Raw genomic sequence first — 144,179 nt, 5'->3', positions numbered from 1 at the left:
GTTCAATCCCGAGCGCAACGTGCGCGGCTCGCGGAGCAACGAACACGTCTGTCTCCGCTCGAGACCAGGACGCGACTGCCTCTCCCCGCTCGCCCGCGGGCCGGCGCCCGCGGGTGGCGGGGAGGGAGGGGAAAATCGGCCGGCGTGGGAGAGAGCTCCGTCCCGCGGCGCGCCAGGCTGCAATTACATACTACGGCGAAACACTTCAGAAAAAGTTATTGAATTATTTACAAAGACATACACGAGACATTAATTACACAGCGAACTTGCACAATGAATAATAAATAAAATAAGTTAATTACACACATTCAAATCCCTTAATCGTTTACAAATATATACACACTGAAATAAAAGATAAAGTCACATAGAAAAAACACTCGTTGGCATGCTAGGGCGCACGCGGGTGCGTCCCTGGCCGTCGCACACACTGGGGTTCACTGGGGGGGAAAAATAGGCCCCCTCAGGCCCGCGTCGGTGGCCAGGTACGGCCTCTGTATCTGGGAGGGTACGACGACTGTCGTCAATGGTACAATGCTGTATCAGTATCAGGTTGGAACAGATACCGAAAATAGCTGTAACAACCCACCTCTAGTCTGTAAGTGCAAGACGAAGAAGGACATTGAACATAGCACTCGTAGAGAGTACCCTTTTTTACAACAACAAAAGTTCGATTATTTCTGGAGCATTAATTCTATTACAAAAAAGATTGACTTATAATTTCTTAAATATACCTTCACATATTTACTATAATAATTAAATTGTAAACACATTATTCATAATAGATTCAAAAAAAAATACATTGACAAAATAACAAAAAAAATTGATGTGTTCAAACATTTAAATGACACATAATTATAATCATTACAACTTCGTTCAGAATTAACTTTTAAATATTTAAATAACACATTACCATTAATAAATACCAATATAGAATACTGAAAACGTGTGGAAACCAGTTCGCCCAAAAAAAAAAGAAAAATAATTATAAATAAATAAGTTGAGCAAGTGCCACCACATTACAATGGCACAATTCTTGTCAATATTATGGTGGTTTTCTTCGTGTGCTCCTGATTATTATTGTCAATATTTTCATTGTTTTCTCCGTGTGCTTCCGATTATTCCTGACTAGACATCTGGTGGTTTTCTCCGTGTGCTCCTGATTATTCTTGATAATATTTTGATGGTTTTCTCTGGGTGCTTCTGATTATTCCTGACTAGTCATCTGATGGTTTTCTCCGAGTGCTTCTGGTTACAGATGAGAAATTGATCTTTGCATGAAGGATTTTTTTACTTAATGAGGCATGTCATTTTTTTTTCAAGGTTACATGTAATTAGTGAAATTCTGCCACTTAATCAACACTTGTAATATTTTTATCAGGTGGAAATTAAAAAAAAAGTCATTACTCAGTCAAATAATAATCTCTGAGAAATCTAAAAATAAATAACAGGAAGGACGAACTTCCTTCTCCTTGGAGTCTAGCGAAGCCATCATTCTTTTTCGATCGTTAGTGAGCATCCCGTATCCCGCATAAAAGAACTAAATATTATTTACCTGCAAGTAACATGTGGCGACATCTGTTGTTGAAAAGCAGAACTACTTGCAACAAGTACCTTTGGATGAGATAAATTAATTCTCGCTGTGAAATAATTAAAAAATTCTATTTAAGTAATATATCTAAATTAAAACTCTTCGTTTGCGTTTGGCATTAGTCTCAGAAACTAATATGAATCCTGATTCGGGATTAGTTGCTGTATCTAAACGTCATCACTGTAGATACTGTAGCAAGGTGTTTACCTTGAGAAAGAATGCTAAACGACATGAGAGAAGCGAGTGTAAGTTGGGTCCTTGTCAAAAACCATTTTATTGCAGTCAGTGTCAGAAATCCTTTGGTAGAAGATATTACTTGGATAGACATTACAAAACCTGTAAAATTAAGATGAATAAAGATAACGAAGATTGGGCTACAACATCGCTGAAGAGGAACGAAGGCAAAAAAATGTAATGCTAAAATTACTGATCTAGATCAAGCTAATAAATTAAAACTTAAAACAAACGAAGGAAGTTGTAACCACATTAGAAATGAAAACATATTTACTCCAATATCTAGTCGTCTCCATGAAAATGTGAAAGATGGAGAACCACCTGAAGCTTACAAGGTCGAAGACTTTGATGAATCATCTGAAGGTGGCATGATTGAAGATTGTGGTGACACATCTGAGGCTGACATGATTGAGTACTGTACTGAAGCACCTAAAGCAGACAAGAGCGAAGACTGTGATGGTGGCTTGAGATCAAAACGATGGAAACGTCGTAATAAAATAAATTATCCTGATCAAGTTTGTGATGCTGACATGATTGAAGACTGTGGTGACACATCAGAAGCTGGCATGAACGAAGACTGTGCTGACACATCTAAGGCTGTCATGATTGAGTACTGTGCTGAAGCACCCAAAGCATGCAAGAGCGAAGACTGTGATGGTGGCTTGAGATCAAAACGATGGAAACGTCGTAATAAAATAAATTATCCTGATCAAGCTTGTGATAATCACTGGCAAGATGACGTAAGTGACCTCGTGGTTGGTGTTGAAACTATAGACACCGGAGATAATATTTATTATAAACATGCAAGGATGATGAACAGGAGAAGAAGAGATTGATTATACCTCATGGGAAGATCCTAACATATTGGTTGACAAGCTACGACTACTACATGGATCGCTTTGTGCAGGAAACTATTCGAACATTAAATAAATATCCTTCATACTCAAAGAACTGAGGGAAGCTGGCTACATACAATAATGGCTTAAATTAAATGTATGTGTATAAACTTGAGATAAATTCATATATTTTCTTTCCAGATGGTATCTACCATTTATCGAAATCTGATTTCTAAATAAAACTTATAACTGAAAGGTGTAAAAAACCTTACCACTGCCAGTCAAAATGTATACTAATAAAGTCATGTCAGTAATCATGCCAAGTTCGATAAGAAAAGTAATTGGAATCAGTTGAAACCAATTGAAGATGGTGCTTTTGGAGCATTTGGAGCCTTTTGAAGCATTTAGAGCCTTTTGGAGCTGTTGGAGCCATTTGGAGCATTTGGAGCCTATGGAGCATTTGGAGGCTATTGTAGCATTTGGAGCCTTTTGGAGCATATGGAGCTGTTGGAGCCATTTGGAGCATTTGGAGCTGTGTGTTAAGCATTTGGAGGCTGTTGGAGCTGTGTTAAGCATTTAGAGGCTGTTGGAGCATTTGGAGCCTTTTTGGAGCTATTGGAGCCTTTTGTAGCATTTGGAGCTAATTGAGACATTTGGATCATTTGGAGCTGTTGGAGTCATTTGGAGCATTTGGAGCTGTTGGAGCCATTTGTAGCATTTGGAGCTGCTGGAGACATTTGGAGCTGTCAATTATTTGGAGGCCGTTTTGAGCATTTGGAGCCATTTGGAGCTGTTGGAGTCATTTGGAGCCATTTGGAGCTGTTGGAGCCATTTGGAGCATTTGGAGCCATTTGGAGCTGTTGGAGCCATTTGGAGCATTTGGAGCTGTTGGAGCTAAGAAGTAGTCGTTGCACGTCTATGCAGGGCTAAATGTTTATAAGATTGCTGGCTTTCGCAAGTGATTCTGTAGTAGGATAGAAATTGTGTAGTAAATATTATGTTTGTAAAAGAATTTGTGGTGTTTTATTTCCTGAACCTTACCCTTTTCTGGTACTTTTTTAAAATTAAAGTTGTTTTGTATCGGCTAGGGATCGAACCAAGGATCTTAGTCGATCTAATCAAACGGTTTTATAGATTACAAATTTATTTAATGAATTTTGAACTTTTTCCCAAATCTCTAGCATTACAATTCCGAATTTCCAATATGGTGGTCTTGATGTCTGATAGGATGATGGTAGTAGAGGATTTAAAGTCTCTTTAAGAATGTTGAACATGGTTTATTGGAATTATTATTTTTTTTCATAAAATTAAACATTATTGCATCGATCGAGGATCGAACCAAGGATTGGAGCGGATCGAATCGATATGTAAGTTAATGAGTGATTTGTTTGATGAGTTTTGGATTTTTTCCCCGCTTTTCTAGCTAAATAATTTCGGATTTTCAAGATGGCGGCCGAATTTCAAGATGGCGGGTGGCACCTCGGTAATAAATGATTACTGCACTGTAGCGGGTTAGAGTAAAATTGTCCAGATGGAAATGTACTCTTTAATACGAGCTACACAAGATGGCGTACTCCAGCAGGTAATAGCTCCTGGTAGCATGTACTGAACATAAAATGTCGGATCCATGATGGTCGACAAGGACAAAGTAAAATTTCAAGGACAAACTCAAATTTAAAGGTCAAGGTCAATTTTCAAGGTCGAGGTCAAATATCAAGGTCAAAGTCATATTTCAAGGTCAAGGTCAAATTTCTTGGTCAAGGACAAAGTTCAGTGTCTACAGTTGAGGACAAAGGTATGGTGACCAGATAATTATACTAACATGGTATCGGTACACTCTAGCAGACGAAAGCAAGATGGTGGTCTCCAGCGGATGAAGACAAGATGGTGGACATGTCGTGTTACTAACTGATGATATATGTACCTTGGTATTGTTGGTGGTAGATCAGTCTAGGTAGCTTTCATGGAGGAAGGATCGGCCGTTTACTCTCGCCGGGAATCAAACCAAGGACGTAAATCGATCTAATCAAACGGAATTCAAATAAGTTAATTTTTGATGTATTTTGGAATTTTTTTCATTAAAATCGGATAATAAATAAAGATTTTCAAGATGGTGTCCAAATTTCAAGATGGCGGACGTGACGTCATACTAGGTGACGATATATATGCTTTGAAAAAAGTGGTGGGAGTCAATCTGCCTGCAGCCAGCATTGAAGAAGAAGCCTGTCGCCATTTTTAATTTTTTTTTGTCTTTGTCGGGTTCATACCGAGGACTCCGAACTCCGTGTCGTAAATGTTTGTTTTTAAAAGAAAAATTATTAATATTTCATTAAATTAATTTTTTTATAAATTTTTATTTTTTTTATTAAAATCGGATAATAAATAAAGATTTTAAAGATGGCGATCGTAACGGAAACTGCAACGATGGCGTCATGTCTCAAAATGGCGGTCATGGTATCCTTATTCCTAGAAATGGCTTATCGGAGGCTGTAGACATGGATGCTTAAGCCAGTTTTAGGAATTTTCAGCCGCTGGGATTTTTTATGGACTAAAACGGGAAATTTTCCCTCTTAACGGGAAATTTTTCCCTCGAAAAGAAAAATTTTTAATTTGTGGAATTTTTTGAGAATTTTTGGCGTAATTTTTTTCCTAAGAAATGTAAATTTTGGCGAGTTTTGAAGAATTTTGGGCAATTTTTGTCAAATTTTGACGAATTTTGAGGGTAAAATGTCAATGTTCTACTTGTCCCGTTACACTGTGTCCCTTTACACACATCCAAGATGGCCGCCGTGACGTCACAGATGGACGTGACGTCAGAGATGTGGCTCGGCACCCGGCACCACACCCAGAACCCTGTTTCAGGACCGGCTATCCTATACTACTTGTGATCACTTTGAACCCAACGGAAAAGGATAAGTATTTAAAATCGTTTTCTAAAAAAAATTGTATGCCTGAACATTCATAAAAAAACATATGTACAGACGAATTTAGAACCTCCTAATTTTTTTAAGTAGTTAAAAAAATACGCAAATTTGTTATCTAGCATACGCATCTGGACACACATTTGTCATCTTGGATACACAGTTGGACACGCAGTCAACAAAAAAAGTACACACATCTAGACACACATTTGTCATATCGAACACAAAGTTAAACCCACTCTCGTTGCCGCACATTTAACGAAAAGTACATTCAACAAAAAGGGCGAACATTTGGACGAACATATAATTCGGTAGGATATGATCAGCAGGATGAGTTCATTAGGATATTTTCAGTATTTCGTCAATATACGGTAGGATACGAAAGCATCTAGCTACAACGGCTCCATCTGAATTTGGCTACAATACTTCCATCAACATTTGGCTACATCTGGCTACAATGGCATTTGGCTAGATCTAGCTACAACGGCATTTGGCTACATATGGCTTCAATTGCTATAACTGCATCTAGATCCAACTGGCAGTAATTTCTCTTTATATTTCATTTGGAAAAGATTATGTCAAATTAGTTCTGCTGTTTACCAACAGATGTCGCATCAAGTTTTGACTCGGAGAGTGTTCATGCTTTAAAAGAAAAATATGTATCCACCTAGCATCCTTTGGTAAGTAATGTAAGTATAAAAAATATAAAATTCGTTGTTTTGTAAAAGTAGTCGATTTATGTGTGGTACGGGATGCTCTCAATATCGCAACAGAAGAAGGTCTTCGTTAGACATTATGTCGTGCATGTTAATGTCTGTCAGTTGTTTCAAGAGACAGAAATCTACTGAGTAATGAATATATTTGTTTCAATTCCACCTGAATGAAATCTTATTAGTTTCATTTTGATAACAGGAACTCACCAATTGAATGAAACTCTGAATAAAATTGCATGTCTCATATAAAAAAAATTCATGGAGCGATTGTTTTCTCAGGAACCACACACACAGAGAACACTAACATAAGTCTTTCCAGAAATAATCAGGAGCACATGGAGAAAACAAACTGATGTCTTGCAAAATACAGCTCAATGAATGTTACATTTAAAAGATTAATATATAATATGCACAGCATTTGATTGAATATATTATGCTATACATACTATATATTAATCGGACTTCATAGCGTACAAGTGTAGTAGTATAGTAAAGTATGTCCGGAAACAGAGTCCAGGGTCCGGTGCCGGTGCCGGTGTCCGCCATCTTGGATTGTGACGTCACGGCGGCCATCTTGGACGAGCTTAACGGAACATAGTGTAATGGGACACAGCGTAACGGGACATAACGACACGGGACAAGTAGATCACGGCGGCCATCTTGGATCCGCCATTTTGGATTACGTCATTGTGTTCTAGAAAATTCCGACGTTGTGTTTTCCGCCATATTGGATGATGACGTCACCATTGTAATTTACATTACAGTCGCCATCTAGGATTATATAAATGTTGCATATTTCGTTACACCCGCCATCTTGGTTGAGTACCATGTCAACGTTACAATTTACGTTACGACCGCCATATTGGATCCTATTAATGTTGCAATTATCGTTATGGTCGCCATTTTGAAATTTGGACGCCATCTTGAAAATCTTTAATTATTATCCGATTTTAATGAAAAAAATTCCAAAATTCATCAAAAAATTAACTTAATAGAATTCTGATTGATTATATCGATTACCGTCCTCGGTTCGAACCCGATGAGGGCAAAAAAATAAAAATGATGACCGATCCTTCCCTCGTGGTGGGTACTGGCAGACTGACTCTCACCACTTTCTTTCAAAGCATATATATCTTCACCTAGCATAACGCCACGTCCGCAAACTTGAAAATCCGTAATTATTTAGCTAGAAAATCGGGAAAAATTCCAAAATTCAATAAAAAATTAACTTATTCGAATTCTGTTTGATTATATTGATTTACGTCCTTAGTTCGATTCCCGGCGAGAGTAAAAAATAAAAAAAACAACAGATCCTCCACAGAAGCCACCTACAGACTGATCTACCAAGGTACATATATCGTCAGCTGATATGACATCATGTCCGCCATCTTGGCTTCATCCACTGGAGACTATCATCTTGTTTTTGTCTGCTAGAGTGTGCAGGCGACATGTTAGTATAATTTTCTGGTCACCATACCCTTGTCCTCAACTGTTGGCATTTAACTTTGATTGTGTCCTTAAACTTTGACCTTGACCTTGAACATTGACCTTGACCTTGAAATTTGACCTTGACCTTGAAAATTACTTTGACCTTGACCTTGAAATTTGACTTTGTCCTTGAAATTTGACTTTGTCTTTGTCGACCATCATGGATCCGACATTTTATGTTCAGTACATGCTACCAGGAGCTACCACCTGCTGGAGTACGCCATCTTGTGTGTGTGTACTTGTATTATAGAGTACATTTCCATCTGGATAATTTTAATCTAACCCGCTACAGTGCAGTAGTCATTTATTACGGAGGTGCCCCCGCCATCTTGAAATTCAGCCGCCATCTTGAAATCGTGTAATTATTTAGCTAGAAATTCTGGAAAAATTCCAAAATTCATTAAATAAATCACTCATTACTTACATATCGATTCGATCCGCTCCAGTACTTGGTTCGAACCTCGATCGATGCAAAAATGTTTCATTTTATGAAAAAAAATAATAATTCCAATAAACCATATTCAACATTCTTAAAGAGACTTTAAATCCTCTACTACCATCATCCTATCAGACAACAAGGCCACCATATTAGAAATTCGGAATTGTAATGCTAGAGATTTGGGAAAAATTTCAAAATTCATTAAATAAATTTGTAATCTATATACCGATTGATTAGATCGACTAAGATCCTTGGTTCGATCCCTGGCCGATACAAAACATCTTTAATTTTAAAAAAGTACCAGATTAGGGTAAGGTTCAGGAAATGAAACACCACCAAGTCTTTTACAAACATAATATTGATTACACAATTTCTATCCTATTACAGAATCACTTGCGAAAGCCAGCAATCTTATAAACATTTAGCCCTGCATAGACGTGCAACGACTACTTCTTAGCTCCAACAGCTCCAAATGCTCCAAATGTCTCCAGCAGCTCCAAATGCTCCAAATAGCTCCAACAGCTCCAAATGCTCCAAATAACTCCAACAGCTCCAAATGCTCCAAATGACTCCAACTGCTCCAAATGCTACAAAATGCTCCAATTGCTACAAACAGCCTTCAAATGCTCCAAAAGGCTCCAAATGCTTCAAAAGGCTCCAAATGCTCCAACAGCTCCAAAAAGGCTCCTAATGCGCCAACAGCCTCCAAATGCTTAACACAACTCCAAATGCTTCAACAGCCTCCAAATACTCCAACAGCCTCCAAATGCTTAAGACAGCTCCAAATGCTCCAAATGGCTCCAACAGCTCCAAATGCTCCAAAAGGCTCCAAATGCTACAACATCCTCCAACTGCTCCAAAGGTTCCAATTGCTCCAACAGCTCAATCTTAAATTGGTTCCAACTGATTCGAATTACTTTTCTTATCTAACTTGGCATGATTACTAACATGTCTTTATTAGTATACATTTTGACTGGCAGTGGTAACGTATTTTGCAACTTTAAGTTATAAGTTTTATTTAGAAATCAGATTTCGATAAAAGGTAGATACCATTTGGCAAGAAAATATATTAATTTATCTTCAAGTTTATGCACATACATTTAATATAAGCCATTATTGTATGTAGCCAGCTTCCTTCAGTTCTTTGAGTATGAAGGATATTTCTTTAATGTTCGAATAGTTTCCTGCACAAAGTGATCCATGAAGTAGTCGTAGCCTGTCAACCAATATGTTAGGTTCTTCCCATGAGGTATAATCAATCTCTTATGCTGCGTTCATCATCCTTGCATGTTTATAATAAATATTATTATCTCTGGTGTCTATCGTTTTAACACCAACCACAAGGTCACTTTCGTCATCGTGCCAGTGATTATCACAAACTTGATCAGGATAATTTATTTTATTACGTCGTTTCCATCGTTTTGGTCTCAGACCGCCATCACAGTCTTCGCTCTTGCCTGCTTTAGGTGCTTCAGTACAGTACTCAATCATGTCAGCCTCAGATGTGTCACCACAATCTTCAATCATGCCAGCTTCAGATGATTCATCAAAGTCTTCGACCTTGTAAGCTTCAGGTGGTTCTCCATCTTTCACATTTTCATGGAGACGACTAGATATTGGAATAAATATATTTTCATTTCTAATGTGGTAACAACTTTCTTCGTTTGTTTTTATTTTAAATTATTATCTTGCTCTAGATCAGTAATTTTAGCATTAGCTTTTTCGCCTTCGTTCCTCTTCCACGATGTTGTAGCCTAGTCTTCGTTATCTTTATTCATCTTAATTGTACAGGTCTTGTAATGTCTATCCAAGTAATATCTTCTACCAAAGGATTTCTGACACTGACTGCAATGAAATGGTTTTTGACAAGGACCCAAATTACACTCGCTTCTCTCATGTCGTTTAGCATTCTTTCTCAATGTAAACACCTTGCTACAGTATCTACAGTGATGACGTTTTGATACAGCAACTAATCCCGAATAAGGATTTATATTAGTTACTGAGACTAATGCCGTACGCAAACTAAGAGTTTTAAATTATATATATTACTTAAATAGAATTTTTTAATTATTTCATCAGCGAGAATTAATTTATCTCATTCAAAGGTACTTGTTGCAAGTAGTTCTGCTTTTCAACAACAGTTGTCGCCACATGTTACTTGCAGGTTATAAATATTTAGTTCTTTTATGCGGGATGCGGGATGCTCACTAACGATCGCAAAAGAAGGATGGCTTCGCTAGACACCAAGGAGAAGGAATTTCGTCTTGTACGTTAAAGCTTCACAGAAGTCTCATGATATATTATTTGACCGGGTAATGATTTTTTTTTGTTTCCACCTGATAAAATCCTTCATGCACAGATCAACTTCTCATCTGTAACCAGACGCACTCGGAGAATACCATCAGATGTCTAGTAAGGAATAATCATAAGCACTAAGAGAAAACCATAAAAAATATTGTCAAGTATAATAAGGAGCACGCGGAGTAAACCACCATAAAATTGACAAGAATAATCAGGAGCACACGGAGAAAACCACCATAATATTGACAAGAATAATCGGGAGCACACGGAGAAAACCAACAAGTTTTCTTTGATATCATAAAATTACATAAAAAAATTAATAAAAAATTAAAAATAAAAACAAAAAAATACAAAATTATATTCTACTAGCTTGTGAACTTATCATTGACGTGCAAAGTTAGAGTTCAAGTACGAGCCAGAATTTAATTTTGTATTTTTTTGTTTTTATTTTAAATTTTTTATAAAATTTTTTTCTGTAATTTTATGATATCAAAGAAAACTTGTGTTGGTTTTCTCCGTGTGCTCCCGATTATTCTTGTCAATATTATGGTGGTTTTCTCCGTGTGCTCCTGATTATTTATGTCAATATTATGGTGGTTTTCTCCGCGTGCTCCTTATTATTCTTGACAATATTTTTTATGGTTTTCTCTTAGTGCTTCTGATTATTCCTTACTAGACATTTGATGGTATTCTCCGAGTGCTTCTGGTTACAGATGAGAAGTTGATCTGTGCATGAAGGATTTTATCAGGTGGAAACAAAAAAAAAATCATTACTCGGTCAAATAATATATCATGAGACTTCTGTGAAGCTTTAACGTACAAGACGAAATTCCTTCTCCTTGGTGTCTAGCGAAGCCATCCGTCTTTTGCGATCGTTAGTGAGCATCCCGCATCCCGCATAAAAGAACTAAATATTATTTACCTGCAAGTAACATGTGGCGACATCTGTTGTTGAAAAGCAGAACTACTTGCAACAAGTACCTTTGAATGAGATAAATTAATTCTCGCTGATGAAATATTTAAAAAAATTCTATTTAAGTAATATATCTAATTTAAAACACTTAGTTTGCGTATGGCATTAGTCTCAGAAACTAATATGAATCCTGATTCGGGATTAGTTGCTGTATCAAAAGGACATTACTGTAGATACTGTAGGAAGGTGTTTACCTTGAGAAAGAATGCTAAACGACATGAGAGAAGCGAGTGTAATTTGGGTCCTTGTCAAAAACCATTTCATTGCAGTCAGTGACAGAAATCCTTTGGTAGAAGATATTACTTGGATATACATTACAAGACCTGTACAATTAAGATGAATAAAGATAACGAAGACTGGGCTACAACATAGTGGAAGAGGAACGAAGGCGAAAAAGCTAATGCTAAAATTACTGATCTAGAGCAATATAATAATTTAAAATAAAAACAAACGAAGGAAGTTGTAACCACATTAGAAATGAAAATATATTTACTCCAATATCTAGTCGTCTCCATGAAAATGTGAAAGATGGAGAACCACCTGAAGCTTACAAGGTCGAAGACTTTGATGAATCATCTGAAGCTGGCATGATTGAAGATTGTGGTGACACATCTGAGGCTGACATGATTGAGTACTGTACTGAAGCACCTAAAGCAGGCAAGATCGAAGACTGTGATGGCGGTCTGAGACCAAAACGATAAAAACGACGTAATAAAATAATGTATCCTGATCAAGTTTGTGATAATCACTGGCACGATGACGAAAGTGACCTTGTGGTTGGTGTTAAAACGATAGACACCAGTGATAATAATATTTATTATAAACATGCAAGAATGTGAACGCAGCATAAGAGATTGATTATACCTCATGGGAAGATACTAACATTTTGGTTGACATGCTCCGACTACTACATGGATCGCTTAAGGCAGGAAACTATTCGAACATTAAAGAAATATCCTTCATACTCAAAGAACTGAAGGAAGCTGGCTACATACAATAATGGCTTATATTAAATGTATGTGTATAATTTTGAAGATAAATTAATTTTTTTTTCTTTCCAGATGGTATCTACCATTCATCGAAATCTGATTTCTAAATAAAACTTATAACTTAAAGGTGCAAAATATGTTACCACTGCCAGTCAAAATGTATACTAATAAAGACATGTTAGGTATCATGCCAAGTTCCATAAGAAAAGTAATTCGAATCAGTTGGAACCAATTTAAGATGGAGCTGTTGAAGCAATAGGTGCCTTTTGAAGCATTTGGAGCCTTTTGGAGCTGTTGGAGCAATTTGGAGCATTTGGAGCCTTTGGAGAATTTAGAGGCTGTTGTAGCATTTGGAGCCTTATGGAGCATTTGGAGCTGTTGGAGCCATTTGGAGCATTTGGAGATGTCTGAAGCATTTGAAGGCTGTTGGAGCATTTGGAGGCTGTTGAAGCATTTGGAGTTGTGTTAAGCATTTGGAAGCTGTTGGCGCATTTGGAGCCTTTTTGGAGCTGTTGGAGCCATTTGGAGCCTTTTGAAGCATTTGGAGCCTTTTGGAGCATTTGGAGGCTGTTGTAGCAATTGGAGCCTTTTGTAGCATTTGGAGCTAATTGAGACATTTGGATCATTTGGAGCTGTTGGAGTCATTTGGAGCATTTGGAGCTGTTGGAGCCATTTGTAGCATTTGGAGCTGCTGTAGACATTTGGAGCTGTCAATTATTTGGAGGCCGTTTGGAGCATTTGGAGCCATTTGGAGCTGTTGGAGCCATTTGGAGCATTTGGAGCCATTTGGAGCTGTTGGAGCCATTTGGAGCATTTGGAGCTGTTGGAGCTAAGAAGTAGTCGTTGCACGTCTATGCAGGGCTAAATGTTTATAAGATTGCTGGCTTTCGCAAGTGATTCTGTAGTAGGATAGAAATTGTGTAGTAAATATTATGTTTGTAAAAGAATTTGTGGTGTTTTATTTCCTGAACCTTACCCTTTTCTGGTACTTTTTTAAATTTAAAGTTGTTTTGTATCGGCTAGGGATCGAACCAAGGATCTTAGTCGATCTAATCAAACGGTTTTATAGATTACAAATTTATTTAATGAATTTTGAACTTTTTCCCAAATCTCTAGCATTACAATTCCGAATTTCCAATATGGTGGTCTTGATGTCTGATAGGATGATGGTAGTAGAGGATTTAAAGTCTCTTTAAGAATGTTGAACATGGTTTATTGGAATTATTATTTTTTTTCATAAAATTAAACATTATTGCATCGATCGAGGATCGAACCAAGGACTGGAGTGGATCGAATCGATATGTAAGTTAATGAGTGATTAATGTAATTAATTTTGGAATTTTTCCAGTATTTCTAGCTAAATAATTACACGATTTCAAGAAGATGGCCGAATTTCAAGATGGCGGGGGCACCTCCGTAATAAATGACTACTGCACTGTAGTGGGTTAGAATAAAATTATCCAGATGGAAATGTACTCTATAATACCAGTACACACACACAAGATGGTGTACTCCAGCAGGTGGTAGCTCGTGGTAGCATGTACTGAACATAAAATGTCGGATCCATGATGGTCGACAAGGACAAAGTCAAATTTCAAGGTCAAGGTCAAATTTCAAGGTCAAGGTCAAAGTAATTTTCAAGGTCAAGGTCAAATATCAAGGTCAAGGTCAAATTTCAAGGTCAAGGTCAACGTTAAAGGTCAAGGTCAAAGTTTAAGGACACAATCAAAGTTAAATGCCAACAGTTGAGGACAAGGGTATGGTGACCAGAAAATTATACTAACATGTCGCCTGCACACTCTAGCAGACAAAAACAAGATGATAGTCTCCAGTGGATGAAGCCAAGATGGCGGACATGACGTCATATCAGCTGTCGATATATGTACCTTGGTAGATCAGTCTGTAGGTGGCTTCTGTGGAGGATCTGTTGTTTTTTTTATTTTTTACTCTCGCCGCGAATCGAACTAAGGACGTAAATCAATATAATCAAACAGAATTTGGATAAGTTAATTTTTTGATGAATTTTGGAATTTTTTCCGAATTTTTAGCTAAATAATTACGGATTTTCAAGTTGGCGGACGTGGCGTTATGCTAGGTGAAGATATATATGCTTTGAAAAAAAGTGGTGGGAGTCAGTCTGCCAGTACCCACCACGAGGAAAGGATCGGTCGTCATTTTTATTTTTTTGCCCTCACCGAGTTCGAAACGAGGACGGGAATCGATATAATCAACCAGAATTCTATTAAGTTAATTTTTTGATAAATTTTGGAATTTTTTTCATTAAAATCGGATAATAATTAAAGATTTTCAAGATGGCGTCCAAATTTCAAAATGGCAACCATAACGATAATTGCAACATTTATAGGATCCAATATGGCGGTCGTAACGTTAAGTGTAACGTTGACATGGTACTCAACCAAGATGGCGGGTGTAACGAAATATGCAACATTTATATAATCCAAGATGGCGACCGTAATGTAAATTGCAACGGTGACGTCATCATCCAATATGGCGGAAAACACAACGTCGGTATTTTCTAGAACACAATGACATCATCCAAAATGGTGGATCCAAGATGACCGCCGTGATCTACTTGTCCCGTTATGTTATGTCCCGTTACGTTGTGTCACGTTACACTATGTCCCGTTACGCTCGTCCAAGATGGACGCCGTGACGTCACAATACAAGATGGCGGACACCGGCACCGGCACCGGACCCTGGACCCTGTTTCCGGACATACTTTACTATACTACTAAGTGTGTAAAAAACTTTTAATTAAAAAAAGGTGTGTATAATTTTTTTAACTTAGGTAATAATGTATGTGTATTGTAATATTTTAATCGAGGTATCACTTTTAGTCATCATGAGGGTCAAAATGTCACAATCCTGGCTTAGCAGCTTGAATTTATATTTACTTTTAACGACTCTTATTTTTCCGTAAGGGCATTTCATGCCCCCGGCATTTTTTAGGAATAAACTAGGAAATTTTCTCGGAAAATGGAAAATTTTCCTTTCGAATTAGGGTAATTTTTTAGGAAATTCCAGGCATTTTGAGACACTTTTGAGGATTCCAAAGGAGATTTCCCTTAAAAATGCAAGATGGCGGCCAGTCCCAGACCCCATCCTAAACCCTCGCCATACGCCCATGCGCCCACTGAAGGCAGGTTATATGAGTACATGGAAGTTCTGCTTTCAAAACTAATTTACCAAATATGAGCATACGTCTCGTACGGAAGAGCTGTGACATTGTTCGCTGGGTTATAAAAAAGTTAGTGGTTTGGAAAAGATATAAATTTGGAAAGATTACACGACAACTTTCAACTAATTAGTAATACAACATGAAGTAAAATCAGTTCTGTTCTATAAACGTTTTGACTCTTGGTAATTTCCACAACATGTTCTTGTTAGATATGTGGATGCACGCTGGGCCTTCTAATACACATTTAAACAATTTACAAATTATTCATCAAAGGTTTGGGACACAAGCCACATTTTAATTCCATGAAACATTAATTCATTTGCATGTTACTGACTTAACAATTAGAAATTATTAGCTTTTCTTATCAGTAAAAAAATGCATTGCAATATATTTTAATGAGAGGAAAATATATTGAATATAGTTTTTTTTACTATGGCAATATGTTATTATACAAATTAATACCTGCATTAAACGTTATCTACACGAAATACATGATTAGTTGTGATGAATGTGTGTTATATAAAAAAACTTAGTGCATTTTAAATATGTTTGAACTAACATCGGGAAAAAAACCTTTCTTTTTTAATCGGAGGCCTCATTTACATACGTATTGAAATTAAATTAATTCTAGAATCATTAGTTTCATATTGTCCTTTAAAATGAAGTCCCAATATATTAATGTTGAGACATTAAAAAAATCATAATATTTAACACATTCCTATCTGGGCAGCAGTGCTAAGAGCTTTGAAGCCCTCGGTATGGTTGGAACAGGTACTGTCCGTAGAGGTGCGATTTGACCCACTGCACAAAGAAACCACACAGTATGAAAAATTAAAAGTTAAAGACTCATCACAAAAAAAGGACAAAATTTAGGATGACATAGTGTGAAAATGGCGATCACTTACAAAACAATGTGGGTTGTATGATGTCATAGAAATAGCGGGGAGGAAATGAAGTATTACATATCTAGGAAATTAAAATACACTTTCCACTACATATAAGATCTGCTGGCGAAAGGGGATACAATTAACTTAATACACGCGATTACAATCTGAATGTAAGATTGCTTCACACAGTTTTATTTTAATCGGCGCACTGACGACGTGACAGAGAACACTTGCCTGCCCCAAGCAGGAACAACGCGCAGTAACTTGCAGGAAGGGCATACTGACCAGCGGAGGACACAGCTGGGCCCCAGGAGGGGACTACACTGGCAATACAAGTCAGGACATGCAAGGCACGCACAGCGACGAAGATGAGCGCCCCTGCTGGCACAGCGCGAATCACCAGGCACCTGGTGGGCTCGCCTTGCCACAGTGTGACAGGAGTTGCACGTGGCTAAGAACTTCTTGTTTGTATGATTTAAATAATTTAAGTTTATTTCTAGTTGACAACTAGAACGAAATTGAAGAAAGAATTTGAGGAAGAAACTATTCTTGGAGTACGATAATAAACAACCTCAGCATTTTGTGGGATTAAGTGGGACCAATGAAACAGGAAGCAGAATGGATCATTGGAACAGGAGTCGAACCCTGCTCTGTTGGAAGCAAGAGAAGGGTCACTGCACCATTCACTTCGTTACTGGTTTAGGTGTGTGATGTTTGTTCTGAAATGAATCTCGTCTTACATTTTTAAAATATTTTCTTGTTCTCAACTGAATCACGAATAATCAACACAATTACTTCTTATGACAATTACTATTCGTTATGAGTTTACCACTGAGCTTCCAGATGAGTCGTGGGTGACAGATGTCATTGCCACGCTATAACGCTATATTAACTGTTCGTGACAAGATTTGACTAGGTCACTCTCCAAATAAGTTAACTTCCATCACCAATTCATCTCATTTCCGCAGAGAAGTATAGAAAAGAGGCTCCTGTCCTAGGCTTCGGGCTGAGGAGCGTAGAGCCGGTCAATCCCCGACCACCCTGACGTTACGGCGACCATTTGGATGACCTTGATCTTAGACCTTGAACTTGAACCCCGGTGGCCATCTTAGATCCACCATCTTCATCCATCAAATTGTTTTCTAGATCATTACACCATTTTTAATTCAGCCATTTTGTTTTATAGAACTTACAACCATCTAGGAAGCGAATACCAAACACCCTAAGTTGCAATTTCCGTTACAGCCGCCATCTTAAAAATACATTATTATGCTATAAATACAGAAAAAATTTAAAAATTAATAAAAAATTAAAAATTTAATAAAATATAATTTTTTAAAATTTTGAACATTTCATTAACCGCCATCTTGGATTCTAAAATTTTTGCACATTTTGTTAAGCCCGCAATCTCGGATGAGTATGACGTCATCGTTTTGCGTATCGTTATGACAGCCATATTAGATAGAGATCGTTATAATTTTAGTTATAGCAGCCATCTTTAAAATTTGGATCATTTATTCTATAAAATCAGAAAAAATACAAATATTTATTATAAAAAAAATAAAAATGAAAATAAAAACACTACACCGTATTGGATGATATCATGGTCGCCATCTTGAAAATGTGTAATTATTATAAGACTAAAATGAAAAAAGATTTTAAATAAAAAAAAATTAATCACAATTTAGTAAAAAACTGTTTAAAAACGCAATTATATTATGGAGCTCGGAGTCCTTGGTTCAAAACCAATGAGGAACAAAAAAAATAACGACAGATCCTTCCTCCACGGAAGCCACCGACAAACTGATCTCCCACCACTATTGCCAAATACTATGATGTCATGTCCGCCATTTTGTTTTGGTCTGCTGGAAGCCACCACCTTGTTTTCGTGTACTAAAATGCTCTACCGCCATATTAGTTTAATTTTTTCTCACTATAGTGCAGTAAACATTTGTTATTGCCAGGGTGTCCGCCATAAAGAAATTGGAGTGCCATCTTAGAAATTCGTAATTTATAGCTAGAAATCGGGAAAAAATTTCAAAAATCATTAAATAATGCAATTTATAAACGGATTGATTCGATCCACTCTTATTCTTGGTTTGATAATTGGTGAATCAATAAAAATTATTTTATACAAACCATTCCCTTATTCAATGAATCATGTTCAAAATCCTAAAAGAGGCTTCATTTCCTCATATACCAGCCTCCTATGAACCATTATGACCACCATTTTGGAGATTTGTATTTATTGACCAATAAATTCGAAACAAATTACAATTAAAAAAAATCACTTATTTAAATTATTATTGACTCTATACATTTCCGTCTTTGGTTTGAATCTCGGCCAGTGTCAAGAATAACTAAAGCATAAATAAATTTTATATTCTGTTTCCCATTACCTCTCATGGAGCTTATTAATCAGTCACTCTACGAAAAACAACAATAGACAAGTTAACTATCAGACGAATTGAATATGTTGTCGCCCACTACATAACAGGAAAGTCTTTATTTTTTTTATTGATGCATGAAATACATTCTAACCAGTTAATTACAATTTTATACGTATATGCCAAGTGTCTTCGAACCACGAGACCAGGTCATGGACAATGTCAGACATATAGACCAGACATTTCCGAACCTCAAGACCTTCTTCGTCGATAGCTAATATAACATATTTCAAGCAGTCAAGACAAAGTCTTCGAACTGTCAGATCTAAAGTATTGATAAAATCAATTACAAGTATTTAGACCAACGGAACATTTTTTAGACTTATTAAATGATAAAGAATCACTAATAATGTTTTATCAATACCAAAATATTTTGAACTGGTCAATTCTCAGAGCTACTAAATTTTTGACTGCATACATTTAACGAAAACACACAATCAACAAAACAACACAAAGTACACACACTGGACACACAGTACACACAATGGACACACAATCGACACACAGTATACACATTATACACAATGGACGCACACTACATACAGTACACACAATAGCCGCACAATACACACAGTACACAAATGGATGCACAGTACACACAGTACACACTGGTTAAGTAGTAAACTCACCGGACACACAGTACACACACAGTACATAAACAGGACACAGAATGCACACACAGTAAACTAATTGGAAATGTAGTTAAAACAGTACACAGTACACACACAGGATACTCAGTAAAAAAACTGCAGTAACAGTACACACACATGACACATAGTACACACTGGACAAAAACTGCACAAACATTTTACACTGTACAAACACTTGACACACAGTACACACACTGGACGCACAGTACATATAGTACGCACACTGAACAGACAGTACTCACACTAGTCACACAGTACACACACTGGTCATACAGTACACATACAGTACACACACTGGTCATACAGTACACACACAGTACACCCACAGGATACACAGTTCACACAAACAATGGACATACAGTAAACACAGTACATGCAATTGACGCACAGTGAACGCATTGGTCAAACAATGGACATACAGTACACACAGTACATGCAATTGACGCACAGTACACACACTGAACACACAGTACACACATTGGACACACAGTACACACAGTACAGGAAATGGACACCCAGGACACGGAATGAACCCACAGTACACAAAATGGACACACGGGAAATTGAATGAACACACAGTACACACACAATGTACACACGTGGACCTACAGTACACACAATAGACACACAATATAAACAGGACATGCAATGGACATGTAATACAGACATTGAACATACAGTAGCGAGAACTCAGGCTAAGTTATAAATAAATTTTTCAATGTTACTGAAGAAAATAACAATGACTTTTAAATTAAAAATATAATCTATTATTTTTATTTATACAAATTCCGGTAAAACAAGTCAGTGTAGTATGTAGCCAGCTTCCTTGAGTTCTTTGAGTATAAAAGCTACTTCTTTGATGTGCATATAGTTTCCTGCACAAGCTTAGCCTGTGTTAACCAATACGTTAGGATCTTCACCTTGATGCGCAATTAATATCTTTTCCTGTAATTATAATAAATATTTTTAATATCTCTATCGTCTCAGGGATCATCGTAAGCCTCAACTTAATAATTTATCTTATTACAACATTTCCACTGTCGAGGTCTCATGGCTTCGTCACAGTATTCGATCTTGCCTGCTTTAGGTGCTTCAGCACAGTCTTCAATCGCGTCAACAGCTTCAGAGTCACTGTCGCCATCACCATAGAAGTCAGCATCTTCACCTGAATTACTGTAAGTAATCGAAATCATTGACGCAGAAGCTTCTTTATCGTATCAAATTTTCCTCTTTAATTGTCCATTATTATTCCAAAGTACGGAGGATCTACTTGATATGGGTTTTAATGTATTATCACTTTTCATGCTGATGATACTTCCATTAGTTGCAGTCTTCCTTATACCATTAGCATCCTTCAATTTAAGTTCTTAGTTGCGATCGGGAGGGTTCTGAACTTCACGCTCAAGACAAGGAAAATTATTTACATCAAGCTGCACCCTCTTCCGTAGTGTAGTGTCTTTTTCTGTGTCCTCTATCCCGTAAGTGGGCTTGGCTTTACATGTTCCATCATGTCTTTTTAAGCTGTCAATTCGTGTCAACAACCTGCTACACCGATTTATGCTTAACATTATGCGTAGTGGATTTTTAACACAATCATTCTTCTAGTGACGTCTAGTATTTCTTCTCAAGTCAAAATCCTTGCTGCAGTATCTACAGAGGCGTCCTTCCGATTCAGCTGCAGAAAACAAACAAAAATTTATGTTAGCTTCCGTGGCTAATGATACATCCAAATTGAGATTTTTATCTAGAAACAGATAAATAATACGAATTTGAAGCGAGAGTTAATTATCCATTTTGAAAAACTCGTGACCAAATAGTTCTGCTTATAAACATCAGATGCCGCCACATGTTGCATAGAAGTATATATATATATATATATATATATATATATATATACCATGAGGAAAGGATCAGTTGTCATTTTTTTGTCCTCACCGGGTACGAACTTAGGACTCCTAGCTCAATGTCGAAAAAGTATGTTTTTTTAATATTATTTATTAAAAATTTATCAATTAAATTTTTTTATAAATTTTAAAATTTTTTTCATTAAATTCGGATAGTAAATAAAGATTTTCAAGATGGTGACCGTAACGGAAATTGCAACGGTGACGTCATAACCGAAGATGACATAATCCATGATGCCGTCAGAGGCTTATCGTAGGCTGTAGACATGGATGCTTAAGCCTCTATATTGATTTTGTGTTCTTTTTAAGGCAAAACGACTTTTGAGGTTTTTCGAAATCCTAATATTTGAATTGTGGAAATTTTAAAATTTTTTGGTGGATTTTTTTCCCAAAAAAATGGAAATGTTGGCGAATTTTGAGGAATTTTGGGTAAATTTTGGCAATTTTTGCCAAATTTGGGCAAATTATGAAGGTGAAAGTTTAAGGTAAAGGCCACAGGTCAAGGTCAATCTCATCCTAGATGGCCGCCGTGTCGTCAGGGTGGTCTGTCATAGACCGGTTCTACGCTCCACAGCCTGAAGCCTGGGCCAGGAGCCCCTTTTCTATACTACTCCGCGGAATTATTATCGTGATAGAGTTTATCTACAGTTTTTAAGCAATTGCGGGTTTTTTATTGTGCCATGGCCATTTTAAAACAGTGTAGTTAGCTCAAAAATTATTTAAATAATACAACATTAATGAAAATATACATTTATCAAATGAATATTTCATTACACAGAATTCAGAAACTGATGTTATAAAGATAAGCACAATATATTACGCCATTATAGGATATAAATTACATCCATCCCAGATTTTGAAGGAAATACATCTTTTAAGTAATTTTCTACATGCCAAAATTGTATTCTTTAAAAATGTGGAAAAAAATGTTTGGTTTGTTTTATAATTTTTTGTCAGGAAATAAAGAAGAAACATTAGCGTTTTATTAAATGGGTTACTTAGGCCAGGTATGGTTGGTACCTCTATTTGTTATAAATTATTTCTGTACAAAAAACAGTTTTTTGGAAATGATAAAAAAACTTGACTATTTCTCCGGAAAAAAAAATTAAAATCCCTTTAGACAAACAAAACATCTGAAAAATATACTTTGTTTTTACAATTTAAAGTTTCGTGAGCAGTAGTGTAAATTCTATACAAACGATATTGTTTACAAATTCTAAAAGATTTACTGAAAAATAGACAAAATATCATGATATAAGTCAAGTTAGCTTAAAAAAGATAACTCGCTAAAATTGCAGATTGCTGTGAAAATGGACCGATTTAATAGTTTTTGGATTCGAGCAAGGGAGAATGTAAACTTGAACTCTAGTTCAGGTATTTCACGAAGTCTGGTGGTACAACTTCACTAAAAAAGATATTAAAAACGTAAATGCTTTCTTTTCTAATAATTTTAGAAAATATCTTAAAACAGAGCCAAATATTTTCTCCATTTAATATAACTTTAATGTTTCTTCTTCATCGCATTAATATAAATAGTATAACAAAGAATAATATACATTTTTCACATTTTCGAGTAAGGATAATATTTTGGTGTGTTGCAAAATACTTTCCTTCAAATAGCTGTAATAATAATTTTTGTTCTGAGTTTGATAAATAATATATATATATAAAATATAATATAAAATACTAAAATGAAGAAAACCTTCACAATATACTTATTTAAAATTTTTATTTTGTTCTAGAAATCATTTTTAATACATTATCATTTTTGTACTAGAAAAAAAAGAAAAACAAGAAACATATATTAATTTTTGCAATCCAAATAGTAACACAGTTAAAAAAAAAAACAACATACAAATGAGTTTTTCCAACCCCCGCAAAATGTGACAAGTGCACAATAATGTGACAAAAATTATTAATAGAAATTTCTAAAATATATATTTTATGGTGAAAACAAGACAATTTTCACTGATCTATGGAATTACATGAAATGTTTTCGAAATTAATTTACTAAATATGTGGCATACATTTTAGTAACTAGTAATAAACACATACCAGTTTCTAGTTTAATTAAACGGTAACCAAATATAAACCAAAGTTAACATTTTCGTTTCTAAGCACATTTTATTAGGAAGTACAAATATTTGGTCACTAAGCAATTGAAAATTTCTTAAAAATGAAAGTTTAAGTAAACTGTTTGTACTGTTTAATGCAGAGAGATCTGAAAGCCACGCACATGAAAGTGAAGGTTGTAAAATGTGGTATCGTAAGTTGTGTTAGTGTAGCGTGCACTCCTACATAATACTGTAAGCGTATAAACAACGAACAGACGTGGCATCCATCGCACATTGGTCAAACCATGTCCGCACGTACCTTTGTTTCATGTCCGGCAGACAGAGAGTTTCCACAGAGCAGACCGTACTCATTGTTTCGTCGCTCGTTCGTGTGCACGAGTTGCAGACGAGTTTCGACAGAGATTAACAACCTCGGTGCACGTGTACTCCACAAAGTGACCACACGTGCTCGCTTATGCATAACTCAAAGGGGCAGCCATTTCGAGCATAAGTTGCAAGGATATGTTTGTCCTGTGTTATCATTCTTATCTGTTTTATGAATGCATTGGTCCTGTATGTATGTGAGTTATAGCCAGCTTGATTAAACACATCGTTTGGATTTGATGTGCGCGACTTTTCGATCACTCTGTATTTCAAGGTAAGTCTTGAATGAAGTCCATAGAACACCAACCAATTACCAAATCTTTTGAAATAAATTTCCGAATGTATGTAATAATGTTTGCAAATAACATTTTGTTTTAATGGTTCCTGTTATAATTAGACAATAGTGTACATTTTGTCTCGTACACTTCTTGATACTTTGTATATGCCTCGAATTTTGATATCGTACAATGTATAAAATATTTACTATACCTAAAAATGGGCTAGTAAGAGACAGAGGAATCACAACCTTTGATCGTGTTTAATATTTCGTTAAAATGTAGTTGAGCCGCACTTATTTCTGACACAGGAACCAAATTTGTTGCTGCATTCTGAAAAATAGAAGCATACAAAGTTATGAGAATTATTCTTCTGCAAGATAATGTATTTTTTATCAAATAACCATGAAAATTATGGAATACATTACCATACTTAATATTACAATGTGGTGGAAATCATTTTATACGTCATGCGGCCATATTATAAATTATGTTATGCCAAATGTGGACCAGAGAGAAATTCTGATACACCCCAAGACTAATCTGCTATAATTACGGTATGCCTCTCCCAGCTTCCCACGCTTCCCCACCCAATAGACCTCACAAGAGGTCGTTTCCTGTTGTAAGACATGTTGTAGGACATCATTCTTGATCCCACCGTTCACTGGTAGGCACCGCTAGTGTCAAATACAGGTGCCGGCCATGTTGTATGACACTGATGATGATACGTTTCACTGATATGAGCCACCGGAGTAGCTGTTTTACGATGTAAATTTTATAAAATCGTGAGCGTAGTGGTGGTTGTTATGGAACCAGAGCGCAACCGGCGATATTAAGGTCCAAAAGCAAGCGTATTAGCCATACGACTAAGTACACAATTATCAGGTCATGAAGAAAACAAATTATACAAGACTGAAAAGATGCTATTTTAAGTATCCAAGGTGTCAGGCAAGCTAAGAAAAAACTAATTAAAAGAAGTGTCATCATGTTGGAAGTTGCCGATCCGGAACGTCAAGACGAACTACGATTATGCTTTGTCAAGTCTGAAAAATAAAATACCGACTAAGTAAATGTGTTTACATGCACAGGGAAAAGGGAAAATTAACGTGAATCTAAGTTTGCCAAAATTAGGCTACAAGGAATACCAAATTATTAAAAAACCTGAGAGACAAGTGGAGAAGAGAAGAAGGAAAGTGATGGTATGGGACAGCAAATGAATTATAGTATCTACTTCAGAAATATTCGGTTTTAAATCGTGAAGAATAACTGAGCGTGTGCAAACACCCACTAATCAATACATCAATACATATTATAAGAGAAAGTCCTCTCGCCGTATCTGTCTGTGTGTCTGAACGCGATTAACTCAAAAACTACGGAACGGATTTTCATACGGTTTTCACCAACAGAAGGAGTGATTCATGAAGAAGGTTTAGGTGTATAATTAATTAAGGTTTTGGGTAAATTGGCTGATAATGTGGATATTTTTAAATGCAAGATTGCTGTCTGGTATACATACAAACTGTGAGTGTCATTTTCTATGACCACCAACAACTCGGCTTACTGGCATGATGCCTGGAGTAAAGCCTGTGGTTGGTGTTACCAGACTGATCAGTTTATGAGGTCAACGCAGCGAAGCACGGCAGCGTGATACTAAAATAAGAGTTGTAAGGCAGCGAAAAATATGATAAGTAAATTTTCTTGATATTCCTTTCATTATTGATCGGTTTCAAAAAAGTCCAAACGTTTCGATAAGTTTTGGATTAAGTCTGTTCTGAACGAAAGACTACTGGACCAAATAACAATGGTGACTATAATAACTGTCAGTGCTACGATGGGTATAATGAATGTGAGGAGGGAGTTAGTTTAAAACACGTGAATTAATTACAGTCACTATAACAACTAAAATTAAATTATTTACGTAAATAATTAAATATACTTAACTCATGCTATAAATTATATGTTTTTAAAACATCAAGAACTGAAAGCACATTCTACGATTACGCTTAACACTCGAATATTAAACATATATAGGCAATGTGTTTCATGGAGCATACAGTCTATCTTACTTAGATACTAATTACTCTCAGAGTGAGTTAAAATTACCATATAAAATATTTTCCGCTGTATTTGGCAAACCAACACACTTCACATCACTTTCACACACAGTCACGTCAAAATGTGCTTGATTTTGACAATGCATTCTGATAGAGATCTGTAATCTGATTAACTGCAATATTTGCAATATTACAGAATTCAAAAATTGGTAAGTGATGATGTTATTACACCAAGTATGCTTATTAAAATATAAAATTTCATAAATCCCCATTGATAGCGCCAGAACAATATTCGTGCAGGAATCAAGACACATGAACACCTAGTCACCCATAGACTACCTAATGATGCTATATGAATATGCTATGTGTGCCTTTACGAATAGTACTCAAAGATACAACTACTTTCGATAAAACTATGAATGAGAAGATTTTTGTGGACGGAGTGCATATCGTGGGGTTACTGAGAAAAGTTGGCAACTAAAAGAAACAGGTACAATAATTTTGCTGTCAACTATCAAACAAAACTGTACTTGCCGAGTTTTGAAATGTCTGAAACATCCATAATGGGTGTGATTTGTGATAACTAGCTTCTTCTCGACACATAAACAGATTTACGACGCATGGTTTACCATACTTTTCCAATAACACTGCGATATTTTAATGTACAAGGCTTGAAGTATCGAGCACTTGCTACGTTAGAATGCGAACGCACACATAGTTCTGTGCGACTCTGCAGCACCAACAACGAGCCACGAGGCTGGAGTGTTGGGCCACAGGCGAGGTCTGGGAGGAGGCGGCTGCGCTCACCAGGAAGAGCAAGTCGCCGATGCCCATGTAGTCGCCGAACAGCTTGAAGAGGTCCGGCCTCTTGGCGTACAGGTTGGCCGCCGTGAGCACGGCGTGCCGGATGGTCTCCACGGAGGTCTCCGACTTGGCGCTGCTGGTCACCACCTGCGGGCAGACCGAGTGGCGTCGAGCTGCTCCCGTCACACAGCAGCCCATCGACAATACATATCGTGGAATAATGCACGTGCCGAAATGCCAGATAAATAACAAAATTAGTATTACTTTAAAAAATGGAACATCACATATATTGACGTTGTTTTGGGTTGATTTCTTACAGATATTTGTTAAGAGTCTATATATGCCACTTACAGCCTAGCTTAGTTCTTACGTGTGATACTCTTGTCTTGAAAACCATTTTAAGAAATAGTTTCTGTGTAAAATATGGAAACATATATGAACTTAGAGAGTATTGCAAAAACTTTTATTAATCTTAAAATTAATAAAAGCGGGTGGCACACCATTTGCACACAACATATTTTCTTACATCCCAGGCGTTATATAACTCGAGTAGAAACTTTCACTGACGTAGTACACATAAAACGATGCGTTATAGGTAGTTGCAGCAAGATCGGCGTTTTTATTTATAATGTAGTATACTCAATGAATGAAATGACACAACATGTTTATAATATTAAAAGGTAATAATTGTTCATGTAATAAGCGAGCGAGTGCAACACACTATTAATTTGGATTGGTTTGGGGGGGGGGGGGGGGAGACACAATTATTAAAATCTAGTAATCGGAAGAACCGAAGTTTAAGTTAAAATAATTTTAATGTACTAAATAAATATCATTCTTAAAATGGACTTTGAATGGTTATGTCATATTTAAGAATTCACATTCGCGTAAAGCGGGTTTTATAAATTAGCTTCTGAACAACCTGAATTGCACAGAACACTGGCATACCATGAAAAAGGTCAGTGAAAATTTTAATAAGTTGTGTACTAGAAAATGAGTGTGGTTAAAAAGGCTTAATGTCTTAAGATATTTTCTTATTCTCATAACAGGTATATTGTGCTTTTAAATGACCCTATATGTTCAATCGCACTGTTTTAAAGTTGAAAATACCAGATACATGAAACCATATTGCTATAAACTCACGATAGTTCCGGCAACTTGTTTCCAAACAGTCTCTTCTGAACGTCCCAGAACTCTTGGATCAACCCGGAAGGAGTAGGCCTACCTACCCCAGGTCACGTATCGCCCGTACCGCCCGCAGGACGCGACACTCCCTACCCCGCTGGCTCGAGCAGAGTGAACCACCCAGGCGCCGGGCTCACCATGTGCGGGGGCACCTCGACCAGGTGGCAGGACTCGTAGTCCGTGACGGGTCTCCGCCCGCCGTCAGGACACAGCAGCTCGAAGTCCTCGGAGCGCAGGTGTCTGGCCCACTCGGCCTGGTTGTGGCCGTCTGCAACACGGACACGAGGCTCGCGTCACGGAGACTGGCCTGCGCTCTGGCGGTGGACAAACTGAACTGGACGGTTGGTTTAGAGAAGCCTAAGATGAACAGCCTCAGTTACGCATCGGAAATTCAATGTTCCAGCAACCTTGGAATTTTGTTTCTGCGAAGGATAAGATTTATTATACGGTTAATGTGACTGACCAAACCCATCAACTCTACACTTTGGTAATGTTCACATGCATCCACGGTAAAAAATTCTAGAATGTCAAAATTCGGGCATGCGACTGAAAACGTCAAATATAAGCTTTCCTTGTGGTTTAAGGGGTATGAGGCCATTCCATTTTGGATGATCAAATATATTGCTGCAGCTTGGATTACAATTTTCCGTAAGCCTGTCACTTGCTCTGTCTCTACGTGGCGTCGAACCTCGAGGTCGCTGGAGCCTACGAGGGTGGAGCGATGTGAAAGGATCCGTGATGTAGTGCATCAGCGGGGAACACTGGAGTTATCCGACCAGAACTGCTCATTGCAACGTCCGCCACGTCTCCAAACTGTGAAACTTCCGGGCTTGAAGCTCGACCGCAGTGGCTCTTCTGTTTATGAAATGAAATCTTTTTCGTGGATGGACTGTATCTTGGCAAGTTCTTTGCAGTTGTGGCTGCAAGTGTTGCAAATATTCATGAGAGTTATGAATGAGTTTGAAAATATCTAATACGATCATCTACATCTTGCAGACGCAACAGAAATGGTAAAGATTTTAGCAGAATTTGACATCCATAAAAATATTGTACTACAAGAATACTACTTACGTTCATGAGAAAAAAATTCCTGTCTCTGTTGAGTAAAATATAAATGACTTTTGTCCGTTAAAATCACTCCCTTCAGCTAAAAATTTTGCATGAAAGCTAATAATCGCTACAACGAGCTTTCTTGTATTAAGTGCACCAGAAGCAAAATCTAATAAACAGTTCTGCAAAAGAAACATTACAGCTGTTTCATGACCTCACGTGATCTGACATTGAGCAACACCTAACATTTCGTTTTCTGAATGACTTAATAATGTAATTTTCTAACAACCATCAAAAACGGTTTAATGGGCCCGAAGGCTGAACTGACTCCCAGCCATCATAATGGGCAGATGACTATGGTGAGACTGTGACGTACAGAAGAGGCGTGCGAGATTAGCCAGTACCCTTCCCCAGTACGGAGACGAAGAGACAGCACAACAGCCTGTCCGGGACCCCCAAAACCAGGGCAAAAAGGCGTAGGACCTTTTATTCATCCACCAGAAACTCTGGCCTCCCTTTAAATCTGTGGATGGTGGTAACTGTCATCAACCACGCACCAAACATTTATGGCTTTAGACTGACGGTTGATTAATTTCAAAAATAAATTTTGTTATGTATTTATATAAACACTTTAAAAATTACAAATTTACACCCATGTCTTACCTGGGACTCAAACAAATAGCTTCTCGCATCGTAAGACTTCATTACAGAGTCGGCCGGAAATAATCCTATTCATAGCTTAATGTACTCAGCCATATATACAAGAATTTAGTTGTTTGCAAATATAAGTTTTGAAAAATTCTTGGATAGTGTGTTCTGGATATACAAGGTTTACAGCTAATTTAAATAAATAATTATGTAGGAAGATAACTTAAGGATAAAAATTGTTAAATGGTGGTGCGTAACCCTTAAGATACAAAGGGCAAAGCAATGTGCCACATAGAACAGAGTTGAGCTGCAGTCACTGTAAGGTGCACACCTGTGTTGATCTGCACGGTGACGTGCTTGGCGAAGGCCACGTCCCCTCGGCCGGTGGCCAGGCAGCGGAAGGCTCCCGTGTAGCTGAAGAATGCCTCCTGGCTGCTGGCGGGACAGACGCTGTTGGGCGACTCTCCTGCAACATTTCCCCTCCCTCACACTCATGCCTGCCAGTTCTCCACTTCACGTGTTTTCCCTGTGCGCTCGTTTACCTTTTATATCTGAATAGTGTTGGACACATTATAAAAACTAACCTGATGCATGTATCTACCAAATTATATTTTTATGGGAAATATATTTAAAAATTTTTTATTCCAGAATAACTTCAATGAACTGAACTGAAAGCCGAAATGTAATATACATATGTTTGATTTTTTGAATTTGTGATTTATCAGATATTTTTTTTAAATCATTAATTTTTTTCTCATATATTTAATCTTTTTCTGAAAAAATCTACCTAAAACGTTTTTCGTACTATATAGAATCTTCCATAATAACAAAGTAAATATCGGTCCCAAATAAATAAATATGCCTATAATATATAAAGCGCATTGCCATTCAGTTTCCTTCAGAATGTTATACTATGAAATCTCTGATAAGAAACATTACTTCTTGCAATAAAAAATTTACGAACGTTAATACATCGCGATTATGTATTCGGACAAAGCAAACACTTTAAGGTTATGGTTTTAATTTAACTAGTGCTCTGATTTACACAAAATAATGGTTCTGTATTTCAAATTTATTGACAATAATTGAATCAGTAGGTAAATGAGATATCTGTTCCTAATATATCTAATACACTTTGTGGAGAATTTTGGAAGTTGATATATATGAATAAAAAAAGTTTGAATCGAAATTTATATTAAAACCACGGAGTTACTAAAATTGTCAGTTGAATTAATTATTGAATATGTCAAGATATTCCATATGTAATGTTACAGGTGATTTGAGCAATCAGGAAACTTAATATACATAATGTCCCATAACTTTATGTCAAGCCGAGAACAGTTATTACGCCAGACAATTACGGTTCTTAACTTAAAAACTTCAAATCCAAATATTGTTGTAGTTTTTCAGTTATACAGGTTTGCGTTTTTTAAAAACTTTTTAAAAAATTTATTTATAATCGGCACCAAATTATTTGATGCTATGCCGAAAAATTTTTGCTATGCAATTCTTAATAACCATATTATTGATAAAATTCTAAATCAAATCAAATATGGTACAAATTTAAAATATATATATATATATTTGGAGATCAAAGCTGAATAAATTTTTCAATCTGTTAAATTTGACTAGTCATATAGTAAAAAGAAATTATTCGCAAAGTTAGCAAGTTATTTGTAAAGTTTGTAAACTGAAGCAAATAACCGTTCGCACTTGTGGCCTGCCTATAAAGTTTCTAGAGATTTAGTCATTGTGACTTTCAATCAATACACTGAAAGGTATTTTTAATGACCTCCCTGTTTATTTGTCGTATTTGCATGCTCAGCCCTGTCCATGCATGATAGTCGCTGTAGGCCCTTCTCCACCCGAGGGTCGAACCAAGACCTCGCTAGAGAGCACCCGCCGCTCTGCTTACCGCGGCAAGGCTGGCGGACCCTTACAGACCCTTGCAGTACTCCGAGTATCCTAGCAGTACTAATGCACCGGGCTGACATCGGCTCTGCCTACCCAACGCACTCTCCCTGGAACCACCTTCACCTCTGCTGCGCCGCCTCGCCACTCGTCAGCGATCTCAAACACTGTGCACCAACGGAACAAACATAAACACTGGAGCGGCGAGTCTTGGTGCGCGGTCAATGCACTCGCTAACTACGTGACGTCGTGACTACACAGAGTTGAAACGAAACAATTCCTATAGCATAATATTCCTTTTCGTATACAGTATAAAACAATGCATGTACTTATGTACACGCGTTAGCATTTATACTTCTCACGATTAAATGAAGCATATTGATAACATCAAAAGCGATGGAGAGCGTAGCCTTCGTTATACTAAAGGAATAGGACAACGTGGTAAATATCGGCGCCATGCATGTTATAATTATAACACAATATTTTCGGCTGTTAAATTATAAGAAAATCGGTGGAAATTAATTCAAATTACAGAAACTGTGTTCGCTAGTTTCAGCATTAAAAAAGATAAACTAGTTGATATACTTATAAATTCAATTATTATATATACACATGAGATTTAGAAAATTAGTTTTCAGCATGAACTCTTTTTTTTTATTATTTCTTTGAAAACCAACATGCTACGTTGAATATTTGTCGTTTGAACACAACTGGTCGAAACGCGCATGCGCCGTTGAATTAATCCTGCTAAGTTGTCCTATGCATGTTGCACGCGCATATCGTTGCATATCAAGATTTTACCCTCAAGGCACTTTAAGATGTATAACTTAAGAAAATTAATCGAGTGTCGAATCTTGAAGAACCTTATAACGCAGAAACGTTAGACACAAGAAAGTCAGTTATTATCAGCCATGAGCTCAACCTGACTTTTCTTCGCAACTTTCGGTGTAAAACGAATAGATAAAAAGGAGATGGGTAAGCTCTGCCATCAGAACCTGTAGTGGTTTAGCTGTACCTCGCTAAACCCTGCTACCACATATATTTTGTGTGAGAAAAAACAATTTGTTTGTAGAGTGTCGCCTCCCAGCTCTCATTCCATTGCCAGTCCTGAAGATGCCTGCTGCAATGCAGAGTGCGACGCGGCTCAACTTGAAAGTCTGCAGTATAATGAACCCCTGAGCGCACAGCCGACTGAGGGCTGTGTGCTGTGTGCTGGCGGCTGGCACCCACCTCCGTCCAGGTTGCCGGCGCACAGACTGCACAGCCGAGCAGGGTTGTTGCCGCTGGGGTTGTTCTCGGCAGCCAGCACCCCCGGCACGCAGCTGCCCCCGGAGAAGAACTCCGACAAGCCCTTCGTGTAGGGACAGCTGTCCCTGTGGATCAGGTCCTTGGCCAGCAGCGTGTACAGGGGCGCCACCCAGCCTGTCGACAGCCGCATGCTCCTGAGGTGGGCCCAAACATTTACTAACTTGACACTAGTGTTCTTTGAGAGGGTATGGGTGAGGGAGGCACCTGAGCACGTCTGTTTCCTATACGCCTTATGTGGTTTACCAACCACGCAGGAAGTAGAGTTTGCATCGTGTGCTTTTTTTTGGGATTACTGGCCAACCACAGCAGCAGATGGTGCCATGACTGTGACATTCATTATCTACTCCCTATTCAAAGCTACCTACAAGGCCCAGGTAAATGCGCGGTTCAATTAGCATGTTTAAAGAAGGGGCCAGTCGAGAAGATTTGTTGAACATGGCAATAACCCTTTTTCTTCGAGACTGTAATGCACAGTCAGCGTTATCAGTCAATATTTTACTGAAGAAGGCCACGAACTGAAGCGTGTTCTAAATGAAGTACATCTGCGCTATTAGTCGGCGTTGCAGCATACCAGTGCATAAGTAAAAACTAGCGTAAATGTTATATATATACATACATATATATTGGGGGCTCCGAGCGCAGGAATCTGGAAGTTAATTGATGATTGTGGGCCACCATCTTAGATTTGTGACGTATGGGCTGTGACCTTCAAATTCGACTTAACATTTCTTAAAATTGACTGAAATATTTCCACAATTACTCAAAATTTCCTGTTTTCAATAACAAAAATCTCGTTTTGAGGTACAGTTACCCGGTTTTTAAAGATTTTGGTGGATGGAAATTTTTACATAATGCTTCAAATACTGTAAAAAATTTTATTTTGAGCTCCTGACGTTAACCTCAACTGAAATTTTACTCTTAATATGAAATTTTACACCTCGATTGCCCTTTTGTCTTAAATATCACATGATAATTTTACGAAATAATTATTTTTAAGATTATAAAATAAAATAAAAACCGCAATTACAGAATCCTGTTTGGAGTCCCTAGTTCAAACCACCAAGTGCAAAAAACTGAAATATTTAATAATATTTCAATAATAACGCACGTACTTCATGCATTTCAGAGATACTGGGTTCGATTCCCGATGCAAGGCCTATGTACTTGTGAAAATTTTACGTCCTTTTCCCGCAATATTTACAAAGCTACAGACACCAACTTCTCCTTTCAAGGCATATATTACCACAACCAGTCGTCGCGACAGCCATATTCACCGCCATCTAGCATTCGCGTATGCTAGGGTCGACCGTCATCGCGCTTCACAGTACTAATGCTAGACACCAGATCTTCCCGCCATCTTGTCAGCCATACAGGCTGTCGTCTTAACAGTAGTAAAAAAAGGAGAAAAAAACAAATTGTTTGTAGTTACATAAAATATTCTCAACTAATACATAGGCGCAATATTATACCATGTTATAATAAAATAATTTATTAAAAACAAAACCATTGAAGCTAGAAATTTTGACAGTGTTAATATATAAGGCTGTTTATATTTAATTGGTGCTAATTACGTATCGCAATATCATACATCCATTTCCCCTCAATATAACAATGTAAACACTGTCCTGAAACTCAAAAAAACGAAGCCAAGTTGATAGGCTAGTATGATATGAATTATAACTTGTATACTTAATTACATAATAAATATCAATTTATTCATTATTATATCATTTTAATTTTATGATGGGAAATTGAAAGAAGTTAGCGAGTCTTAGTTTTACTATCTCTTTAAGGGCCTGTTTAAAAACATTTTACTCCCGATTTAATTGTAAAGGGAGTTATATTTTCATTAGACTGTTAGTACTTTCTAACATCTTGCTTTGTCATTTCTAGCAGTCCTCGGTGTGTCGGATCTCATTTTACTCTTAATTTTATTATACTCATCATAAGAGCAACAGCTCAAGTATTCTCGCCTGGCCCTTGTTACTACTCTCTCTCACTGTCGCTCTCCTCGTTGCTGCACAGAAAGAGCTGTCGTGGCTGACTGTCATCGGTGCGCGGTACAGACAATTACGTGTCTGTCCTCAAGTTATAAATGTATCGCCTAACTAACAAAGCAGGACTCGTCCTTGTTCCACAGCCAGCCGGACACTCTGCTAATGAGTTTTCGAGTAAATGCAAAAAGGAAATGTACTTGGCTTTGCGGCCCGGGCCAGGCGGTCGACACCGGCCCACGCCCAGCCTGATCCTGCCAATCAGCCTGGTCCTCTAGGGGTGGCCACGCGCCGCTGACCAACCACGGCCCTCCAACTAGCCAGTAGCCACGCCCACGAGTGCACCAGATCACTCTTCAGTTCGTCTTTAGATTATGCAACACATCACATTCATTACGTCCATTCTAGGATGACAGTAACATCAACGGCTATCTCCACTTCCTGTATTATAGTTCCTATCTATTTGTCGAGAAATTCTGAACTATTCGGTGTACTATGTTTTGTGTGAGTTATAGAGTATAGAGACCCTTTGTTAGTTCTCGACGCAAAAAGAAGGGTGTTATAAGTTTGAAGCCAGTCTGCCTATGTTTATGTCTGTGGCATCATAGCTCCCAAACGCATAGAACGATTTAAATTCAATTTATATTTTGTATTATTCGAAAAAGATGGTACTTAGATATGTTTAATGAAAATCTTTTCATTCGCTTAAATACATCAGATCATTATGCAATTTACCAGAAAGAATAATATATCTATATTTCTGAACAAACACACACACCCATAGTTAAAAAAAAGAGCACTATAGTTATAAGTCCGTGTTGTAATGCAATATGGAAATAAAAATATTGGGATACAAACATAATCATTCCTGTGTAAACATTAACATCAGTGAAGCTGAGCCAGCTACTCGTGGCACCCAGTGAAGCTGAGCCAGCGCTACTCGTGGCATCAATTGGTGAATCCTTTCGCAGCTTAGCGACCTGTTGCTCCCGCTGATACGCCATTACAATTTCCATGCTCCGCTGCACCCTGTCGCTGCTCTGTCTTGTATTTTCGGTTCACTGAAAGTTTGTTTAGATACGGCTCGACAAATTCCATCGCTTCATATGTCTGCATTGTGCTCCGCGCCATAATGGCAATCTTGTGTTAATGCTGACTTTAAACTCCATCTTCTTTTTATGGCCTGTGGACATAATCCGAGCCCACATAATTGGTAAGTGAAATCCAATATCTTTATTAAAATTCTACTCCCTTCCCTTTAAGCAACGACTATTAGTCGTTATTTTGTGTTTTTGTTATTTGTGAGTAACACTGTATTTCTGTGATGCAGAGGTCCTGGGTTCTCCGTGTTTCAACAGCTTTCGCGGCTTTCTTCCCATCCACTAGCTTCTATCAGTCCCCAGTGTCTGCGGCGTGTTCCAAGGTGTCATGATGTTCTACAGCTAGGGAAGAAATAAGTTTATCTTCTTTACTAGAATAACAACAACACTGAAATAATTTTGATTGAAGTTTCATTATTTTTAAAAAATATATATAAATGGAAACTTTAGTTAAATTTTTATTGATCTCTAATAAGTTCAATTTTTATTAATTTTATTTATTCTATATATTGTCGCGGGTTGAAATTTTGCAGGGTTGTTGAAATCAAATTTAGGGACTTTACTGACGGGACTCTGGGCTGGCTGCTCTGTTCACTCGTCAGCGCAAGTGGCGTGACCATGTAATTGGGGCACGGGGCCGGCGCGGCGCGCTGCGGGCTTGCAGAATTTTGTTTGTTTGTTTGGCCGCGCGCTGGCGCAGCCACGGGCCGCAGTTACTGGGGCGCGCTGTCGTAACAAGCCGCGCGGTGTGGCCTGCACATTGGGGTAGAGGGGGGGTAGTCTTCCCAGATGTTCTAGTTAGTTGTTTAGTAAATTTGACTTCAATAACGAGCTTTTGTTATGGTAGGCGCGGCAGGGCGCGCGAATTTAAGCGCAAGTGAGTGGTGACTCGGGGCTCACTCAGGCGGAGGCTATGCGTCTCACCTGTGGTCACGAGTTGTTAGTTCGTTCGTGATGTAGGAATTCAAGCTTTCGGGCGGAAGCTATGGTCGACGCCAGAGGCCACGAGTCGTTTAATTTAAGTTAGGTCATAATGTAGTCGTCAAGCTTTCGGGCGGAGGCTATGGCCCTCGTCAGGGGTCACGCGTCATAGTTTTTAAAATGTAATGTTCGTTCGGGATTTCAAGGGCAGGAGAGGCCCCTACGTTATTTTTTTAAAGTAATCGATCAAGAAAGGCTTTTCGGAAAATGTGAGTATGGACTTATCTTTGTTTTAATTTTAAGTATTAATTATGATTTGAGGTATTCGGAAGGACTAGGGAAGTGTTTAGTGAAGTTCTCTCATTCTCTCTCTTGTAAGGTCGTTCAATCGTTAAGGAAGTAAAGAGATTATTGTTTTAAATTGTAATCCCGCTATTTAAATGTTCTTTAAAATGATGTTGAGTATTTGACTTTAAGAATAAAATAATTTTAATTAAGTATTATGTTATTTTGCAAAATCTCCTTAGTTCAGCTCTCACCAGACATCCTGTACGGGATGACGAAACTATGATCCTAGGTACAGTAAAGTATTTTATGAAGTTAAGACTAGTTGATGCCAAGCGAGTTGTTTCTATGTAAAGAGCTACGATTCTCGCCCCCCCCCTCTGAAGGTGGATCGTGACAGAAATGGTAGAGTTCGCCGGATAGGTTCTATTTCTGGAGAGAGAGAGAGGTAGATTTTTATGTTTATTATTAAGTTAGTTTCAGCTTCTGATAGCAGGTTATTAAGAGTTTACTTGAGGAGAGGATTACGGAATTTTAGTCTATAGTGGAGGAAGTCTTTGAGATTTTTTTTTTGACGTAACAGATGTTTATTTGAGGATACTTGTAAGGATAAAGTTTATAGTGATAAGTTGTTTTAAGTCGTTGAGTTTATCGGGGATTTTTACGTGAGGAGAATACGTTATAATTTAAATACTTAATAAAGATAATGCAAGTGGTTTAGTTTTATTAAAGTTAATTTAAGATTGTAGGTTAAGAGAATTATAATTTAAAATAAAAATTTTTTGTCGTAAATAGGAATTATTTTCAAGTGAAGTTTGTTTTGTTGTCGTGCGCGTAGGAGACGAGACGTACGAATTAAATCAGTCGAGGGAAGGATAAACGTTAGAAAGGAATTAAAGAGAAAACGAGAGTTTATGTAAAAGAGAGTTATAGAATTTATAGTGATGTTTTGTTTTAATTAGAAAAATGTTGAGAGTTGTTTCAGAACGACACGTCAGTGGACGTGGCAGAGTGAACACGTGACGGGGAGGTGCTGAGACCTAGCGGAGAACGGAGGAACCGCAAGCGAGGGTTGGCGCACCTGATGGAATTCGGTGACGTCACGGGCTCATACGGAGACGTGGACAGGCCGTGACCTTGTTTTGATCAGCTGTACGGTAACTTAGCGATAAGAAAATAGACTATTGGTTAAATAAATTTAAATTTAAGTGTGTTTTAGAAGAAGAGGAACTTTCAGTATGTAAGTAATTTAATTTAAGAAGTGTATGATGTATAGGCTAGAAGTGTTTCGTTGTAAGTTGTTTATGTTTTTGTTAGTTAAATTCTACCTCGGTTTTAAAAATATTTTTTTGGGATTTGTAAACATTATTAAGGAGGTACACTATAAAATCGATAAGCATTGAGAAAACTGGGAAGGCTAGATTTTGTGTGTAGAGGGAATTTACTCCAAAAGAACAGAGAGACAAAATTAATGTTTTCATTAGGGCGAGGGACCCTAAGGTGAGGCGTTGTGTCCCTGGGAAGAAAGGGAATTGTAGCGCAGACCATAGGAGATGGGCTGACTACGGAATTAAGGGTCAGGAGAATCCTGAGAGTTGTGAGTAGTTTGGGGCAGGAGTTCCCCATGGTAGTACCGAAGTGGCTATCCTGTATGGGATAGGGTACCATTTCAATGAAGTTTGTTGGTGGGGTTAGAGCCCCCTGTGTAGTGGGCCTATAGCAGATAGGCACTACAGTGAAATTTTTGGTTATTTTGTGAGGTAAATTCCCTGGAGGTTAAGTAAGATTGGATTCAGTTAGGAAGGAGGGAAATGAGAAACATTGCTGTAGAGAGTTAGTGTACTTGCCTAATGTGAAATTGAATTTTACTAAATTAATTTAGGAGAAAGTTTTGTTCGGTAAATAAATAATAATGGAAGATAGCTAGATAATTAATTAATTTTTTTTTGAGTAAGGTGTTTTAAGTAATGAAATAAAATAAGGTGAAGTAATTTGAATAATTGGGGAGGAGTTTCTTTGAGTTTAGATAATTGTTTTTGAATTTATTGAGATATTCAGCCAGTGAAGTTTGAGTGTGAGAGATACAGTGAGATTTTAAGGAAATCGGTTGTTTATTAATTAGGACAAATGAGATTTTATGATTAAGAGTCAGTAAGCATAGTTAAAATTTACGACATGATATTTGTTGACAGTTTACAGTTATTAAGGAGAAAACAGAGTAATCTATTTATTTTTATTTTAATGGTTTGAAGATAAGATTATGAATTTTTTTTGGAAGTTTCTTTGGCATGTTGGAATAATTTTTTTTGATTTTTAGAATTTACAGAGAAAATTTAATTGATTTACATTAGTTTGGAAGTATGGAGGTTTAATGTTCGATTAGCCCTAACTTGATGGTCGGATCCCAAAAGAATGCCGTAAAACCGATAGCCAATTGAGAGGAATGCGGTAGGCGCTTGTGTAGAGAGGGGTTGTGGGAAAACTCCTTGGGACTGATGGCAGATCAGGGGCCCTAAATAGTGTGTGATGCTGTAAAACCAGTGCAGGGAAAGCCTGGTATGCTTAAATTTTTGGGCACAGGTTATGTAAACCTGGGGTTCCATGGGATTTAGTCATGTTAGCTGCTGTGGGACATTGAGATTTCCAGGCTCCATAGTAAAGTCAATGTAAATTTTTGTTTTCTTAAAATAATAAATTTGTTTTTAATTTTTTTGAGATATTTGATTTGTAACAGTGAATACAGACCCCGAGGAATAAGAGTTGTCATGATGTGAGAGGAGAAGGTGGTAGGCCTAAAAGGGTACAGGCACCACAGAGGTTATTTGTATTGCATAATTTAAATATAAGGAAACTTGAGAATTTGAAATTTTGTTGTTGGTTTGTACACCCATAAGAAGAGTATAGGCAGAATTTTTATTGTTATGAGATGTCTAATTTAATTGAAAAGAAGAAAGTTTAAAGATGCAAGGTAACATTATTATTGTAATAATTGAAAGAGATTAAGAGGTAGAGAGAAATAGGCAGTTTTTGTTTGTAAGTACTAAAGTTTACATATAGAAATTTAGTAACTAAGAATGAATAATAAGTTAAGTCTAGTGTAAAAGTTTTTTTTAAGTTTGTTAAGTTAAGAGTCACAAGTAAATTTTTTTTTAGAGAGAATGTCTTTGATAGGAAGTATTAGAAACTTATGGGAATTTTAGGGTAACATAAATAATGTAGGTAATGAATAATAAATAGATGGTAGGTCTTAAGTTAGGATTAACATTTGAAGCAGAATTTAATTAAGAAGAAGGAAAATAAATAGGCCTAATGAAAAGAACAAAAAAGGATTTTATGGTAAAGCATTTTTTTTAAGTAATAAACAATGAATAATAATGTTGTTTCAGGGTAATGTGTACTAATAATACAATTTTTTTTTAGGACCAAAGAACAGGAATTATGTAATTTAAATTAACATGTATTTTTGAAACTGTTACAGATTCCTTAAGATGAGCTGAGCAGCAGTCCAGTTTACAAGATGACAAGAGTTCGAGAGACAAGATACAAGATCACTGAAACAAGAGCCAAGACTGAAGATTCAAGAGAAGAGAAAGCTGGCAGCCATGGACTTACAAGTGGAGATTAATAAGGTCATGTAAAGTTTTATTTTTTTTTATGGAAGACAGTAACTGGAGTTTTTTTTTGTTATAAACATTATTTACAGAACTTTTTAGGTTATAGTAATGTAATGGAACTAGTGAGTTGTGGTAGCTGTCAAAAAGAACTAATACCTTAAGTTTAATTTTTAAAGTTAATTTTCTTAATTTACAGAGGGATTAGTAGTTTTTTTTAAAACCTTATTTAGGTTGGAATTTAAATACAATAGCTTATTATAAATGTGTACGAACAGTTCAAGTTCACAGTACTGATAGGTAGGTCAGATGATCTTATTGATTTTGATGATTTGTTGTTTTGAGTTGATTTTTAAGTGTTGTGAATTAGACAATGAAATAGTTCTGAAAACTTAAATTATTTCAAGCTAAGAAATAGTAAATTTAATTGTAACTCGAAGGACACCAGAATTTACTTTTTTTTGAATTAGTAATGTTTGAAAATTTTATACTTTACAAGAAAGGTTATAAACAAACAGATCGGATGGAACAAGGATGCAGTAAATCACAATTTCAGTTAGAATTATTGATTTGCTTTTGAGGTTATGAAGGAAAAGTTGCTATAATTTAAAAGTTTAAATAAAATGTTTTTTTTTTTTTTTTTTAAATTTGTTTGAAATAGAAAGTTTAAAAGTTAATTAGTCATGATCTAGGTGGGTGATGGGGTGGGAATTGGCCACTCTTTTTCCCTATAACCTCCCTAACATGGCCTTCTATTACATCTAACAGAATAGAAGAAGAAAAATACTTATTATTAGTTAGAATGTTTTTTCATGAAGATACCTGATGAACTTTTATTGTTTGGAAGAATAGAAGCAAGGTTAATCAGATATTTTTACTCAGAAGAAGAAGAAGAAGAAGATAAAGCAGTTTTATGACTCGACAAGCCAGAGATTGGTGTTTCCCCTCTGCGCTTCTATTGACTACGTTGTTTACTCTCATGGGATAGCTGGTTCGGCACCATGGAGAGAGATTGGTGGGCATTGTGGTTGCCCCCAGAAGAAAAGAAGAGTAGAAGAGGTTATGGGTGGGTCATGTGAACTGACCTTCAACCCAGTTACTTCGTGGGGGACTATTTGCTGTATAGAGAAGATCAAGACTCAAGAGTTAGGGAAAATCATTGGAGGTCATGTTTCCCTTCCTTAAGTTTTTCCTATCAAATTATTTGCCTGATTAGATTATGCTAAGGGTGGGATACTTTATGTTAGCAGTTGAATTAATTAATTTTATTTTTTTGTGTGTTTGCATCCTTGCCCATCGATTGCAGTTTAGTAGTTAGTTTTGTATTTGTCAGGCGTGATGGTAATGCCTGTTGATGATGTTTCAGAATTGTAATCTGTTCGTGATGAGGATGGCACAACTCCGAAGCAGATGTGGGGAGAAGTTGTGAGCTGCCCTGGAAGCCAGTCCAGTAGCTGTTGGAGTTGAGTGGTGTTTGCTGATGGCCAGCCCAGGGAGCTACTCTTCTCGACAACACTGACTTCGAGGAGTTGCACCAACCTTCACGAGATAAGAGTTTAATTAATTGAAACACTGTAAGGACACTTAATTTTTTTTGAAGAACGAAAGAAGTATGGTAATAAACGGAAACCGAAAAAAAAAATAATAATAATTATCAAGAATTTGCACATTGTTTAACGAATACTGAGAAACTAAGAACAGTAATTTAATTTGTAAAGAGAGCTTCACTAACAGAACAATTTTTTTAGAATTGAGAACTCGAGCCTCTGAAGGTTCCTGTGAGAACAAACCAGATAAAAGTTTTACATTTAATTTTATGAATACTTGTTGTTTTAAAATAAATCTTATGCAGAATCTAGATGTATGTTCAGACAGCAAGGAACTAAGAAAATTATTATTTTTGTGAAATGAGGAATTTATAGTTATGGTTTAATGGAAAAAGACAATTTGTAATTTTGAGGTAGCTCGATGGGGCTCGAGCTCTGTGAGGGGAGGGTTATGTCGCGGGTTGAAATTTTGCAGGGTTGTTGAAATCAAATTTAGGGACTTTACTGACGGGACTCTGGGCTGGCTGCTCTGTTCACTCGTCAGCGCAAGTGGCGTGACCATGTAATTGGGGCACGGGGCCGGCGCGGCGCGCTGCGGGCTTGCAGAATTTTGTTTGTTTGTTTGGCCGCGCGCTGGCGCAGCCACGGGCCGCAGTTACTGGGGCGCGCTGTCGTAACAAGCCGCGCGGTGTGGCCTGCACATTGGGGTAGAGGGGGGGTAGTCTTCCCAGATGTTCTAGTTAGTTGTTTAGTAAATTTGACTTCAATAACGAGCTTTTGTTATGGTAGGCGCGGCAGGGCGCGCGAATTTAAGCGCAAGTGAGTGGTGACTCGGGGCTCACTCAGGCGGAGGCTATGCGTCTCACCTGTGGTCACGAGTTGTTAGTTCGTTCGTGATGTAGGAATTCAAGCTTTCGGGCGGAAGCTATGGTCGACGCCAGAGGCCACGAGTCGTTTAATTTAAGTTAGGTCATAATGTAGTCGTCAAGCTTTCGGGCGGAGGCTATGGCCCTCGTCAGGGGTCACGCGTCATAGTTTTTAAAATGTAATGTTCGTTCGGGATTTCAAGGGCAGGAGAGGCCCCTACGTTATTTTTTTAAAGTAATCGATCAAGAAAGGCTTTTCGGAAAATGTGAGTATGGACTTATCTTTGTTTTAATTTTAAGTATTAATTATGATTTGAGGTATTCGGAAGGACTAGGGAAGTGTTTAGTGAAGTTCTCTCATTCTCTCTCTTGTAAGGTCGTTCAATCGTTAAGGAAGTAAAGAGATTATTGTTTTAAATTGTAATCCCGCTATTTAAATGTTCTTTAAAATGATGTTGAGTATTTGACTTTAAGAATAAAATAATTTTAATTAAGTATTATGTTATTTTGCAAAATCTCCTTAGTTCAGCTCTCACCAGACATCCTGTACGGGATGACGAAACTATGATCCTAGGTACAGTAAAGTATTTTATGAAGTTAAGACTAGTTGATGCCAAGCGAGTTGTTTCTATGTAAAGAGCTACGATTCTCGCCCCCCCCCTCTGAAGGTGGATCGTGACAATATTTTCTGTAGCATTTATACATTGTTTATAAACATGTAATGGAAATTTGAATCTTTTACCAGAAATATAAAATAATCTCAACTCTCTTTTATTATTTCTTAAAACCTGATGATGTAAATCTTTCCGCATGTAGTTTCAAAATAAACTAATTTGTTTTAGTGTAGGATTGTAAACGCCCTCTCAAACTATAATGGTTGTTGTTTTTCCAGTAGCATCCAAAGAGGCTCGGTGCTCGGATGGCTGCTATACCACTGCCTCGTGGCAAGTCTGTCTGGTCTGTGGCGAGCCTCGTCTCCGAGACGCTTCTTGACGGCTGCAGTCAGAGCGCGACAAGAGCACAAGAGAGCGACAAGAGAGCGACAAGAGAGCGACAAGAGAGCGACAAGAGAGCGACAAGAGAGCGACTGTGCGGCGGTGCAGATCCATGTCGACCGCGACCTCTCGTGTGCGACGTGGCGGTACCGACTACAACAGCGACTGTTTGGAAATAACGCCGATAATGACTTTGAAGTAAGTATCTACAAGCCGATCTGGATGAGTCGGCCTTGATGTGTTGCCCTCAATACCGCCATGCTATATTTTACTTTAAAAATTCATTATTCAAGTCTTCAAAAAATATAGTATGTTTTTGAAATCACCAAAATGTCATTATGACATATTTCATGTCTCCCTGGAGAATCTGCCATCTGCATGCGGAGCCCAACTACCAAGCAGTTTCGATGTGCGAGGGAGACGGGAAGGCAGCTCACCGGATATCCTGCCGTAGCCGGTGTGGCAGGACCTGGCGCCGCGCAGGTCGGCGAGCGACTGGTAGGGCGACGACTTCCTCACGATGGCGACCGAGAAGGTGCCTCTGTCGGGGCCGTACACCTCGGCCAGCACGGGCCGCAGGTTGTACTCTCTGCGCACAAACCGCACACTCGCCTTCAGCTTGGATGTGTTTGGACATACGCCACTGCATGTCACAGCAAACCTCAAGCACTAGCGTACGTACAATCTACCACCCCCCCCCCCTTGCAGGAACCATTCAAAGAACGCAAGATCCAAGTTTCTCCGTCTTTCAGCCTTTTCCGCATAACCATTTGAAGAAAGATTCTACCTCTTTTTTGTTGGGCTGCGTGTAGTACCAAAATATAGTTTCCATATGAAAACTGATGTGAACTGTTTACTAAAGTTAAAAAAAAAATGCTGACTCACAGCCAAGCAGATTACTTTTGAAGGATCTTCTAATATTTAAAGGCAGTTCGCAATGTTTCAACACTTTTGGAATCATCATTCAACTCAGGCTTCCGTGAGCACGAGAGTCTAACATAGCAGCTACAAGGACTGCACAGACTACTGAGTCCCTCAGGCTCTGTACACACACTCGGATCCCCAACTCTTATTTTGATTACATCGCCTTTTACGGAAATTGCCGATACTAGAGAAGGGATAGGTGACAAATTGCAGTTATTCTGCTTTTATAGCCAGTTTAAAATTATGAATCCACGAGTTATAATTAACATAGCAATTACCTATATTCATGCATAAATTGCATGCAAAGTTTAATTTTTTATAAACAAACACATGCCGTTAATTTTCAGATTCTTACAGCTGTTTAAGTGAAACAGAAATGTAAAATTCAGGAGCCAACACTTAAAAGTTTACAAATAACTGTCACTATTAATTATGTAATGACCAAGTGAAATTAGGCCTGATGAATAGCCAAGCCTGCATTCTCCAGCAAGAACGGAATTATTAAAGGTTCACATTCACCAGAATGCAGGCGTATGTTGCTCGAGGGGAATGGAATACGTAATTGTATTATGGAGAACACGGAGCATGCTGACTGCGCATATCTTAACACTGAACAACTCGTTGGCGAATACAACAGTCGGAACCTTGTTATTGAGTACGTGGTAGGCACAATATTTGGATTATATATATATATATATATATATATATATATATATATGTATGTATATATATCCATTTCTTCAGCTTCTGTGTGAAACATTATTTGATATTTTGTGAATAGTGCTTTTTAAATTTAATAATACACTTCTATAAACAATATCAAGGGTCTGTTGAAACACCAAAAGAAAACAAACACATGAAAATTTAAGTAAAGAACGATGGAAACATGCGCTGCAGTGTACCTACTGTCTGCCCATCACATGCTTACCTGGCTTAGAATGCAGGGACTTGTCCAAAAGAGGTAACTAAACTATATAAACATAAAAAAAATGAATTACAATACCTCTTGGCTTCTGAATTGAGTTCACGTCTATGAAACTATCATTGCTTCCGACGTTCAAGCATGCCTTGCTGTAGTAGTGTTCACGTGCAGTTAGCAGCAGAGTGCTACATCAAGCTGCGGTTTATCTGTGTGGTTGGTCATGATTAGAAAAGGTTTTGACCAATTAGGTAGAGCGTGCCTATTTGGTGCAGCATATTATATATATATTCATTATATTGAACTATGACATTCCAGTCAATATTGCTATTGTTGTTAGAATGTTTTTATTTTATTCATAATAATTTTATTATCATTCTGTGATTATACAAGAAAATTTTTCAATGCTTTTAGGTGGACAAAACTATATATCTTTATTAATTTAAGTACTGTTGTATGGCTGTTGAAAATTTTTGTGCAAGTCTGTCCTATGAAGGATTTTTTTTTTCAGAAACATGGTGATTGATCTGATTTTGAGAAGGTAACCGAAGGGATCTCTGTTTTTTGTAGTGCATAGAAATGTTTACAATTGTTTTTTGGCATTGTCTCCTAGTTGTAAAGCAGGTAGCAATATTTTATTTCGAATCTTTATTTTCAGTAGAGAAATTTTATTTGCTTTATTGCATATTAACGTACTCCAGAGTAACCCTTTATATTCATAGTAATTTATTTATACTGGATTCTTCGTAGACATTTGGTGTTTTATTAACAAGTGTGGACTAGATTTTATGTGGGCTAGTTGATAGTGGGTGCTTTAATGTAGGAAACTCTGTTAGTAGGTTTTCTGTATGTATTGTGTTTTATTGGGCTATCCATTCTACTGACATTCATGAAAGGATGATTATCATCAGTCTCTCATTCCACGGTGAAACTGACGTTTGAATGTTGGTTGCTTTCGTTGCCCAAGAAACAACTGAATTTTGTCAAACACATTTGACCGGGTAAAACGGTTTTCTTCAAATATCGATACTTATTTTGTGTTATATTAATTTTATTGAATATGTTTTGTCTATAAGTGTCTTGAAGTGGTGAAAAGGTTTTACTTATCGTAGCTCATGTTTGGGAAAAATAATGGGCTTATAAGGGAAAAAACTAGGTTATTTAAAATTCTAAAAATTTTCATAATCCCTTATTTAAAGCAAAACTGGTAAGATGGCTTCTTCTTGTAAATAAGACATCATTAACAGTAACTTTAGTGAATATTGTTTCCAAGTTTAAACTCACAAATAAATAATTTTCTTTAAAGCTTGATTACTAGAACATTTCCGTATAGTGTCCTGCGTCTATGATATCTATGTTTAGCTCTTTACAACAAATCGTTTGAGTACCCGACAATACCATAAGTAAGCGAGATTTTAACATTTGCTTTAGGGTGGAAAAGTTCTTACGGCTTGTGAATTTTTGATAATCCAAAGGGGGCAAGTGTTATGCTTTACTTTAGTCAGTTGTTTCTTCGCACCGTATTCCGGTGATGGATCATAAATTTCTTTAAGAATTCACCTAAAGTAGTTTTGGAATGTAAATCTACAGTGGCTAACAAAGGAATTTTAGCATATGCTTTAGGGCGGAAAAGTTCTTACGGTTTGTGAATTTTTGATAATCCAAAGGGGGCAAGTTTTATGCTTTACTTTAATCAGTTGTTTCTTCGCACCGTATTCCGGTGATGGATGATAAATGTCTTTAATAATTGACCTAAAGTAGTTTTGTAATGTAAATAAGGAAGGAAGATCGTCAGCAGGCAGCGGCAGTGGCGCACTCACGCGACGGCGCGCGGCATGTGCAGCGCGCTGACGGACACGATGTCGGCGCCGCCGTCGCGGATGACCTGCAGGCAGCGCTCCAGGCCGGCCTCCAGCTCGCAGTCGAAGGTGGGCCGCACGTCGCGGGACAGCGCGGACACGCGCAGCGCGCGGCACTTGCGCAGCTCCGCGTCTGACGTCACGCAGAAGCGCACCGGCAGCTGCGTCACGCCCGACTCGCGCTCGATCACGTCCGTGTAGTTGGCTGCGGGCACGCGCGCGCACTCTGCTCATCTGCTTGTGAATATGACAAGAACACCACCACATCCCTAACAGTTGATGTTGGTGTCGAATTAATTCATGTTTTTTTTTCGGGATATTGTGGCTTGAAACGGCTGTAGTCGATTTTCCAGAGGTATATCTCCTGTAAAACGTTGGTCCATCTTTCACCATGGAAGCACTCCAGATGTGTGGTGGGCTACTCACGCTATCTTGCCGTCAAAGTTTCCCGCCTTGGCTTAGGACTGGCGGGCGGCTACCGAACAGCTACACACGCCAAACACGCAAACCCGCCACACAGTATGCAGGGCTGCATAGCTCCCAGGCTGACTATACATATATAGGCTTATAGGGGCAGTGAAAATGCGATTGTCCCAGAACCCGTCACAAACTATTTACCATTCTAATAGTGTTTTAGAAATAGCTAAACATTTTTATTTCGATTATATATGTTTTTATATGCTTGTCTCCTAATCAACTATACTTTGACCGTTATCAGCTGCCATCCGAGTTTTGTCACTTCCTGAATGCACATGTGTGTATTGCTCGTAAATAAATTTCTGGATTTTAAAGTAAATAGTTCCAAATGAAAGCATGGAATTCTGAAAATTATGCGTGTTTATGTGGGTTTTCCTATAACATGTATAAAATATATGCGAAGTTTATAAAGGTGGAAAAATCATAACCTGTAATAATACAATAATATTCTTTCTGACGTTAGCCAGTGTAAAAGTAAAGATACAAGCTAATTTTTTTAAATTATGAAATAAACAAATGAGGTCGCTGAGGTGAGTTGGACAACCTACTTGGAGGAAAAGAAAATCACTGACGATCAGTACAAGGCAATATGAAGCAAGGATGAATTAGTGACAGAATAAGGAATTTAATAACAGAGAACGCAAGTTCTACTCTAACCATACGGATCTCTGGCCAGTAACTTCGAAAAGGTCCAGCGTGGTGTAGCAATGACTCATCAACTTTATAAACATAAAACCAAGTGACCGACCCTGGTTATAGTATTTACATTATGTGTATAAAAGTTTTTTAAGTATGAATTTGCGGTTTTCATGGATTTGTTTGTACGCAGCTATTGTAAATCCAAAGTTTGATTAATAAAATATTTGGTTCTAAAAAAGATTCGTTAATTTGAAAAAAATAAAAATAAAAAATTTAGATCAGCTCAAATGTGATTTTTTACGTAACAAATAATTAACTTCTGTTTTGATAGTTATTTGGTTCAAAGATAATTATTTTATGGAAATAATGATTTTCTTAACATGGACACGCACTTAACTGTATGTTGCATCGCGGCATGTGCGGTGTGCGAAGCGGAGACTCACCCTTGTCCAGGTAGGCCTGAGGGGAGATGGGCTCCGAGTTGTCCACGGCCACGGTCTTGCTGTCGATGGTCAGCACCTGGGGCAGCCACTCGGCCGCGGTGGCGGCTCCCTCCGTGTTGGCCAGCGAGATCTGGTTCCTCAGGTCGGCCGCCGAGCTGCAAGTGTATCGCCCTATCTCTCTGGAGACTGGAGCCACGCGCGTCTGTCGGTGCGTTCTTATCGTCAGTAACAGCTTTTTATTGTATGCTGCCAGTGTGCGCACTTTGTGTTACATAATTGTCAGATTGTTTCCTTGTTAGTTTACTGGCCAACAAAGCACACACTGAGGAAAAAATATGGTTATTTAAATGAATTGTCGGTACCCATAACCCTCTCAGACTGATGAAAATACAAAGTATTGGATGGATTGTTGGTACTATTAAATAATTTCTCTGTTACTTAACGAACTAATATTTATTATGGTATTAAGGGTATACCTTCAAACACACGCAGATATATAGAAAGAGACTATGACAGTATCATACACTGATAAATCTAGCGGGCAAAATATAAATTCCTTTGTATCCTATATATAGTTACGCTTATCACTGACTTAACGATTGCGTAACGCTGTAGTCTATATATTATTATTTTTCTTTGCTAACCTGTACCTCCTAGCATTGCGACCGAGTCCGTGATGCAAAAATATTATTCTGACTACAACTTGGTGTTGGGTAAGCCATTTTCCTGCACATCACCGGTGAGTTAAGTATCTTAAATGAATGATTCTGTGTGTTAGTTGATTTGTATGATTCTGTGTGTGAATGATTATGTGTTTGACCATTATCTTCCCATACACATAACCATTATTTTTTCCATATGTATGCCCATTATCTTCCCTTATGTCGTTTTGTGTTTGAATGATTAATGTTATAAGTTAGATGAATTGTCTTTCCTTTTTTTGTTGGAATCACTTTTCAGGGCCGGAAGGGGGGGGGGGGGGGGGCAGAAAAGGCAAATTGCCGCTGGCCACAAAATAATCAACTGTAAAGGGGGGCCACATATAAAGCGAGAAAAAAAGTAAATACAAACTGTTGATCAACTGAAACTAACACCATTATAGTATGCTATAATTTAATTTTAAGCGCTATCAAACGAAATTTTGCATACAATTGTTTGATTTTAAAGAATTTTTTCAACACTTAAGTTAGTAATATTAATATTATTTTGAACGTCATCTTTTTTATTTGTCCTGAAACTTTAGCCATAATCATTCCAATATATTTTTCTAAACTAACTACATACAGGTCTGGTGGTATAGTCCCATCGAAAAAGGTAAAAACCAGATCTCAGATTTCTCATCTTCAGTTTCAGGTGAATAGTGTGTTAATGGCAAATTCGGGCCGATGAAGTACAAAAATTACTTCTTTTTTTAAGGGGAGGGAGCCACAAACCTAAACCCTCCACCGAGCCGCAAAATGACCGTGGGCGGCTCTGTCCTTTATATCCAATGAGAAATGAAAAAAAACATTATTGTTCAATATATTGTTACGAACGCAGACAGGACAGCAAACGCGCGCCAGTTTCGGAGCTGGTTGACAGCCCCGCACGGAAACTGACGTCACGCGCTGACCATTGACGTAAAGCATGCCAAGCGAGCTGGGCCGGATTACAACGGTCCTCGTCACCCCCCCCCCCCTCTCCCCTCCAAGCTTCACGCGCACCTTTACGCCTCGGGATATTGTAACCTTTAGCGGCCTGGGAATTCCGGGCTTACAGAGGCCGCCGCGAGGAGTGGCGTTAATAAACGTCGCTGTTCTGGGTGTTTTGGGCGTCGGGTCGGCCCGGGATGACGCGACACGTCACAGCCGCTCTTGGCCCCATGAGAAGGACGCCACGGGTATATAAGCGACGACACCGGCCACCGCGGGAGTTCCGAGAGTGCGGCATCGGCGAAGAGGGTGAGAGACCCCCTGGAGAGCAGCGCGACGAGGAGCGACGGGACCGTGAGAGTGCGACTGAGTGGCGCGAGGCTGTGTGTGTGAGGACAGGTGCGTGGTAAGGGGCGAATAACTGTTGAGTCTAGCTCCAGTGAGGGGTGCGAACTGTGGAAACTGACAGTCGTGTAGTGACCTGAGAATAAACATTTTTAAGTGCAAGTGATTGGTGATCTGACTTTTTAAAGTACAATTTTTATTAGAAATGTTAATATTAGTTATTAATAAAACTAAATGGGGCTATCCCTTACGAGCCAATTTCCCCCACATAATTCTCGTAACATTTCGGTGTCAGAAGTGGATAGCCCTAATTAATATATTAAGTATACAATTTTTTAAACTAAAATTAAAAAAATAATAATTTATTTTTACGAATTTAGTTATTGGAGAATTGAGGTAGTTTAGGAACTGTGGTTATATTTGATTGTAGTAAAGTAGTAAAGTTAGTGTTAGTTTTTAATGGAGGTTTAGGTTAGTTGGTAGGGGAAATAACAATTTATTCATAATACAATAGTAATAGGCTAGTAGTGTATGTGGACACGAAAGATGGTGGCCGACGAACTTAATACATAATAGCTTTTTTGGCTGAAATTAATAATAAAATAGAGAAAATGAAAAAGGTTCAGGAGGAAATGATTAATATAATCGAGAGTAACCAGGAGGAAATGAAGAATAAAATGAAGAATGGCTAAGAATATATGAAGAATAAAATTGGAAATAGCCAAGGATATATGAAGATTGAAATGAAAAACTGCCAAGAAAAGGTGAAGAATGCTAGGCCGAGATAGAGGACATCAAGAAGAACCAAGCAGAAATGAAGAAGAAAATCGATGAAACGAGCATACAGTTGCAATGCAAAGTGTAGAGTTTGGAGCAGCACCATGCACAACAAGAACAACAACTCTTACAATATAGAAAAGCAACTTTCCCGGCAGAAACAACAGTTAATTCAACTTAATCAGGCAACCGAACGGCGTGTAGAAGCTGTGACCGAGGAGTGCCATCGGATGATTAAAAAAGCTACCGCTGCTGCAAACCGGAAGAGTAATTCGAGGATGTTAAGATGGAGGGCCCTTCCAGCAGCCACGAAATTCAAGCCACCCACCTTTGATTGTCAGTTTTCGTGGACAGTGTATTGAAGACAGTTCGAGGCAGCTGCAGAAGTACATGGTTGGGGCGAGAAATAAAAGGCTATGGCAATCGTCTTGGCTATACGAGGATCTCCACTAGAGCTGCAGTTGACCTTACCAATTCCAGACCAGAAAGATTATGGAATATTAGTAGAGCTGAGTTATCGTGACCGACACATGTGTGAGGTGTATAGAAAAGCCCTGAAGACATGTCAACAGCGATCTTCTGAAACACTTCAAGAATTCGAAGCCAACATTGAGCGACTCGTGCACCTCGCCTATCTAGAAGCATCAACAATGTTCCGCCAGCAGCTAGCCACCAGTGCTTTTATAGACGGACTAAGAGATGAGGAGGTTCAGCAAACTCTTCATTTTGTCCGACACAAGAAGAGCTGCGAGGCCTTGGTTCATGCCCTGGAAATTAAGGCAGCATGCAGTGCCTCAAGAAACACAAGCATCAGGACAATGAGAGATAGACTGGAGCCCTACAATGGAAAAAATGCCAGAAACACCACTAATGAAGTAGATATTCTCAGGGCATTGAATAAGCTACTGAATAATACTCCAGGTAACCATATCAGGAGAGCAGGAGGACGCACGCGGTGCTGCGTCTGCAATGAACTAGGACACATCAAGTGGGACTGTCTGACATGCAGGAAGACAACACAACAGGAAGAGAAACAGGAAGATCAATATGGAAATTTGCAAAAGCTGGTGTGTGAGAGTGCATGCCAGCTCAGACATGGCAGCCCCTAGGGTTTTTCCTGTATCCTTACTTCATCGAGGCCATGCAATTTTGTTGCTTGGATCAATGGCAGATAGTGTTTACTTACTGTTGACATAGGGGCATCGGCATCTTTAGTTCACACAGACATTGTAAGTAGAAGAAGAAAACACCTATCCCACATATACTCAAAACAGCCACCGGAGACATTTCAACTGTGCATGGACAGCTGGATTTAGAGGTAAGGATTGGAACTTGTACATTATCAGACCTTTCTGTTTTTGATATCACCGATGAGATATTTTCTAGGACTGGACATCATGAATCGATATTGATTCGTTATTGATATGGAAGGACAGGTACTGCATATTAAAGATGAAGAGTTGGCTATCTTTACCACAGACAAATTAGAAGTTTCTGTAATGTAAGTGGTAGTTAGCGAATATGTTATAATCATAGCAAAACATTAGAAGGTAATAAGAGCTACGATTATGGGAGACCCTAAGGGCAACATGAGCTACATGATTGAGCCAGACATTAGGATTGAATACGCTCCTGGTCGCCCAAAACATTGTAATGTTCGGCGAGTATGTTCCAGTCAGGGTGGCCAACTTCAATTCTCGAACAAGGATTCTTAAACAGAGAAACCCGATTGCTAGTTGCGAACTAGTCTCTTGGGTAGGCTAGTATGAGTCTTCCTCATGTATTAAGCATGCCACGCAACCACTGAACCCAAATCTAGAACATCTACTAAGGCGATGCCTAAATAATATAACAGATGAAGAAGTAGAAGAAGTCATATATTTTCTGGTAAGCATTTAGGATGCATTTTTCTTTGGGGATATTGAACATTGGAGTACATGCCTGGTCTTCAGGTAATGCAGAGACAATCGCACAAGCACAATGGTGGCTGCCCATTGCAAAGCAGGAAGAAGCAGAGAAGTTTATCGTGGGTATGATCTAGGGTGGTGTAATAGAAACATAGCCCCCCCATTTTTCCAGTCGTTTTAATGGCAAAGAAGGATAGTCAACTGAGGTTCTGTGTGGTGGCCCCAGTCGCTGGTCATTGCCGAAGCCCTAATACCCTCCCGATCAACAAAAGAGAGCGATATTTGGCAGGATTTGCCATGCCCCACTTGAGTTGAATTCTTGAAGTACTTCTTGTTTCAGCAAAAGGTAACATTCTTGGGACATATTGTATCACAGGATGGAGTGCGGATAAATCCTGAGATCAGGTCTGTTAAGGAGTGGCCTCAACCTAAGAATAAGCATAAAGTAAGGAGTTTCTTGGGACTCTGTACTTACTATAGGCAGTTTGTGCATGGTTTCTAGACAATTTCAAGCCCACTACATCAGCTGACCGAAGACAAGAAACAATTTTTATGGACTTCAGCATGTGAGACTGTCTTTCAAGACCTCAAAGAATTCCTGTGAACTAGCCCTATACTTGCCTACCCCGTCAACATGGAGAGTATATCCTCGACACAGATGCAAGCGGAGATGGGTTGGGTGCTGTACTTCCCCAGGTTCAAGATTGAAATGAATAAGTAATACTACATCAAAGTTTTGTCTAAGCCTGACCACAACTATTTCGTCACAAGAAAGTAGCTGTTTGCTGTATTGAAGTCTCTTCAACATTTCTACAAATATTTATATGGGAGAAAATTCATTTTATGCACCGACCATGTTGCACTTAAGTAGCTACTACAGTTCAAGGATTCAGAGGGAAAACTTGCTAGGTGAAGTGAACATATAGAGGAGTATGATTGTCGGATAGAACACAGGAAAGGTCGAATTCACAGCCATGTCGATGCCCTCTACCAAAGACCTTGCAAGGTAGACTGCAACCATTGCGATCGTCGCTAGCCCCTACCCCCTCTGTACCCCACCCAACGTCCTTCTTTGGGGCTGTTATCTATCGCTGAGCGACCTTGGGAATTTCGCGGGCAACCACGTAGAGTGGCGCGAATAGACGCCACCCTTATGGACTGTTCGGGCGTCGGGTCGGCCCGGGATGACTCCACTCTCGTCGGTTCTGAAAATACGACACACCAGTGGCGAGGCGTGGGTTGATTAAATGTGTAAGCAATGCATTAAAACATTTTAACTTAAATTACTAAAACATTACGAACTTACTATGTACTAGAAGACAGTTCAGAAAACTAATATGCATAAGGAATCGAGAATTTTGTTTTAGTAAAAAGTTATAAAGTTTATTTACTAATTTATTACGAGTGGATGTAAATCCCTGTCTTAGTATATGTAAACTCACCCTCATATTTTATGAGCCTGGTGGTGACTCGCTCCGCCAAGATGGACGACACTCATTAACTTAATTCTCTGTGTCATGAAAGGAAAGCTGTGTACTAATGTTTTTAGTTCTAAAAATACCAAACGTTACCCAAGTGTTCAGTCACTACTTATACATAAGCTGAATTCGACGGCTCTTCTTCGCAAAAATGTTTATCACATCGTCGTAAAAAGAATAATTTTTTGTTAGGTATTGCAATAACTTTTTTCTATTGATAACAAAGACAATGCTAAGACCCGCGATTGCCCTTGAAAGTTACGGAGATATGATTTTATTCTCTTCAGGGCAGAGAAGGATCGTTCTGCATATGAACTAGTGGTCGGAATCGTCAACCCTAAACAAATAAGTTTCCATGCTTCGGGAAGAGTTTCGTGCAAATCATTCAAGTACCAATATTTATGTAACTCGGCCACGCTGTTCTTGTGAAATTCTTTTGAAGAATACATTACGGAAAGTTCGCTTGTCAGTCTGCCAAAATCGAAGAATTGTCCATAAGAGAATTTAAAGGACTGGAATGGTTTTTCGGGAAATGATCGTGAATAAACAGAAAACACTTTGAAATTGAGTAAACCAACGAAGAAGAAACAGCCATTATCACCAAATCTTTGACGTATTTTTTCTTTAATTGTGTCTATGATTCCAAAATATAATCGTCTGTAACAAGTCTTTTTGTCATCCGAAATGTTATCTATCCTTTGTCTTTTTTTGGGCTGACCATCTTTTGTCAAGCTACCAAATTGATCCTCAATTTTGTACCAGAAATCATCGAAACTGTCACGTAGTTTCTCAAGATATTGCTGAAATTGTTCTACCCTTTCAATGCAGTAACCAATATCAAATCCCTTATTTTGCAATATCTCAAAAAGGGAGTCAGACAATGGAAAAATCTTAGAAAAAATGTGAAGCAGGAAGTTGAAATCTAGATCTTGGAATGTTGTGTGAAAGCCACGTGCACTTGAATAAGTTTGTGCGTCCCATTTTTCCCAAGACCTGCTAAGGCCGGAGTTAAGACAGGAGAAGGGTGAGGATGTAGAGTGAGCCTTCCAGGGTAAGGCCCGCTCACCTGACGATGTCTCCGTTGGTGATGAAGCCCTGCCACGGCCGGGCTGCCCAGCGACAAGCCGGGCCGGTGACCGGCCTCTTGCTGCCGTCCTGACACAGGTAGGCGTAGTCCTCGGGGTGTGCATCGATCACGGGAGTAGCGGGAGGCACGCCTCCTATTGGAAGCTGCAACACGCCGACAGCATCGCGGTTTAGCTTCCACCACATGTCCAAACATCGTTAACACGGGCGCAGTGGCTTGTTTGCATGCGCCTGGTTAGGTGATTCTGTGACAATAGTAGACACTACCGCTAGACCATGTGCTGATGTGTTTGTAAACAAAGAACTTTGTTCTAGTGCCTATCAATTCATTACATAACTGTCCTGTAAGATATAAGTAAAGAAGTTATGAATTTTATTTCGTCCTTCCACTCCTGGAAATAGAGTTTCATATCATCATAAATACATTCTGGTAAAGGTTTTGTTTCTTCTCTTAGGAAATGCAATACACTAGTTTTAAGGAGCTTTTTCCAAAAAAAAATCTCTTATCTCCTAGTCTGATCTTGCCCATTGACGAACTTGGCCACAATTTTCCATTAAAATTGTGGATTTATCAACCTTGAAGTAATTTTCGCAAGATTATGTCAATATTTGCATCCATAATAGTGTAATACGTAAATTAACATAGTTTGTTTTATGTTTGGGTTTGGGTTTAGGCGCATAGAAGAGAATCACTAGGTAGGAATTTTCCGGAGATGGTTTTATTTAACGACTGCAAAATAAATAATTTCTTATAAATCTACAAAAAAAATTTAATTTTTGCGAACAAACTTAACATGATTAGGTACCATAAGGGGGTGATACCCTTAAGTAATAAGTAACGTTCACCTTATTAGCACGCGCTTATCATAGAACATTGTTCAGACACAGTTCACTTAGATGCATATGCCCTCCCTGATATGCTTTTCAAAATCTCTTGAATATCCTGTTGGGTCACTGGACGTGCAGAGGCGCTAGTGCCGAAATCACAAATGTATACAGCACATTCTGCTACCAGCGGAATCTATTGCCTTGAGCACATCATGTTTCCAACAAGATTCTTCTAAGTCAAGTCAGTTCTTTCGTTCACCTCCTGACAGAACTATTTTAATACCTTCAAAATCAAAACATTTCAGTTCTCCATCCTAGGGAATTTATTAAAAATGGTTCTACCTGGACAACTTATACATCGAATTGTTATATTTCTGAATAGTTTGTACACTTGTTACTGGACGTGACACAAACCATACCATCTTAACTAAAAAATAAGAAATAGTATTATAATTATTCTCATATTTTTGGTTTGGTTTTCAATAGTCACTTTAAAACGCTATTTAAAAAAAATTCTCAGGCCACTGAATAACATTTTTTGTCAACATTGAAATAACAAGAGCTTTAACAAATAGTGAAAGTTCTTAGTCACGTGACACTGTTAACACCCTTAAATAGGAGAAAAGTGTTATATTTAAATTATCTATTTTTTAAACAACATCAAAGTTTAATGTGTAAATGAGCCTCAGTTAAAGTACAACACCTTCAATGAGGCTCAGGAAACACTGTTTACTTTTTTCCCCAGATTAATCGAATGGGCACCAGAAAACTTCCGAGTCGATTTGTGTGCAGTTACGGGGAAATGTTATTTTCGAAATAAAAATTTAAATATCAATAGTGATCCTTATTACGTTTTAACATCAGATTCAGTTATGTATTTAAATTAAAACGTAAGGCGTAATAAGTATAGTTTATTAACAGATACTTTTACCTTAATCACTGATCTAAAGTAAATGAGTCCTCAAATATTAGGATTGTTTAAAATCTATTAATGATAATTTATAAGTCATTTGTTTTAATATTAAATTTTTTTAAATATCATTTCGGGATTCTCACGTGGCGAGAGTTGTGGGTTTTATACCAAAACTCCTAAGTCTCCGGACCTAATAGTGGTGTGTAAAACCCAATTAAAAAAAAAAAAACTATATCACGGGCTTTAAAATAAAACTCTATCAGTAGTATATGATTGTTCCCCGAGCCCTGGTTCCTGGCTGGGGATTGTTAATATCTGTCAGCATATTAGATTATGACGTCATATCTTAGATCACCTTAACCGTGACCCCGGCTGCCACATTAGATGACCTTGACTCCAACGTCGTCTCGAACTCCACCGTTATAGATTTCGACTTCTTTTTTAAAGCCATATTGTTTTCCACTAGTTTGTTTTCTAGAAAGTTCCGCTGTTTTGGGCCTGCCATTTTGAATTATATCATAATATCCACCATCTTGAAAATCTGTAATTATTACAAAAAATTCAAAAAATAAATTGTCATTCGATTAAAAATTGTGAAAGGGCATTCATCCATGTAGGCTACCAAGCAACTGACCAAGGCAGATATTACGCCGACAAGTATGATGTCAAAATGGCCATCTGGGATTGCCATTTTGTTTTTGTCTCCTAGAGATCGCTGACTCCATTTTCGTTTGTTTTTTACCCGCTAGAATACAATATTATTTATGACCATATCGTCAACAATCGTAGAGTCCGCCATATTGTCGGACATCTTGGCTGCTCTATTGAAAATATAAATTTCGTCTCAAAAAAATTTAAAAAATTCTATCAATTAAAAAAATTACATGTTATCATAAAAATTAAATGATAATGTTTATAAATTTTTTACAATAAATTATAACGTATTTGATATTAACCTACTAAATAAGTTTTTTTGTCTTTCAATCCTTCTTAGTTACACCCGTTGCAGTAATGGTTTGTTACATAAAAATTTACTTAATGTTTTAGACATATAATAAGGTTTACAATAAATTATAACGGATAAGATAGTGTAGTTGATAAGGCAGTGTCAACTATTTTTTATTCCAACCCCTGTTTTTTAAACCTCTTGTAGTAATGGTTTGTCGCATCAAAAATTGTTTCAGATAAAAGTTTAGATAACTATTTGGAGAATTGAAAATGATTATTACATATTTTACCGGTTACCTAATAAGGGAGTTAGGTATTTTTTTTTGTTCTTAACAGCTGTCTATTTCACTCTTATAAGTAATGATTGGTTGTATAAAAATTGTGTAAGACTAAAGTTTTAGATAATATTTACAAATTTTACAAACAGTTTTAATGGATTCGATTGTTTCCCTACTAAGGGAGATACAGAATATTATCCTCCAACCCTAGTTTTTTTTCACCCTTTGCAGTTATGATTGGTCATATAAAAATTGTTTCAGACCAAAGTTTTAAATAATATTAGTACGGTTTACAAAAAAAAATTGAAAGGATTTAATAGTGTGCATTTTAAAGAATTTATGAATTTATTTACTTCAATTTTTCTTATTGATGGTTGGTCGTATAAAAAATTATTTCGGGCGAAATTTTTAGATAATATTTTTAGGTTTAACGATAAATAAGAACGGATTTAATAGTTTGAATGGTAGGTTTTTATTATTATTTTCACATTCCATTCCTGTTTTCTTCAACCACTTGCAGCAATGGTTAGTGTTATTACAAATATTTCAGACATTTTGAACGGATTCGATTGTTTCCCTACTAAGGGAGTTGTCTTTTTTTTGTCCCACAACCCTTGGTTTTTCCACACCTTGGAGTTATGGTTGGTTGTATCAAAAATGTATTCAAACAAAAGTTTTTGGTATTACTTCTGATAGTTGTAAAACGTTAAAACGGAAGCTATATTTTTCATATTATGGGAGTGGTAACGATATATATGTTCCTCATAAAACCTTCCCGATTTCTATTCCTTTGGCCGGATTTTTCTCATTAACGAACTTGACAAGAATTTCCATCACTAGATTTTATGTATTAGTTTGGAAGTGATTCGTGACATTTACGGAAGTTATCGTTTCTATAAAATGTAATATGGCTATAAACTTTGAGTTGACGATGGTTTTTGGGTCCATGAACCATGAAACGAAAACCTATATAATTTGTTTCTGGAAATCGTACCAAATTGACGACAACAATAGGTAGTATTTTTCGAAAACTACCTAAAAAAATCAATATCGCATGAAACAGCTGGGACGGGGGAGAAGGTATAGCACACACAAAGTGAAGGTCACTCGCTTGTGTTCAATTCTTACCTCAGGCAAAACAGCAACATTGTTCTTGCATTGTTAAATATCTTATTTACAAATACATATGAAATTAAAAGTAGTCACGTACTTTCTTCCTTAATATTTCAATTGAAGCACGTAAACCACAAGCATTAAGAAGCCAGAGGCTGCCTGTGACCGCGGGCAGAGACTTCGACCCCGTGCGCGGAGACAGTGTTGCAAACCTTGCAGAAGCGTCGTGGCGGCTGTCCAGCTGTTCGCAAGAGGCGCGCAGTGCCGCTGACCCTACCAGCTGCCAAAACGTTACATCTTTATTGAATTCATAAACCATTACATGTAAAGTAGGTACTTGTTGAAATAACTTCGAAGTAAGAAAAACGGAATGAGAATTAAAAACTATCATACAATTATAAAACTTGCGACATAAACAAATTCGTAGTGGATATACCAGAGTCGAACCTAGACTATATAACACTAAAAGACATCGCTACGACAATTATAACCATCCAAAATTTACAAAAGGCCTCCTTCTAGTACGATTATAACACGCATGATGCTCGAGGTCAGTATGCCGGATTTCCAGGTGTTAAAATCGAAGTGAGAACTAAAATTAAAATTTTAACAAGAGTTTTTTTTCCATATAAGTTTCGCCATTCATAATAATCATTCTCACTCCTAACAATAACTCTATATAAAATGCATGCCAGGCTAAATAAATATTTAAACTATCACTTTGCCTACCAGGAGGACATTTCGGGGCTGCTTAAGACTACTGGACTGCCAAGTACAAGAATGTAAACCAAGCGTCACCGACATAAGAGAACTTATTTTTCGAACTTGACAAAATTTTCAAATGGGTCATGTCCTGTTTCAGGAATATGGGCCAAGTGTATCCGAACCATCGGCCTTCTTCGTCAATAATTGACATTCATTTAAGCCAAGTCGTGTCAATGTCAGACCCATAGTTCAAGCATATACGAACCACGTGGCCGTCTTTTTCGATACTTGACTTATCTTTCAAACAAATACGACATATTCCAAGTGGACTAGACACGATTCTCCGAACTATTAGACACACAGTATGGATGTAACCAATTACTAGCATATAAACCCACATATAAAGCATGTTTTACGGTTGATATAAGACCAAGTATCCTGAAAAACGTTTCGCACTTACAAGACCAACAGGTTCTGGCCCCTTATATAACTTAGTCCTGACTACAGAATTGAATACCCACATTGAACGAAAAGCATTCATATTTGAACAAACATTCCACTCGGTAGGATTCATTAGGATTGAATAAAATATCATCGACAGGATCTGAATCCATATTCTTTTTTTCGGACATTGACATTCGTAACATCGAATTCAAACCTCAAAATATATATGTTAACAAAAAGAACCAGGTAAACTAAAGTTTTATATATAATTCGTGGACGCTTTAGACACCAAAAATCTTTAATGTAGGTAAGGAAGAATGCTATGAAATAAAAGAAATATTTATTTTTCTTGAAATATGTAAACAATTATTAGGAATCTATATACCTTACATAAAAAAATTGATGATTTTATTCTATAAAACCTGCTTTTGTCAGGACTTCAATAATAGAGGGTACCTCATCTGCGCGAGAACAGTCTCGAGCATTCACAAGTCGGGTTTCGCCGAATTGGGTTAAAGCAGGTAGGTGCCCCTTTAAATACAATATCCTACAATATCCGGCCTGAGGGGGCCCTAGGAAGCGAGGAAAAAGTCTTTACGTGTTTTACATTAGAGTTCAGGGATATTTTTCACGATCTCCACGTCAGCGGCGTGGCGCAGTGGTCAAGCGCATTGTCTGACAATCCACAGGCTTGGGCTCGGTACACACTTCTACTGTTCTTTCATTTTCTTTTTTTATTACTCGAAATATAAAAGTATTAGTCACAAATTTTAAATATTTTCAAACAGTTCAATTACAGACAATCATTATAAATTGAAAAAGCACAATGAAGAGCACTGGTGAAGCTTTATTAAAAAAAATTCATAATAAGTTGTAGTTTCAAGTTTCTCACTATCACTGTACTAATAGAAAATTCTCGTTGGGTTTCCGTTTGTTGGGTTTTAATTTTTCAATAAAATAATGTTTTTTTATGACAAATCACTGCAGGAACGTGGCGAGACGCAATTGTAGAAACTGTTTCAGACTGTAGGAAAAATTGTATAGTAATGGCCAACTATAAGGTCTTTGAAACTGGTGCCAGTGCTATGTGCTCTGAATGCTCAAAAGAGAATAAAGAAAAAGGATCAAATAGGGATATAACGACAGCAAAAGTTCCTAAACGTTTACTAAAGGTTGCTATAATAAGACAAAAGTTAAAGTTAAAATCACAAACCACGCTCTACAGTATATACAATTGTATAACGTATAATTTAAAACAATTCCTGTTAAAATATTCTAATTAACTAAATTACAATAAACTTTTATCAATTATATATATTAATTTTAAAATATACATTTCTCTCTTCACACATATTTAAAATCTATAATTGACACTTTAATATTGTTTGATGTAAATATTTTTTTTCATTTCCCATTAAGATTCTACTTTCTTCGTTAGCTTCCAATTCCTAAATATTAGTGAGAACAGGGATAGTAGTGTTTGCATAAACATTTATCACATTCTTCGTAATCATTATAGTGTTGTAATATTTTGTCTTCATTCCACTTCCTCGGTGTTGTAGACTTGTCCTCAGCTTAGTTTTACAGATCTTGCGATGATAATTCAAGATAATTCTTCGACTGAATGATGTCTCGCACTGACCGCAACTAAACGATTCTTGGTGATGTGCACCTCTCATGGCGATTAGCACTTTTCTCAAAGTAAACTTCTTGATGCAGTAATAACGTCGGTGACTTTTCGGTACAGCTGCAGGTATATAAACTTTCGCGAATAATACTAGATACATACTTGAATTTTAATTTGAAACAAGTATTTAAATAGTTTTTTTTAAATAATCTCTCATCGAGATTTAATTTTTCTTTAATAATAAGAATTGCACCCAAGAGTTCCGCTTCTAAACAACAAAATTTGCCACATAATGTTTGAGTTAAATATATTTAGATTTTTATTTTATTTTAGATGCCATGATGCTCATTCGTGGACGAACGAGAAGAAAGGCTTCGCTAGGTTCAAGGAGTTATTTGACTTTTTGTGTAATCTCATTTATATAACGTTATATCTGAGATTTAATAAGACATATAATCGGATGTTACTCCGTCTGACTACAAATGTAGCCTAAGCTAAAAATTTCGCTTCGTAGGCTAGACTGCAACTATAGCCTTGGCTAAAAATTTACCCTTGTAGCTTAGACTACAAATGTAGCCAGGCTACATTTGCAACCAGTCTATGTGCTCTACATTTTTAGCGAGCCAACAAGACTACATTTGTAGCCATATGGAGCATCATTTGATTATATGTCTTAGTAAATCTGAGAAATAACGTAATATAAAGGAGATTACATAATAAACAGCAAAGCCCTAGCATTAGCTTCTTTTTCGTTCGTCCATAAGAGAGCAACAGGGAAATTAAAAAAATTAAACTATATATAACTCAAACAAAATTTGGCGGATTCTGTTGTTATGAAGTGGAACTCTAGGAAACAAGTATTATTTTTTTAATGAAAAAATAAATTTAACCGATGGTTTATTAAAAAATCTAATTTAAATTATTTCTTCAAATTTATAACTCCCAGTTTACATCTGGTATAAGTCACAGAAACTGGCATGTATTTAAAATCGTTGCCTGTAGAGGTAATGAAAGGTCACCGTTGTAGTTACTGCAGAATGAATTTTAACTTGAGAAAAAGTACTAATTGCCCTGAGAGGAGCGATTGTATTTAGGGTCTTTAACAAAAATCCTTTGGTTGCGGCCAGTACGAGACATCATTCAGTCGAAGAACTGTACAACCGAGCTGATTAAAGATAACGAGAACAGGTCTACAAAACCGAGGAAGTGTAATGTATACAAAATATTAGAACACTATAATGATCAAGAAGACTATGATTGATGCTTACAACACTATATGTGATTTCGATAATGATTTGGAATTGAAAGCTAAAGAAGAAAGTTAAATCTTCATGGGAAATGGAAAAAAAAAAATTAACATCAAATTATATTCGCCTATGCGAAGTTGAAAACAATATAGAAGAATTTGAAGCTGGCAAAACAGAAGACTGTGATGAAAGTCTGAGACCAAAAATGTAGTAAAGACATGATAAAATAAATGGAAATGACAATGCTCATGTTAATGATGTTGATAGCTACGAAGATGACCATAGAGGTTTTGAGGCTGGCGATAAAACAGAAGAGTGTAGATATTTTCTGAATATTGACATTAAAGGTGTAAAGAAGATGGAAGTAACAAAAGACGTAACATACTACACATATAGGGACGATCCAAATGAACTAGTTGACATTTGATTGCTTCTCTAAGTGCTGGGACTACTGATCATGTATCTTTCATACTTGAAGTCCTGAGAGAAGTGGGATTTATAGAATAAAAGCAGCCAATTGTTTTCAATTTATGTATCTATTTTAAAAACTATTTACATATTTAGTTAAAATATTTATGACTTATTGAATATAATTCTTACATATACCTAAATTATAAATTTTCTGTGCATAAAGCGTCTATGAATTATATTAAACTATTTCATACCTGGTTCTTCGAGTTAACATACATATTTTACAGTTTAAACTCGACCAAGGATAGAACTAAAAACGAAAACCGATCGAATAAATCATTATAATAATAGGTGATTATTATGATAATTTTTTTTTTAATTTTTGTACAAGAAATTAAAGATTTTCATTATTGCAGCCAATATGGCAAATACTAAATGGTGATCGCAACGATAGCTATCTGGTAATAAACACTACTTTACTCTATCGGGTAAAAATTAACATAGAATAGCGCCAGAAAAATCTTGCAGATGAAAATAAAATGGTGGATCCAAGATGACCCTTATGACATATTAATGGTTGGTGTAATATCTGCCTTGGTATTAGTGGACCGGGTCAGTTTCCTCGTAGCCTCTGTGGATTAAGAGCCCTGTCAACATTTTTAATCAAATGACTTTGTTGAATTTGTAAAGTCTAATGTGTAAGTGGGTTTTAATTCAAATCGTATGAAATAAAATTTTTACAAGTTTTAGTTTCATATTTTTTGTGTAATTATTACGGATTATCAGTATGTCGGACGTGACGTCATAATGAAAAATGGTGGAATCCGAAATTTTGGAATTTTTAAGGAAAAAAATGCAGTGAAACAAAATGATGGAAAACAAAACGGCAAAAAAACAAGACGGCGGAATCCAGGATGGAGGAATTCAAGATGACGCCGGTATCAAAATCATCAAAAGTTGCGGCCGGGCTCACAGACGATGGCCGCGGTGATATCGCCATCACAAATAGTGACCAACAATTCACAATCCACAACCGTGATCCAGGACGAGAGGAACACTTATAGAGCCTACTACCTACTTCTATCATATTCTAATTACTTTTAAATAAGGAACATTTGAAATTTAAAAGCACAAGTTCAGTATTTAACTCCATTTTTTTACTCATTCATGTTGAAATAAACTTAAAAAATAATTCGTGTGAAAAAATTCACTCTTCGTGAAATAAAATTACATTGAAATTTTTATCGGATTGGCAGAAAATTTAAGAACATAAATTTTCAAACAATACAAATCATATAAATATTAGTAGTTATATTGAAATTTATGTTCCATCGGAGTACGTTAATTACAGTAATATTTCTGGTTCATAATAAAGCTAATTGTAAGTGGCCGAGTTTAGGGTAACCGGGCCAGCAGTGCTTCCAGAAGCAGTGAGCTAGCGACACGGACGGAGTGAACGGAGACCAGCGAGGCTCACCCCGAAGTGCTTCTTGACGTAGTAGACCTTGGTGAAGGCCACGTCGCCCCCGTGCTCCGCCAGGCAGCGCAGCGCGCCGTCGTAGCCCGAGTACTTGTCGGGGTAGTCGCACTTGCGCGGGTCCTCGCACAGCGCGCACAGGTTCGAGTAGGTCGCCTCTGCACACACCAGCGGGACCACTTGCACCAGCCGTGATTATGATACTGCAGCTCTGTGTACGTGATTTAGTGTGCTTGGAAACAGAGCTCATTCAAAATTAGGGCCTACTCGAAAACAATTCATGCGATGCTTCAATATCACAAGCAGGGGCACAGCCTACATAATTAATTCGCTGATTATGATCATTTTTGCTACCTGTTTCCATTTTTTATTGATTTTATACATTTTGGTTCATTATGATATATCAAGTAAAAAACATAATTATTTAAGTTTTCACGTCAGTTCGTATGTTCCCCCACACATCGTTTTCGGAAATGATCCTCACGATCATTACTATTCCATTTATGTGTGTCATAGTGTCACGGAGCGTACGCCTGTGACTGTTCGACATCCTCCGGGTTTTTTTAGCTCAAAATATTGTGAAGAGTTAATGCCGGATTGGATAATTCCTCACCAGTATAAGTACCCTGGAATTAATGCATTTTCAAGAGGGCCACCAAACCACGGGGTAAAAACATGACCTGACGCTGGCCTGCGGCTATGTATACCATGTGATCACTCCACAATAAGCATACTGTCACTGAGAGCTTCGAGGCGTGGGTCGACAGCGAGTCTCCGCAGAGCGAGTTAACGACACCGTCTCTCAAGAGAACCCGGCCATGTCCGGTCCCCGAGGGACACGGGCCGGGCGAACACCGGCGCTCGCCCGGCCACCAGGGACGGCTCTCCTGCAGGACTCGTCGCCCCGCAGTCCACACGCCCTCGGAGGACTCGTTTGAAATCGTTACTCGTCCACGAGTCGCGGCGAGAGCGAGTTGCTGCACCAGCAAGCCATCCCCTCCGGCTCAAGTAAAGGAGAGGACAGAACTTGTCAACGCCCGCACTGTCGCGACGGGGAAGTAGAAACATAGCAACGCTGTTACTTGGGGACAGTAGTAGACGTATCCATTAGCACGGACATCCCCTCGGTAAATGACATGTAAACTCGAGTTCCCTGAGAATCCGTGCATAAAAAAAAGCTGCAGCTTCAAATGAATTTACTGAGTTAGCAGATGGAAATAAACGTCACTGGAACCAGATTATAGTTGTTTGACTGGCACGGTTCGGAGCGCTTAGATAAACTTTGCTGAAGTAAAGAGCATAAACACGAAGTTAATTGTTTGAATGTCTGTGCAAAATAATAGAGTGGTTAAATGTAGGTCCGTTTCTGATATATGGTGTACGTTATTAATAATATTGACTTGAAGTTTATTTTTCATATGTTTGTTTACAATATTCGCCAATGGAAAAGGGAGCATCTGCGGAAGTATCAAAACGTGTCCACGAGAAAGTTGCAGCTTTTTGAACTGAAGAAAATAAGTTTATTTGTCTGAAATTGCCTTTCAGTTCGTGCAGCCTTGCTTCGTCCTCAAGCTGCTTGGTCAGAACCCCATTACAACGGTTAAAACCTGGAGATGGCTGTGTTCTACTTATAAAGATGTCTCAAGCCAAGCAATATTGCCACGGCAAAATAACGCCATGTTCTTATATATATTATATAAATGAATTGTAATTGTGCTGCCAGGGTAATTATAACTCATAATTTTTTTCAAGTACATCAAATTGAAGTAATTTTTTAAGGAGAAACACGATAAAAAAGATAACCGAGTAATTTTTGCATGACGTGTTTGTGTGAAGGCCACAAGAAAGACAAGGATCACGAGGTAAGCTAAACACACACGGCCTGATCGGTACTTACTGAGCCTGGTGTTGTGTGCCGGGTCGCTAGACCACTTGCCGACCAGACACGACTGACTGAAGAAGGAAGACAAGGCTTTCAGCTCGTTCTCTCGTGCTGTTAGGTCTGGGTCACTCCGAGGATTCAACAGGCCCATCTTCGTCAGCTGCAACAAACTCAACAACTGAACCTACACTTACATCAAAGACATACCAACGTTGCTCATACACATGTTGCTGAAGCGTTTCACCATGATTTTATTGTAATGACCATTAATATTTTAATTAACAATCTGATTTCATGACCTGGATGTAATTGAAGTACACAGACCACTACCTGGAAGGTTATTAAAATTTTAGTGTCAAACAAAGTTTTTAAACAGAACAAAATGAAATGGTGTTAAGGTAAGTCGAGACTTGAAATATAGCGCCGCTGTGTGAGGCTGTATATTCAGGTTATTGAAATAAAGTCAATGCTGATGGCAACAGCTCGTCCTTGGTGATCGTGTTTCGACTGACCTTACGGAGACACATACTATATTAGGTCATTATTTTACCTTTACGTAGGGACAGTTGAATTTGATAACTTTTGAGTAACTAAATTAAAAAAAAAAAAAATATAAGTATATAAATAAATAATGCTTATATTAACATTATAGAGTAGACGAGAGTGTTTGTTTCAATTATTATTAAAGAAGTAAACTCAAAATATACGGCAACAATTGAAAAAATTCTTCCCTTGTTATAATTTTACATTATTCTAAATTAACATAGTTTATTTACTATTTTTCTAACAGAATTATAAAAATCTATTAAAAAACTTTAAAAACCAAGGGTGTAAAGCAAGTGTATTGTGTAAAAATACATTTTTGTTAACATTTTAATCTACAATAATCAATGTGTACTTAATTGTTATAAAATTGAAATTTTTTTATATTTTTAAAAACTTACATCCAAATTCAATTGCACAGATTTCAAAACAGTTCACCATGGTTTTAAGGGTAAATTATACCAGATTGACATAGAATTTTATTTAATGTATCTGTATAGTATCAAAATATGTTTAAACTAAAACCGATTGAAAACGCCTACCTTGGAGACTCACGCTGTTCAAACCGTTACAGATATAACAAAACAGCCACGTGGTGCCGGACTATCACACGACCCGACACGTGGTGCGCGCGTGTGCTCGAAGTAATCAATCTTTAATGTGTTCCATATCTTACATATAGACTATCTCTCACAAATAAACAAAATGGTTGGATCTAAATCCAGTATTTATAATTATCTTTACCATAAAATATAGAGATTTGAGAAATAAATTTAGATTCTAAGGGCAGACAAAATAATATTGCTCAATAATTGGGATTAGTTTAGGAATAATTTTTTATCTTATAAACATATTTTTCCAACCATGTGAAGCCAGATACCTCAACTAGTAATTTATTAAAAGCAAACTTTGGGCATAATTATCTGTATTATTGCATGCACGCCGTTAGATAAAAGTGCATTGTAGTTTGCCTCGTAATTACACTCACTTAATATTTTTAAATTCATATCTCGTTGCACGCAAACATACATATTTAAATGACAACTGAAATCGCATAACTATCTCCATTATTAATAAAAAAAATGCAGATGTAGGATATAAAAATTCGAAACGCAAAACATCTTGGCTGGAGGTACATACTTTTTAAATCACTGTTCGCATTATTTGAAGTGCGACCACAAAATCTAACATCTGTTATATTCTGCGGTATTTCGGGAAGCAAGGTAGATGTACGTATTTAGTTCTCCTTGTAGCAATGAAACGCTACTGTGAACTCATCCTTGAGTAACGCGAGGAGACAGCTCTGTAAAGTCCCACAGTACGCACGCTCCAGGGCGGCGCGAGCCCACCTTGGAGATGGGGACCTTGTAGCCGACGTTCCTGCCGACGCCAGTGTGGCAGGACTTGAGGCCGCGAAGTCCCTCCACGCCGGTGATGTCCAGGTTCTTGTGGACCACCACCACCGCCTCGTAGCGGAACTCCTCTGCACAGCAAGAGCACACACACTTTACACGCCACGTCACTCGCGATCTGGGTTCCATTCCCGGTCAATCAAACACCCGATTTTTCGTCATTCGGAAACCTATCAGACGTGTATCAGCGAGTTTCATGGGGTTCTCCCAGTGAAGTGGCGGGTACAGGAATTTACATTCTCACTATTTTGTCCTACGTGGTTCATCTCACAGTAACATACTGTATTCACTGATATTTTGCACATTTTCTCATAACTTGGTGTTGGGGAAGGGTGGATATATCACCCCTATACCCTCCCTCTTCTGCGTCCCTCCACTGTTACAGTGCGTTCCGGCGATGTTTCGTCCCGTCCTCGCGCCAACTCCAGCATGGCTGCAGCGACAGGCCGGTCTGTACCTGCGAGAGGCCAGCCGGATCCTACGAGGGCCAGTCCCATTCCATGCACGTAGGCCCTGACTGTGAGGGGGAATAACGTCGCTAGGGACACGCCACGGATACTGAGATGGGAATCGCCCATTGACTAGAGTAAGGCACCGTCCCATCAATGATTCTGGGAAACCTTGGAAAACCAAAATCACAATGGCCGAAATATGATTCTAACCCCGGTTCTGGGTTCTCTGGAACGACAATCCAGTGATTCAAACTGTGCCATCTCGCTCGCAAACAGCATACACGTTGGCGTAAGCGAATCTAGTACGTGTTGATTTGATAAAATGCAAAAAAAAAAAAAAAAAAATAGAGGCGGAATAGTAGCAAGCACGCGTTGCAGTAATAAACTTGCTGCTAAAATTGTTTTGCTGCATATATACAAAACATTGTAAATTATTTTGAAAAATACCAAAGTACCTATTTGAGATATTCATAGTTATACACATTTGAGTGAGTTTTATAAGTGGTGTAATAAAGGCCCTAGGTTGCACCGAATCACGTAATGTTGGAGTATAGAAACTATTTATCTCTATTGTGTAAGAAAATAACTTTTATATGCTAAAACCTTAATACATTGTGTTTTATAATGACTTAAAGATAAAATACCATAACCCAATGAAAACTCGATACATTTTCTTCACGTTTGAGTTCACAGTAATGATTGTATGCTGTTGCAAGAGTCATTATGACCGCTTTTAACTTCGCATGGAAGTTCCATGCATAGTTATGTTTCATTATATTACTGGTATCCTAGCCTAGTTAACAGTGAATAACTCCGGTCAATTGTTTTTAATTTGGTGTTAGTAGTATAAAAATAGGGCACCTAGAAAAGGCTGCAGTCTGAGGGGCCAAGGAACCATCACCATCCTGGATTGTGACGTCAAACGGCCATTTTGGAAGACCATGACCTTCACCTTTGACTTTGACCTCACGGGCATTTGGAGAACTTCACGTCCGCCATATTTGATTCTCTCATCTTAGATTCTATAATATTCTGCCATTTTGTTTTCCAAAACTTTCCACTTCATTGGAATCGAGTGCCACACTCCAAAATGTTGCACTTTTTGTCATAGTAAAACCTTCCGCCATTTGAATTATGATGTTGAATCCACCATTTCATATTTATTAAACTTACAGCCTTCTCGAATTAAGACATCACATCCGCCATTTTTTTCTCTATAATTTGCTGCCATTTTGATTTAACACATTAAGTCCGCCATTTTTAAAATCTGTAATTGCTATCTAAAAATCGTAATAAAAATTTATCAGAAATTTTAATGAAAAATGCACTTACATCATAGCGCTCAAAATCCTTGGTTCGAATACTGTAAGGGAAAAAAAGATGGCGATTGTGTCCTTCCTCCATAGAGGCTACCAGCAGACTGACACCCTACCACTTTCGTCAAGGAATATATTACATCAGCAAGTGTGATGGCCATCTTGGATTCGCTATCTTGTTTTCGACTGCTATAAATCGCTGCTGCCTCCATATTAGTTTTTGTTTACCCGCTAGAGTGCAGTAGTATTTACTACAGCACAGACAACTATTGTCACATTCACCATATTATCAGCCAATTTGGACAACATATTTAAATGTGTAATTAGAAACCTAGAAAGTGGGAATATATATAAAAATTATAAATCCACCTATTTATAAAGTGTTTTTTTATTCGATCGATTCAGTTCTTGGTTTGAATCTTTTTTTAATAATAAAAAGTAAATATTAGGTTTAAAAATATATATGCGATTAAATATCACTTTTATTTAACATTTGACCATAAAAGTGACCGACTCAAAAAATAAAACAACTTTTTTAACAAACAAAAAGTTGTTATGTAAATTATACACTAATACAAGAACAAAATACCAAATTACTAAAGGGAAAAATATATAAATTCCTGCATCAGCTACCCACAAATAATAGCGAGGTGGGAGATCCCATCACTTCACATATGATCGTTCATTTTTCATTAAAGAATCCTCTCCACCAAATACGTGTCGGGAAAAATTGTAGGCTGAACCTCCTTGGCATAGAAACCACCGCGAATAATCTTGTGGTTCAAATCTTCGGGTTCAAATCTTCGAGATAGTAGGTATTAGGCTACGATTATGAACGTTGATAATTCGGAACAATATCGGGACTCTAATTCACAGTGAATTATTTGTCATTGATGCCTTTCTGCTTGGAAATTTACACAATATCGCAGAGGTTAGCTTAACGCTATGTGAATCTTTCTTCTTTGTGTTTGGAGACACTGTTCGTAGCAGTCGATTGTCATTTATGTCCTTAGGTTTCATTTTAGTCGTAGAATGCACTGTGAAATTGGATTCAGTTATTGGTTTTGTAAAGATATCCAGCCCCTTGTATTTTTCGTTAGCCGTAAACTGACGCCACATCTTGATGCCCACATTTCTGTTAAACCTCTCGACAATTGAGGTTTTGACATTACTAAATGTAGAGTAGTGGTCGAAGTCATACTTATTCATCAAAGCCTTTAAGGTAGCATTGCAAAATCGTTTGTAGAGATCCGTTTGCAGGTGAAACGGTACAGGTCTAGTACGGTACGCAAAATGTCTTCCATGGCCTTGGTTACTTTGGTTGAATTATTTGATTTCACAGGTCTGGCTCAAGCAAACTTACTATACACGTCGATGACTGTGAAAATGAACTTGAAACCTTTATTCATTCGGGAATATGGTATTATCTCAACAAGGTTCGCCTGGAATAAAACATCCAGTCCACGCACTGCGACTTTGCGATAGAAGTATTTCCGTCTTGCTGGAGCGGGAAGTTCGCGGACGATTTCGGTTCAACTCGTAGGCAGCTTCCCTTAGTTCTTTAATCATGGAGATTATTTCGTTGGTGTGCGAATAGTTTCCTGCGCTAAGCGAACCAGCAGCTGTCAGAGACGACCGATTAGTTCCTTTCGATCGTTTCAATACTTGGAGTCCAAGTTCTGACCACTTGTTTTATAGCCTTCACCATGAACTGCAAGTTCACTCTAGATATTGGCGATAAAGTAGATTTTTTCAAGATCTGTCTTTTTATATGCCAATTTCTGGGTCGTTATCGTGTAAATGTGCCTGAGTTAGTAGTATCAATTTTTTTTTCTCTTGCATATCCTCGTGGCTGTTTCTCTGCGAAACAGAAATTCGTACAGAATTAGAAAACCCATGTGTTTTTGTACTACTCTACACACATGATATTTCCTAGTAAACATATATTTTTTTAGCGCCGAGGAATTGCTTATTATGTTTTCTCTACACACTATATGTCCTGTAATTATTCCAACTTGTGAAAGATCTCAGTTGTAGCCAGACCATTGGATTAACTTTGTGTCCACGTTTATGTATTTTTTTATTATCTATAAACTAGTTACTGGGAAAGTCCTCTTCTTCACATCTTGGTTCTTATTTTCTCATCATTGCAGTTGGCACATCGTCATTAACTTATGTATTCATATTTATGTTCGATTCTTCCTTATTTTAAAGTTCGTCAAGGTGACTAGTGGTTGGTTTAAATATTTTTTTCATTTTCCATTTCACGAGAAAGTCTGGCTCTTTTCGCAAGTAGATATTGGCACAAAAAGACTGTATATCACAATGAAGGTCACTGGGAAAGTCTAAAATTGTACTGGCTAAAAATATTTCTGGAATGACTTCCTTATATACTTTTTATTTATTCGCAGAAAATTTATCGAATTCATCCATGCACAAATCAATTACATTCTTGATGTGATTAGCAAGATATTTTTTCGTTGCCAAGAAATTTATTCAAGCATTCAGGCTAGTTTTTAATGTTCTCAAATTATTGTATCTTTGTACATTCACTACTTGGATTATGTCGCGAATACGCTGGTCGATGGCAACCAGGTTCGCTATTAACTCGTTTTTCGCCCTTTTTATTGATCTACTGAGTAGTGAAATTAATTTGGATATGATGTTACCATGTGACTTGAGAAAAGTATGCAGTTCATTTTTAGTATAGTGACTTCTGCAACTCAATTTCGAAAGGCTATGGCACATGTTTGACGTTAAACTTATCGAAACCTTGTATGTACTTGCATTTTTATATATAGTTCAGTCATTGACTAACAAGGGATCTATTCTCGTTTTATCTGCACAAGAAGCACATGCTTTTGAATACCTGAAACATTATGTCGGTTTTTATGTATTCGTCATAAGCGTGACACCAATTAAGTGCATTCGCGAAACAACTATGACATTAGTTTCGTCACAGAGCAAATTTTTCGGTATTCGGCTGTACGTCTGACACAGGTAAACATAGTTTACCTTTGCGTGTTTAACCATGGAAAATTAATCTTGTATTAAGCCTGGCTTATCGTACAAGACGTCATTGAAAAATATCACGGAATTGGCTCTTGTTTCGCTAGAAGTCACTACATATGCATTATCACTAAACAGAAAATATTCCAGGCCTTTCACCGATCTTAGAATCGTAGCCAGGCTGTGGTAATTTTGTTTTTGCAGCAACTTGGAATACAGGTACACATCTCGAACCGAATTCATTAGAACACATTTTTTCCCAGATTTGAACAGGCCTGCCATTATGCATCGTATGGTATTAGGTAATAAAGAGCCTTGTCGCAATTTCCACCCACTGGCTTCGTCGTCCTGCGTAATACGATCGGGCAAACCAACTTCTTACTTGACAGTTCACATGGTACTGACGAAATAATGTAATAACAAACACATTTATACTTTTAGTTCTGTTGTGCGTAATGCCTCGAAGAGGTAAGAACAAAAAACACATCGGTGCCGGACTCTCTGATAAATAATTTTCTTTTCGAGCTACACTTTCCAGGCTACAGATTATGTGGCCCAGGAACGAACCTAGCTAAACGACTAGCTAGAGGTGACATGGGCATCAATTATACTGACGATAAGTGCATGTAGCACGATACTGCTTATTCCCTCAGCAAGGACCCTGAATCTAGGCTTAAGGTAGATGAGATATTGGTTCAGGAAGCCGAAGCTACAGGTAAATTACCGGACGCAGGACTTGGAGAAAAATATTGGCGTGGGGCGTTTTCAAGATGATGAAGGCCAAGACTAAATTAGGAATTGGTGTTCGTCGGAAACGAGCCAGAGCCAGCAAGACCAAAAATCATTCGCGCAAGGTTTGCCAAAGATAAAAAAAATAAGACAAACTCTAAACAAGATGATTACTGGTGGATTTTTATCTTTGCTTTTACTTGTATTTTTTGTCCTCGGTTGTTTCATCAGTGCTACGAGAGGTATAGTGCGGGAACGTTCTTTAAATGATTCATGCATTGAAGAAATTTGATTAAATAAAACATCTTGGACATACACCATTGCAGATTTGCACTTATTATCTCCGAAAAAAATTCAAGAATGCAAATGTGGTAAATGTTGTTGCATATACATTAGTGTAACAGTCAGGGTCCTTTCAACGCGCATTAAAGAACATAAAAACCACATAGTAAAAGGTTAAAACTCCAAAATCTAGCCTTGCTGAACATGCATGGGATAACCACCCTAAAATACTCTGGGACAACGCTGCGCCATTCATACAGGAAGAATACCCGATCAGTAGGAAACTATAGGAAATAGCATTTAATATCAGCAATAACATTATTATCAGTAACAAAATACTGTATTAAAAATAGATGGATATCATTAATTGAAAAAGAAACCTAATTACCACAAAAATCACTTTCAAACCAACAACCCTTACAACAACACAATATTACCCCTTATTTGCGCGGCCAATCAGGGTTTCCCTCGCCTGCCAAAGACTGTGCTAGGTGAGGAGGATGAACATATATAAACCCCCTGTTCAGAGTCCGGTATGAAGGAGGAGTTCGCCATGAGCCTGGGCTGAGGAAGGATGCGTCAAGAGGAGCTCCGCGCCAGAAGCTGTTTCCTAGTAAGCTGTGGTTAGCACATCCGAGTGCTGCCCAGCCAACAGTGTCTGTGTGCTTCGTGCGCACAGGCGAGTAAAGCTGTGCTGTTAACCAGGTATTTGTATTGACGACCGACGAGCTTGGCTACACCCGGGGATGTAAATCCCCCATAACCTAACCACTACCCCGGCTAACTTAGCTCCGGGGGAGTGGTCAGTGGGTGCAACTAAGAGTGAGAAACTGACACTAACTGAAATTAGCCACGATGCTAGCGAAATGGAGAGCACAGCGTCCTCCCCACCCGACGACAACCAACAGGACTGGACGACAGTGGGTCACAAGAAAGCGAAACACTTGGCCGGTGCGAGCAGCGACTAGGAGATGCCCTACCCTCTGCCACGACGCAGTTGCGGCCGCGCCCAAGCCCCCTCGCTTGAAGCCGCTGTTTGTCTTCTTGGACCAGGGGCACCAGTACCCGAGGGTGTACAACGCCCTAAAACAAGCTCTGGCAGAACAGTTCACCTGCCAGAACCGTGGCATATGTAGTAAAGTTATTATAATAATCCGAATGAATGTTCATTAAAATTACGAGAATGATAAACATATGACATAGTTGTAAATTTTTTCTTACAAAAAATTTCCAATTATTAGAGCAAAAATAAATCAATAACACGATGCTGGATGTTTTCCTTCGAGTTCAATATTAAGAGGTTCGTCAATTGTTCGTTCACCTGTCTACCTGAAGGGATCGTTATTTGGTCATAAAGCAAGTTACAAGTACGTGATTTCGTCGTTGGAAAGTACACAATATATTTAGTTGTTTTTTTACATTCTGTTGAAAGTTATACATAAAATATTAATTTTTTTATAAGTTTGACTATGATAATTTTTGCTAGCTTTGTTGAAGGAGTAAAAATTAATATATATAAGATGGATTATATTAAATGTATTAATTTGAATACAGGCATCCGACGTAGTCTGGAGCAAATTTTAACTGTGAGAACAGTTTGAGTAAATTTCAAGCGGTTTCTGTAAAGGAGCTTATTTAAATGATTTTACAGAGCAATCTTTCCGACCATCAGTGAGAGCCTGTACGCATTCCTAGATATACCGTGCTAAAATGGAACCAAGCACTTATCTAGCAAATATTGGGGACAATCTTCAGTAATCTTATCCTCCGACTGAGAAACACCCATGGCCAGCTCCGGTCCTTCACCTGTTGGTTCTTCCTTGGTCCTTATCTCTTTGATGATGCTGAAGTCTTGGTTCTTCAGCTTGGAGGCGATGTACATGTCCTCGGGGTCCACGGGAGAGACGTCAGCCTTGCGAGCTCTGATCTTGTACAGACAGTCGAGCCTGCAACACAGTGGGAATTATGTTCAGTTTCAGAGCTCCCTTGCAGCCATAATCATGTAATCTCACATCAGTGTTGTTGATACGCGCAGCACTTCGATTTTACTACAGACTTCCTCACGTTTTTATCGTGTCTTTTTAAGTTTTAAAAATGTCTGAAGCTCTACAAATATTCCCTTGGCCGTTTACTACAAATAATCCCTCTCACCATGTGATGTATTCCAAATGGGCCGGTATCATAAAAAAACCATTCCTGCAAAAAATTATGTTTTTTAATTGCACTTCAGAAAAAAAACAAAAGTGCCTTTAAAAGCATATACAAGAATACGTTTTTGAGCTACTTTTTTATTTAGTAACAAATTTGAAAGAATTTATGTTTCTGAAAAAACCAAAGTTATATGTGTAGATACTAAATCATCCATCTGCACTACTGATGAGAGTTTTTAACGGTTTAAATTAGAACTCCTTAATCCATTTTCACTTAATTTTTACGTTTTTTCTCATTATTAATTAAAATAATAGGCAATGTTGTCCCTCATTACACCATTAAAAAATCTGTCTTCGTAAGATGACTTTTTCCTTTAACTCTAAACAAACATGTGTTGCATGCAATATTTTGTAATAAATAATTTTTTTGAAGTCGTGGTTTAAAAGTGAAAAATGCAGAAATAACTCCAAAAAAAAAAACTAATATATATCACAAATATCACTAAAATTAGTATATTAACAGCAAATGTGTTTGAACCCCATAGTTACCGTGATTTGTGCATTGAAATTATCAAGCAACCCGTTCATGATGCTACTCCCATTCTATGCAATCAAATTACTTTGTTCTGAAAGTACGGACAAGTATGAGGGAGTATTCGAAAGTGTGCAAATGAGAGCCAAAGTTTGTAAAATTAGCAAGTGAGCAAAAGTATAGAAAAATATGCAAAATCTCATGTAGACAGGAGGATGAGAGTAATTTTTTTTAATCAGACATAGACTGTTATCATTCTCTTAGTTTTAATGTCAAAAGAGTAAATCAAATAAAGAAATGATAACACCAAGTTTTAAGTGATAGGAAAGGGAGACGGGGTGGTTTATGAAAACTCATGTGAACAGGAAGAGGAGGTGGCTGTTTTGAAATAAGATAAAGCATAAATTATTCTCTTGTTTTGGTGCTTATATTTTTATTAGTATGTTCTAACATTATGCTTTAAGGAATGAAAAAAGGTGTGAGTCTGTTTATCAAAATTACATTTAAGCAGTGACCTTACACTTTTTTTTTTCTAAATTGATGTTGAAGGGTAATTTTATTCGTATTTTGAATACCATTCAAAAAAGATTTTCATTGAGCACCAATTTTCTACCTTAAAGAGTGGTAAGGGAGGATGAGGTATTTTGACATTCCCTATTTATTCTAAATCCGTTAAAGAAATTTCCCCTTGATTTGTGCTACATCAGTAAATTCTCGGCATCCTTTTGTCTCGTTTATTATTATTATTTGTTAAGGATATTCCCCCGGGGTGCCGTGCTCTTCCACTCGCTGTCCTGCTATGGTCAGCCATCCACTGTACCCCTGTTTTCTCTGTGACAGCAAACATAAGTGCTTATTGTCAGGCACTAGGCTGAGGTGTGGGCACCTCCTGGATATGCCGGGAGTACCGTGTCGGGTGGTGTTTGCACTTCACCAGCATCTGTTTCCGCACAAACAGTGAGATTCACTGTTCTTCTTCGAACTTCCAGGAATGAACAATGACCGAACCCTCCCTCTGAGCAAGTGATGCCCATGCATAAAACCGAGCTTCAGCACATGACTCCTGTGCGCGATCTGTTGGCTGACTTTGCTACTATGTTATAGTTAACTCCTCTTCTGACCACTAGGGCACAACACCGTCCAAAGACTTTCCTTCACCCTGGATGCTTGGGTACCACGACCCGGCGCACTATCTACTGGCCAACTAACCAACTATACGTTGGCTCAGCCCCAGTTTTTAATTTGGCAGGGCCCGATCGCCTAAGGGCTTCGGGCCAATCAGAGAAAAGTTACTCCCCACCTTAGCTTGGCTCCACCCCTTTGGCCTCACTTCCTTTCGGGAGCCCTACAGCAACCTTTAACTATGTTTGCAAACTTACTATTAGCAGCAGTCACTGGTGTACGCTCGACACAGTCTGTGATATCATCAGGGCTACTCCCGATATCTTATTCGCCTTTCGAGTAAATGAAGCTGCCTATGGTCTTTTCTGTGAGGATGTAATCTCGGCTTGAAGATATGTTTCCCTACCCTTTATCACCTATGTTTATGTAGTGTTTAGTAACGCCATGGTTAGTGGTTATCACCCATGTTTCCTCAGCGGTGTTTGTCATTCCGCACATCCGCCTTGAATATGGAGATCCTCGTGGTTTAGTTCCTGTTTCAATCCCACAGGATGGTAAGTGGTGCTCAGTTTATTTTTTTCTTTAACATTTACCTTGATCTCTCTTGTTTCATCTCTTTTCTCCTTTTGTGAAAGCAACTAGTTTTTCACTTTTGACCTTCCATTCCACAGTAGGATATTAGTGGCAGACACAGTATCCAGTCCCTGTTATGGACTTAATTCTCAGATCTCTTATTGGTCTTTGAAATTTTCTCCCCCCCTCCCATTTTTTTTTTTTTTTCATATTTCGGTGCTCTGAAACCAGCCACCCCATGTTCCATGCAGGCAGACAAATGGACTGAATTGTAAAGAAAAGTTATATGTTTTAAATAATGAAATCCTACCCTCAAAAATTGTATTCAGTTACTTGCATGTGCTTAGTAATTTTTGAAACAAGAATTTTTTGAAGTATATAATTATATTTGTATTAAATTTATATATATTGACAATGTGGTAACACACAGATCCTATTTTTGTAAACTTTTAGTAATTTTAGAATGGCTGGCCGAGCAGTTCTTTAGTCAATCTACCAGTCTCATTAAATGTAAACATATTGCTTATTAATAATAAATTGTAATCGACAATCATGCTAAAACCAAAAGGCCTACAGTGTACAGAATTGCCTTATGTTCTTTATATGTGTGAATACCCAGAGAAAAGCATGTTGATATAACAAAAATAATATTTAGCTTTAAAGATTAAAGGAAGATATTTAAAGTAATGAGGTAGCAGAGCATGATTTCTCTTGGTCAAACTTGCTTTATAATATCTCAATTATAATGCAAAAAAATTCCAGGCATTTCCTTTCAAAGTTTTTAAAAGATATTTAATGGTTGTAAAACTTATTACTTTATAATATAATTATGTTAATATGTATTTTTTGTGAGCTGTATGCTTGCGACCATCAAAACTTTGGAAGGACATTATGTTTAAATTTATTGTCATAAACAAAAAAGTGACTACTTACAACTTTATATTTTTTTATTTTAAGCTTTGTGTTCACTTGTTTTAATATCTGCGCTTATTTCTTGGCAGTCTAGCCCTATCACTACTGCCACCAATTTGGTGTCAACCCCTACTTCATCTACTGCACCCCTTTTTCACCCTTCACCCCAGTTCACCTCCACCCCTCTCAGTCTATCCACAGCTTATCATCCACCTGCCCCACCTGCAACCACTAGTCAGAACTCCAATACCTCATTTCAACACCCACCTCTACCTTAGAATCACCCACCAATGCACCAATCCACCGTAGGCCATGTATACAACCATCAATTCTATGGGAAAATTTCCCACCCACTCGAAAGACCTTTCTCTGGTTTCCCTTAAATTAATGGAATCGCTCCAAACCAATTAATTGAATTTCTATGACACCTGCTCAAGCTCCGACAGAAAGGGAACATTCCAGGCAAGCAATTATTGGAAATAATATTTCCATTTACACAACCACCATTGAGTAAGTGTACTATATTAAAATTGAAAATAACTTCTCTTTTGATAAGTACCATGAAGATGTATTGAATTTCTTTATCCCTGCTCGCATGCTTAATATCAGATTAGAATGGTTCAATCGGCTACCAAAGATGAATTAGGTTTTTGCCTCAATACATTGCTGACATCAAGGAAGCAGCACAAGTTCCTTGCTTAGGTGTCTCTGAGAATGAGATAGTCACCAATATATTAGATGGTCTTAACCCATCTAAATGTTCCCGAGTTTCAAACTAGCCCACAGAATTTTGCAAAATTGGACAAATTATGTATACATGCTATACATGTGGAATTTTCTGGTTTTCAGAGGAACTGACAAACGTTTTATGCAACTCTGCAGAGCCCCAAAACAGAAGCGGTGGTTAGCTCTTCCTACACGAAACCTCAGTCTAACAATTACCCTTCCAGACCCACCTTTCACACACCTAAACATAAACTGTTCTGTAGATACTGCAATAGCCAGGACATTCGATTGACCAATGCTACAGTAAAAACAGCGGACAATATTCATACAGACAAAAAAAAAAGTGAAAATTTGTGGCCAGAAAGAATTGTTTCTGTGCCACCTCACTCGCCAGTAAAAAAATTGTCCCCTTTCTTACTCAAGTGAGATCCTTGCATAACAAGATCCAACAACAACAAAAATAAAAAAACATAACTACAGATTGTTTAAAAATATAGAAACAGTAAACATACGAACAACTCAAAAAAGTTAAAAGTGTGGATGAATAACTCATGCAAAACCAATAAGAAAACTAACTCCGCTGAGCATCTAGAGCTGACCACTAGAACATGTAAAACATATGTTTGCACAAAAAATTAGACCAAACAAAAATGGCATAATATTTTTGAAAAATTTGCATCTGTGCTACCATATGCTAAAATAGTGATCAGTGACTATGACATACGAAGTTTAATTGATACAGGGTCGGTCTGTAGTTTCATTTCAGGTAATTGGTTTCCAAAATTGCAGCAAAGAAAATAAGTCCAAAAAACTGAGTCTACAGACCTACGATGTAATACTTCATCGGAGCAGTCTTTAAAGGTTACCACAGCTGCAAACATGTCACAAGTTTTTGTGTCCCCTGGAATCTCTACCAGTACAAAGTAGTGAACTTTGCCTTAGCCACCGGAGCTCAGTGCTGACTTACTTGCATAAACACGTAATGGAAGACTTAAAATATATATATATATTTATATGTTTAACTATTTAGAAGATGTAGTGTTGTACTCTGAAAATTTTAATTGGCACATCTCTTATCTCACAGAAGTGATTCAAAGGCCTTACAGTGAACACAAATAAAGTTAAATTTGCAGCCCTATAAATATCTTTCCTTGTATATTTAGTTTCCAGTATAGGTGTAACCATCAATCCAGAGCATATACCAAGTCAATCAAGGAGTTCAAACCTCCTAAAGATGCAAAGGGCATGGCTCATTTCATAAGCATGGCAAAACTTTATTCTAATGTATACCAAATTTTTCAGAACATGCCGCACCATTGAACGCATTAAGTAAAAGACGCTCCATTTAGCTGGGGACCAGAATATGATTGCGCTTTCCAGGTTCTAAAACAGGCCATCGCCAGTCCACCAGTTCTGTGCATGTCAGATTCAACCAAACCTTTCATCCTTCAAATTGACACCTGCAACATAGCCATTGGTGCGGTGTGTCACAAGAATTTTATGGTTGTAGTCAACTGATTGCTTTTGCCTCTCCCACACTGACACACCAGGAAAGGAAAGCATTATCTGTCTACCAATTAGAAAGTTAGGCGGTAGTATTTGGCATAGATAAGTTCTGCCATTTTTTGTAACACAGTGAATTTCTTCTAGAACAGATAAGCAGGCCCTTGAATAGCTTTTGGCTCATCCTAAACAATTGGATCATGGATTCCCAAAATGTTTTCATTTATATTACAAATACAGCATATTCGTGCGTGTCAAAATATAATAGCTGATACTTGTTCTCGAATTTTCGAGAACTCATCTGAATAAACCCTTATAGAGGAACCTTATAATTTGTGTCGGGCGCTACTTACAGATTTCCCCTTGGCCTTTCAAGACCTTAAATCTCATCAGTAGTCAGACCCATATATATCATATGTTATCGAACCAACCAAATATGTTTCAGCTTCAAAATTTTACAAACTCTCTAAAGGCCTCCTGCAAAGGCGAACACAGCAGTCCAAAGCTTTCTAAATCGTTCTCCCTCAGAATTTTAGAGATATGATTTTCCAATTCTACCATACTTTAATAATTAGTGCAAATTTTAGTATCTACAAAAATAATACAACTAACAAACCATCATTTTATTTGGGATGGATTGCATCGTGACATTGCTGAGCGAGTGAAATTATGCAAACTCTGTACCCTCGGCATGCTAGCACAGGATACCCAATTTGGCTTCTTGTCTTCGGATGTTGCTGAACGTCCAATACAGAAGATTTTTATTGATTTTGTTGGTCCCTTTCCTCACTCCAAAACTGACCACACCATGATTTTAGTATGCATTGATGCCTTTTCAAAATTTGTTTGGCTAATAATTCTTCTTCGAAATACCACAGCTGCCACTACTGTCTCACCATTACAAAATCACATTTTCAAGAAATCTGGATTACCATCCATAATTTTCTCCGATGATGGACCTCAACTTACTTACAAAACATTAAAAAATATATGCTTTTCTCATGGCATCCAGCATGTCACAACATCACCCTATTATCCCAAGCCATCGCATGCTGAAAGATTAAAAAGGTAACTTCATTCAGATCTCAGAGCTTATCATGCGCATGCATAGGCTACATAGAACACCAATCTGGTGTGGTTGCAAATGGAATTTAATTATGCACACCATGAGGGTCACTAAACTAACCCATCCGAACTCGGCCAAACACTCCTCTTTCCAATCTTTGGTCCTTACAAGACCTTTTATCTGATGATCTGAGGAACATTCGGGAGATGTGGAAAAGAGATCACAAAAACCTCAACCTTGCTCATGAAAAAAGTTAAAGGAATTATAATACTCAATGCTCATTTAACCCTTACTGGGTACGCAAAATTGTGATGTGCAAAGCACAACCACCGAGTAAGGCAATCGACAAAAACTCGGCCAAACTATCATATGGTTGGATTGATCCCTTGCAGATCCGACGATTTTCATCCCCTGTTACAACAGGATTAGCTGAAACCAATTCTGGTGACTATGTGACCAGAGTGCCATCTCGCATTTAAATAAAACACATCCTAACATGAAGTAGGTGTGTTCTTAACTACTTCTACCATAGGAGTCTTTCTAAGCTTGGACATTTACAAACATCAAGATGATGTTTATTTTAACCAAAATCCTAAGTCATAAATTAAGGTTCAAAAATCAGGGTACTATTAATAGCTAGCATTAAGATTTATTAGTTTTAAGTGGTGCCACTTTAGTTTATAAGTTATTTTGTAAGGATTTGCAACTTACATATGTTATTAAAGATCGTAGGCCTTCATGGCCATTATCTGCATTTTCTTGGCTTCTAGGTGTAGGCCGTGTCAGGTAATGGTCTGGCGACATTTCGGCAGTCATTGCAGCTGCCATCATCAGGTATACTAAGTCTGACTTACTGGTGCAGGGTATAAAAGGACCTGCATCTTCTGCACCAGTCAGTCAGAATTAGTCTACCTGATGATGGTAGCTGCAATGACTGCCGAAACATCGCAAGACAATTACCTGACACGGCCTCCACCCAGAAGCAAAGAAAAATAAATATTTTATGTTTAGTATTTACATATTTGTATTCAAAAAAATTATGACAACCAAGGGTTCTGTCTTTAATATCGTTTACCCGGGGCTATACCTTTGAGTGGGGAAGTATGTGCCACATAATCATTAAATTTCTGCACACTTTTTTCCCGTTAATTTTTTTATGTTATGAATTTGATTTAAGAGACTTGAATTTAAAACTTTTTCAACATATTGTACCTACTGGGCCCCCTTTTTGATTCTTTATCCTAATGGCCGGCCCCCTGAACCATTTCCCAGCGCGTCGATCGAGATATTCTACGCTCAAATGCTGGGGTAGTAAACCTTTTCAAATTACTCCTACCTTGGTGCAACTCCCTAGCATAATATTCCCCACAGGATCCGTACTCTTCTGCCTAGTCCACATCTCGTTGTCCTGCTATGGTCATACTTTCATTGTACCCATGTTTTCTTCTGTGACAGCGAACATAAGCACTAGCCTCAAGTGTGGGCACCTCCTGAACAAGCCGGGAGTACCGTGTCAAGCAGTGTTTGCACTTCACCAGCATCTGTTTCCCCTTCCTTTTAGCACCATGTTAAATTCACTGTGCTTTTAGCAACATACAGGTTTGATCCATGACCGACCCCCTTCCTATTCATCCCTTCCTCTGGGCAAGCGATGCCCATGCATAACTGCGAGCTTCACCAAATGACTCCTGTGCGCGATCTGTTAACCGACTTTGCTACTATGTTATAGTTAACTCCTCTTCTGATCACTAGGGCACAACAGCATCCAAAGACTTCTTTCATTCTGGATGCTTGGGCGCCACAACCCTACACACTATCTGCTGGCCAGCTCACGAAATATAAGTTGGCTCAGCCCAAGTTTTTAATTTGGCAGGGCCCGATCGCCTAAAGGCCTTGGGCCAATCAGAGTACAGTTACCCACCATCTTGGCTTTGATCAGTCCCTTTGGTCCCCCTTTCTTTTGGAAGCGCTATAGCACCTTTACTGCTTACAGTAAGACTACAAGCATAGTTAGTCACCGGTCTATGGTCGATACAGTCTGTGATATCATCAGGGCTATTCCTGATATCTTATTTGCCTTTCGAGTCTGTGAAAATGCCTACGGTCTTTTCGTAAGGATTAATCTCGGCACAAAGGAATTTTTCCCTACCCTTAATCCTCTATTTATTATGTTGTGTTTAGTAACACCGTGGTTGATCATTATTATCAACCATGCTTCCATGGCGGTGTTCGTCATTCCACACATTCGTTTTTAAACGCAACCGTCCTCGTGGTTTGGTTCTTGTTTTAACCCCGCATGATGGTAAGTGGTGCTCAGTTTCGTTTTTCTTTAACATTTACTTTGATCTCTCTTGTTTCATCTTTTTTCTCCTTTTGTGAACACGACTAGTGTTTTACTGTTGACCTTCTGTTCCACAGTGGGGTCGCAGTGGTAGACACAGTATCCAGTCCCTGTGATGAGCGTCATTCTCAGCTCTCTCTCCAGTCTCTGACATTTCCTCCCCCTTCCCCCAACACTCTGGAAGCCTTTATTCATTCGGGACTATGGTATCATCTCAACAAGGTCTGCCTGGAATAAATCATTACATCCATGCACTGCGACTTTGTGTCAAAGGTTTTTCCATCTTGTATGAGCGTGAATTTGGCTTGCGATTCCAGTTCCTTTCATAGTATGTAGCCAGGTTCCATCAGTTCTTCGAGTATGGAGACTTCTTCGTTGGGGTAGGAATAGTTTCCTGCACTAAGCGAAGCTAGCAGCAGTCTCAGACGATCGAAAAATTTACTTGGGACATCTTAATAGACATAATCAAAGTTCTATCCACTTTATAGATTTTTTAAACCTTCACCATATACTACGGGTTCACTTACAAGATATCAAAAATTTCTCTTTTTTTTATTATTTTTTCTTTATGTGTGCCACTTGTAGGATCTTTTTGCAGGAATGTGCTTAAGTTAACTCTAACCTTTGATGGATACAGAAGGAGGGAGTGGGGGTGGTTATATCTGCATGCCTTCACTCTCTCGAACTCTGAATTATTTATATTTTTTCCCAATTCCTTACTTAATTCCCCAAACCAACTGAAGTATTAATTTACTACAGTGCTATGTTTAACAGTATTTTGTACCACAAATAAAATGTACTAAATAAATCAATTATAAATTTACTAAAGTTGTATTAGAGAATTTAATTTGGCCATCCCCTGATCCACATTCTTGATCCGCCCTTGGTCCTAGCAGTATTTGTTGCTTTGCAAATTCTCGCGAGAAAAACCTTTCGGTTCCTAGCGAAACAACTATTCGTACAGACCTAGAATCCCATGTGTTTTTAATCGTCAACACATACGAAAGTTCCTGGAAAAAAGTCTATTTCTTTAGCCCCGAGGAACCACTTAATATGTTTTTCGTTCACTCCATAGGTCGTGTCGTTATTCGGACTTGTGAAAGATCTCAGATATGGCTGGACAATTTCATTTACTTAATCTCCACGTTTCTGTATTTGTTTTTGTGTATAAATAGATAATCTTAATGCCCTTTAATTCTTTAGCTGATTCATAGTTCCTCTTCTTTGGAGTTAGCACATCGTCATTAACTTATGTCCACTGTCATGAACAGTTCTTCCTTCTTTCAATGTTCGTCAAGATGACTAGTGATGTTTTCAATATCTCTTCATTTTCTATTTCAGGCTCTTCTAGCATTAGATATATTGAAGGGACAGAATGTAGAGCACAATGAAGGTCACTGGCTAAGTTCGACATTATACTGGTTAAAAAAGGTATCATGTTTGCCTTTTACACTTTTAATTCGTCTGTTGAAACTTTATCGATTTCTTCATAACACGAACCAAAAACATTCTTCCTGTGTTTAGCAAGATCTGTTTTCGTTGCTAAGAGAGCTAGTGAAGCATTCAAACTAATTTGAAAGGCCCTCAAATCGTCACGTCCTTGTGCAGTAACAACTTGTCACGAATGCTAGAACCCGAGGCCCCCACACATTGGTCAATGGCAACCAGGTACTGTAAGTTTTTCGCGAATTATACATTTTTATCAAGTAGCGAAATATATTTACTGATTTCTGTGTCATGAGCTTTGAAAACAGTATGCACTTTGTTTTCGGTACTTGGGGTGTTACTGCTACAATTAAATTTCCAAAATTCTAAGACTCGTGTTTGATGATAAACTGATCGAACCCTTGTTATTTCCTGCCAGTCCTTGACTATAACAAGGAAACTATGTTTGTATTTCTAGCACAATGAGCACACATGGTTTAATTCCAGACATGTCAAGTCCATGTTTACATGATCGTCATAAGCATGATGTAAATAAATTTCGTCCAAAGGAAACAACATTAAGATGTTGGCTTTGCCATGCAGCAAATATTGTGGTATTCTGCTGTACCCCTGACACAGGTAAACAGAGTTTACTTTTGCATGTCTTTCCATGGAAAAGTATACCGAAATTATACATAGCTTCTCACACATGATGTCGTCAAAAAGAAAAAACAAGGAATTTTGTCTGGCTTCCCTATGAGTCACCACATATGCAATATTATAAAATGAAAAATTCTGTAGACCTAAGGGAAGCAGCCAGGCCTAGGCTAGGCCCGACTCCGAGGACTGAGGTGCTGCGGGGAGTATCCAACCGTAGGCTAGGCCCACCTCCAAAGACTGAGCTGCTACGGGGAAGAGCCAGACCTATACTAGGTCCACCCCCGAGGACTGAGGTGCTGCAGGGAGGAGCCAGGTCTGTGCTAGGCCCACCCCTGAGGCATGATGTGTCGCGGGGCGGAGCGCGACTCACCTGTCCCTGGCGGACACGCAGGAGAACCGCAGCGCGCCCAGGGACGCCATACTGTTGCACGCCTCCAGCCGCTCCTCCGGCACGCAGATCTTGTCTGCAACACAGGCGCGGGCTAGGTCAGACCACAGCAGTGTGCCCAGCACAACACAGTCTTTTGCAAACACACATGTCAAAGAAAAAACTATGGATTCAAGGGATATGGATTCAACTCCTTTCCCTTTTTCTTTCCATTATCATCTTGGGCATTCAGGTGTAAGGAATGTCCTGTGTTCAGCCTTCATGGAACTATTTGGTGGAGTAACTTTTGACATTATATGCATAGAAGGACGATGACAGTGCTTTATCTCAAGCTAGGAAAGCTCTATCTCTCTCTCTCTCTGTCTCTCTCTGCCATGGTTAACCCTTCATGGCTCAGGTACCGGAAAGAAAGATCTGTATGCATGCACCAGTCGAGGTTGAAAGACTAAAATTTGTTAAAAACTTATGCCAATGAGGACACAGCTGGAGCGATTTTGAGGTTATAAAATCTCACATAACTTTGTCTAGTTATTTTTTAGAAATATTTTACTGTTTTTTTACAGTTACATTTAAATATGTTTGAGGTAGTATTAATGCTATTACTAAACATTCAGCAGATTTAACAAAAACCTGTTATTCCTTGGTTTTGTTTTCATTAGCTGAATTTGACAAAAGTGTTGCCTCGTGCACATAAGAGCTAAATCGGCCTATGATTATGAAACAAAATCTTTCAGTCAAATTCTTTCATATTTAATTAATTTCTGTTTTATGTTAGATTATCTAATGACTTTCCCATAATTATAGATAAAAACAATCAATAAATTATTTAGTTTATAATGTGCACTTTTAAAGAGTTTAAATGGCTTGATGTGATACCTATTTATAAATCACTTTTTGTTTAAACTTTGGAAGGAAATATTAACAGTTTTCTACACCAGGCAAAACATTGCGCAGAGAGGCGAATTTGTCACGCAAAAAATAACCAAACATAGTTTTTGTCATAAAAAGTATGTGTTTTACTTAACATTTACATTGGTATATTTGGGTTGTAATGGGGAAAATATTTTGGATTGTTAGGTATGGTTGGGGTAAAATTGTTTATTGTGTTCCGTATCACAAAACTACCAGGCACAACACAAATAGGAAATAAAAGTTTGCTTGTACCGATTGTGAATGTTTTTTCCGAGGATTGTTAGGGGGGGGGGGGGGGGCAGGGGAAGAAGGACAGAAGAAGCGGATGCTGAGAGTTACAATAAGCTGAATTGGTACATATTAAGGAAATTAGAGTCAATTATTACATTTATGACGTCACAACCTTGTGTAAAATAAGAGAAAAAAATAACAAAAAAGTACAGTAAGAAACGACATAATCATTGGACTGGAATTTGCTGTTAATAAGCATACCTACTTTTCTGTAAAATTAGTGGTCTTATTGAACGGACTGAATGCATTGATTTATAAGTTAGGCTTACGTTATGTTGCAATTTAGCATTATATGACCACTGAAGAGTATGCCTGAGAGAGGAAAGAGATGTGTGGTCTAGCGCTCGAGGCACTGCTAGTTTACACTAGCAATTAATAACCTGAAGTTGTATGTGCATGTGCTAATCGATTCACGATTCACAATAAAACATTTAATAATATAATATTTCAAAAAGGCACATGCACTTTTAAATTTTCTTTTACATTAATTAAAATAAATTTAAAATTTTTGGTATGCATATATTAATTTAGAACTAGCCAAGTAGTGTACTAAGAAACACATGCTGTATTCAACCTTATACATAGCAAAAGTTACGACTTGTATAAAATTGACAATGATCAAAAGGTATACGTAATTATACATGTTTTTTTTTACAGTAAGTGACATAATTATCCCTGGAAGCCTCTCTTCTCGCGTCAATGGAGAATCGCCAGATAGTTTTTGGAAATACAGTAAGAAGGGATGGTGTATCATGGAAGGAAAGGTTGTTGACAGAAGACCACGAGGAAGACGTCGAGGAGGTGCATTGATCGAGTCAAGCACACCACCGGCACGGCTCTTCAACAGGTACGAACTAAAAACCATTAAAATGGCGACCTTTAATCCAGAATTTAGCGTGATGTCGTATGGGGTCATGATACCCAACAGTGAGTTACGTGACTTAAAATAATTTTTCATAAAAAAATCACAGAATATTATATCCATAAATAAGTTACAGCTAGCTGGCGTGCCCCTCATTCCCATATTCTATATTGCTATTCTGACGGCTTTTGTTTGTCTCGCGGCGAATAACAAGTGGGCGCACATTTCTCTCAATCCACAGCAGAAGGCACTCACAATGAGCTACTAGTTGTAACCTCGGTGGCGGCCCAAGTCCCGCGCGCGGGATTGGGAAACCGGTCACATTTCGCCCGGCAGCGGCTCTCTGATCCCAGGTGGCTACGCATGCCTGTGGAGTTGGGAGGGGCTCCTGGGACAGACTCTTTAGTGAAGAACGATACCACATCTAAGCTGAACAGGAGATCTGCTGGTTCGAGAGATAGTTTTTTTGAGAATCAAAATCAAATGTGCAGAATTTCCAACATAAGAGACTGAAGTGGGTACTAAAGAAAAAAATGCATCTTCCTAACAATACCTTCATTCCTTACATCAAAGTAATTTCAGACCAAGTGGCCAGAATTCTCAAGAAGCACAAAATACATACAATGCTCAAACCTATTAACAAGATTGAGGGGTCCCTGGCATCAGTGAAAGATAAAACTCCAGCCAAAAATATAATCGGTGTGCACAAGATCCCATGTTCATGTGACAAAGTATACATTGGAAAAATTGGCAGGAAAATAATGACAATGGTTAAAGAACATATCAACGAATATAAACATTAAAACCTACTATCAGCTACACCAGAACACTCCTGGGAAACTATACACAGCATTGAAATCGACCAATTCCCCATCATAGCTACCATCCCACAATACAAGTAATGATACGTTTGAGAATAAGTAGCATTATTAAATCACTCATGAAACAGAATTAGAGAAGATGGATAAAAATTAAGCAAATATGTGAACCACTCTCAATCTGCATACGTACTAAGCTGACATTTCCTGTTACCACGTGTTAACACGTTATGTCAGAAAGCTAGCGTTTGGTGTTAAAATGTCATGTAAGATACCAGTAATGTTCACATTGTTCTGATGTTTTCTTGTGTCGAAGAGAAAGAATGTGCTGCAGCAGTAGTACGTGGAATGTTAGCTTTTCCCAGGGAAAGAGAGTGGGTACAGCCTATAAATGAAAAATGCATTTCCAATTTCCTTACCGATTTTATCTCAAGTTTCACCCCTTGTCACTTGGTTTCTGTAGTCCTTGCTTCAAATGTCGTACAAAATCTCGTAAGTACGCACTATTTCGTTCACTTGTTCCTCTATCTCTAGTCCCGTCTGATGCACAACACATGTGACGAAAATATTTAAGTCCAGAACTTTGCCTGATGCGTGTTGCGATATGCTATGGCGCGCTCGGCAAATGTAAGCATACACATGTGTAAATATTGATGTATTAATACTGTAACACATGTTAACACTTTTAACAAGAAACGTCAGCGCAGTTTGCATGCAGCTTCAGAAATCATTAAAACCTAGCTCTGCAGCCAACAAAAGACAGATCTCCTCTGATTGGCCAAACAGCCTAGCCAACCAGAAGAGAAGAAGCCACTGATTGGCCAGCACCCCCAGCCAATCACAGAAGCCCAGCTACGATTGTCCAAACCAACAGGCCAACCAGAAGAAAGAAAGGCTCTGATTGGCCCACAGTTGCAACTAATCGGTAAACACTCCCCTCTCAGGCGAGCGTATTAAAAGGCAGGGGAATTTGCAATAAATGGCTACTGCAACGCTGACCGAAACGTCTGTAATATTTTTGCCCCCGACGCGGCTACAACCCAGAAGCCAAGCAAAACTAGACAATGGCCACAAAAGCCTGTGATCTTTATTCATAATTCTGTCAAATACAAAATATGTATTTCCGTCTAAATATTCAGCTACAGAACCGTGGGGGACGTGAGGGCGAAGCCCTCAACGAGCGTAAGCGTAATTGTGGTGCCATGACGTTACGTCGTAACTCCATATGTTATAACTTAGATTTAGTTTATATTTTTCAACATTTCTTAATGTTTTTTTCATTAATTTCGAAACATATTTTAAAATACAATTCTGCAAGATTTAGGCGGTTGGACATGTAATGTGCCTGCCCAATGTGATATATATATATATATATATACATTAATAATATATATATACATATATCTGGTATATATATTCTCAATTAACAGATGGCTACTGTATTCAAACGTGGTAAGAATATATTGTATAAAAGGAGAAAAAAAATTGTTAATTGACGTTTTAAGGTATATGTGTCAGATAAAACTGGCAATGCGTTTTAAAATCAGAATAAGTTAAATTTTTGAAGACTTTTTTTAGACTTTTAATACTTACGGGTCAGCTATAACTATCGAATTGGGGACGCTTACGACAGTTGTACGAGCCAAAATTGATGACTCTATCGGACCAAGAATTGACTGAACAAATTTATTTCCCGCTTCTTCGTTCATGTTAATAAACACACACACACACAGGCGGAGTCTGAATCTGACCGACTAGCTTCGGCTGCAGATTCATCACGAAAAAATAAGTTGAGAAAACATATGCGACTATTTGTATAAAGTGTTTCCCGAGGCTGCTATACGTTTTAAATGATCGAGAAAGTATTAAAGTTGGAACAAACTGAGGGTTGGCATTATAATTAATTTAATTTAATTCTACAACAATCGCGATTTTTGATGCTGTCTTTAAATTATTTAATTAGAACAGTTGGAAGTAACAACATTATTTAAAAATTTATTTTTGTGACGTGTTACTACCCCCATTACATCAGTTAGAGTCAATTTCTTATATCAAGGGAAGGTTTTGTGGTTTTTTTCACATAATGTTTCAATTATTTTCTACCTTTAACGGACAGCTGCAGTCTTAAACTCGGCAGACATTTCTACATTAAAGAGTTCTAAAAATTTTGCTATCGTGACTTTTTGTCGTATCTCCACTGGTTTTACCTGATACTGTATTAGAAACACAGATTTTGTACAAATTTACATATTTTAAATGTATTTATATATACTTAAATAGCAGCTATAACCATCAAATTTATTAGCTTGTATGCCGTTCAGTATGCAATTATTCCTGATAAATTTAGTAAAAAATTACTTTTATAAAATATATATATACTAAAACAAATGTCAAATTTTTTTTACACTTAATGAAAATCTAAAATGTTATAACTTGTGAGTTCTATATAAATTTAAACATCTAAAATTTTTATCTTTTAATATTTTGTCGTATCTCTATAGTTTATACCAAAAACTGAGATGTAAAATTATTTTTAGTACCTACACATTTTTACATATACGTTTATAATTTTTCATTCGTATTGGACATATGTAACCATTAAAATTAGCACGCTTATGTAGGTTGTATGTGCTCATCACCGAGTAAGATTTGAAGGCGATGTCTTTTCGATGCATTTCTCCCTTAAAGATAAGTATTTATAGGACGATGCCATCTACAAATGGAAACAAGAGAGGAAATATTTCCTAGGGGGTATTTAGTGGCAAAGCTGCTAATTCAGCACAAAGCTTCTCTACGTAAAGCATGATGCTGTATTTTTTGAGGGGAAAGGTAAGCAGATGTACCAATGGGAATGTAATCGCGGATGGCGTAATCCCTCTGTAGGAAGTTTAAAGGTGAAGCCTTTATCCTGCTTGTTTTGAGGGCGAAGCGAGTTCACTCGATACTCCCCGTGCTCACACAGTCGAACAGTCGAACAGTCGAACAGTCGAACAGTGATGTAACAACAGTGGCTCCCGCGCCGTGAGACCGGCTGCCGCCCAGCAGACGAGGTCGAGTCCTCGCCGGCCGTCGATCTGGCCGCGGTCCAAGCCTCGCGCCTCGCATCTCTGCGCATGCGCGGCGAGTGTCGGCCATCGCCGTGACGTCACACACGAGCTCGTTGGCAAGTCTGGACGTGCCTTCAAATGCATGGTTCCTACACGAAAAGTGTTACGAATTCATTATGTACGAGTTTTTCAAACTATAATATATATATTTATTTTTTTAAATAAATATGGCTACAAATAAATAAGAAATTAGGACACTAGTCAAACGGAAATATCAGTAGATTCAGGCTATGACGTAGTTACTACAGCATCACCATTTGTCACGCCCTAAAATATTGTGAAAATTATGCTTGACGACGTCTGATGATTGTAAGTATGAAATTGAACCTCTTTCGTTAAACACAGTTACATATAATAATGCAGTCTTTTAAAACTATATCTGCAATGAAAACACTACACTTGGGCTGATGTTTTGGGCGTCTAACCAACATGGCACAGGCCACGAGCTGTGTTATCGTGTATTCATGCCGACATCGCTGAGTTAAACCACGTTCAACCTATTCATTGACTACGGCACGAGACGATTTTAATGAATATTTGAAGGAAATAAATGTTAAAATAAGCCCCGCCAAATCCAAACACTTAAGTTAATCGACAGGCAATTTAGGTGAAACGTTAGGATATTTGATAATACTTTTTTGGCGGTTTCAAGTTAGTTATGAGAAAGTTTAAGTATTATTATTATGCTTCCTAGGATCACCCGTGATATAAAACAACTCGGACTTAATAATTGTATTCATTTTTTATGGTAAATAAGATAATTGGCCTACCAAATTATCTCTGTGAAATCAAATACGCTGCAAAATTCGTTCGAAAAAAAAAGGCAAGTTATTTACTCCCGAAAATCCACAAATGGTAGAACGACTGCAGCGCACTCTTATGTTGCACATGTAAAGAACCAAACGAAATTTTACAATCAGCAACACAAAGGATGAAATCTAGTTGAATTCACGAATGTGTGTTGTGCTGAAACATGACTGTCCTACACACAGAAAGTGTTTTGTTTTATTTAAATAACATTTTTAATTATTATTATTATTTATTGACATTTTATGTTTTTGTTCTATGGTCATGTCTTTGGACGTATCTGCAACTACCATTCTCTATGGTGTAATCTAAGTGACGCCGAAGCTCAATTAACAAGACCCCTCTAGGGAACAATGGACTTAAAACGGCAAATTGAACTTTTTATTTATAATTTATAAAACAGAATTTCCATTGTTGGAAAATCCTATTTTAAATTTAAGGCATTTTGATGTATTAATTTGTTTTGTTAATTGTCTGTGAGTGATTTTGAACGTGTAATTAAGTCGACAATCTGAGTGTTTCAGCCAATCAGCGACGGTGTTGCTTAAGATAAGCGTCACTACAGAATTAACGGTAACGAGTCTTGAATTAACGGCGATGATGGCTGCATAGGCCGGGTTTAAATCCCCTTAAAAATCAACGAAGATAAAAAGCTGGGTAGATCATCCTACAACCAGGATGTTTGAAACGTCGTCTAAGCCTAAAGTATATGTTATTTAATTAGGGCACGTCATAACTGACGTGTATTGAGGAGTGTTTTACCGTGAGTAACCAGCGACTCATGATGCCATGCTAATTTAACTGTTCTTTACCTACATACATCGTAATTTTGCCGACGAACTTTTAAATATTACGTTTCATTGTTGAGCTAGTCCAAGATCATATTGAGATAAACATTTTATTAAAACAATCACGCATCCTGTTTTCCACACTTGACTTTGTTCAAACACCCAGAGGTGAACTGAGACAGATGTCTCGAGATGCTCTACCGCAATTATTTAATGAGTTCAGCCGTGGAATATAAAAATCAACTTTTATAACGAACATTTTAAATAAACATTATTTTCTCACGCAAATAATTTATTATAAATTGAGATTTTCAACAGACATTATTATTTTGAACCATACGAACTTTTGTTTCATGCTACCATGTGTGCAACCTAACTCCTGTAATTTTATCAAATATGAATGACATACCACTGGATCGACTAGAAACTAAAACATACTTTTATTTGATTAAAGAATGTTTATATTAATCATATGTTTCCATGTTGTCATTTTACAGTGTATGTGTATGTGTCCTTCATGATTCCAATTGGTTTGTTGTCTATTCTCATGCCTTGTGAAGGTTTTTATAGTGTGAGAATATTTAATATTTCCCTTGTGTATCATACTACATGAGCCTTAAACTATTAAGGAATTTAAGTAGTGCATAAGGGTGGCGCCCATATATGAATCTTGTAAATTAATTAAAGAATCTATTTATTTTACAGAGCCATAAACATCCATAGATAATTATTTATTATTTAAACTTTAATATCTAAATGACAACCATATGTTGTTTCTACATAACAATACCACACACTATCTGTGTATTTGTGTGTATATATATATAACGAGCACACCACAGAAAAGAGGCTACCACTACGTGGAGCCCAAATCACACTGAATTCTGTCACCTATCTAGTACAGTGTTGAATGAAACATCAACACAACAACAGAATTGACTTGTGACTTTCTCGGCAAGGAAAGCAGTAGACGAGGGAGTATTTATACTGGACAGTGTTTATTTAGGAGCGCTCTCTCTTGTTTACAGTTCAGAGGGCGACTGAGCCATAGCTCTCCCTGCAGGCCTTGAACTTTTGCCACGACCAGACGTAGCTCAACGACGAAACTGCCAGGGCGAGAGGTCAGGCTTTTAAATTTTTAAATTGGTCATCTTACGAAGCTTAATTGTTCATCATACTCTGCTGTATGCTAAAGTCATTCTGATTCATTCCGTACAAGATCGTTATATAATTTGAAATGCCGATGATAAAACTGGTGGTAATTGTAAAACAAAACCACACAAGTATAAAGATTTTTGAATACATTTCTGAAACATTTTATTTTATGTAAAATTCGTGAAGTATTATATGAAATTATTTTTCGATACGAAAATGGTTATTACAGGGAAAATTAATTTCAATTTTATACTGAATATGTTTATTATAATAAAATAAACATTCTTTAAAAAGTTGGAATATTGAACATTTGATACTAACAGACTTTTGTAAAAAAAATAACGACATAGAAGTCATGCAGTGAACAAATAAGTACATGCAGTATATGGGGTAAACAAAGTAGTTTTGTTAGGAATTGAGTTTGATTAGTACAATATTCCGCCTGAAATGAAACGAGAAATAATTAATACTAAATATTTCGATGTGTGTAATATACCATTGTAAGGTGTGTTAGTGTGTCAGTTTATTTTGTTAGCGATGGGAACCATGTTTTCTTACCAAGGAAAGTCAAAAGATGGCTAAGGTGAAAATATAATTGAACGTGTTGTTTGCTTTTTATGTTATGTGACGATGTGAGTGTAGCGAAACAAAAATAACAGCAATAATCTAACATCTGTCAAGGAAGTCACAACAGTGTGTGAAAAAAACAGTCATTCACTCTAGTATAGGTTCTCATGATCGATTTCAAATAAGTCTGTAATATGTCTACAACTATCAAAAGGTTAAATATAAGTAGGAGAAGTTAACTAAGAATAAATTATTTTCCTTTCGTTTCGCATTTGACTTTGCTGAGTTTAAGTTTAAAATTATGATACAATTTGGCCTGTTGACTGTTTTTAAGCCTTAGTTTTTAATATTAAACGGTGTATTGCTACTAATAACTGTACTACACCAAACTTCAGGGATCAACCTTAGTTTAGACTTAGGCTCACCTACAAGGACATTCACAAAACTAGGTCTCTTCTTATTTCAAAATATTTGAAGCAATTTCAAGTTAACCGGAAACATACATTCAATTATTTGCTTGTTGAGCAGCAATACTCAATAGTTTTCTATAACTGGCTAACAAGTTACACAGACTAAACAAATCAACTCTTCAAACGCAGTGATATGTTACCCATCGCTATTCGTTATCAGTAAATTCAGCCACACGATTTAGATTGCTCTGATCAAATATCATTAATTTTTTTAAATATTATATTTATATAATAGATTTATGTAAATGTGTGAATTTATGAAAAATCTACTACAAAAACAAGGCCTTATAGAGTACTTTAATAACAATATTACCTTTCTCATTTTAAATTGTTATGTACAAATTAAGAAAAATAATTGATTTGAGGTTTAGCACGTACTTAAGTTCTGTAATAAATACAAGTTACCATTTTATCTGAAATAAGAACAAGTATCATGTAAAGGTATATCTTCAGTATTTGATCTTTGTGATAACGTGCAGTATGTAATTTTTTTTTGTAATGTACTGTTTCCAAACGTATAAAATCATGTTCACCATAACTTCATTAGCTTGCTCTATTTTGTTTTCGGCCATGAATTAAAAGATTTAGATGTGTTAAATCCCAATTTCTACAAAACGTATCTTCGCTTTATTAAAGACTCTGTTTTAGCGTTCAAATAAAAAAGTGAAACAAAACAAGAATAAATACGTAAACGCACACTGGCTTTCAATAAATAGCAAACATACATCTCTGAAGTTTCCCGAATTATAAACCTACAAAATATAATTAATTTTAACTTTAACAAAGTAAAATTAAATTAAAAATAAGTTTACAATAAATGAAATACGGTAATATTGACTAAGCGGCTGTACTACTGCAGCCTCAAGGGCGATAAGTAAGAGGCGACGTTGCCGGAGGGCTACTGAAGAAGGTAGGTGTAGTTGTTGGACGTGTGTTCGTCCCCGCCGGTCCACCGGCCGCAAAGAACTAAAAACCACTAAAAGGCGCACTTATCAAGCTATTAAATGGCCTTATGTTTTACGTCACAGTTAGTTACGCAAGAAAGGTATCTTCGTGATCACAGTGGGTAGCCTACCACGTTGCTACCGACTCGGTGCTCTCAAGTTGGGTCATGCTGGGTCGTCGGTCACCTCTCACCGTCCTTAATCAGTTCCACTTCTACGAGACAATCCTCAGAGAGTTCGTTCACTGCACTCTGCAGAAAATCGTTTTACATATAAAAAATTTAGTGATTTTACATTATGGTCGAGATATTTTAAAAATCTAGTACAGTTGGTCTACATTTCCACAGATGGTATTAGAAAAACATATTGTGCCACAAACGTCGGTAAAAATACATTTTTGTTCAATTTGTATTACAGTAACTGAGTTAAATTACACGTTTGTATGTGTAGATTAAATTACACATACATCAAGTGTCAAAATAATCAATGTCCGGTTTTATCCAGTAGACTGTACTTGTAGGTACATTCATACGTCATTGTAAATATGCAAAAATATTAAAAATATTTGCCAGAGTCAATTAACATGTGCAAAAGAAATGCAAAAAAATAATAAGATGTATTTTGCAATTTATAATAACATTAATTATTAATTGTAAGTATCCAAATTAGTCAAGTTGTTAAGTGGATAGACCAACAACCAAAAAGTTGTAAGTTGGATACTTCTCAATTCCACTCAGATTGCTATAAGTGTTTACTTAAACGATTAAAGGTAACAAAATTAAAATTGCCTGAAAGTATACATTGTTCATTAACAGCTACAAGCTAAAAATATTAAATATCTTTGTATGTAATATAAATTAACATGTATATTGTTATTGTAAATTTATTCAATGATGTAGTGCAATTAACTGACAGTTGTGGCAAAAATGCATATTCATATCTAAATTAACATCTCACAGAGTTAAAATTCAGAAACAACAATGACGTATTTACCTTATCATAGCAATGGTACTACACTTTTGATAGTATTTTTACTTGAACATAAGAGGAAATAATACCTCAACACGTGATGATGTAAAATAACACTAAGGTCGGTGGTTATTCGGCTGCTACATACATTTTCTGCAAAATTTCACAATATTTTTACAGTATTCATATTTAAAAATCGCTGATAATCTGCTTGTACTTCTAATTTTTAGAGACTTCCTACAAATATGTTTTTAGATTTGTTAGTGATTTTTTTTTTTGGAAACTAATAGCTATTAAGAAAAGGGCAAAATATTTTTGTTGATTCGTCATATTAATAATTCATTGCATTGTATTCAATGATAAACAAATTACGTTTCCATTGCGTGCAAACGGAAATAAAAATTCACGCAATATAATAAATTGCTTCTGAAATCTATGACCACGCTACTTCAAATCATGCCGTAATTAATTGGTGTCGTTAATTCAAAACCGCGTAAATCGAACAGCGTTAATTCGAGGGGCGGATGTACTAAATACTTAATTTTTTTTTGTTTTGGGGTGAGGGGGTGGACTCCCTTCCCCCTCACCCTTATTTACGCCCTTGATAAAACTGAAAAGTATTACTCATGTGTACTACAGTGACCCTCGGGAAGAAAACAACGCACATACTAGCCTGTCGCGCCGCCGACTTGTGTACATAGCCTGAGTCATTCCACTTCGGCTGGGTTCAAGTTCGACGAAATTATGCACACAAACCGAAGTACAATGTTCGACTATTCAACGAACTGACTTTATGCAGAAAAAGTTTAGTTTTGAGATGCATGTACGCTAAATCTCGCAGATTTCTTCGGTAATGATCGTCCACTGACTTTAGCTATCATCAATAAATATTTTAACTGTTAATTTTTTTATCAAATATAACAAAACACGTTATATATAACAAAAGTTTCTTAGTAAAATTTTGCTAACATGTGGCGTTTGGATGCTTAGAGAAAGAATAACAAACCATTATAACTAGCACTATCTTTACAAGCATAACGTACTAGAACGTTTATTTGGATAAAAATGTTTATCTGGCATTGTAAATAGGCGAGGCAATATCTTTTTTGGCTTTCTGATACGTTATTTTTCTAATATGATTTTTTTCCAATGAGATCAATAATTTAGAATGTCCCATACAATTATAGTTATTATAATTCGGTACCATGATATATTGTAAGGAAATTTGGAGTCTTATGATTTTGGTTATTTAACATCAGCTTATTACTATACTCCCTGGATGACACCAAGCCAACTTCATTTCTCCGCAAAAGCGTAACAGAGTCGTGTGTATCAGCCCAGAAGATCTTGAAGCAGCAATGTGCCAATGATGAAATGATACTGATTCGAGGATACCAAAAACAGTGTAGCTTAGAATGGTGGTAGGTAAATAACGTGAAGGAATAGTCAATACTATTATTTAAGGAAAATAAAAATTTCTCAAAAAGTTCCTAACTTCACAACTGACTTGAATGAAATTTTTGCGTGGATATAAATTAATAATACTATAAAGTTTTCGCCCAATAAATCCAATTTACCAACGCCTTCTCAACTTTATTAAAATAATAAGATAGCAAACTCTTACTGAATAAACAATTTTTGCCCTTCGATTTTATGGATATTTGATAAACCACATGCAATCATTTGCTGGTCACATTTTATTAAATGCTAATGTGTGTCAATTCCTATTTTTGACGATAGGCGAAAGAACCATAATCGAATCGCTTTGTTATTTATTTTACTGAAGAAATTGTAAAAATTAGTATGTTTGTATAGGTGTGGGCTCTACTTAATGTATATTTCTAAGTATCCCATTACACTATCCCCAAATTCATGGGCTTCTACAACTTCTCGTGTTTTAGATGTGACATGGGTGTCTTACTTCAACTATCCTATTTTGTATCAAGAATAACTGGTACAAGTTTGCACCCAATTTTGAAACTTATGATTTTTTGTATTATTAAATGTATAATGCCATATTTATATATTAGATTAACAAAAAATATTCCCCTGAGATATCTGTTTTAAATTCACACAGGTTTTTTTTTTTTTGGAAAAAATGGGGGGGGGGGAGAGTTTACAATTTGTATTATTAGAATAGTCATATCTGTTAATTTAGATTATAATTCAAATAATTATCAGTATTATAATTTAAATTATTATTATTAAAATTATATTAATACAAATAACTAAAGAATCATGTCAGTATTTTTATTTTTAGTTACCTATTGTGAAAGGGATAAAATAAATTATTGCAATTTTTATTAATAATAATGTTTCTTAAAAATAATTACATAAATATATGTTAGTGATTTCCAAAATTTTATTTAATGAGTGTGAAAACGAAAGGAAAGGTTTTTATTAAAAATATTATGTATCAACAGGAAAATTCCAAATTACTTATTGACTCACAGCTTAAACAACCGATTTAAAATTTTTAAATATAATGGCTAAAATTCTCATACAATTTAAACTTATTCTTAAATCCAATGTTTTAATTTTCACCTCCGAAGAGGTAGACATTATAATTTTTTTATAAAACCTACCACATCAATTAAGTGCTGTATAGTCACCCCTTTATTTTTTGCATTGAAAAGCTTCCAAAACGAGTGACTATAAATTTTATTTTCACTTAAACTTATAACTTAGCTACTGGAAACAAAAATTCGTATGTGGTGGACTTTATTTTGTTATGCAATGCATTTAATTTTTTTTTTTTTTTTTTTTTTTGCTTACGGATATGGCATGCGTTATAGGGTAATTATTTTACGTTTGCTTAGGTAAATTTTTCTAGACACTCTGAAGAACCCGATTGGCAAAGTAGTTCACGAAGACGCCGCACTTAGCGCTGCTACAAATAATTATAAAACTACCGCATTTATTATATCAAATTTTATAAAATTTACATGAAAAGATCTTAATGTCATTCTTATAGGATACAGAAGTAATAACTCTTCCGAGGAATCATTTTTAATTTTAAATAATTTTCTTAGAAGGATTTAAAATTTAACTCCCACAATCTGCTGGTTTCAGTAATTAAACCTCAAAACAAAAATGGCAAGTAAGACAGTTTCAAGAAAGTTTATATAACATTTGAACTTTTACTTAAAAACGATTGAAGTCAAAATTAAGTTGCCTCTTGAAAATCTTTAAAGAATTTCCTAACACCGGCACAGGTAATTAATTTGACAGAAAAATAGTGAGCTCTTTCCACAAGTTTGAAAAAGAATAAATCTTAAAAAATGTGGCAAGTGAAGGTATTTTCTCCGTGTCTTAAGCGTGCTGTAGTGTGTATTGGCGATAGGAACTGAACTGTAACCGCTAGTGTTGAGAGCTGAGTGGACAGCGGGCAGACGTGTGTCCAGACCGATGACTGTGTGGATCCTGCAGCGCGGAATGATAATGCACAGCAGGTGGTGAGAAGGTAAGCGAGTTAACTGCGGAGGTTTGCTTCTCCCAGACACACACTCGCCGTGCACCAAAGAGCCCTCTATTCATCTCGGAACACTCAAATTTGGAAGTGACAGAGAGCGCTCTTCCAAGTCATCGAGTGCAGTCGCAAGTGAGAGTGAAATGCGTGCTTGATGCCTATGTTCTCCCATTTTCACTGTGTTGTTTGCCCGTAACTGACTGAGTCGAGTGATCGAATTATATCAGGCATTAACTTTAATTATATGAAAGGTTAAGTATTGTGAGAACAGGTTTTAAATTAAAGAAATATTTTAAAAAATATTATTATAAAATATTTCTTTCTAAGGATTTCTTGTATGAAATTAAATTGCATTACTATCTTGAACACGTGTAGAAAAGTCAGAACGGTTTGTATTTTAGAGGTAACCACACACTAAGTGTACAGCGCGCGGGATGGACAACTGCAGCGCGTGAACGGCAAGGCTGGTGGAAGACGCTCGGTCGGAACAGCTCGGCGCGGGTACTCACAGACATACGTGGACGACCTCTGCACGGGCAGGGCGAGCGCTGGCAGCAGCACGCATGCGCACAACACGACCGCGCGGGCGACCATCGCGACTGCTTCTCTGCCGCCGCGCGCCCGCCTATATACCCGCGCGGGCAGACTGGCGGGGTCCGTCTCTCATTGGCTCTCATCTCTCTCGCCTCAACTCACTCAACCTTGAGCCATCGGCCCGGCAGTTTCACAGTCCTGCGCATCGCTTATTCCTTGCCTGCACCTAGCGCTTTGCAACGTGTCGACTTGTGAATGTCACTGTAGATCATCGTATGTCTGTTCATAATAAAAATTTAAGTATTTCGAAAGATATAGACATTATTTTAGAATTTCTTTCGACATCTCAAAAATAAATTCTTGCGAATGAAATCTCGCTGTCACGCCTGCGTCCATGGAAATGCCGATAGAAAATGTTTTTATTCAAACACATTCACGTCTGATATGGTGATTCGGTTGACATTTTTATTTATACAAATATTATATTATAAAATTTTATATTTCTTCATTGTTATCATGCACTGTTTGAAATGTGTTTAAATTTTCATAAAAAAATTAAAGTTAATGTAAAATAAAATAAAAAATATAAATACCAAATTCTGCATGACATTTTCGAGACTTATACTTCAAGACCGACACTTTTAGACGTATGTGTCTAACTTTCTCCAACGTGTGAAGGACGTCGGTCAACATAAAGTTCCGGATCCACTGACACGATACCTCTCTTTTGCGCCCAGCCCCTGAGTGAGGGGCACATAACACCCTGGCCTGTCCAAGAAGCAGCCAATCTTTTGACGAAATTTCCACGCCTATATGTGCTCTCAAAGGTTTTATTATTTTTTTGGCCACTAAACTGAAGTAATTTAGGATCATTAGCAACTCAGTATAAATCTACTTTCTTTTGGATTCCAGTTAACGTCTTGTCGATACAGCGAGGTCTTCAAAAATGAACACATGCAGCAACAGATCCCTTCATTGGTGAAGGATCGGCCGGACCCTAACGTGAGTGAACATCACACTACTGGTAGCAGGATGACCCGACAGGTAATATATATTATATATTTATGTGGTATCAGTCCCCCTCGTAACTTCTTTTATAGCAGTTTAATTATTTTTTTTACAAAGTTAATAATTTATTCTGATTCAAGTTGCCCTTTAAAATTTTAATTAATGAGTTTCTAATCATTTAAATTATTTCGTGTTATGAAATGTTCCAGGAATGTAAATATCTTTATGAATGATTGTTTGGGCGCAAAGCTGCGCTCTGCGGAGCGGCGAGCGCCTGTGACGTCAGAAGGAGCGCTGTGGACGGGTCGTGTCCCTCGGGACCAGCTGCCGGACTCCCGGACAACACCTCCAGCTGCATCGTCTAAACCAAGGCATCAACTTTGGGTTATTATTTTAAGCCTTAAGCGTGATGTGCATAAACTTTCGGACACTCGTAGATTTTTGAAGGTATTTTTGGTGTCGGCGAATGAAACTTGGCGGAGTTTAAGAAATTTATTTGTGTGGCCACCGAACTACGCGGCGATTTTACGTTTGTAATAAGTCAAGTTGCATGAGGAGCATTCTACAAACCTTTATGAATTTTTATGTACGCTTAATAATACGCCCAGCTTTTTAGAACTCTTTTTATTCAGATGATTTTGGTGGAAGTTGGGAAAACACTAGAACGTTATGGAAATCCATGCATAGACTGCAAGTTATTATTTTATTCATAGTTTTCATGATGTGTTTTTACAAGTAATATTTTAATGTGTACTTTAATTGATAAATTATTATGATGTGTATTTATATAATTTTTGTCTGTCAAGTTATTTAAGGTTGGACGTAATTAAAATTTTTTGTTTTAAATTATCTATAATAATATTTACACACGCCGTCGTGTTTATACTTTAGAGATTACTAAAATATTTTTGGGAAGGATTTTATATACATATTTTTGGGCTTTAACTTTACTTATGGGCTTAAGATTCGTATGCCATGTAACTGCCATAGTTTGCTTTTTAGTTTTGTCTAAGAGAAAAATACTCTAACGTTTTGAAAAAAGTAAATTTTTTAAAACACTTTTATTTAAGAACTATTACCTTTTACCTCCTATACTTGTTTGCTCTACAGTAGTATATATTGGACAGTCTTGCGCCTGGCTTCTAGTCTGTGTATTGCAGATGGGTTCAATTACCGACCTCTCTGACGTCACGGCAGCAATTTTGGACTCAAAATGACTCAAAATTCCTAAAAAATTTCCATTTTCGCAGGAATAGTTCCCGTTTTTAGGGAAAATTTTCCGCTTTTTTCCTTAAAAATGCCAGTGGCTTCGAAACTCATATAAACGGCTTAAATTCCTTAGCGACTAGCCGCTCTAAGACGTACCGTGTCAATTAGGATGTTATGTTATGTTATGTTATCTTGGATAACGATGACACCGTTGCAATTTCCGTTACGCCTGCCATTTTGAAAATCCGTAATTTTTATGTTATTAAATTGGGAACAATTTTAAAAATCATAAAAAATTTAATTAATTAAATTTTAATAATTTTTAATACACTGTTGTACATTTCGTTAAGGTCGCCATCTTGGCTTCTAGAAACGTACATTTCGTTACGGATATCTTGGATTCTAGATGGTTGCACTTCGTGTTACGACAGCCATATTGAAAATCCGTAATTATTATACTAGAATTTTGGAAAAAAATATATAAAATTTTTTTTAAATCAAATTTTAATAAAACATTATTCAAACACACACTTACATCCTTGGTTCGAAACCGGTAAGGTCAAAAATAAAGAATGATGATACATCCTTACTCAACGGAAGCCACTGATTGACTGACCTCCCACTACTAATGCCAAGGTATATATATGACAGCTAGTATGATATCATGTCCGCCATCTTGAAAATATTTAATTATTTTCCGATATTAATGAAAATAATCTATAATTAATAAAAATTATTCAAAATTTATATTAAAACATCGTTGCATGTTTTGTTATAATCGCCATATTAGATTATTGAAATGTTGCAAATTTCGTTACACCCACCATCTTGGGCGTGTATGACATAATCGTTGAATGTTTCGTTATGGACACCATCATGGATTATAGATTGTTGCAATTTTCGTTATGCTCTGCCATCTTGATAACTCGTAATTTTTATGCTAGAAAATAAAAAATAAAAAAGTTTCAAATTTATAAAAAAAAATTAATTAATCAGGTTTTATCTCCACAGAAGCCACAGGCAGACTGAACTCCCACCACTATGCCAAGGTATATAAACATCGACAGTAAGTATGAGGCCACGTCCACCATCTTTTTTTCGTCCACAGGACCCCACCATCTTGTTTTCATGTGATGGAATACTCTACCATCATGTTAGTTTGATTTTAGTCCACTAGAGTACAGTAATCATTTATTATTACTGGGGCGTTGCCATCTTGAAATTTGGACGCCATCTTGGACATTCGTAATAGTTTAGCTAGAAATTCTGAAAAAAATTCCAAAATTCATTAAATAAATTTGCGATTAATATACTGATTGATTCGATCGTCTTAGTCCTATACTTGATTAATGATTTAAAAAAAATGACAGGTTCAAAAATAAAACACCGCAAGTTCTTTTACAAACATATTTTTATTACATAATTTCTATTCTATTACAGATACACTTGCGAAAGTTAACAATCTAATAAAATTTTAGTTCTGAATCGGCGTGAAATGACTAAAACTCAGCTCCAATCAGTTTATGCTAGATAGAGACAAACCATATATTTTACTGACATAGTCTTCCTCTTCTTGACAGAGTTTCTGGACACTGTGTTTAACAGACTGCTTCACATCGTCAGAACTGTGAATTAAGGCAGCCGATATCTTGAAAGCACATTTCTTCACTTTGTCCTCGAACGGATACGGCTTACCATATACACAGTCCCACCTTAAGTTATATTTCAAAGGACAGTTGGTTGCTATGTCATCAACAAGCTGATCAATAATGTTCTGTCTGATAAAGTCAAGAAAAGTACAAATGTCTTTCGACTCACTAAACGTATTTAGATAATAGTAGTATTTCAATGTTCAACGAAATGCAGACTGCACCAAGTAGAAACCATTAATATTCACCTGTAATGCACCGAGTACAGTTTTCGATTTAGTTTCATGTCCAGACGCCATAGAAATCGGTTGCTGCACATCTGTTTTTGTGCTTGTATGCTCACGAGTCTCCAACCTAAACCGAGGAGTCGTAAAGTCTGCTGATAGTTCAACAGTAGGCACACGGACTTCACCTTTTCATTTTTTCGCATGTCGCAAACTGTCAATACGTGTAAACCAAACATGGCATTCATCGCAGCGAAACTTCGTACGAGTAGGATTCTTTACACATTTGCTCCGCTCATGTCTTCGTGCATCATGGGAAAATGCGAACGATATACTACAGTAGCTGCAAGGATGTCTAGTTGATGAAGACGAACCTTTCAGACCCGAACCAGATGATGATGTTTCTGCAGTTGTACAAACTCCCGGTGTATTCTCAAGCGAATCGCTTAGTCGCTGTTGCAGAGAAACTTTTATTTTCTGCCGTAAATCATGACCTCTGCATATGTTCATGTGAGTAGTATATAATAGGGGCTACTGGGACAGGCGTCAGGCTGTGGATTGTGTGGATAGATGATTGTCGGTCCGCCATCTTGGATTGTGACGTCACGGCGGCCATTTTTGACTCAAAATTCCTCAAAATTCCTCAAAATTGACTCAAAATGACTCAAAATTTCCCGTTTTAAGAAAAAAATTCCCGTTTTCGAGGGAAAAATTCCCGATCCGAGGGAAAATTTCCCGTTTTAGTCCTCAAAAATTCCAGCAGTTAGAAATGTCCCCATAGTGGCTTAAATTCCCCCAAGGTCATGCCGCTCTAAGCCACTTGTGGGGAGCTTTGACCTTGACCTTGACCCCGGTGGCCATTTTGGATCCGCCATCTTGGATCTGACATCTTGGATGACATCATTTTGTTTTCTCGAACTTTCCGCCATCTTGGATCCGCCATTTTGAATGATGACGTCACAGTTGCAATTTACGTTACGCCCGCCATCTTTAACTTTTTTATTTATTATCCGATTTTAATGTAATTTTTTTTTAAATTTATAAAAAAATTAAATTAATAAAATTTTAATATTTTTTTTTAAAAAACGTACTTTTTGACACGGAGCTCAGAGTCCTCGGTTCGAACCCGACGAGGTCAAAAAAAATAAAAATGGCGACAGGCTCCTTCCTCAATGGTGGCTGCAGGCAGACTGACTTACCCCTACCACTCATGTCAAAGTATGCATATCTTCACCTAGTATGACATCATGTCCGCCATCTTGAAAATCCGGAATTTTTATGTTAGAAAACCGGGATAAAATTTAAAATCATTAAAAAAATTAACTAATCAAATTAAATAATAAAAAATTAATAACATTTTACTTATAAACCACTGCTGCACATATCGTTATGGTCGCCATCTTGGATTATATAATTGTAGCATGTTTCGTTATGTCCGCCATCATGGTTGAGTACGATGTCGTCGTTACACTTTATGTTATGTCCGCCATATTGGATCCTATTACTGTTGCATGTTTCGTTACGGCAGCCATCTTGGAATCGTATAATTATTTAGGTAGAAATTCAGGTAAAATTCCAAAATTCATTAAATAAATTTGTAAGCAATATACTGATTGATCCGGTCAGTTGCTGTCCCTAGTTCGATACTTGATCGATTCAATATAGTTTAATTTTATGTAAAAATATTAATTTCAATAAACCATGTTCAAAATTCTTAAAGACTTTAAATCCTGTACTACAATCATCCTATAAGCCATTAAGACCACCGTCTTGGAAATTCGTATTTATTGACTTATTAATTCGGGAAGAAGTTCAAAATTAACTAAATAAATTTTCAACCAATAAAATGATTAGTTAGATCGACTTAGGTCCTTGGTACGATTCGGAAAGAAGATAAAAAAATTAAATATAACAACAATACAACATAATAGTGACAGGTTCAGAAAAAAAAAACACAAGTTCTTTCACAAAATAAATTTTATTACATAATATATATTCTACTACACGATTACTTACGAAAGCCAGCAATCTTATAAACATTTAGGTCCGCATAGGCGTGAAATGACTAATTCTTAGCTCCAATCGGCTTATACTAGAAAGAGTCCAACCAGAACCTTTACTGACATAGTTCTCCTCTTCTTGACATAGTTTCTGGATACCGTTTTTAACAGTTTGCTTCACATCGTCAGAACTGTAAATTACTGCAGCCGATGTCTTGAATGCACACTTCTTCACTTCGTCTTCAAATGGATACGGCTTTCCATATATACAGTCCAGCCACAAGTTGTATTTTAATGGACCGTTTGTTGCTACGTCATCAGTAAGCTGATTGATTATATCCTGTCTGATATTATCAAGAAAAGTACAAATGTCTTTCATCTCACCTAACGTATTTAAATAATAGTAATCTTTCAATGTTCCACGAAATGCAGACTGCGCCAAGTAGAACCCATTATCATTCACTTGTAATGCGCCGAACACAGTCTTAGGTTTATTTTCATGTCCAGACGTTATAGCAATCGGTTGCTGCACATCAGTTTTCTTGCTTGTACGCTTACGAGTCTCCAATCTAAAGCGAGGAGTCGAAATTTCTACAGGTAAGTCTTTAACAGACACACGAACTTCTCCTTTACATTTTTTCACATGTCGTCGCAAACTATCAATACATGTAAACCATTCATGACACCCATCACAACGAAACTTTATACGGGATGGATTCTTCTTACATTTACTCCATTCATGTCTTCGTGCATCATGAGAAAATGCGAACGACATATCACAGTAGCTGCAAGGATACCTTGCTGATGAAGACGAGCCTTTCAGACCCGATCCAGATACTTGCGTTGCCGCAGTTGTGCCATATCCAAGCATACTCTTATGAACATCAATGCATCGTTGTTGCACCGAAACCTTTACTTTCTGACGCGCAGCAGGTCCTCTACATGTCTTCAAGTGTCTTTTCAACTTATCTTGCCTTGCAAACTGCTTGCGACATTGGTTACAGCTAAACATTTTGCGAGGAGGATTCTTAACACATTCTCTCTTCTCGTGGCGTCGAGCATTGCTGTTGTTTGAGAAAATCTTGTCACAGTAACAGCACCGATGTTCGTTAGTCGTTCTTGAATCACCAGTCATTGAAGTTTCCATCGAGGACGAAACGAAGTTCGTAGAGTTTTCCTGTGTAGCCAGCACCACCGGCATTAAAGTCTCTCCTGCTGACGGTATCGCGACTGTTGAAGTCTCCTCTTGTGATGACGTCGTCGTTGCCGACGGGATCTGCACCTTCTCCGCCATAGCTGACGTTAGGGTTCCCGTAGTCGATGGTACATCATCCATCAAGTTCGACGTTTTAGATGGTAAAGATACCATCGAGTTCACAAGAACAGGTAATTACACGTCTTATGCACCAGAAGAATCAAACTAGGTGATCCTCACACCGTCGTCGTCGCCAGTAACAAACTGAGCAACCTGCTGTCTAGGACTCGCTTATATACATGCACCGGTTGGAATAATACGCTAGTCAAATCAAGAACCAATTACTATAATACTCGAGTCAAAACACCATTGAAAGAAGAAGCGCACCAAAATAAGATGACACTTTTGGAAGAAAATTCGACAAATGAAATGAACACGCAATGCACGCACTTGAAGCTTTCATCTCAAGGTATCATTTAAATTTCATTCAAGCGAAGTATCAAGCCAATGACACATCATATTAACATCCTATTGGTCATACTATACTCAAAATTTCACAGTCTTATAAATCACATCAGTTATAGGACTTATAGTTTATAACACACATCATTTCAGCCATTGTTCTTTAACAAATTCGAATTTAAAAATTTAAAATGTAAGTACTTGTTAAATTGAAGAACCAGGTACGTAAATATTTTATATATACTTTATGGACACTGTAGGTACAAAAACCCTGAAAGTACATATGTAAGAATGATATTTAATAAAACTAATATTGAATTGTATATTTATTTCAAATAGTATACATCTGATCAAAAAAAGCAGGTTTTATTCTATAAACCCTGCATTTCGTAGATCATGTTTCATTGAGGATGTATAAATTTTCAACATTTTGCGAACCAAGTAGAAGTTTTAGCCTATTCTTCAATCATTTGGATTGACTCTCGATGATCAATTTGGTCTCGCGTGCTACGGCTTCCATCTTTTCTATATTAATAATATTATTTGTCGTAAAATCTCCGCATCCGTGTCACCATCACAGATTCAAATCATCATCGTAGCTGTCATCAATAATGTCATGAGCTGCATCAATATAACTCATTTTATGATATCGTTTCCGCATTTCAGTTGTCAGAGATTAACCACAATCTATGATCCTATGAGCTTCACAATATTCTCTATTGTTTTCTAGACATGGTTAGCTCCATGGGCGCAAATCTGTAGGATTTCCAGGGGGGGGCCGTGAATTCTGTGGTTTAAAAATTTTGCGCTAGAGGTCAACCGAAACAAGTCTTCTCTGGATGATAAGCTCGTATGTTATACACTTAATTTTTACGTAAGTGATATTAACAATAAAGCAGAGCAACATATGTTTTAGTAATTATTAATTAATGACTATAAGAAATGATCTCTCAAACATGTTTGAATAATTTGCTAACCTAAATACATAAAATATCCATGAAAAAATTTATTAAAATAATATACGTTAATATAACGCTGTCCTTCCGTCTGTATATCCGTCTGCCACCAGGCTGTATCTCATGAACCGTGATAGTTGGACACAAATACTAAAAACATAGTAAAATAAATATTTAAGGAGGCTCCCATGCAACCAACGTGATTTTTTTGTTCGTTTTTGCTCGATATTGAAAACGGCAACAGGTAGACGCTTGAAATATTCACAGAATATTTAGTTATATATTCACTTTAAAATAAATTATTAAATTAAAATAAAACAAATATTTAAGGGGGCTCCCATACAACAAACGTGAAAACAGAATATAATTTCACAAATTATGTATTTCTGTTGCCGCTATAACAAGAAATTCTAAAACAGAATAAAATAAATATTTAAGTGGGGCTACCAATCCCATACAACAGACATGATTTTTTTTGCCGTTTTTATAGATAATGGTACAGAACCCTTCGTGCGCGAGTTCGACTCGCACTTTGTCGGTTTTTTTTATGCCACATCACATAATTACTGCGATTCAAATGCTGTTCGTGAAATTCTTTATTCACAGTTTTTGATGCGCCCTAAAAACCCAAAGCTCCAAAGCTAATAAACGGATAAACATCAAATGAACGAATCATATTAAAACCCTTAAAGACTATTTTATTTAGTAAAGGCATCAACCAGGTAAAAAAGAAAAAAAAACTTAATGACACAAATGAAAAATCTCGGAGATAGAACTATGAAATTTATCCTACAGCTAATTGAACCACAAACATTTCTCGGCTTATTTTTAGTATAATCAGTATTTTGGCAGTGAATATTATTTAGTTAAAATATACCGCTTGATTAGTTATTAAAGAGACGCGTTTGCTTCCTTATTAACTTAAATACGGATGTGTAACGTTTAAATACTTCTTTCTCAATCTTACTTCTGTTTACTCGTGCAGTGTTACAGTTATCAAATAACAAATGTTATAAAGTGATTATCGGCCATGAATTGTGAAAATTATCGTTTGATAATAAAAGGGGAGTGATTTTAAATTCCATATTGACGAGGAAAAAAATTATTCCCTGTATATTCACATGTAACGTACAGAGCAGCTAGCCTTACAGAATGGAGATGAGCTAAAAAAATTCCAGAAAATGGTATATAAGTTTCAGTTCGTAAATAAACTAAATTCTGCTATAATTACTGTTAAAGTATTAAGTTGTTTATTTACTGGAAAAAATAACGTTACATAATCACTTAAATAATATATATTACCTAAATAATAGTCACTACTTATAAAACAATCAAGCTTACCAGGTGAGAATCAGATTCTGTTTTCCGTTTCTTCCGTGTCACGAAATTATCCATGTTGATGTTTGCCAAGAAAGCAGAAGACTGGCGCACACGAGAGCAAAACCACTTTAAAAACAGACTACCTGAAACCTATAATACTGTCGTTTCAGAGGACAAGGTAGTGTGGGTAACAATGGGGAGGAAATGCTAACGGAACCCTACCCTAGCTTCGTCCTTTGGAATGAACGGTTTCTAGGAATTAAGGGTTTCAAAGTTCTCAAAGGAAAACTCCATTCCATGGCTTTCGCAGAAGGGGTAGGGGAAAATAACTATGGAACTCGAAGGTAGGAATGTAAAGCATGTCAAAGTGTCTATCATCGTTGTAAATAATAATCTGATATATATGTTGTGTACACCATTAACTTTAAAATCACGAAGTGGGCCCCCCCAAGGAGGGGCCCATGAATTCCAGGGGGGGCCCGAACCCCCCTGGCCCCCCCAGGATCTACGCCCATGGTTAGCTCCATTCTCATTTTCTTTAAAAGCCTATGTGTCCAGTTTTATTATTTAAACCTTCAACCCATCATCCCAAACTCAATTTAATTATTTAATTATATAGAACAAAAATCAACAATGTTCCTTTCATTTAATCTTAGGAACCGTATATTCCTTTCCACCTATAGTTTAGTTTCTTGAGCCCAGGAGTCTTTCATTATATACCATGCAGTGTTTTTCAAGAGATGTGGTATACTACCAGTTATACATACAAATCCATCCTATCATTGATTTGTTTACACATAAAAAAAAACCTTCACGTTATTTTTACACGTTTTATTAAATTATCACTTCGACTAAAATAATTACCACTCATAGTAATTTCTACAAAGAACTCTTTGCCCAAGACATTTTAACCATCATCTCTGAAAACAACCATGTCCCGTCTATATCACAAAGTAAAAGAGGGAAGAGGAGATAGGACAAACAAGTGCTAGTCACTCATAGGGTAAGAACCATGTGTTGGATACCTATCTCAGACATTGTAGCAACTCTGTATTTTTCTTACCTCATGTAGAAAAATATCTTCCTATACATACGTTTTTAAAATTATTCACGTACGTCTAGTCAAAAGTACCTAAATTCAAGCTCGTTAACCTCAAAGAAAATTTAAAAAATTCTCAAGGATAGAGGCAGAGACTACACGATCGAGACACGCATACCGTCACCCGCAAATGAACATTGACCCCTCGCGCAGGAGTTGCAAGCTTTCAGAATGCTGCAGCAGTCATATGTTTGCTCGAGTCATACATACATACATAACGTCGCCAGCCTTCCCACTCATTTCACGTAAAGCTCCAGTGAAATCGTAATAAAGCTCATGTAAAGTACTCGCTGGAATCGGTTTAAAAGTGCTAAACACGGATCCAGAGCAGAAAATCAGCCCTCGAATGTATAACTCGCTACTATAAAAAAAATTGTAGTGTATATAACAGATTCAAACCCAATAGCATACTCCTTACGCTGAAAATTATAAGCGGCAAAATATTTTAAATCATGACCCCGGCTAGTATACATTTTTTTCGTGATCCCTAAATCCATGTTAGTAATCGGTACAAATGTGTGAGTAATTCGGACGAATAATCGCTTACCAAGTATCCAGAATCTTACTGTTACAACCCAGCCAGTGCACCAGCTTACTCCGAAATGTGCGCAATTGATTAACATTATTCAATTTTTTAATATCACCTCCGTAGTGTACACCAATATATGACAGGTTACGATTTAAGACCATACATTTCCCTCAAGTCTGTTAGTTTTATTTCGGGAAGTAATAAATTATTTCTCAGAAATAATAAATCAAGTTCCTATCAGATTTGCTCTAACGTTACGGTATTACATACACCAGCACTTTACCAAAACATCTCCCATAAAAAATCCTATGAATGCAGATGGTATACTCAGACATAAATAATTTTAGCAAAAAAAAAAAAAAGTCTTCAGCATTATTGGTAAAACAAAATAATACACACAAACAAGACAAAACGTGCATTACAACTCCGACCAAAATTACGTGTCACATGTAGTTTATTACATTAAGATGAATGAAGTAGGTTAAGAAAAATATATAAAAAATTCTTTAATTCTTTAATTTAAAATTGTACATTTATACACATTATAATCTGACATGGTATACATTTCTCAGTTCATGCGACATTCATTTTTATTAAAATAAATTATTATAGTTCGTTTTAAGAGTGAAAAAATACAAATAATTCATACAGATCTCAATAAATCAGATCAGGAGTGAGTAGTATAGGAAAGTATTTCCGGGCGCACGGGTTCTGGGTGAGGAGCCTGAGGAGACGGTCCGCCATCTTGGATTGTGACGTCACGGCGGCCATCTTGGATGGTTTTGACCTTGACCTTTGACCTTGACTTTGAATTTGACCTTCAAAATGTGTCAAAATCCGCCAAAATTGGACAAAATTTGCCCAAAATTCCTCAAAATTTCCATTTCTGTGGAAAAACATTCCGTCAAAAAATCTCAAAAAATTCCATAATTCAAAAATTCCCGTTTTCGAGAGAAAAATTCCCGTTTCGAGGGAAAATTTCCCGTTTTTAGTCCTTAAAAATCCCAGCGGCTAGAAATGTCCATATGTAGGCTTAAGCATCCATGTCTACAGCCTACGATAAGCCTCTGACGTCATCATGGATTATGACGTCACCGTTGCAATTTCCGTTACGGCCGCCATATTTAACTTTTTTATTTATTATCCGATTTTAATGAAATTTTTTTAAAAATTAATAAAAAATTTACTTAATAAAATTTTAATAAAATACTTATAAAAAACAAACATTTACGACACGGAGTTCGAAGTCCTCGGTTCAAACCCGACGAGTGCAAAACAAATTAAAAATGGCGACCGATCCTTCCCCCGTGGTGGGTGCTAGCAGACTGACTCCCACCACTTTTTTTCAAAGCATATATATCGTCACCTAGTATGACGTCATGTCCGCCATCTTGTCTTCGAAGCTGGAAGCCATCATCAATGTATCGTCGGCTAGAGTGTGCTGACGCCATGTTAGTTTAACTCTTACCCGCTAGAGTGCAGTAATCATTTATTATTGCTGTGACACCTGCCATCTTGTCATTTGGCCGCCATCTTGAAAATCCGTAATTATTTAGCTATAAATTCGGGAAAAGTTCCAAAATTCATTAAATAAATCACTCATTAATTTACATATTGATTCGATCGATTCCTGTCCTCGGTTCGATACCCGATCGATGCAAATAATCTTAATTTTTATGTAAAAATACCTAAAAAATGACAGGTTCGAAAATAAAAACACTGCAAGTTCTTTTACAAACATAATATTTATTACATAATTTCTATTTTACTACAGGATCACCTGCGAAGGTTAGCAATCTTACAAACATTTAGGTCCGCATAGGCGTGAAATGACTAATTCTTAGCTCCAATCGGTTTATACAAGACAGAGTCCAGCCAGATCCTTTACAGACATAGTCCTCCTCTTCTTGATAGAGTTTCTGGATACCTTGTTTAACAGTTTGCTCGATATCGTTAGAACTGTAAATTACTGCAGCCGATGTCTTGAATGCACACTTCTTCACTTTGTCATCGAACGGATAAGGCTTTCCATATATACAGTCCAACCACAAGTTATATTTCAAAGGTCCGTTTGTTGCTACGTCATCAGTAAGCTGATTGATTATGTCCTGTCTGATATCATCAAGAAAATTACAAATGTCCTTTGACTCACTTAACGTACTTGGATAATATTAGTCTTTCAATGTTCCACGAAATGCAGACTGCGCCAAGTAGAAGCCATTATCGTTCACTTGTAATGCTCCGATCACAGTCTTATGTTTATTTTCATGTTCAGATGCCACAGCAATCGGTTGCTGCACATCAGTTTTTTTACTTGTACGCTCACGAGTCACCAATCTAAACTCAGGAGTCGTAATTGCTGCAGGTAGTTCAGCAGTAGGCGCACGGACTTCACCTTTACAGTTTATCGAATGTTGGCGCAAATTATCAATTCGAGTAAACCATTTATGACACTCGTCACAGCGAAACTTCATGCGAGAAGGACTCTTCATACATTTACTCCTCTCATGTCTCCGTACATCATGTGCAAATGCAAACGTCATGTCGCAGTAGCCACAAGGATGCCTAGTTGAAGACAAACCCGAACCAGATGTCGCTGTTACTGCAACTGAATCATTTCCAGGCATACTCTTATGCACATCAATGCATCGTTGTTGTATAGAAACCTTTACTTTCTGCCGCACTGCAGGTCCTTTACATGTCTCCAAGTGATGCTTCAAATTAGCATTTCTTGTAAATTGCTTGCGACACTTAATACAACCAAACATTTTACGATAAGGGTTCTTGGCACATTCTCTCTTCTCGTGTCGACGAGCATTGCTGATGTTTGAGAAAATCTTGTCACAGTAACGACATCGATGTTCGTTAGTTGACGATTCGCCATCCATTGAAGTCTCCATCGAGGGCGAAACAGCGTTCGTCGAGGTTTCCTGTACAGTCAGCACTACCGGCATTAAAGTCTCTTCTGCTGGTGGTATCACATCTGTTGAAATCCCCTCCAATGTTGACGTCATCGTTACCAACGGGATCTGCTCCTTCTCCGTCGTAGCTGTCGATAAGGTTCCCGTAGTCGATGGTACAACCTCCGAGTTCAACGTTAAAGACGGTAAAGATGCCATCGAGTTCGCAAGAACAGGTAATTACGCGATTTATGCACCAGATTAAACAATCTAGGTGATCCTTACACCGCCGTCGTCAGAAACAAACTGAGCGTCCTGCTGTCTAGGACTCGCTTATATACATGCACCGTATGGAATAATACGCTAGTCAAATCAAGAACAATTTATTATAATACTAGAGTCAAAACAACATTTAAAAAATAGAAGCTCCATCAAAAAAAAAAGGAAGCACACTTGAAAGCACCGACAACGAAAAGGCAGCACATTTGGAAGCACCGACAACGAAAAAGGCAGCACCATCATCGAAAAGACCGCACATTTGTCATTGGCTCCAATATTCATTGGTTCCATCAGTCTATTGATTCTATCAGTCTAGTGACTCCAACAGTCATTGACACCAACGGCCTTTTTCTTCATCAGCTCCAATGATATTTGGCTAGAATGCTACGAGTCTAAGAGACCATGAGGCTACAATTCTACGAGTGTACAAGACTCCTCCAACTACCTTCAAGTGTATAAAGCTCCAAATGCTCCAACAGCTCCAACACGCAATGTACGCGCAATACATGTAATTTACACACAATAAATGTAATGATTACACAGTACACACACACAGGAAACGGAACGTACACACAGTACACACAGGAAACGGAACGTACACACAGTACACACAGGAAACGGAACGTACACACAGTACACACAGGAAACGGAACGTACACACAGTACACACAGGAAACGTAACGTACACACAGTACACACAGGAAACGGAACATACACACAGTACACACAGGAAACGGAACGTACACACAGTACACACAGGAAACGGAACGTACACACAGTACACACAGGAAACGGAAAGAACACGTAATATTCACGCAATTGACACACAGTACACGCAGAGTACACGCAATTTACGCAAAGTACACCCAATGTACGCAATGTACGCAATATATATGTAATGTACACACAATGACTACGCTTCGTTCGCGCAGGACAAGCATTTAATGAAAACGAAGCACGTTTGGACGGAAATTCTATAAAACGAAAGCTCATTTAACGAAAAGGAGGCGCATTCTCTCGTTCATTCAACTTGGTAGGATACGATCTTCAATGATAAGTTAGGATATAATCTCTCCATCAGTCTATGAATCCAACAGTTTATATTTCCATTAGCCATCGACTCCAACAGTCATTGACTCCAACAGTCATTGGTTCCAACAGTCATTGCCTCCAACAGTCATTGCCTCCAACAGTCATTGTCTCCAACGTCCTTTTGGTTCATCAGCTCCAATGATATTTGGTTAGAATGCTACGACTCTAAGAGACTATGAGACTACAATTCTACGAGTGTACAAGACTCCTCCAACTACCTTCAAGCGTACAAAGCTCCAACTACTTCAGCAGCATTATGTTATAATAGTACAAGGCTACTTGACTACGAAGCTACAAGTCTACATGGCTCCAATAACGGCATCTGTCTTCGTCTGAATTTTCTCTTTGACTCCAACTCCGCCCGCCAGCATCTCTTCGATCTGCACCCCGATTATGTTATAATAGTACAAGGCTACTTGACTACGAAGCTACAAGTCTACATGGCTCCAATTACGGCATCTGTCTTCGGCTGAATTTTCTCTTTGGCTCCAACTGCTACAGCAGCATTATGTTATAATAGTACAAGGCTACTTGACTACGAAGCTACACATCTACAAGGCTCCAATTATCACATCTGTCTTCGTCAGCATTTTCTCTTTTGCTCCCACTGCTCCAACAGCATTATGTTAAATGATTCCATGGATACTTTGTTACGTAGCTACAGGTCTACGAGGTTCCAATGCATCATGTTTACGAAGCTTCCAGAACACAGGGTTACGAGACTGCGAGGCTACAGGACTACGAAGCTTCCAGGACACGAGGCTACATGGCTACGAGACTACATGACTCTAACTGATTACAATAGCACCACTCAGTGGTGAGAGTTAGGTTATCTCATGCAAAAGTACTTTATGCATATAGTTCTGCTTTTCAACAACAGATGTCGCCACTTGTTGCTTGCAGGTAAATTATATTTAGTTCTTTTATGCGGGATGCGGGATGCTCATTAACGATCGCAAAAGAAGGATGGCTTCGCTAGACTCCAAGGAAAAGGAAGTTCGTCTTGCATGTTGGTGCTCCACAGATGTCTCATGGCGTAATATTAATTTGACTGAGTAATGATATTTGTCAATTCCACCTGATAAAAATATTGCAAGTTTTGATTTAGTAGCAGAAATTATCGAATTAAATGTAACTCCAATTAAAATGACATGTCTCAATAGACAAAAAAAATCCATGCAGAGAGTGGTTCCTCAGAATAGTCAGAAAAACTTGAAGAAACCACAGGAATGATTGCAAGAACACGGGAAAAACCATCAAATTATTGACATTAATAATCAGGAGCACACGGAGAAAACCATCATAATATTGGCAAGAATAATCAGGAGCACACGGAGAAAACCATCATAATATTGACCAGATTAATCAGAAGTACTCGGAGAAAACCACCACATGTTTTCCTTGATATCATAAAATTACAGGAAAAAAATATTTAAAAACAAAAATAAATTAATAAAAAAATAAAAAAATAAAAAAATTGCATAAATTTCTGGCTTGTACAAGAACTCTATCTTTGCTCAACAATGATAAGTTTACAAGCTAGCAGAAACTGTTTATGCAATTTTTTTATTTTTTTATTTTTTTATTAATTTATTTTTGTTTTTAAATATTTTTTTCCTGTAATTTTATGATATCAAGGAAAACATGTGGTGGTTTTCTCCGAGTACTTCTGATTAATCTGGTCAATATTATGATGGTTTTCTCCGTGTGCTCCTGATTATTCTTGCCAATATTATGATGGTTTTCTCCGTGTGCTCCTGATTATTAATGTCAATAATTTGATGGTTTTTCCCGTGTTCTTGCAATCATTCCTGTGGTTTCTTCAAGTGTTTCTGACTATTCTGAGGAACCACTCTCTGCATGGATTTTTTTTTGTCTATTGAGACATGTCATTTTAATTGGAGTTACATTTAATTCAATAATTTCTGCTACTAAATCAAAACTTGCAATATTTTTATCAGATGGAATTGACAAATATCATTACTCAGTCAAATTAATATTACGCCATGAGACATCTGTGGAGCACCAACATGCAAGACGAACTTCCTTTTCCTTGGAGTCTAGCGAAGCCATCCTTCTTTTGCGATCGTTAGTGAGCATCCCGCATCCCGCATAAAAGAACTAAATATAATTTACCTGCAAGCAACATGTGGCGACATATGTTGTTGAAAAGCAGAACTACATGCATAAAGTACTTTTGCATGAGATAACCTAACTCTCACCACTGAGTGGTGCTATTGTAATCAGTTAGAGTCATGTAGTCTCGTAGCCATGTAGCCTCGTGTCCTGGAAGCTTCGTAGTCCTGTAGCCTCGCAGTCTCGTAACCCTGTGTTCTGGAAGCTTCGTAAACATGATGCATTGGAACCTCGTAGACCTGTAGCTACGTAACAAAGTATCCATGGAATCATATAACATAATGCTGTTGGAGCAGTGGGAGCAAAAGAGAAAATGCTGACGAAGACAGATGTGATAATTGGAGCCTTGTAGATGTGTAGCTTCGTAGTCAAGTAGCCTTGTACTATTATAACATAATGCTGCTGTAGCAATTGGAGGCAAAGAGAAAATTCAGCCGAAGACAGATGCCGTAATTGGAGCCATGTAGACTTGTAGCTTCGTAGTCAAGTAGCCTTGTACTATTATAACATAATCGGGGTGCAGATCGAAGAGATGCTGGCGGGCGGAGTTGGAGTCAAAGAGAAAATTCAGACGAAGACAGATGCCGCAATTGGAGCCATGTAGACTTGTAGCTTCGTAGTCAAGTAGCCTTGTACTATTATAACATAATGCTGCTGAAGTAGTTGGAGCTTTGTACGCTTGAAGGTAGTTGGAGGAGTCTTGTACACTCGTAGAATTGTAGTCTCATAGTCTCTTAGAGTCGTAGCATTCTAACCAAATATCATTGGAGCTGATGAACCAAAAGGACGTTGGAGACAATGACTGTTGGAGGCAATGACTGTTGGAGGCAATGACTGTTGGAACCAATGACTGTTGGAGTCAATGACTGTAAGAGTCGATGGCTAATGGAAATATAAACTGTTGGATTCATAGACTGATGGAGAGATTATATCCTAACTTATCATTGAAGATCGTATCCTACCAAGTTGAATGAACGAGAGAATGCGCCTCCTTTTCGTTAAATGAGCTTTCGTTTTATAGAATTTCCGTCCAAACGTGCTTCGTTTTCATTAAATGCTTGTCCTGCGCGAACGAAGCGTAGTCATTGTGTGTACATTACATATATATTGCGTACATTGCGTACATTGGGTGTACTTTGCGTAAATTGCGTGTACTCTGCGTGTACTGTGTGTCAATTGCGTGAATATTACGTGTTCGTTCCGTTTCCTGTGTGTACTGTGTGTACGTTCCATTTCCTGTGTGTACTGTGTGTACGTTCCGTTTCCTGTGTGTACTGTGTGTATGTTCCGTTTCCTGTGTGTACTGTGTGTACGTTCCGTTTCCTGTGTGTACTGTGTGTACGTTCCGTTTCCTGTGTGTACTGTGTGTACGTTCCGTTTCCTGTGTGTACTGTGTGTACGTTCCGTTTCCTGTGTGTACTGTGTGTACGTTCCGTTTCCTGTGTGTGTGTACTGTGTAATCATTACATTTATTGTGTGTAAATTACATGTATTGCGCGTACATTGCGTGTTGGAGCTGTTGGAGCATTTGGAGCTTTATACACTTGAAGGTAGTTGGAGGAGTCTTGTACACTCGTAGAATTGTAGCCTCATGGTCTCTTAGACTCGTAGCATTCTAGCCAAATATCATTGGAGCTGATGAAGAAAAAGGCCGTTGGTGTCAATGACTGTTGGAGTCACTAGACTGATAGAATCAATAGACTGATGGAACCAATGAATATTGGAGCCAATGACAAATGTGCGGTCTTTTCGATGATGGTGCTGCCTTTTTCGTTGTCGGTGCTTCCAAATGTGCTGCCTTTTCGTTGTCGGTGCTTTCAAGTGTGCTTCCTTTTTTTTTTTGATGGAGCTTCTATTTTTTAAATGTTGTTTTGACTCTAGTATTATAATAAATTGTTCTTGATTTGACTAGCGTATTATTCCATACGGTGCATGTATATAAGCGAGTCCTAGACAGCAGGACGCTCAGTTTGTTTCTGACGACGGCGGTGTAAGGATCACCTAGATTGTTTAATCTGGTGCATAAATCGCGTAATTACCTGTTCTTGCGAACTCGATGGCATCTTTACCGTCTTTAACGTTGAACTCGGAGGTTGTACCATCGACTACGGGAACCTTATCGACAGCTACGACGGAGAAGGAGCAGATCCCGTTGGTAACGATGACGTCAACATTGGAGGGGATTTCAACAGATGTGATACCACCAGCAGAAGAGACTTTAATGCCGGTAGTGCTGACTGTACAGGAAACCTCGACGAACGCTGTTTCGCCCTCGATGGAGACTTCAATGGATGGCGAATCGTCAACTAACGAACATCGATGTCGTTACTGTGACAAGATTTCTCAAACATCAGCAATGCTCGTCGACACGAGAAGAGAGAATGTGCCAAGAACCCTTATCGTAAAATGTTTGGTTGTATTAAGTGTCGCAAGCAATTTACAAGAAATGCTAATTTGAAGCATCACTTGGAGACATGTAAAGGACCTGCAGTGCGGCAGAAAGTAAAGGTTTCTATACAACAACGATGCATTGATGTGCATAAGAGTATGCCTGGAAATGATTCAGTTGCAGTAACAGCGACATCTGGTTCGGGTTTGTCTTCAACTAGGCATCCTTGTGGCTACTGCGACATGACGTTTGCATTTGCACATGATGTACGGAGACATGAGAGGAGTAAATGTATGAAGAGTCCTTCTCGCATGAAGTTTCGCTGTGACGAGTGTCATAAATGGTTTACTCGAATTGATAATTTGCGCCAACATTCGATAAACTCTATAGGTGAAGTCCGTGCGCCTACTGCTGAACTACCTGCAGCAATTACGACTCCTGAGTTTAGATTGGTGACTCGTGAGCGTACAAGTAAAAAAACTGATGTGCAGCAACCGATTGCTGTGGCATCTGAACATGAAAATAAACATAAGACTGTGATCGGAGCATTACAAGTGAACGATAATGGCTTCTACTTGGCGCAGTCTGCATTTCGTGGAACATTGAAAGACTAATATTATCCAAGTACGTTAAGTGAGTCAAAGGACATTTGTAATTTTCTTGATGATATCAGACAGGACATAATCAATCAGCTTACTGATGACATAGCAACAAACGGACCTTTGAAATATAACTTGTGGTTGGACTGTATATATGGAAAGCCTTATCCGTTCGATGACAAAGTGAAGAAGTGTGCATTCAAGACATCGACTGCAGTAATTTACAGTTCTAACAATATCGAGCAAACTGTTAAACAAGGTATCCAGAAACTCTGTCAAGAAGAGGAGGACTATGTCTGTAAAGGATCTGGCTGGACTCTGTCTTGTATAAACCGATTGGAGCTAAGAATTAGTCATTTCACGCCTATGCGGACCTAAATGTTTGTAAGATTGCTAACATTCGCAGGTGATCCTGTAGTAAAATAGAAATTATGTAATAAATATTATGTTTGTAAAAGAACTTGCAGTGTTTTTATTTTCGAACCTGTCATTTTTTTAGATATTTTTACATAAAAATTAAGATTATTTGCATCGATCGGGTATCGAACCGAGGACAGGAATCGATCGAATCAATATGTAAATTAATGAGTGATTTATTTAATGAATTTTGGAACTTTTCCCGAATTTATAGCTAAATAATTACGGATTTTCAAGATGGCGGCCAAATGACAAGATGGCAGGTGTCACAGTAACAAATGATTACTGCACTCTAGCGGATACGAATTAAACTAACATGTTATCGGCGCACTCTAGCCGACGATACATTGATGATGGCTTCCAGCATCGAAGACAAGATGGCGGACATGACGTCATACTAGGTGACGATATATATGCTTTGAAAAAAAGTGGTGGGAGTCAGTCTGCTAGCACCCACCACGGGGGAAGGATCGGTCGCCATTTTAATTTGTTTTGCACTCGTCGGGTTCGAACCGAGGACTTCGAACTCCGTGTCGTAAATGTTTGTTTTTTATAAGTATTTTATTAAAATTTTATTAAGTAAATTTTTTATTAATTTTTAAAAAAAATTCATTAAAATCGGATAATAAATAAAAAAGTTAAAGATGGCGGCCGTAACGGAAATTGCAACGGTGACGTCATAATCCATGATGACGTCAGAGGCTTATCGTAGGCTGTAGACATGGATGCTTAAGCCTACATATGGACATTTCTAGCCGCTGGGATTTTTAAGGACTAAAAACGAGAAATTTTCCCTCGAAACGGGAATTTTTCTCTCGAAAACGGGAATTTTTGAATTATGGAATTTTTTGAGATTTTTTGACGGAATGTTTTTCCACAGAAATGGAAATTTTGAGGAATTTTGGGCAAATTTTGTCCAATTTTGGCGGATTTTGACACATTTTGAAGGTCAAATTCAAGGTCAAGGTCAAAGGTCAAGGTCACAACCATCCAAGATGGCCGCCGTGACGTCACAATCCAAGATGGCGGACCGTCTCCTCAGGCTCCTCACCCAGAACCCGTGCGCCCGGAAATACTTTCCTATACTACTGGAGTGTAACACCTTAGAGGACCAGAGATGTTGATGCTAGAAACCTTCCTTTACAAAATTTATAATGTTTTTTCAAGTATAATTTTTGTGTAACCTGTACACAGCACTTCTCACACAGAAATTTTACACGGTCAAGATTTATTCTGCAGCCATGCTTTTGATGGATGCGTGTACTTCGTAGTCGTTCAAATCGTTTACCACAATAGCAGCACTGATACAGATATTCATATCAATTACCATCGCTTCCCCGCTGTACAACTTGCAAATGAACTTTGCTTTTACAATGCCTAATCAAATTACTTTTGTTTGTGAAATGTACACCACACGGGTCACACGGAAATGTCACACGATTAGCGTTTCTTCTGCAGACATGATTTTCATGTCTTCTTGCATGATGACGGTATTTAAAACTTTTGTCACAGTACGTACACAGATGTCTCGCCGTTAGACCTTGAGTCACCGTCGGCTCGGAAAGTATATTACTTTCAATGCACACTGCTGTTGTAGACGACGAAGTCCCGTATGTTGCATAAGCTGGAGATTTCCCAGTCGACATTGACAGATCATCTGTACTGGATGCCAAAGAATATGATGTATACACGACTGATGCAGAAGCTGGGAATTGCTCACAAAAAATGTTGTATTTACCAAATGCGATGTAGTTGCAGGTATCGGAAACTCCTCTGCGTTCGATAATGCACACATTGAAGTCTCTTGGAGTGAAGAGACAGTAGATACAGCCATCATCGGGATCTCTGGAGATGGTAGCCTCGTTACCATCGGAATCTCTGGAGCTGCTCTCATCGTTGTCATCGAGATCTGCTTCGTCATCATCATCTCAGTCGTCAGGGACCCCGGTGAAGACGCGAGACCCTCCGTCAAGATCTATGCAGTCGTTGACCCCGCCACCATTGGGATTTGTACCGATGTCGAATTTTCTACCATTGAGTTCGGATACACATCAATATTCATATACCAGACTTATATGCAGCCAAAGACTCGCTTAAATAACAGTGTCCGCTTGTATAATACACAAGGCAATACATCATCCATTGTTATTACTTAAAAAAATTAGGAATTTCAAGGAATGTGAATTTAAATTATATATAGAATCTACTAATCACACATCCTACATACACGGTTCATTTAGACCTACAAAAGGAACAAGAGTCTGTAATCAATGGAACTTTCAGAATCCAAACAAAATTTAAACTACTCAAATGTAAATTTTATTATGTACAGCTACACATAACCTCCAACTGACTACAAATTTCTACAACACATGACTAAATTATTTTATCCGATACCAGGCTAGGTCCAAAGTCAATTATTTTTTGTACCTCTCATCTACAGTTCAGGGGAGCTTCAGTGCTGATATAGCTACAGCCAAGACATGCTCAGTACCACACATCTTCAAAATCCTAACCCTTCAAAGTCGATCCTTGTTAAGCCTTACGACAAAAGTCTCCGAAACAAGAGACCTACTCTATAATTTTACTAGACATTTTTAAGCTTTTCATAGCACACATCGATAAAAATCTTCGTAAATAACCCAAAATATTATCAGACCACTAGCATTTGATTTATGCACATACTGTGGGTTACCAGCGTATTCATCAACACATGACCATTCTACATTAAGCTCCCCACTTACTTCCATCAGTCTACTAGGCTCCACGCAGCACACATAAACTAAAAGAAGTCAATTAACAACCTATTATTTACATTCAAATATTTAACAGCATGCCGACTGCTAATTAAATAAGCCTGTCAGTGATCATGTCAGCAAAGTCTACATTTATATAGAACCAGGAATCCATTGCACATTCAGAACCTAGCTACACATACACAGTGCTGGATGCAAGTTAATTCTACACTTATTTGTCATCACTGTCACTCATATTACATCATAGGCACTTGAGTAAACACTCATTTTCCATTATTATCATGCACACAAATGCAAATTAACCACCATCGACACTCAATTCAACACTCACATTCCATAATCTAAACTCAATTCGGCACTCATTTTCCAACATTGACATTCAATTCAACACTCACTTTCCATCATAGACACTCAATTCAACACTCACTTTCCATCATCAGCACTCAGGTTCCATCATCGACACTCAATTCAACACTCATTTTCCATAGTCGACACTCAATTCGTCACTCATTTTCCATCATCGTCACCCAATTCGACACTCATTTTCCATCATCGACACTCAATTCGTCACTCATTTTCCTTAATCAACACTCAATTCAACACTCAATTTCCATCATCGACACTCAATTCGACACTCAATTTCCATCATCGACACTCAATTTGACACTCATTTTCCATCATTGACACTCATTTTCCATCGATGACACTCAATTCAACACTCATTTTCCGTCATCGATACTTAATTCTACATACTCCTTCCTTCTTCGACACTCATTTTCCATCATCTACATACAGTAAAATGGAAACTTTACACACACACACACACACAGATATATATAAATATATTCATACTCAACTCAATTCTTTAAAGTAGCATACACATGAACTTTATTAGGGCATGAATAACGACACATTTTAATAACAATTTTTAAAATTATATTTATATAAAAAATACAAAAGCATAAAAATTCATCAGTCAATAAACATTACTAACTTATTATATATATATCCTGAAATTCTAAGTTCATCAAGAATAGTCCACGTTTCTTTGATAACTGATACAATTTCGTCATCTTGCGAAACAAGTAAAAGTCGCAACCTGTTCACCAACACGTTCGGGTCTTTCAACGATATATAATCAATTTCAATTGATGACACCATCTTCTTCGAATGTTTGCTGAACATATTCTGAAAATCGTTGTAATAATGATTATGATAATTTGTATCGTCATCATCATCGATGCTGTCCACATCTTTATCAAACACACTGACATCTTCATCTTGCATATCCCAGTATTTCGAATTTTTTGACATTGGAGTACCATCATTGGCAACAAGCTTACTTGCTAATTTTCCAAAAAAATATTCCAAAGTCCGTGGAAGTCTACTATAAGACGCCTTGTCACTTTTTCTGGAGATGTTACTTTCATTATCTTCTACCTTACTTATATCTCCAACACCATTTAAGCTATATCCTTTCTCAAGACCTGGAGAGATTTTAACACAATCGCTTTTAAGACTAGATCGATCAATTTCATTGTAAGACATACTGTCCCCGAGCATATCGTCTCCATCTTCGTACTTTATCTCCAGAACGAGCTTGGCTTTACAAGTTTTATAGTGTCTTTTTAAATTCTCTCTTCGTGTCATCCGCCTACCACACTTGTCACAACTTAGTATTTGACAGAATGAACTTTTAACATTATCGGTCTTTTCATGTCTACGAGCATTATAGCTTTTATCAAAGTATTTGCTACAGTATGTACAATGTCCTTCAGATCGAGATCGATATTTGAGTATCGTACCTTCACTAGACTGTATGTACTCCATAATGGTTGAATAGCCACTAAAAGTATTATTTAGGTACTTCGTATTTTTATGTATGAACATTCATCAATTATTTAAGAAAAAAGATTTTTTTTTTCTCATTTTGACTAAAAAACTCATGTTCCACGTAGTTTTACTACCCACCTTCATATTTCCTCATATGTTATGTTGTAAAAGCATCCAAAGTTGGTTGTAGGTTACGGAATGCTCACTCACGATCTCTTGAAAAAGGTGTGCCTCCCTAGATCTCAAGAGGAAGAACATTGACCTTATTTAAAAATTAGTGAATAATATCATGGCCTAGCAAGAATCACAAGATAATTTATTCACATATTAGCAACCATCATGTATCATTTGTCTGTATATGCAGTCTCTGTTGTCTGTATAAGAAGTCAATGTTTTGTGTGGGATGCGGGATGCTCCCTAACGATCGCAACAGAAGGAGGGCTTCGCTAGAACTCAAGGGGAAGGGAAATCTTCGTGTGTGATAGCTTTTTCCATTTGTTTCAAGGCATAGTAATCGTCTGATTAATGAACTTTGGTTTTTGTGTGATTTCCAACTGTTAAAATTATTTTTTAAGTTTTGATTTGATAATATGACTTCGGAAATTTATACGAAACTCTGAATAAAATTACCTGTCTTAGACACCAAGGACATTACAGTTTGTCTTTCATGTTAATGCTTCTCAGATGTCTCAAAGCATATTATTTGTCTGAGTAAAGTTATTATTTTTTTAAATCCACCTGATAACAATATTGTAAGTGCTGATTTATTGACAGAATTTCACTGATTAAATGTAACTCTGAATAGAAATAACATGACTCAGTAAGTAAAAAATTCTTCATGCAGAGATAGATCTCTCACAAATAATCAGGAGCATTCGGCGAAAAACATCAGATGTCTAGCCAGGAATAATCAGAAACACTTGGAGAAAGCCATCAATATAATATCAAGATTAATCAGAAGCACTCGGAGAAATCCATCTGATGTCTTGTTAGGTATAATCAGAAGCACGCGGAGAAAACCACCATAATATTGTCAAGAATAATCGGAAGCTCACGGAGAAAACCATCAGGGAGGATGTCGTTTATAAACATCATAAATTACCAATTTTTTAAAAAAAAGTCCAAATTTAATCCTGCTTAAGCAAAGAGTTCACAAGCAGACTTGTGCTAGAACTCTCATGTTGCTTAAGCAAAGAGTTCACAAGCAGACTTGTGCTAGAACTCTCATGTTGCTTAAGCGAAGAGTTCACAAGCGGGCTTGTGCTAGAACTCTAATGTTGCTTAAGCAAAGAGTTCACAAGCAGACTTGTGCTAGAACTCTCATGTTGCTTAAGCAAAGAGTTCACAAGCGGGCTTGTGAACTCTTTGCTTAAGCAGGATTAAATTTGGACTTTTTTTTAAAAAATTGGTAATTTATGATGTTTATAAACGACATCCTCCCTGATGGTTTTCTCCGTGAGCTTCCGATTATTCTTGACAATATTATGGTGGTTTTCTCCGCGTGCTTCTGATTATACCTAACAAGACATCAGATGGATTTCTCCGAGTGCTTCTGATTAATCTTGATATTATATTGATGGCTTTCTCCAAGTGTTTCTGATTATTCCTGGCTAGACATCTGATGTTTTTCGCCGAGTGCTCCTGATTATTTGTGAGAGATCTATCTCTGCATGAAGAATTTTTTACTTACTGAGTCATGTTATTTCTATTCAGAGTTACATTTAATCAGTGAAATTCTGTCAATAAATCAGCACTTACAATATTGTTATCAGGTGGATTTAAAAATATAATAACTTTACTCAGACAAATAATATGCTTTGAGACATCTGAGAAGCATTAACATGAAAGACAAACTGTATTGTCCTTGGTGTCTAAGACAGGTAATTTTATTCAGAGTTTCGTATAAATTTCCGAAGTCATATTATCAAATCAAAACTTAAAAAATAATTTTAACAGTTGGAAATCACACAAAAACCAAAGTTCATTAATCAGACGATTACTATGCCTTGAAACAAATGGAAAAAGCTATCACACACGAAGATTTCCCTTCCCCTTGAGTTCTAGCGAAGCCCTCCTTCTGTTGCGATCGTTAGGGAGCATCCCGCATCCCACACACAACATTGACTACTTATACAGACAACAGAGACTGCATATACAGACAAATGATACATGATGGTTGCTAATATGTGAATAAATTATCTTGTGATTCTTGCTAGGCCATGATATTATTCACTAATTTTTAAATAAGGTCAATGTTCTTCCTCTTGAGATCTAGGGAGGCACACCTTTTTCAAGAGATCGTGAGTGAGCATTCCGTAACCTACAACCAACTTTGAATGCTTTTACAACATAACATATGAGGAAATATGAAGGTGGGTAGTAAAACTACGTGGAACATGAGTTTTTTAGTCAAAATGAGAAAAAAAAAATCTTTTTTCTTAAATAATTGATGAATGTTCATACATAAAAATACGAAGTACCTAAATAATACTTTTAGTGGCTATTCAACCATTATGGAGTACATAAAGTCTAGTGAAGGTACGATACTCAAATATCGATCTCGATCTGAAGGACATTGTACATACTGTAGCAAATACTTTGATAAAAGCTATAATGCTCGTAGACATGAAAAGACCGATAATGTTAAAAGTTCATTCTGTCAAATACTAAGTTGTGACAAGTGTGGTAGGCGGATGACACGAAGAGAGAATTTAAAAAGACACTATAAAACTTGTAAAGCCAAGCTCGTTCTGGAGATAAAGTACGAAGATGGAGACGATATGCTCGGGGACAGTATGTCTTACAATGAAATTGATCGATCTAGTCTTAAAAGCGATTGTGTTAAAATCTCTCCAGGTCTTGAGAAAGGATATAGCTTAAATGGTGTTGGAGATATAAGTAAGGTAGAAGATAATGAAAGTAACATCTCCAGAAAAAGTGACAAGGCGTCTTATAGTAGACTTCCACGGACTTTGGAATATTTTTTTGGAAAATTAGCAAGTAAGCTTGTTGCCAATGATGGTACTCCAATGTCAAAAAATTCGAAATACTGGGATATGCAAGATGAAGATGTCAGTGTGTTTGATAAAGATGTGGACAGCATCGATGATGATGACGATACAAATTATCATAATCATTATTACAACGATTTTCAGAATATGTTCAGCAAACATTCGAAGAAGATGGTGTCATCAATTGAAATTGATTATATATCGTTGAAAGACCCGAACGTGTTGGTGAACAGGTTGCGACTTTTACTTGTTTCGCAAGATGACGAAATTGTATCAGTTATCAAAGAAACGTGGACTATTCTTGATGAACTTAGAATTTCAGGATATATATATAATAAGTTAGTAATGTTTATTGACTGATGAATTTTTATGCTTTTGTATTTTTTATATAAATATAATTTTAAAAATTGTTATTAAAATGTGTCGTTATTCATGCCCTAATAAAGTTCATGTGTATGCTACTTTAAAGAATTGAGTTGAGTATGAATATATTTATATATATCTGTGTGTGTGTGTGTGTGTGTAAAGTTTCCATTTTACTGTATGTAGATGATGGAAAATGAGTGTCGAAGAAGGAAGGAGTATGTAGAATTAAGTATCGATGACGGAAAATGAGTGTTGAATTGAGTGTCATCGATGGAAAATGAGTGTCGATGATGGAAAATGAGTGTCAAATTGAGTGTCGATGATGGAAATTGAGTGTCGAATTGAGTGTCGATGATGGAAATTGAGTGTTGAATTGAGTGTTGATTAAGGAAAATGAGTGACGAATTGAGTGTCGATGATGGAAAATGAGTGTCGAATTGGGTGACGATGATGGAAATTGAGTGTCGAATTGAGTGTCGATTATGGAAAATGAGCGTTGAATTGAGTGTCGATTAAGGAAAATGAGTGTCGATTATGGAAAATGAGTGACGAATTGAGTGTCGACTATGGAAAATGAGTGTTGAATTGAGTGTCGATGATGGAACCTGAGTGCTGATGATGGAAAGTGAGTGTTGAATTGAGTGTCTATGATGGAAAGTGAGTGTTGAATTGAATGTCAATGTTGGAAAATGAGTGCCGAATTGAGTTTAGATTATGGAATGTGAGTGTTGAATTGAGTGTCGATGGTGGTTAATTTGCATTTGTGTGCATGATAATAATGGAAAATGAGTGTTTACTCAAGTGTTTATGATGTAATATGAGTGACAGTGATGACAAATAAGTGTAGAATTAACTTGCATCCAGCACTGTGTATGTGTAGCTAGGTTCTGAATGTGCAATGGATTCCTGGTTCTATATAAATGTAGACTTTGCTGACATGATCACTGACAGGCTTATTTAATTAGCAGTCGGCATGCTGTTAAATATTTGAATGTAAATAATAGGTTGTTAATTGACTTCTTTTAGTTTATGTGTGCTGCGTGGAGCCTAGTAGACTGATGGAAGTAAGTGGGGAGCTTAATGTAGAATGGTCATGTGTTGATGAATACGCTGGTGACCCACAGTATGTGCATAAATCAAATGCTAGTGGTCTGATAATATTTTGGGTTATTTACGAAGATTTTTATCGATGTGTGCTATGAAAAGCTTAAAAATGTCTAGTAAAATTATAGAGTAGGTCTCTTGTTTCGGAGACTTTTGTCGTAAGGCTTAACAAGGATCGACTTTGAAGGGTTAGGATTTTGAAGATGTGTGGTACTGAGCATGTCTTGGCTGTAGCTATATCAGCACTGAAGCTCCCCTGAACTGTAGATGAGAGGTACAAAAAATAATTGACTTTGGACCTAGCCTGGTATCGGATAAAATAATTTAGTCATGTGTTGTAGAAATTTGTAGTCAGTTGGAGGTTATGTGTAGCTGTACATAATAAAATTTACATTTGAGTAGTTTAAATTTTGTTTGGATTCTGAAAGTTCCATTGATTACAGACTCTTGTTCCTTTTGTAGGTCTAAATGAACCGTGTATGTAGGATGTGTGATTAGTAGATTCTATATATAATTTAAATTCACATTCCTTGAAATTCCTAATTTTTTTAAGTAATAACAATGGATGATGTATTGCCTTGTGTATTATACAAGCGGACACTGTTATTTAAGCGAGTCTTTGGCTGCATATAAGTCTGGTATATGAATATTGATGTGTATCCGAACTCAATGGTAGAAAATTCGACATCGGTACAAATCCCAATGGTGGCGGGGTCAACGACTGCATAGATCTTGACGGAGGGTCTCGCGTCTTCACCGGGGTCCCTGACGACTGAGGTGATGATGACGAAGCAGATCTCGATGACAACGATGAGAGCAGCTCCAGAGATTCCGATGGTAACGAGGCTACCATCTCCAGAGATCCCGATGATGGCTGTATCTACTGTCTCTTCACTCCAAGAGACTTCAATGTGTGCATTATCGAACGCAGAGGAGACTCCGATACCTGCAACTACATCGCATTTGGTAAATACAACATTTTTTGTGAGCAATTCCCAGCTTCTGCATCAGTCGTGTATACATCATATTCTTTGGCATCCAGTACAGATGATCTGTCAATGTCGACTGGGAAATCTCCAGCTCATGCAACATACGGGACTTCGTCGTCTACAACAGCAGTGTGCATTGAAAGTAATATACTTTCCGAGCCGACGGTGACTCAAGGTCTAACGGCGAGACATCTGTGTACGTACTGTGACAAAAGTTTTAAATACCGTCATCATGCAAGAAGACATGAAAATCATGTCTGCAGAAGAAACGCTAATCGTGTGACATTTCCGTGTGACCCGTGTGGTGTACATTTCACAAACAAAAGTAATTTGATTAGGCATTGTAAAAGCAAAGTTCATTTGCAAGTTGTACAGCGGGGAAGCGATGGTAATTGCGATGAATATCTGTATAAGTGCTGCTATTGTGGTAAACGATTTGAACGACTACGAAGTACACGCATCCATCAAAAGCATGGCTGCAGAATAAATCTTGACCGTGTAAAATTTCTGTGTGAGAAGTGCGGTGTACAGGTTACACAAAAATTATACTTGAAAAAACATTATAAATTTTGGAAAGGAAGGTTTCTAGCATCAACATCTCTGGTCCTCTAAGGTGTTACACTCCTGATCTGATTTATTGAGAGATGTATGAATTATTTGTATTTTTTCACTCTTAAAACGAACTATAATAATTTATTTTAATAAAAATGAATGTCGCATGAACTGAGAAATGTATACCATGTCAGATTATAATGTGTATAAATGTACAATTTTAAATTAAAGAATTAAAGAATTTTTTATATATTTTTCTTAACCTACTTCATTCATCTTAATGTAATAAACTACATGTGACACGTAATTTTGGTCGGAGTTGTAATGCACGTTTTGTCTTGTTTGTGTGTATTATTTTGTTTTACCAATAATGCTGAAGACTTTTTTTTTTTTTGCTAAAATTATTTATGTCTGAGTATACCATCTGCATTCATAGGATTTTTTATGGGAGATGTTTTGGTAAAGTGCTGGTGTATGTAATACCGTAACGTTAGAGCAAATCTGATAGGAACTTGATTTATTATTTCTGAGAAATAATTTATTACTTCCCGAAATAAAACTAACAGACTTGAGGGAAATGTATGGTCTTAAATCGTAACCTGTCATATATTGGTGTACACTACGGAGGTGATATTAAAAAATTGAATAATGTTAATCAATTGCGCACATTTCGGAGTAAGCTGGTGCACTGGCTGGGTTGTAACAGTAAGATTCTGGATACTTGGTAAGCGATTATTCGTCCGAATTACTCACACATTTGTACCGATTACTAACATGGATTTAGGGATCACGAAAAAAATGTATACTAGCCGGGGTCATGATTTAAAATATTTTGCCGCTTATAATTTTCAGCGTAAGGAGTATGCTATTGGGTTTGAATCTGTTATATACACTACAATTTTTTTTTATAGTAGCGAGTTATACATTCGAGGGCTGATTTTCTGCTCTGGATCCGTGTTTAGCACTTTTAAACCGATTCCAGCGAGTACTTTACATGAGCTTTATTACGATTTCACTGGAGCTTTACGTGAAATGAGTGGGAAGGCTGGCGACGTTATGTATGTATGTATGACTCGAGCAAACATATGACTGCTGCAGCATTCTGAAAGCTTGCAACTCCTGCGCGAGGGGTCAATGTTCATTTGCGGGTGACGGTATGCGTGTCTCGATCGTGTAGTCTCTGCCTCTATCCTTGAGAATTTTTTAAATTTTCTTTGAGGTTAACGAGCTTGAATTTAGGTACTTTTGACTAGACGTACGTGAATAATTTTAAAAACGTATGTATAGGAAGATATTTTTCTACATGAGGTAAGAAAAATACAGAGTTGCTACAATGTCTGAGATAGGTATCCAACACATGGTTCTTACCCTATGAGTGACTAGCACTTGTTTGTCCTATCTCCTCTTCCCTCTTTTACTTTGTGATATAGACGGGACATGGTTGTTTTCAGAGATGATGGTTAAAATGTCTTGGGCAAAGAGTTCTTTGTAGAAATTACTCTGAGTGGCAATTATTTTAGTCGAAGTGATAATTTAATAAAACGTGTAAAAATAACGTGAAGGTTTTTTTTATGTGTAAACAAATCAATGATAGGATGGATTTGTATGTAGAACTGGTAGTATACCACATCTCTTGAAAAACACTGTATGGTATATAATGAAAGACTCCTGGGCTCAAGAAACTAAACTATAGGTGGAAAGGATGATACGGTTCCTAAGATTAAATGAAAGGAACATTGTTGATTTTTGTTCTATATAATTAAATAATTAAATTGAGTTTGGGATGATGGGTTGAAGGTTTAAATAATAAAACTGGACACATAGGCTTTTAAAGAAAATGAGAATTGAGCTAACCATGTCTAGAAAACAATAGAGAATATTGTGAAGCTCATAGGATCATAGATTGTGGTTAATCTCTGACAACTGAAATGCGGAAACGATATCATAAAATGAGTTATATTGATGCAGCTCATGACAATATTGATGACAGCTACGATGATGATTTGAATCTGTGATGGTGACACGGATGCGGAGATTTTACGACAAATAATATTATTAATATAGAAAAGATGGAAGCCGTAGCACGCGAGACCAAATTGATCATCGAGAGTCAATCCAAATGATTGAAGAATAGGCTAAAACTTCTACTTGGTTCGCAAAATGTTGAAAATTTATACATCCTCAATGAAACATGATCTACGAAATGCAGGGTTTATAGAATAAAACCTGCTTTTTTTGATCAGATGTATACTATTTGAAATAAATATACAATTCAATATTAGTTTTATTAAATATCATTCTTACATATGTACTTTCAGGGTTTTTGTGCCTACAGTGTCCATAAAGTATATATAAAATATTTACGTACCTGGTTCTTCAATTTAACAAGTACTTACATTTTAAATTTTTAAATTCGAATTTGTTAAAGAACAATGGCTGAAATGATGTGTGTTATAAACTATAAGTCCTATAACTGATGTGATTTATAAGACTGTGAAATTTTGAGTATAGTATGACCAATAGGATGTTAATATGATGTGTCATTGGCTTGATACTTCGCTTGAATGAAATTTAAATGATACCTTGAGATGAAAGCTTCAAGTGCGTGCATTGCGTGTTCATTTCATTTGTCGAATTTTCTTCCAAAAGTGTCATCTTATTTTGGTGCGCTTCTTCTTTCAATGGTGTTTTGACTCGAGTATTATAGTAATTGGTTCTTGATTTGACTAGCGTATTATTCCAACCGGTGCATGTATATAAGCGAGTCCTAGACAGCAGGTTGCTCAGTTTGTTACTGGCGACGACGACGGTGTGAGGATCACCTAGTTTGATTCTTCTGGTGCATAAGACGTGTAATTACCTGTTCTTGTGAACTCGATGGTATCTTTACCATCTAAAACGTCGAACTTGATGGATGATGTACCATCGACTACGGGAACCCTAACGTCAGCTATGGCGGAGAAGGTGCAGATCCCGTCGGCAACGACGACGTTGTTACGCAGGCTGGTACTGCGTAACGAGGAAACTCGCCCCTGCGGGCTAGTGGGATACCACCCGCCATACAATGCACGGACTCGGCGCGCGAATTTCAATTGATGCGCGTTGGATAGCAGATCCTCGGGTCCACTCGTGCCGAATCGCCTTTGATCGGAGCACGTGGACGTGGTCGGAAGTTTCCGAGCCGCGTTTCTGATTCAGGATGTCCAGAATATTCCTCGCTGTTTTAGTATGGAGCGCAGCGAGTATATAAGCAGGCTGCTAGCACGAGTTCCACAGAGTCTTCTCTCAACCGGCTGCGTGAATAATGGGGTGACCACGACCCGCACCTGCGATCATCGACGCCGAAAGGCTGCCCGCTGAGGTCTTCAAGCTGCGCATGGATGCCGAAAAAGGCGGTAAGAGAGGCCGCAAATTATACAAGTCAGTTACGGACTTGGTAATAATTCAGTGGTAGCCCAGAAACAATTTGCAAGTTGGCACGGGACTTCGGAAGTAAAAGGTATGTGTCGGACTTTGCAGTAAAATGACCAAGGGGAACATAGAAAATTCCGCCGAGGGTCATGAAGTGGTTTGCGACTAGGAGCATAACAGAGTTCTGCTCAGCAATACTTTAAAAAAAATATATTTTCTCGTTCTATTCATACGGTGAAAATAAAAAGTGTTACTACTTGATTAAAACATTAAGGGCATAGTGCAGTGGCATTAGCGGGACTACCAGTCGTGGCGTTTAAGACTACCAATGAACATAAACAAGGAGGTAAATTTTTAATGAAAAACTGTTTTAAAATAATTTCAAGCAACAGCATGTTAGGTGATTTGTCTCCAATTTTCTGCACTAGTATAGTGTTCGTTTTATTACCAAATAGTGTGAATTAAGAGCCGGCGAAAATGTGCAAGTATCAGGGAATCAGCACGGCGGCAGAGGTAGACTAAAGACATTCGCTCCGTCGATGTTTCCGGTCCGACTGGGGTGATCAGGTCAAGGATCAACGGAAATAAAAAAAACACTCGCCGCTATCACTTAAACGACACTTAAGATTTTAGCCAATTTTATTTGGGGAGAAGTGTTGAAATTTAAATTGTGTTAGAAATATCTCGTTCCTAAGTCTCTGGTACTGTTAAAACAATGTCTAATTTTGATCTGTAATTGAAGGTTTAAGTATTTTGTATAAAAAAGAATTTGTAATTATAACTAAAAGAAAAGGGTCCAGTTAGAATTATTTATTGAGGAATAATTCGTGTGGTTATGAGAAAATGTTTAAAAGGTAGTGAATGGTACGTAATTTTGTATAAGTTTATTTCAGGTGTTTTGTTGGTAATCGCTTGGACATGAATTGTAGCAGTAATGTGTAACAGCCAACATAATAAGAAAATTTATATTAATGTATGAGGATTATATGTGTTTGTATAATGTGTGAATAAATCTCTGTACATGCCGTACTAAATATGTGTTATACATTGCTCTGTGTTTCCTTAAGCTCTTGTTGCCATTCTAATTTCCAACGACTAGGTAAAAAGAAAATTGCGCCACTCTGCTCACAGAGTGTGTGCGGTGTGTCAGAACACACATTGGTTCAGTTCAGTAAAATTACAAAATTTCAAATTTCAAAAAGAAAGAGGGTTTTGAGCACAAGAGGTTGAAGTCACAGTTTGCTAATGAAGGTTTTTAGTATTGTTTGTATTTTGTGTATAAGTGTAAATTACTGCCTTACAATGCCTTTTACAGGGACTGGTTGGATCCAGGATTTATCCAAGGCTACGCTGGGACGACTGTTAGTGGACCTGAAACTGCCCGACGTGGACCCGGAGAACATGACGATAGACGAACTTAGACAACGAGCACGAGTCCATTTCAACAAAAGTAGTGAGTCCTCTTCCGACGGACATATACCGGGTAAACCTAAGATAAAGGAAAGTAGATGTTTGGAGTTCATAGTTAAACCGGTGTTAGATCACTTGCCAGTCTTGAAAAATTGTGAACCTGAAAATATAATACTATTTTTGTGTTTAGTGGAGGAAGTCCTTGACTTGAATATTTTGAACTCAGGATCAATTTTCAGCTTGTTATACATTGCTCTGTGTTTCCTTAAGCTCTTGTTGCCATTCTAATTTCCAACGACTAGGTAACAACGTCATCACAAGAGGAGACTTCAACAGTCGCGATACCGTCAGCAGGAGAGACTTTAATGCCGGTGGTGCTGGCTACACAGGAAAACTCTACAAACTTCGTTTCGTCCTCGATGGAAACTTCAATGACTGGTGATTCAAGAACGACTAACGAACATCGGTGCTGTTACTGTGACAAGATTTTCTCAAACAACAGCAATGCTCGACGCCACGAGAAGAGAGAATGTGTTAAGAATCCTCCTCGCAAAATGTTTAGCTGTAACCAATGTCGCAAGCAGTTTGCAAGGCAAGATAAGTTGAAAAGACACTTGAAGAAATGTAGAGGACCTGCTGCGCGTCAGAAAGTAAAGGTTTCGGTGCAACAACGATGCATTGATGTTCATAAGAGTATGCTTGGAGATGGCACAACTGCGGCAACGCAAGTATCTGGATCGGGTCTGAAAGGCTCGTCTTCATCAGCAAGGTATCCTTGCAGCTACTGTGATATGTCGTTCGCATTTTCTCATGATGCACGAAGACATGAACGGAGTAAATGTAAGAAGAATCCATCCCGTATAAAGTTTCGTTGTGATGGGTGTCATGAATGGTTTACATGTATTGATAGTTTGCGACGACATGTGAAAAAATGTAAAGGAGAAGTTCGTGTGTCTGTTAAAGACTTACCTGTAGAAATTTCGACTCCTCGCTTTAGATTGGAGACTCGTAAGCGTACAAGCAAGAAAACTGATGTGCAACAACCGATTGCTATAACGTCTGGACATGAAAATAAACCTAAGACTGTGTTTGGCGCATTACAAGTGAATGATAATGGGTTCTACTTGGCGCAGTCTGCATTTCGTGGAACATTGAAAGATTACTATTATTTAAATACGTTAGGTGAGATGAAAGACATTTGTACTTTTCTTGATAATATCAGACAGGACATAATCAATCAGCTTACTGATGACGTAGCAACAAACGGTCCATTAAAATACAACTTGTGGCTGGACTGTATATATGGAAAGCCGTATCCATTTGAAGACGAAGTGAAGAAGTGTGCATTCAAGACATCGGCTGCAGTAATTTACAGTTCTGACGATGTGAAGCAAACTGTTAAAAACGGTATCCAGATACTATGTCAAGAATAGGAGAACTATGTCAGTAAAGGTTCTGGTTGGACTCTTTCTAGTATAAGCCGATTGGAGCTAAGAATTAGTCATTTCACGCCTATGTGGACCTAAATGTT

At 37.4% G+C, this 144,179-nt stretch overlaps 1 protein-coding gene across 1 annotated transcript; it reads right to left on the bottom strand.

The window, feature by feature from the left end:
• Positions 1-23,281: 23,281 nt before the first annotated feature.
• On the bottom strand, positions 23,282-105,818 carry LOC134527410 (transferrin). The gene is made up of 15 exons (XM_063360074.1): positions 105,729-105,818; positions 90,043-90,136; positions 78,469-78,608; positions 70,812-70,945; positions 68,935-69,079; positions 67,038-67,195; positions 57,027-57,190; positions 49,823-49,977; positions 48,225-48,468; positions 44,999-45,150; positions 33,165-33,356; positions 30,355-30,489; positions 28,463-28,593; positions 27,144-27,287; positions 23,282-24,615 (listed from the first exon to the last, which is right to left on the bottom strand). Exons 1-15 carry the CDS (start codon positions 105,811-105,813, stop codon positions 24,508-24,510), a joined length of 2,181 nt encoding a protein of 726 aa, XP_063216144.1. The 5' UTR covers positions 105,814-105,818; the 3' UTR covers positions 23,282-24,507.
• Positions 105,819-144,179: the final 38,361 nt, after the last annotated feature.

Source organism: Bacillus rossius, chromosome 1, assembly GCF_032445375.1.
Source record: "Bacillus rossius redtenbacheri isolate Brsri chromosome 1, Brsri_v3, whole genome shotgun sequence".
Taxonomy (NCBI): Eukaryota; Metazoa; Arthropoda; class Insecta; order Phasmatodea; family Bacillidae; genus Bacillus; species Bacillus rossius.
Note: the sequence above shows the minus strand (reverse complement) of the source record. Positions and strands in the feature narration are given on the sequence as shown.

Coding starts and splice junctions, on each gene's coding strand:
- LOC134527410 (XM_063360074.1), bottom strand. CDS start 105,813: ATGGTCGCCCGCGCGGTCGTGTTGTGCGCATGCGTGCTGCTGCCAGCG. Junction 48,469..49,822: donor TCAGGCCTACCTGGACAAGG/GTGAGTCTCCGC, acceptor GCGTGCCCGCAG/CCAACTACACGGACGTGATC. Junction 33,357..44,998: donor CGGCTACGGCAGGATATCCG/GTGAGCTGCCTT, acceptor GGCTGTCGACAG/GCTGGGTGGCGCCCCTGTAC.